The sequence below is a fragment of the Vanellus vanellus genome (assembly GCF_965231255.1).
Source record: "Vanellus vanellus genome assembly, chromosome: 1".
In the NCBI taxonomy this organism is placed as follows: Eukaryota; Metazoa; Chordata; class Aves; order Charadriiformes; family Charadriidae; genus Vanellus; species Vanellus vanellus.
Genome location: NC_138905.1, coordinates 123224436 through 123339628, shown reverse-complemented (window position 1 = coordinate 123339628; position 115193 = coordinate 123224436). Strand labels below are relative to the sequence as shown.

Here is a 115193-nt window from a genome sequence, read left to right as displayed (position 1 = left end):
CAGGGGAAGAAGGCTGGTGTGCCTGCTGGGGGAGGCAGGACTGCGTGAGCGGTCAGAGCCCTGTTTCCAGCTCTCCCACTGGCCTGATGTGTCTTCTCCTCTGCTCAATTCCCCTTCGTGCATGCCGCTTGTCCTTTGGTGCAGCACCCGGTGCTCCTGCTCTAGTCTGGGTTCTGACATCTCATATCACACTAACAGAAGTGACAGGTATCAAGCTCTCCCTGCAGATCACAGAATCACAGAATGGTCAGTGTTGGAAGGCACCTCTGGAGATCATCTAGTCCAACCCCCCTGCCAGAGCAGGGTCACCTACAGCAGGTTGCACAGGATGGCATCCAGGAGGGTTTTGAATATCTCCAGAGTCGGAGACCCCACAGCCTCTCTGGGCAGCCTGTTCCAGTGCTCTGCCACCCTCAAAGTAAAGAAGTTCCTCCTATGTTCAAGTTTGTGCCCGTTACCTCTTGTTCTATCACTGGGCACCACTGAAAAAAGACTATTCCCATCCATCTGGCACTCTCCCTTTTAGTATTTATAAGTATTGATAAAATCCCCCCTCGGTCGTCTTTTCTCCAAACTAAAAAGACCCAAGTCCCTCAGCCTTTCCTCATAAGAAAACGTTCCTGTCCCCTAATCATCTTTGTAGCCCTTTGCCGTACCTATACAGAGAGAAGGAAGTCTTGTGACCGTGCTTCTCGTGTGCTTTTGCCATCTTTCCCTGCTCCTGAGCCGTGGGCAGGGGAGGCAGGCGGGCAGAGTGTGTCACTTGAGGCTGGGAGCTGATCCCAACCCTGGCCACCTCTAAAGCCCCAGAGGACTTCTGTGGAAGCAGATGCCAGAAAAGCCAGCCAGCACTCAGGCTTTACTGGCAGGGCTGCTCCCGAGCTGGTCCACCCAGTTGGCAGTGGTGTGCTATCTAAAGCTGCCCAGCCATCACCCACACCCAGCTGACGCTGGGCGGGCTCCCCCGTCGTCGGGACAGAGCAATCTCCTATCAGCCAGTGATGTACCAGGTAGACGCAGCCGAATGAGATCCCTCAGGGCCTCAAACCAAAGGGACTTTAGTCCTCGTGAGCGCTGACCGCTCGTTTACAGCCCTGGCAGGAGGAAAGGCTGCTCCTTTTGGGAAGAGACGCAGCTGCATCACCCCTGCAGCGGGTGGTGCTTCAACAAGCCCTGAAGGGTGTGAGCCTGACCCTGCGGTGACATTTCTGCCCTGCTCCCCGGGGGCAGCAGTAGTCACCGATTTCCAGCTCACCTGCCCGTGGTTAGTCAAGTACACCCCCATTTACAGGAAAAGCCCTCCCTGGGGAGGGCAAATGCAGCCTGTGGTGTTTGGGGTTTTTTTTTTTGCCCCAGTGTGCTTTGCTTTGTCCCTGTGGGTTTAATGGGCTCTTTGCTCTTAGCAGAGCTGAGCACAGTGTTCCCAACTCAGCTCATCCACTTACAATAAAATTATGTAATTCACGAGGAAAGCCTATCTAAATTATCCTGATTTAAAATCAACCGATAAGCTGAAGAGGCAGGAGTAACACGAGGCCCAGCAGGATCTCCAGGAGGAAGGGAAAGTCTTTCTGGATCGGCGCTTTCAGCCAAGCTCTTCTGAGAAGCGCACAGATCCCCCCCGCACAGCGTTATCCAGCAGGATTCTCTCCAGGTGTAAAGGAGCTGCACCAGCCCCTGCGTGCGCTGCCGTGGGTCGGGTTGGTGCAGTCAGCAGATCTTTGCTGAACCACAGAAGAAGAAACATGCTGTGACCATCGCTGCCACGAGCCAAAGCAAGAAACTTCAGCTGAAAAAAATGCAGAGAGGTTTGCACTGGCAAGTTCATCTTGGAGAAATGTAATTAGTGTTTTACTGATTGGGTTCTGCACCCCTATGACTTTCCTGCCTTCTCTGCCAGATCTCTTGGTGACCAGAGATGGCACCAGCGCTGTGTTCCCACAGAGGTTAATGAGTAGTACCTACATGAGGAATTGAGGGCAGGAGGAGCCATCTGCCATCCCTGCAGAACATTCAGCATCAGCAGAGTGCTGTCATCTGCTCACTCATCCTAGGGCGTGTTGCAAAAAGCTTCATTCCTTCCTGTTACCATTTGAATTCATTTATGTCCCATTTTGGATTATTCGGTTAACGCCTTGAGGTAGAAACCATGCTCCTCCTAACATTTGCAGACTGCCCAGCAACCTGGGGTTACCATGGTATGAAGTCTTCTTCCAGCAGCAAGTACTATGTGGGATTAAAAGTGAAAAGATAATTAATGACATCTACTCTAACTTCTCCCAGGAAGGAGAGACACCCGTTTCCATTTTATCCTTAGAGATGTCTGTTTCCTGGTGGAACATTGTCGTGGTTTAGGCCAAATCGGCTACTGGGGACATGGGGGATGTTCTTAGCTTGGCATCAACTATAAACATTGGTCTTATCACTCTGAGAAAGTGAACACTGTCTGCACAATATGCTGTTAATTTCAGTAGTTAGAAGAGGCCCAGCTAAGAAGCAAAGTCACTGAACGAAATTAGTTCTGTTTTACCTCAAACAAGAACAAACATGGTTGTCCCTGGAGAAAGCTGGATGAACTTTAAACTGAGAGGCTTCCAGTGAAATGATACTGTTTTACATACTATGTGGATAACCGCTGCAGAAGTGTCATTAGAGCTAGATCATTGTTTAGATTCGATAGATATAGTCCAAAATTTGAGGTCAGGGTTGCAACTGAGCCAAACCCGTTTGGGATGATTCGCACTGGGAGACCCGCACTAGGATCTGTGATTGCAGTAAAATTGCCAACTGGTTAATCTCAACCTGGTCTCGGGGGAGAAAATACTGGTGGTCCTAGTGTCGTGAGGGTAAGTGTTGCCTCCATCTTTAGCTGTTGTGGCTTTAGTGGCCATGCAGCTTGCTTGTCCTTCTGGGGAGCTGCGCCTGTGGGGCCACTCCAAACTGGAGCCTACGGGTGGCTGATGTACATTACTTGTGGAATCGTACTCCTGACAGAGACATTTGAAGTGATCGGTGGTTTTTACAGACACGTGATAGTTAACGAAAGCTGTTTATTGCCAGCACCATGTAATCACTGAGAATCACTTAGCTAACTGCTAAGTCCTTAAGAATCAGAAAATGTAAAAATTTTGCATAATTTTCTCTTCTGATCCTCCCTTGGCCCGTTCTTTAACACTACGGTTGTGCAGTTGGGAGCGAGGAGACTGATGAGGGTGTCATCCAAGGGACTTCAATGTGTTTTGCAAAAAGATAATGAAACGGCCTGCTTGGTGCAGCGCCTTCCAGAGATGGAGAGTCCTTTCAAATGATTAGTCCCCTTCACCTGTGAAAAGGCAGACATTGTTAATATTCTTCTAGGACATTTTGAACAGTAAGTAACAGCATGAAAAGAAATGTCAGGCTCCTATATGTTTCCTTGTTATTACGGTGCTTTTACATAAATGAGAATACATTTAGATGGGCTAAAAGGGATTCTTAATGGAGTAGAGTAGATAATACTATAAGTCTGAAAAAAAAGAGAAACTGGCGAAGATAAAAGGTTTCCGATTTGGACGATGTGGGAAATGGATGGAGCTGATGCAAGCTAATGAATCCGTTTGTGGGCAGAAGAAGATATAACCATGTCTGATGTAAACACCACAGCCATCACGTAGCGCAAAGCAGTACACCTGTAAGGCCCGTGCATCTGCCAGCCTTGCATGCACTGAATGCTTAATTGGAATTGTGTCTAATTGAGGCCGGTATGCACATTTTTATGCAAATCTAACTGCCAAACCTACTTCGTTAAATGCTGTATTGCAACTTGAAAAACACACCGACAGCACGAAAGCATTTAACTCTTGTGCCCAGGGGACCAGTGCTTCTTATTTTCTGTGTTGGTTACTTGGCAGTAGCGTCCAGCACATTGCTCCTTAGTTGGGGCCAGCACAGTCCTCAGTTTTATTCTTTAAACGCACAGCCCAGGTAAGGGGCGCCAATGCATTGTCTCCCTCCGGCTTTGCAGTGCCGGTTCTTACCTCCACTGCTGTGGGAAATACGTGTTGCACGGACCCCATGTGACAACAGGTCCTCAGCAGGGACTCCACTGCCCTGCCTGAGCCTGACACCCCCTGGTTTTAGCAGCGCTGGCAGAGCCTCAAACCTGGGACCCCTTCCCCCTCTAGGAAGGCTGGGGGTGAAGCTGGGGCCATGAGATGGGGATTTTGGGGGTGCCAGGTCTGCTCTTCCTATTGCTACAGCTGCATCCCTGCCCTGTCAGCTGGCAGCTTCCCGACCTGCTGGTGTCAACAGCAAGGTCACAGCTGTGCCGCCATCCCTAGCAGTATTGTACCTTGGTCATTGCCATGTCTATCAATCACCCCTAAAAAAGGTGAGCTGCGCAACTGTGGTGCTTTAAGGGGTCTGGCCTTGCTGGGAGTGCAGATTGGAGCACAACCTCCCCTTCTTGGCCTTGGGCAACCTGGTCTAGTGGGAGGTGTCCCTGCCTATGGCAGGGGGGTTGGAACTCGATCTTCAAGGTCCTTTCCGACCTAAACCATTCTATGATTCTATGATTCTTGCACATCAAAATGCTCTTGCTGTGTACTGGGGAAAATGGTAAGCAGGCTTGGCTGCTGGTCACCCTGCAATGCCTTCTGTGATACCTCCTCCTCCTCCTGTGCTGTGCAAGGAAGGAACAGGGAGCCCCACAGCACAGAGCATCCATGGCTATGCTGCTGGTCACCCGGTGGTAAAAATACAGCAGCAGTTGGGATAGCAAAGTAAGGGCAGCGTGTGCACACATGCCCAGGGCTAATCCCGGCACTGTTATCTGCTCTTCATTATCTGGCTTGTTTACAGAGAAGATGATTTTCCAGGCAACTAGTTGGGGGCATCTGCCTGCAGCTTCAGGAAGACTGCGCTGTGTAAATGAACATTCAGAGGGTGAATTCTGATATAACTTAGGGTGGGGAAACTAACTTTTCAGTGAGCTCCAAACAAAGCAGGGCTCAAAAAAATAAATTAAAAAAAAATGAATAGGCAAACCCTATCTGGCAAACAGGCTTTGATTTTGACCCCACTGTACGGAGAGCAAATACTCCCATGCAGGTCAGCACAGGATTCACTTCTTTTTTGAAAGAATGTCCCAGGGCCTGTTATTCTCTTTTACAGTCTGCAAACACCATTCTCACTCTGCAAAGTTTGAGTTCCTCTTGTAAGTCACGCTACCAAATCCCTCTCCGTGTGCAATGTGTCTTTCAAGATGATTATTGTCTCCCTAGTTAAATTTTAACAGCTGGGATGAGAAAAGACCTTTGTCCTAGAGATAAATTCAGAGGCGTTATGAGGTTATTACACTGGAAATAATGGATTTAATCTCAGTTTTGAAAAAAGTAAGCCTCCTAAGTTAGCCTGCATAGTTGATGTTTGAAAGAAAGAGCACTACCATACCAATTATATATATATTATATGGTATATATATATATACCATACTAATAATAACTTTTTATATTAATCAGCTTGTAACTTTTCCAATTTAATTTTATGTATTTTCATGCAAAAGGCACACGTTGAGCCTCGATTCTGTACAACACCTGAATGAAACTATACGAATGTCTGTAACGCAGCGCAGTTCAAAACTGTGGGTGCCACTGTCTGCGTGTTCACGATTTTCCCCTTAGTCAAAACAGCGACATAAATACATACATAAAATAAGACGTATGCACAGGAATGCATTTTTGCTGCTTTAGATGCACTCGCCAGCAGCCGAAGCAGGATGACCTGCCACAGCCCAGTCTCTCACGAGGGTGCTTAGCACTGTGCAGGGATGGGGCAGCAGCTGATGCTTTCTGCGTGGGTGGGAATGGAACTATGAAGCACAGGTCAATGAATAAATCACCCTGCAGGATGAATAAATGAAATAGCTGGTAGGATAAAATGAAACACTATAAACAAAAGGGGAGATTCCTGCACTTTTTGTCCACCAAAGTCCTACAAAGCAGGATGTCCCTGGACGCAGGCTGCCTTCCAGATGGAGACGAAGCTCACCATCCTTCTCTGACCGAGCGTGGCCAGCCTCCGGCAGCTCTGCATGACGCAGCCTTGGCTCACCTTCCCTAAAATGAGTGGCGCGTCCTCTGCAAGCAAAGGAGCTAGGACAAGTCACTGCAGCTGGAGATCTGCCCTTGGCAACACACACAGTAGCCAGCATGACAAGGAGGATCAAAGTCTTGAGTGAAGGGAAAAAAAAAAACATACAGCCTGAAAGAAATAAAATTGTCATTTATGACATGCACGTCACCCTGGTGAACTTTCTGAAGTACACGGTGTTTTAGACATGTTATCCTATAACCTTTGGGAACATATTTCTTCAGCTCTTCCCCAAGATAAACAGCTACCTCCCTGCAGCTGAACCCCACTGGCCAGCCCGGGTGGCACCACGCCAGTCCGGGTGCCCTGGATGGTACTGGGAAGCAGTGTGTGTGTGTGGGGCAGCTGCCAGTGGGGAAGGAGTCACCAAGCTCCTGGTACCAGTGGGGTCTGGGCCCACCAGTGCCCATCCCAGGCTCTTCCCCACCTCCCCTCGGGTGCGAGGTATTTACCCACTGCTGGCACAGCTCCCCTGGCCTGAGACCCGTCCTCTGCCCGCTGCCATCCTCCGCAGGGCTCGAGGGTGCCGGAGGAGGCATCCCAGCCATGGCTGTGGGCCACCATGGCGTCAGCCTGTGGGCTGAAGTCAAACTGGGCAAGTTGTTTCAAAGCAGGGAATGGAAATGTGGTGGAACGTTTCAAATGTTTCAAAGGAAACGTGGTGGAAGACATTTCTAGCAGGGACGTTGGGGGTTGGTTTGTTTCAAGGATAGCTTCGCCTGAAATTAATAACTTTTTTGGAAGGGAAACAACAGTTCAAAAATGATGCAACACATAAGCAGTGCTCAGAATGTTCATTTCATTTAGCTGAGGATTTTTTTAGTAAAGAAAATTAAATGTCAAGCTTTCAAGTTAGTAAAGAAATTTTTTTGGAGGGGGAAATCTGCTCATCAAAACGGAAAATCCTTCCACCTTCCTAGAGAGGTAGTTGATGCCTCAAGCTTGTCAGTGTTTAAGAGGCACTTGGACAATGCCCTTAATAACATGCTTCAGCTTTTGGTCAGCCCTGATCAGGCAGTTGGACGAGGTGATCGTTACAGGTCCCTTCTAACTAAAATTATTCTATTCTATTCTATTCTATTCTATTCTATTCTATTCTATTCTATTCTATTCTATTCTATTCTATTCTATTCTATTCTATTCTATTCTATTCTATTCTTCCTGTAACCCTTTTCCCAAAGCCGTGAGGAGGCCGGCAGAGGGTTTCTCCCCACCTCTCCCCCTCCTTTCCATCATTTATGAGCCTGTGTGGCTGCAGGGGCAGATGGGGCTGAGGGGAAGGCTGGGGCCAGCAGCTGAGAAACTCCTATGGCACCTAGAGGTGCTCTGCTCCCTGTGGTCCCCCAGGGGGATTCAGTGCTCATGGCGAGAGCTGTGCTGCCACTGCCACTGCCCTGCCTGGGCTGCTGCTGAGCGGCCCTCCATGGAGTGGGCACAGGCTCTGCCTCACCATGCGCCTTTCAGACCCACAGGCCCACTTGTAGGCTACAGTTATAATCAAACAACACGACGGGATTTCAGCCTCTGGTGCCATTTTAACATGGCCCCAGATGTGAAGGCCTGACAAGGCGGCTTTTATGTGACAGAAAGCCTGGCCGGTCCCCAGGCACTGACTGCAGAGGCACACAAACATGGCCCCTACATTTCCAGCATGTTGATTTGAAAAGCAGACCAAGCGCTGCAGGGCCAGATGGAAAAGTGCTTGGGAAAAAAAACACCATCAAGGCCAAAAAAGAAGCTCCCCTTCAAAAAGCAACCTCAACCAGCTTCCCTGATATGAAGCTAGAAGGAGCAGAACGGCCTCAGTGCCTATGTCCTGTTCGCGTGGCCTTCACTTTGCCAGTCATTGGCATTTACATTGAAGCCATTGCAATGCTGGCCGCCGAGGGCAGTCGTGGCTGGGCACAAGAGCCACAGTGGTCAGAACCCAATGTGTCCATCACCAACAGTCGTTTGTGAGGTGACATTTTCACCCCCAGGGGAGGTCAGGCAGCAGATGAACAGCCGGAGACACCATGCCAGGAGCGAGCCGTGCACAGCTAAACACTAAACCTCTCTGGGAAAGTCTAAAAAAAAACCCGTAAAATACCTGAGGCTGAAAAGTTATAGGCAGATGCTATGTCCCCATACCACGTGGTGACCTGGCTGCCCATCCCTCTGACTCAGCGTGTTCTCCTGTTTTAGGCCAGGCCAGGGAGAGGTCTGGATCTGCCTTTCTGCTGAGATGCATGCATCTCATGGTTTATGGGTTAGTTCTACATATACAATCCATTAGTTACAGGTGCTTTAGAACATCCTTGTGTGCTATGGGGTGGCTGCAGAGACTGGCAGCTCTCTAGTGTCATGAGAGCTGTGGGACGTGCTGGAGAAACATCTCACTTGCAGGGGTAAACCAGGTGACCTATCAACTCAGCATGTTTAGAAGGCATGGCTTGGGCACACAGATTTGAGGAGGATTTATACATTTTTGTGTTGATTTTCTTGTTGTGTTTTTCAGCCTGGAGCATGTCCCAGCTGTCCTGTGCCCAGAAAACCATCAGCGGGCTGAGAGCAAGCTATTTTCACCTAGCAAAAATAGAGCTGCTCCAAGTCCCTGTCACCTTGGAGCTTCCTTTAGAGCAGAGGATCTGCCGGGTCTGTCAGCCAGGCAGTAGGTGTGCTTCCACACAGTTTGGAAAACAGAGATTTTTTTCCTCAGAGACATTATAGCAAACGTTGGCTGTGACAAGACTAGTTTACACTTTCCAAGCCCTCCTGGTTCTAAGTTTGTCTTGCAATAGAGCCAAGAGTGGTATTATAAAAAGGTCTACAGATAGCCATTTTGTGTGTGTGCCTGTGTCTGAGTACACCTGTAATTCCTGATTACATGCCAAAGAACTCAGAAAGCTTTTTTTTGTGTGTGTGAGATAGTGAGAAGCCATAGGAAAGAGCCTGATCTATTACAACATGATCACAAAGAAAGAGATTTTTGACTTGTCAGTTACAGCTTCTTCATTTATAAGAACATTTAACAAGTTTTTTGGCTAGAAGTTTCTATGAAGTAATATTTTCTGAATATGGTAACGGTTGGTTCTTGCAGAGGAGTGTTTTACATCTGAATACCACAAGGTGCTTTACAGAGTTGGGTCTGTGTTTGAAAGGAGAGGGAAGCCCTGGTTGGTGACTCGCCCCAGGTGGTGTTTGAGGCCAGTGGCAGAGCTAGGTTTATTATTAAGGCTTAGTGGTTTCTTGTGCTATCATAGCACCCACACACAGACCAGGACTCCAATGAGCCAGTTTTTCAGAGTAGGAACTTCTCCTCTGCCCAGGCACACCCCTGGAGAGCTGAGAGAAAGGAGAGATTTCCTGCTGCACTGCCACGTTTCCTAGAAAAGCAGCATCCAAGCAGTTTTAAACACACTTTAGAAAGCCTTTGCTTCAGTTCACCAGTGCTAAACAGCCTTAATTGCAAGGGTGCTGCATGGCAAAGGATTGTGCATACAGAGGGGTGACTCAGGAGGGCAGGACCTGCCTGGTGTCCTCTGGACTAGAGCCTGGAGCTGGGATGTGCCTGACTCCAGAGAAACCTCTTGGAAAGTAATATTTTTTTTTACATTGGGAGTGAGAGCAGCAGCTGGGTGGCCCTGCATCAGAGCTGTCCTTTCACATACGTCCTTCCTGCAGGCTGAGTGCTCCTTGTCACCTACAGGCACGTCGCTGTGTTTTATACCCCGCCTTGCCACAGGGAAATCAAGGAGATGGCAGTGTGAGAAAGAGGTAAATATGGGGAGGTTTTGCATTAGTAGGGTCAGTGATTTGCCCCACTGTGTCTGCACTCTCACAAAAACCTTCACAACAAAACAGAACGATATGTTAGGAGGATAAAAAGTGCGTGTGTGCTTCTAATACCGCAAACCAGACAGAAAGGTAAGACTTCTTCTGCAGATGTTTCCAGCCAGAAGAGGCAGTTTGCAGTAAAAGCCCACTGGTTAAACAGGAAAATTGAACACTGCTTGACAGTGCTTGTCCTGATGGGATCATACTCTGCACCAGCACTCTGCTTTGCTCCCATGTGGAACAGATGCTGTTATTACTACTGCTGAGAGGCAGCACTGAGATTAACAATTTCCATGTACAGATACTTCTTTGGCATTATATAACCCGTATATTTAACACACACTAAATTTTCATTGCAAATTGGCTGCTGTGGGGGTATTCACATTTTTAAAAAGCTGTTTCCTTCCCAAGACATGCAGTTATGCTATAGCCTTAGTTTGATCCGATTGTGAAAGCCATCCTGAGAAATTAATTGAGTATGGGGCTGTGGAATCTCATAGTTTTAAAAAAGATAAGAAGTAAAATCCCAGGGCTCATCATTAGTTTTCCACGCTAAATGGTGTGGAATAGTTATAACCTGTTTCATGTTTATCTTTGATCACAAGCATAAGAATAGCAATGTAAGGCACGTAAGGCTGGGATGCACGTGGCACTGTCATGATGCTGAAAAGATGCATGCAACAGATCATAGAAAGTTCTTTGTAAGGCACTTACTGTAAGCTGAAACAACAACACTGAGATATAATACTCACTCTTACTCATTGAATTAGGGAGAGAAAAGATTAAATCACGCTTGAGACATCTGTCTGGCTGCCTCAAAAAACTGTATTTTCATATTATGTGTAGTTTTAAAATGTCATCCTGAAAATGTGTGACATTTTAATGGGCTGATTGCCAAGATTCTCTAATCTGTTCATTTGCATATGAATCACAGCATCAAATATTGTGGGAAAAGTATAAGAAACTAGAATTATGAGAGAACGCCTTGCAATCCTCTTGGTTAAACATATGTTGGAAGTATTGGCTCTTAGAAATCTAGTATTACAAAGGCAAATTAGATTAAAAAATGCTGTGGTATTCCCATTTATAGCAATATCTGGTTGTGATTGCATGTGGTCATTTTTACTTCTGTCTCGGAATAGCAGCCTGGATGGTGCCTATTCTTTCAATAAGCTGCACAGCATGTTACAGCATCATGGCAGTCATCAGTGCAGCCCTGAGGAGGGGTTGCATTCCCTTCTCCATGTTTCTGATGCAGCTCCAATAAAGTCAGCGGGATTTCACCAACCTCTTCTGATCATCTCTCTCCAATAGATGGTTCTCAGGTTGCTCTTAAAAATGATGGCGCCAAAACAAGCACCAAGGGCCATCAATTCTCAAACTCCCATGCACTTCAATTAGAGAAAGCTGAGGAGCCTGCACTATGCAAGTAGCTACTGTACGGCCAGGGTTCATGACTAGGCTTGTGGGAGTTAAGCACATGCATAAATACTTGTTGGATTAGGGTTTATGGTTAGAGAAAATCCTTCCAACTGAAACAAAACTTCCTATCAGGATCTAACTCAAACAGTTTTAGTGGGAGGAGGGAGCAGTCAAGCCTCTACGGCAGGTTTTCTCATCTAATGTAACTAGCTCAGTGCAGGACTTGGCATATCCTAAACAATTGTTTATAGCTCCTGCACAGCTCATCTGCTTTGGGAGCTGATTTGTGACAGAAATCCACTTGAATGGAGACGGTAAATTTTATTTGCTTGTGAAAAAGAAGTGAAGAATTCCACACCAGAACAATCTGGGTCACCACGTACTTTAGATTATAAGATTACAGAAAAAAGGCCCAAACCAGGCAATTCAGATCCAACTTTCAAGCATCAAAGTTTGAGGTTAATCAAAACTAGGGTTTAGTTTATCCATTCATGAAGATGTCTGTGTAGCTTGGAGCTGACCCTGTGCTTGGTTGGATCTTCCCATTTTCCTTGGAGTCCCCCAGGCCTGTTCAAATTCAGGGATCAGACCCTTTTCCAGTTTGAAGCAGAAAGCCTCAAATCACACACGCAAAAATTTGTTTTAAGGCAAAGGCAGCTTGGGCAGAAAGAGGCACCAGCAGAGAGAACTAGCTGTGGGTCTGTCCTGGGTCTCTGAAAATATGCAAGCAGGAATAGGGTAGAGGGATGAATGTTTCAAGGTATTATCAATCTCCCTGAGAGATTGGAGAGTAGCTGAAGTAATGCAGTTTTGTGCAAAAGAAAGAGACCAAACATGGGAAATGTCACTGGGGGAGAAAGAAGAGTTGAGCTCAGAATTGAACTGGGAGAGGGCAGGTTCAGCTCTGGAAATTCAGATTTATTCTCCTGATGTTTCTGCACATTAATTCATAGAATCATAAAATCATAGAATGTTTTTTTACATTGGGAGTGAGAGCAGCAGCTGGATGGCCCTGCATCAGAGCTGTCCTTTCACATACGCCCTTCCTGCAGGCTGAAGGACCTTGAAGATCATCGAGTTCCAACCCCCCTGCCATAGGCAGGGACACCTCCCACTAGACCAGGTTGCCCAAGGCCACGTCCAGCCTGGCCTTGAACACCTCCAGGGATGGGGCCTCAACAACCTCTCTGGGCAACCTGTTCCAGTGCCTTACCACCCTCAAAGTGAAAAGCTTCTTCCTAATGTTTAATCTGAACCCGCCCTCTTCCAGTTTAAAGCCGTTCCCCCTCGTCCTATCGCTACATGCCCTAGTATTCTTTATGAAGCAGTTGTCTTTAGGAACAGAGACAGTTCTCACATGAATGCATACGCAAAAGAAAACAGGTACAACCGCCATTTCTGTAGAAGAATATATTATTTAGCAGATCAGTTTAAAAGTAAAAAAAAAAACAAACTGTACATCTTTGAAGGTTTTTCTTGTTGTTGCTTTTTGCATCCACTAGGATAAAAATATGCTTGCACAGTGGTTTCAGCTTTGTGCTCCCTTCTTTGCTCGTGCTGAAGGATCCCATGACATCTAGCTGCACCAGGCCACAAAGCGAACTGGCAAACTCACTAAGGTTTCTTCTGATTTCTTCTAGCATACAAAACAAAAAAAAATTGCATCCGCTATGCTGGGCTTCTGCATGTACTGTGAACACTATAAAATTCAGAGAATAATACAGAGAAATGTGTCGTTAGGGCCTACTAGGCAAACAAAAATATATGCCAGGACCCTGGTCAGAATATAAGCATCTGTTAAGCTATGCTGTAATTAGCATAATGCTGCACATATGTATATATATTGCATCTTGACTAAACCAACTTTTTCTTTTGTTTTTGGATGCCAGTGGATCATTTTCCAGAAAAGGCTCCTTAGCTAAACTCCACTTAGTCTCTACAAACTGTGGTCAGCGTGGTCACCAAAAAGGTAAATCTGCTGAAGATTCGAGCCGGGCTGCAACCTGTGCAATATCCGCAGTGGGAGTCCTGCTGAGGGGGCTGTGATGGGCATGTCGGAGCGAGTGGAGCCCTTGGTACCCGACGGTGGCAGCGCCCGTGCAAGAAGGTTGCGGGCTGTAAAAAAGTCGCCCAGGCAGGCAGACAGGCAGGCAGGGCATCCGTGCCTGCCACCTCTCCGCGTACATCGTCCCAGTTGGATTTTGACACGGCCGCCATGTCTGTTTGGCGAATACAGCATTTCTCAAAACCAGAATAAACTTAGGGCTTATGTTTTGTTCAAAGACCTTTTCGTCTCACTTTTCGGTACTGCCGGTGTTCAGACTTTCACTTTTCTTTTTCTGCATCTGAAATGAAGAGCAATGTAGGATTAATACCCCTGACTCACACCGTGCCGCTTTCCACTGCTGCCGTGGAATGCTCGTCTCTGTACAAGGCATGTGCAATGTTTCTTGGGAAATAACAGGCAGCAACTTAGTATATCACAGGCACCTTTTCATCCAAACAGCTCTGGATGTATGTCCTGAGTAAAGAGCACTCAGTCTTTCTCATCATCTGCTGTGCTAGGCTCTTGGATTATTAACTAACTCCTCTTGTTTCAGGATATTTATGAATTCAGGCATCTCCTATTTTCCTAAGACCTCTTATGCCAATACATCATAATTAAAGCTCCATCAGTTTGTAGAAAAATTCTGTTTTGACAGCTTCTGTAAACCAGAAGTAAAATCTCAGCTCAACCTGAAAGATTAATGGGACTTAGAAAGTCTAGCAGTCATATCTGAGAGTTCTTCTTCCCTCCTTTGAGAAATGCTCCACTCCAAACTGAAGAATGCCTAAGAGAATTTCTTCTCCTTTATAACTTAGTGCCCTCAAAGCACGTGCTTTTTGATTAACTAGCCTTAGTATTTGTGCTGCTGAGGGGCTTTTCCTCCAAAGCACTTGGGAGGCGGTGGGAGCTACACCAGAAAGCTGCTGTTCCCCTCATCCAGCCAGGGATGATCAGGTGAATGAACCTTCATTTCCCACCTATCAAACAATATCAGCAAAACTAGTGCTCCAGGGCACTTCCCAATTTATTTTAATGACAGAGTGACTGATAGTACCCTGTCTACATGATAAATTTGTTCATGTCAGAAAACCCCTACGCTGTGATGCCATTTGGCAGGTTTTGTTGTCTGCTTTGGCAGGGAAAAGAAGCACTCGAAGAGGTGTGCAAGGAAGGCGTGCAGGCCTGGTGTCACAGGCTGTGGGAGCTGGGTCAGCACACTGGTTGCTGCACTGCAGGTGTGGGGTACCTGCGCCCGGGGCCTGGCCTCGGTCTCTGCCCTGTCAGGCAATGCAGACGTGGCCGGAGAGAGCAAAGGTGAAGGTATTTGCTAACACCCCCACCTCAGATGGTTATTTCTGGGGTTTGTCTTGAGGTCCCTCTCTTGCAAGCAGCTCCCTTCCCATGGCCGTACTTGTGTGGTGCCTGGCAGACTCTGCAAGGGTGTGCTCTTGTGCAGACTTACTGCTCATGGTACATGCCTTTCTCCAGCCAGGTATGATTAATGTGTTTCTCATGATTGTGATTATGCCATAAGCATTCATACTGTTTCGGAATTAAGCTGCTATTAAATGTTTGACTTATTCAATCGTAATGTTTGCTTTATCAAAGAGATATTTAGAGCTTACCTCTTTCATAGCATCATCTATCTGTTTTAATTCCTCATAGCGGTCCCTGGATTCCCAAAGGGGCTGGAGCATCACCTCCTCCACTTCTGGGAACAGCTAGGTGAAAACAAGAGAGTATCAACGTTTCCTTTTGTATTCATTAACTTGTACATGTTAGAAATGGGGTGAAAGACAGGCTGTGAACTGTACATCCCCATTTCCCTGGCTAACTGAACACCTGCTGGAGCAAACACTGAAGCTCTGTGTGCCCCCACTTCTGCTTTTGGCCTTGGGTGACTTACCTTTGTTACCGTTTCAAACATGGGGATGAGAACAAACTTCAGGAAGCCGATCTGTGCTGTTGGCTTGGTGACTTTATCGCGGTCCATGAATGGTGCCACTGGAAGCCCCTCAGATTTTTCTCGGTCGCTCTGGAACAAATCCAAAGTTAACAAATATTAATCTTGGCTAGAAGCCCGTGAGGAAAGTAATGTACCAAGTAGATCACCAGCTAAAGAGCGGTAGCCTTCAGATACAGATCTCAGTGGTGCCTGAAGATTAGCACAGAATAGCAATATGCTTCCCTCGGGCCAATGTATCCTGCTTTGTTGAGAGCAAGCATCTGAATAAAGAAAACTCTGTTCAGTTACATCTGTACAGTACTGGCATGAAAGTGTTGATCTCCAGGCTTTACAGGAAAATGAGGCCACCTGGTTGCCTTTGCAAACCCGTGGGACCTGTGAGGTAAAATACTTCTGATCATTCAGAAAGGTGGCAATGGCTTATGCTGCTCTGGAAGAGAAAGAATACGTCTTTGATTTCCTCATCACTCTCCAGAGAGTGATTATTTTCAGTTATTCAACCAGAAATTACATATCCTTCTTTACTAATGATGAGAACAAGTTCTGACTAGCTAGGTCAATGGAGAACATTTCCATTGACTGCAATGAGTTTACCAAGCTACCTACTTGACTCACTGTTTCTACATGGGTTCATGTGCAAGGAGGTCAAAGACTGTGTGTGTAAAAAAGATATCATGCAGCAGACTTTGTTTCTCAATTATTGGGTCTTTTGGCAGCTAGTGCTTTTCCTGGGTGGCCAAAACAGTAAGGCACACTGACACTGTAATTTTGAGTAAAAAGCTGCAGATGCAGTGAGCGAGGAGTGTTTCTGACACATCATCTGAGGTGTCTGTCTCTTGTGAGAAGCACTCTTCAGCATGCACCCTATCAACGTATAGACAAAACACACAAGAAAGCTCTGGCATCTCCTCTTCAGAGCATTGCTGCATGTCTTTTGAGATCCCACTGCTGCAGCATGTACACACTGCTCAGGAGCCCGGGGGCAGGAGGCAGCTGAGGGCTGCTCTTCCAGGGATCCTTTTTTAAGCAAACAGAAACTGTGTCCAGCTGGGATTCCAGTGAGGAGCAATAGTCTGAGGAATCTAAAGTCTGACTTTGCACACCTCAGCAAGTTTTCTGCTTTCTCTTTAGGCAAATGTTCACACACAGTGAAAATGATCTTAACTAGTTTCTGTGTGATATTTGATATCATTCACCTAAGAACTTTCTCTTGCCACTGCTCTTGGCTTTTTTGCTCAAAAGTCATTTATATGTCAAACGAACTTGCAAAGCAGCCACTTGACAGGGAACAAGCTTCAGTCTGCTAGCATTAGGATTTCTAGGTTGCTGTGGCCTTTCATCTGCAAATTACAGTCGATGGCATTCACTTGCTTTTCAAAGAGCTTTTCTTGCCGACATCCTTCTCCCACTTTCTGTAAAAGAAGCCTTTCCATCCTAGAGCTAGACTGGGCTATCAGACAGCAGAGCACCTGTAGCTGAGGTGGCATTCAGGAAGAGCAGCGATTTGTGCAACTGCATCTCTCCCTCATTCTTACCTGCATAAAATATTCCTCTAGTAAGCAATCTACCCAGGGCTCTGCTACTTCCATCGGGCGGACTTCATTGGAGATATCGCAGCATTTTATTAGTACCATCTTCAGCTGAAAGAGGATAATACTTTAATACTGCAGCCTTATCGCCAACTCTTTTTCCCCTATCCAGAACCCGTGTCTTTAAAATGCAATGGGAGGCAGTGTTTTCAAACAGAAAGGACAGTTTTAGGATTAAATCAGAGGTTTTAAATAATTTGGATTATTTTCTACTCTCTCAGTTACCCTGTGTAACTCAGTTATCCTCTCTCTGCCTCGATTTCCCTATCTGTAGCACTGGGATGTGTCCCAGTGGGACATCCGCTTATCTGCTGCATAAAGAGATTCAGCCACAAATGACCGTGAAATCATTTGTGGAGCACTCAGTGGCAACTGGGGAGAGGCATCCCTGAACGTCAAACATGACTGGATTAGGAAGCAGAGGAGACTAGAGTTTGTGCTCTTGTGGATACTTTTTGCCCCACAGTAATGGACAATAAGAATTTGTATCCTGACAGAGTAAATATATTTTCTTTCTTGATGGGACTCCAGGATTTCTAATGCTGGAATAATCTATTTTACATAGAGCACTTCCAAATTTTAATTCTTTTTGGTGGGGCAGAGGACATAGGAAGGATTCATTTTTGATAATGTATATTGAATTTTATTTTTTAAACAAACGCTAATCTACAAGCTTTCACACTATGCACAGAAAAAAATAATAATCTACAAAACCTCCTTACACAAGTCATGTGTTCTTCATTTGAGTAATCAAAATTTTCCATTTTTTCCTTGAAAGAGTCCAGTATTTCTGCATGTCTCGCCATGTCTGTAGCCAGGATTAACGTAATTATTCCCTAGAAAAGAAAATATGTTCATATATTAACTTGACATTCTTTACAAAGTCTACTATTGCAGAGCAAAGTAGGGTCTTTCTTACGCATAAAAAGCCTCAGATGCATTACATTGTTAACACTGAAAGGGGAAATTTCTGACTTGAAACTGGAATAGGGTTATAAAGAGTTCATGGTATATGAAAATCATGGTTGGATCAATCTGTAACACTGGTGTGATGTTCCAGAGGCATTGAGGTTTTTCCTTTCTCATTCACTAATTGTGGAAAAATAAACTGTACAACAGTATGTTAAAAGCTACACTCTGTTTGCCAAGATCCACTTTTGGCTCCTTGGAAAGCACTATAGGTTTTGCTGCTGACTCTTAGTGGCCCTAAGAAGACACAAAGATCAGTAGATGGGAATATCCTCTGTGCTTATCCTCCTTGGATTAAGGGCTTTGAATACCCAGATGCAGCCAATATGTTAGGAGCTCTGTATCCTCCTTCTAGGCAGAGTTTATGATGGGAAAACATGTGGTTATTTTAAAGTTGCAGGTTTTCATACAGATCTATCCATTTTGGGTCCATGCCTGCTTCCCATGCACTGGCAGAATCAGTAACTCCAACCAGACCAGTATCTGAGCCCTTACATTGGTCTGCTATTTCATTTGGTGTGTAAGAAAGGTGTAACATGGAACTAAGACCGAATTTTGGTCCTTAGTGCTCTAATGGGAATTGTCACATGGTTCACTGTCTCAGATAACTGTGATGACTCCCAGTCCACCAGAGCCTCTTCCAACAGTACACTGCTCTGCTGTTGTAAATCTTTTCCCATGTTGAAGCCCCTCTTAAAATTAATACAATGTTCTCTGAAAGCATAAACTTCTGCCATGAGAGCTTAATCCTTTCCCAGTCAGAGCTAATTGGCTCCTTCAATGATATAAATATCTACCCCAAAAATGTCATAGGCTTTAATAGTCAGGATGTACTCATTATTTCTCAGCAAGACATTCCAGGGAGTGCTGCTGTGGAAATTTTCCAAGAATCCCTCTTGGATCCTTCCAGTGTGAGGGGCTTTTTCAGTCCTACCCTCTGGGGAGAATGATTCACTCTCGTTGTACAGCAGGGAAGTCTGTGCGTGCTTACATCTTCAGGAACAGTTCGCACAACACAGATAGGAGCAGCATTCATACCTGTCTTATCTGTTTGAATTGGTCCTGGTTGACATTGGAGAAAATGTTGTATTCTGGCTGGGAAATGATCTGGAAAGCCACAGCACAGTGGTGGTTCTCCAGTGGGGAGATGTCATTGTAGCGTACCGCAAGCTCAGTTCGTGCATTTATCTGATAGCTGATGTGAAGAAAAACAATGAGAACTGCAGACACACACCAGCTGCTCTAAACCATGCTGCTTACTTTTATTTACATTCTTTTCAATATTTATTCAATTAGCTGAAGTTTGTTTTTTGATTGTTAATACTAAATCAGATTTTTAGAGAAGACAGATATTACTTTAATATCATCTCAGGCACTATTCCCCTGTAGGGTTGTTGTGTTTGTGGGTTTTTTTAATTATACCAAGTCTCTGTAGCTTAAAATGACATAGAACAAACAAAGAAGGAGCTGTCTGGGCTTCATTCAACCCCCACTAATATCAATGGAGAGATTCTCACTGATCCCAGTCAGAGTTTGGTTCTGCCCTTATTTAATGAATGGCTACAAATAAATTAGATTCTCTCTCACACATACATGCACACAAAAGTGGCCATGGGTCAACAAGTCTAATTTCCTCCCATGATAATAAATAGAATAATATGCACTTCATGATTTATAATTATGAAATAACGTGTAAGTTAAATCACTCTTTGCATTTTAGTGTAATTATTCCACTTACGTCAATGGAACTATAACCATTTATGTTCCCTCAGCTGTCAAATATTTTACCTCATTTTCTCAGGAGTGGGAGAAACTGTTGGAACAGAAATCTGAAAAAGCGTTTTCCTTACAGACCCAAGGACAGCTGGCAACCCCGAGCCAGACCTGAGTTTTCTGCATGAAGGTCTGCTTTGGCCCACGTGTGAGTGAACCGCAGGGCCTTGGGGGAAGGTCGTGGCCAGCTCAAGCTGTGAGAAGGAAAACCTGATCTACCAAAAATACCAGCTGATAGGACCTTCCCAATATATTTAAAGGGAAGAGAAAGCAAGAGACAGACTTACGTGTTATTATATCCTGGATGGTCCAAGTCATGGCATACTGCTGCAGTCATGAGAATCAAGATGTCAATTTGGGAAAATTTCTCCTGTAAAATACAAAACATTAATGTAGTATTACAATTTCTACTTCCTCTATCCCCATAAATGAAAACCAGTAAAAAACCCACCCACATTTACTTTTTAGACAAATGCAAATCTGAGCAAAATGAAGTATTTTTTCATAGATCAATTTACTTCAGTCAAGACAGAGAATTCTGCCTTCCTATCCAGTAAAAATGACTCAGATTTGCCTTTGTTGCATTAAATAACAGCAGCTCAGAGGAGGCAATTTGCTTGAAACTTGCTATTACTGCAGAGATCATATAAAAGCACTGAGATATTAGTACAGTCTCTTACAAGTCATTTGAGCATCCTGATTAATTAAGGGAGGGCCGGAAGATAGCTTTGTTGCCATTGCAGTCTGCATTAACTAAACCTATGAAAAGAGTCAGAAAAATTAAGTGTTCCGTTCCCACAGCTTCTGAATAGGACAAACTTCCATTAAAGCAAGTTTTTCTTCATAGTCTTATTGGCAAAAAAATGGACTTAGTAACTGAGATGCTTAACTATGGAGAAAAAAAGTTTTTTTTTTAACTGAACAAAATCTGGTTTGTACAGAAATGAAATGACTATATAAACACAGGTTATCCAGTCAATTAAAATAAATGATGCCTATAGTTCTGGACAAAGTACAGGTCAAATGTGAATCTTATGTACAGTACATGCAAGGGACTATTTGCAGTAGCTCACCCCCGTGCAAGCACATATTTGGAGAAAACCCTTTGTGGGAACATACTGTGTCACAGATGAAGACCATATCCACAGACCATAATTCAGTAGGCTTTTGGATCTAATTCATAGATGTTTCATGCTATCGGAGTGTCAAAAGATCTTCAGTGTACAAATATGGGATATCCAGGAGGCGAAGGTAGCTTCCCAGCAGCCTCAGAAAGTTCTGTAGGTGCTTGGGGTCTGGGATGGGATGGTTGAGCAGTCAGCCAGAGGTGGAAATGCAACACCTCGCCTCCTCTCCCTAGGCACTGAACAGTGCAGCTACTGCAAAGCTCACTTGCTACCAAGCTGGTGGCCTGTTTTGCAAGAAAAGTGGCACAGGTGTCACGGGGCCCAGTGGATGAACATGTGCCCCACGATGGAAATGGAGTGATCCTATTGAGGTGGAGGGCATACCTGGAGGCTGCAGAGTGAGATCATGCTGTACATCATCTGGGTCACGCAGAAGCAGTGCCGGAAATTATGAAAGGGGTTGTTTCTGTAATTGTCATGAATACACAGCTACAGAGAGAGGGAATGAAGCAGTCAGAGACAGGAGAGCTCTTTCTTTATAAAAACATGATTACACACGCTTCCCAGCTTCCCTGGAAGCACTGTAGGAATCCCTACAGGAGTCCTATGAAGCCCAGTATTATTTTCTGCTAGGACAGAGTGACAGCACAAGGCCCTCTGACGGTCTCTGCCTTCTTGGGGGAGGGTGACAGATTACTGTCTTTCAAGAATTTGTCAGCAGGTAAAGCTCATAGCAAATTATCTGTCATACCAGCTAGCGACGGGTAAACATCCCAGCACAGCTGCAAGTGCATCTCAGTCTTGAGATACGACCCTGTTTTCATCCTGAATTTGTATTTCAAAACGTGCGGTGGTTAAACGGTGACTTTGGGTTGTGTGAAGAACTGCGTGTTACTAAAGATGTGAAGTACATCCCTGTTGCCCTCTATCACTGAATGCAAATTGCAGCTTTGAATCTTCAGGGCTGAAATGTAGTGGTTATTTCATTAGCAAATGCCCAGAGGTGGCACTTTGGGATGTGTTGCTTGGCAAAGTGAAGATGTGAATGCACGTGCACTAGCATACCTGTGTGGATTTCCTACACTAGGCAGCACAGGAGAGATTTAGCCACATAGGCACATGGGAGTGATTTTTGTGTGTTTTAACTTTCTACAGATCCTGGCTACGTGCCCTCGTTACAAATGCAAGCTAAAGCTTGTCTTTCCATCTGTCCACACTACTGTCAACCGGGCTAGCTCTGTGAAGCTGGCACAGCTGGGTTAACACGTGCCACAGTTGTTCTTCCAGTGCACTGGATAGCCTTTGGTATCCTGTCCGGCACAAAACAACCAAGCATCAGCAGCACTGCTGGACCCCTTCTACTGAATCCTCTGTAGCCTGGACCTTAGAGAGCCCTTATGGATGTGGTTCAATTACTGAACCTGAATTAATTACATGGGTGGAATTAGTACCCCCTTCTCCAGCTAAATAGTGAATTTACTTCAAGACACCTCAAGCCCCACCAGGATCAAGCCCTTCAACCTGCAACCTGACATCTAGGAAGCCTCAAAGTTCTGGACGAGGTCAAGAGAACTGTGTGTTTTCAATGCTTATTCAATATTTGGGGGCTTCATTGCAAAAGGTCTTCAGATTATTCTGCATCAAGGACTTTAGAAATATATTACATAATTTTAAAATTAATAACTAATAGCACGATATGGTTGGCAGCCAGGCTCACAGGTGGTGGGCAGTATCTCACAGCCTCCACATGGACACCATGGTCATGCCTAGGCACCGTACAACACTGCACAGATGTAATGTATACATCCAGCAGTGGAGCCCAGAGCATCCCAGGGGACTCTTGACTCAGAGCACTGAAGAGCTGGAGTGACTGGGTTGTATTAGTCATCCTTTATTCCCCTTTCTGGAACACTTCTGTAGCCAGTGGCTGTGGGAGAAAGAAAGTAAGCGTATGCATGAGGTGGCTTTTTCTCACCCACTTATTTTCACACTGGTGCCCATAATGTGTCTGGGGAGGTATCATAATCTGAAGCAGAGTCCTTGGGGCTTTTTTTAATCATCTTTCTTTCTGTGAAGCTAATGTTTAAGAAAGGAAATCTCACCCTGTCTTACCTTTGCAGGAAATACATAATAAAGTCACCTTGTTCAGAACGAGGTTGTCTTAAATGCTAGTGGTAACAAATTACTTGGAGATACAAGCTAACAGGGAGCTGCCTGCAGTAACGTGTGTAGGTGGCGTGTTGATGTGTGTTGACATATCACCTTATTTCCCATGTTTTCAGGCTGTGAGACAAGAGGAGGAGATCTGTTTTATCTACTCTGTGCTATCATTAATTGTATTGGGCTTCATCTCACCCCTTCTGTTCAGCTGCTTTCTAAGGTCAACAGTACTGAGATTTTCATCTGCCTTCTTTGGGGAGAGATTTCCTAGGTCTCGATCATTTTTTATATCTCCTGTATAGTAGTCATACCATTTTTCTACAAAGACTTAACCAGTCCTGGGCATAAATTCCAGGAAAGCCTTATGCTTTCTATGGAGACATGGTAACACTGGTTCATTTTATCCCGTATTCAAGTCTCTGATCACTCTAATGCCTTGTGAGCTTCAGCGAGCAGCAGCACACCAAGCAGTGACCATCACTGCCCTGCAGCCGCTGGTGCCCAGGTGCTTTTTGCTCTTGCTGTACTTCGTATATGATGATTTCAGTGCTCTGCTTTGTGTTTTCTAGCCACCTTCTGAATTTGTGGAATTTGCTCAGGCCTTTCTGGGAGTCTACATCAATTAGGTAAAACAGTTCCCTCTATTCTGTCCATACTCTTCAGGTAACTAGAAGACATTAGTGAGATATAATTCTTCACTACAGGAATCGTATGAAACATCTGTATAACAAACTTCACATCATGATGTTTTTAATCATTGTTTCAATCAGTTTGTCAGGTAGAGATGTAAGTTTTACTAACTAGAGTTCTTCAGGCTATCCCTAGATCCTTTTTAAACAATGGGTAAAATATTTACAGTTCTACAGTTCTGTAGGAATATGATGGGTTTTTCTGAGAAAGCCAATATATTCTCCAGCTTTCTAGAAAATTCTTGCTTATGATCTCCCTTGGACCTGATAGCTTATTGATTTTTAAATACTCCACTGTTTCTTCTTTAGGCATCGTAGTTTAGGTATGATCTCATCTTTATCATGTCTTGAATCTCTGCAACTTGCTTAACATTAAAAAACAAGGCAAAGGAAGTTAGTTGACTTCTCAGCAATTCATTTTCCTTCCTGCCTTGCTCTTTTACTCCCTGTGGTTTAGCATACCTAATGATTATTGCACATACTGGCTTTTTTGGCCATATCTGAAGACAGTTATCTTGTCTCCATTTACATTAGGTACCAAGAGCATTCACCAGAAATGAACTGCTTTCAGTAATAGAAAGCTCATCAAACAAAGGTAAAACAGTTGAAGAAAAAGTCATCTGTTAGTACAAGAATGCAAACGTTTGCTGAAGTACTTACATTTTAAGAATTTGTATAGATTGACTGCTTTCAGTGGGATTACTCATGAGTCGTGTTAATTCCGTAAATAAATGTTTTGTTTATTGATTTTTGAATTTGAAAAATTGCAAATATCAGTAATTTCAAATACTTACCAGCCACCTCTTCAATGTGATAGGATTGATGTTGAAGTCTTTTACCAACCCAAGATCATGGTACATATGTTCCAAACAACTCAGCATCTGCAGCCAGGAACAGACAGGTTATTGGCTTGGTAAATATCACTTTACAATACATCGCAGAGTGAATTTCTTCCTTGCAAGCATCTAATAATTGCAGATCCCTCTTGTGAAGATGAAAGAAAGATGTTCAAAGATTGCATGATTAAAGACAGTGCAAGAGGGGAGACAAAGTTTCTGAAAGCTTTTTGAAGCATACAGATTGCTGTTGACTTCATAGGTTTTGTGTAGGGCTTTGAATCACACCAGCTCTCTTTAACAATGTGATTCATGTGTATCATAGCAATTCCACCTCACAAAAGAGTATTACCATTTTTCTAATTCAGCCGGGATATGTTCTAATGGTCAATGAAATCACTGGGATTTTTTCCAAAGGCCCTAGCTGTACAGCAATGGGTCAGGCTCTAGCTGTGTAGAAAATGACAGCAGAAAATAAAAGATCCTTAAAGAAAAGTTTATTCTAGATATGTGTCAATATCTTCTTTCTTTATGACTTCTTGTGAGTTCCTAAATCTTAACTCAAATTTCTTGATTAACAAAAGATGTCTCGTTCTAACACTACAGAACTGCAGCAGGTTTGTGACCATCCACCCCCATAAGCTGTAACTATGAATCCCAACAGCTGAAATATAAAGGCAGGCTGCTCTTTTTGAGACAACATCTGCTGTGTGGTAGGAAGGTGGATGCAGGTAGTTTAGCACTACCATTCCTGTTTAATCTTCTGGGTTTGAAAATGCTGCGAAAGAAAGGTATTGACAATCTGATGTGTCTGGGCACTTAACAGCTGGTCAGAAATGAGCAGAATTCCAGGAGTTCAGGAGTTTATGTATCTCTATTCCCATTTATGAAGGCAAAATCTGCAGGGGATGAAATGTAGCCATTATATTAGCAGATGCAGTTCTTTTAGACTGTAGGCTGATCCAGGAGTTTTAATGTGATGAGCGTAATGTCACAAATATGGCCTTGGAGACATTTTTAGTTAGTTTTCTGTTATTTAGGCTCTTAAAAACTCTCCAGAAAAATGATTTCATCTAATGAAACTTTATATTTGTCCAGGGAATATACATAGTTCATGCAGTAACAAGGGGGCTGGTTTTGAGTCATCCGAACAGGAAGAAAGAAATTTTCCTGCAAGACTTGAGGGACAATGTCACTAGCTGAATTGTGCTCAGATCACAAGGTCAGCATTTTGCTGTAGACAACCTTGTCTTGTTCCTAGTCCCTGAGGAAGAATATATCTTTTGCAATAGTTTCAGAAAAGACTTTCCGAGCCAATAAACTTGATCCAGAAGGGCTGAATTACCCTCAGAAATGTCCATCTCTGTCCAGCTGTTGTCAAGAGAGCTTTGGGTGAGTGGCAGGGTGACTCTGAGTCCCAAAGCTCCTGCCCCTGAACACATAAGAATCTCAGTTTTCATTTTTAGCTTTCTTGGTTAACAGCAAAAGCTCGAATATTGGACTTTTCTAAGGCTTGAAAGTGAGCAAGCATTTAGAAAGAGAACGCAAGCTTGCTGTGTTGCTCTGTCTATTGAGATGCTGCAGAGCACATTATTAATTTTCTTACAGAAGACTATGGTTTATAATCTGCCTGCCCCACAATGAGCACGTGGGCAAATGCTCATTGCTAAACAAGTATTGACAGAATTGAAATATTCTCTGTAAACATAAACCAGAGCTAAAAGGGTGAGATATAAACCCATATGGTGCTCGGCTCACTGGAGTTTTGCAGTATCTTATTTCTGAGCAGCACTCCTCCTTTCAGGGCATGTCCAATCTCCGCACCCTCTTGTTAGCCTCGTTCATGCCACCATATAGTGTTTCCTAGTACTCTGAATGAGTTACTGTGTTAAAATACTATGCCTCAGCACACAAGAATCCATGGATAATGTTTTTTTGTCTCTCCTTATTCTTTATTAATAGTCAGAACAACAACGAGCCAACAGTGTTATGGTCCACCTGGCAGGTCGTAATTCTCTCTTGCTGTAAAGACCTGACAGGCATTCAAAAACTAGGGGCGAGTCATTCTGCCTGAGCAGTTGTATGGCCGTGGTACAGAGAAAAAGGCTGGGGAGGGAGCAGTAACTGCAGAGCACCAGTCTCAGCTTGACACGGGCCACTCGAGGGAAGCTCTGCCAGCCTGCATGAATGAGAGATGGACCTAAAGCCACCAGAGAGTCCTTCTGTTACTGAACCAGAGAGTTCATCTGTTACCGAACCAGAGAGTTCATCTGTTACCAGCCAGATGAAATATCCTGAAGGAAATATGCTGTTACTGTGGGTGGGGCATGGGGTATTTTTCCTTGTCATGTTGATCTACAGGTGATCAGCCAGAATGACACTTGTATGCACAACATCTGGTTGAGAAGGTAATTAAGGTGATTGCTGCTGGGGCTGCTGCTAGAACTTTTCCCTTGGGAAAAGTCCAACGCTCAAATCCTGGTTTAGTCCTGTTTTCCCTTACATTTTTCCTAGGTGAGATTTGCTCGTATTTGCTGAATCTAGTTTTACATTATAAGCTGGCCATTACAGAAACATCCTTTTCCTTCGTGTTTCTAGAGAGGTTTACACATGGGCTTTCCAGAACCTTCTGCAATACAAGTGATGAACAATGAATAATACTAACAGCAATAAGAAAAATAGCAATAGCAATAAGAAAAGTAAGAAAATGAAGCAATAAGAAAATACTAATAGGCTTTGCAACCTCTTCAGAACACAGCACGGAAAAACCCTTGCCTGAAAGGGTGTGAATCAATGTTTGCACCTCTGCCTGGCTTCACACAGCAGCACGCTGCTTTATTGATTTGAGTGGGGTTATTGGTGATATGCTTAAGCATACGCTTTGCAAGGGATCAATTTGTTCAGGTAAAATGATATGAGAGAACTCATGTGGCAGTAATGATAGTGTACCAGTTGTTATGGGACATTACTAGGAAGAGATTAAAGAAAAAATAAGAGGAGTCAGGATGTGATAATCAGCATAATGTGTCTGGCATCTGTTAGGAAAAAGTACTGTATTCTGGTGTGATATGAAAATAAAAAAAGTATAGAGAGTAAGGGGCAGAAAAAGGTAAAAACCCTGCAGACTGTCCCAAAGGGCTCTTCTGGCCTTGTTGGCTCTCAGAAAGAGTGCTAACACAGCTAACATGGCATCCTTACCTCATTGGGCTCCCACAGCCAGACGTCAAAGGTTGGTTTCCGAAGTGCTTCAATGGTCTCCTGGGACAGCATGTACTGCAGACAAAAAGGCAGTCAGCATAAGTAAGGATCCCCCACCCTGTCATGGGACCTGCTATTGGGTTGTCCTTGGGACTCCCGGGTTTCCATTCACACGGGGTTTATCCATGTTTCCCAAGGAGAGAGCAATTGATCTCTCCCTCTTCCTGCCCAGTCCTCCTCGCCCTCCCCACCAGGCTGCTTGTGGTCACACCAGGATGCCCAAGCCTGGTGGGCAGCAAGCCCCGAGGCAGCTCACTGCCTGCCACGGCACCAGCTGGCAGGCAGCTGGAGATCCTTGCGGAGCAGGGAGGTGGAGGATTTAGGAGAAAAGGCAGGAGAGCAGAGGTGTTATGGATGGGGTTGTGGGTAAATCCAGCACAGGGATATAAAAGGCACAGGGCACAGATGTGTCCCCGGCTGCACTGGTTCTTCTCCTGCAGAGCATCTGCCACATTCGATGCAGCCAGTCATAGCTGGATGGTGTGAAGTGTCTATGCTTACAGTGTTAAATTAACTGGTGGGTATGATATGTTTACTTTCAGATGATTTATGCCCTCATTTTGAGTATTTTTTCAAGAACGCCCACATTTTCAAATTGGTTGTCAGCCTGGAAGATTCAAGTGATTTTTTATCATTATGCTCAGAGGCTTAAAACAAAATCAAGCTCATCGGCCAGTTACAATTTGTATACAAAATGAAAAAAAGGAATGTGGAGGGTTAAAAGATCAAGGGAGATCTGGACTCTACCGATTCATCTTTTCAAGACTGTATTGATCGCAGTCTTTCTGGGACACAAAAAGCTTGTAGCTTTGATTGGCCCATTTACCATGGCTGTCTCTAATTAGTTTGGGCTTACTGTACTGAGAAAGTGAATGAAATTTTCTGAGCCATCAAATTGCTGATACGTAACCCAAGGAAGAATAACCTTGAAGATTAATTTTCCTTCTTGAGAAGACAATGATTTTTGCATTTTCATATATAATGTATATTTAATATGACGTTCTGCAAGAAAACTGTGAATTAGCAGTACAGATTTGTTATTTGATAACACTGTTGTAATGACATCTTCTTTCAGTGTACTCGTCACTTCCTAGCCTCAGTGACATTGGACAAATCCAGTACCCGACAACTGATACGAAATTTTGCAAATCTGTGAAACAGAACCCAAACTCCTGAAACCAAAACTCCTATGAGCTTTGGTCTAAGGATAATACAGAAATACAGACTACCAGTTTACTCTGCAGTCAGTCAGTACAACTCTTCATAGCGCTTGTTAATTCAAGATCCTAATACCATAGCAGTACATCAGAGTTTGATCTGACGTATATACTTATCAAGGAAAAAAATCTGACTTAGAACTGATATGTTTTGTGAAAACATGTGTTAGCATCAGGAACACAAGCCTCTTGGGCAAAAGTTAATTAAAAGAAATGTAAGTCTCATGATGTCTGCTTCAGAGACCTAGAGGTCACTTTTGCTAGCCAGAGCAGAATAAACAGCAGAACTTAAAACTCATTGCTCTGTAAGGCTCTGAAGACAGATATGCAAGGATGCACGTCCATATCATCCACCTCCATCACATGGGCCCACGTGAACTTCAGAGTGGCTGAGCCAGCTTTGATGTGTGCAAGCAAATGCCCACTGCCAAACTATGATTTGCACATGTGTGAGCTGGTGTTTTGTCAAAGTGTGAGCTGGGCACAGAGCAGACATAACCTGGTAGCTTTGAATAATTCCTGTGGGCAAAGATTGCTGGTGCTAGGACCAAAGATCCTGTGTGCTTCATGGTTTCAGCCCCATTCATCACTGTGGATTTGTGCTTGTACTTGCCCAGTAGACATTTTTCTTTAAACATTACTGTTTTCTCTGGCAAATACACTAACTCATTTTCACAGGGACAATGAATCATTCTGGAGAGAATCCAATGTCGCATTTTCTCTTTGTTTCCCTAGGTAAAGCATCCCCATAAATTACTTTTTAAATTAAAAAATAATCCATTAGGAGAAAACAGGCAGCAGCACTATTTTCAATTAGAGTACAACATTATAGGCTATTTTTGATTGCTATGAGCATGGAAAATAAACAAATATAACTAGACAAAAGAACGTTAAATGTTGACAAATCCAAAATGTTCATTAACATTTCAAACACTAATAAGCTTTCAAGTAGTAAAGACTATTGAGGATCCAACTTTAAGTCACCGCAGGCAACGACAGTTTTTTCTATCATCTTTCAGGGATTTTGGATCAGGCAGTAGATTTAGAATAACTAGGAGGTAGATGGCTAGGGAGTCATGCATTGTAAACCAGCACTTGTCAGGATGGCAAGTGTGTGGTAAGATTCTGGGAAGAGCAAGAATTGAGTGGTACCTTTGGGTAGGATGGTACATCCCGCCGGGGAGTCAGCCTCTTGTTTTCATCCAAAAAGCTGTACTTGCAGGGACAGTTAGTCCTGAAATGAAATATTTAGCTCTTAACATTGTGGAAACAGAATGACAGTGCCTCAAAAAATGCCAGAAGTAACCTGGTGTCTCAGTAGGCATTGTTCGGAGAATCACCCCACTCTTCAACCTCTCCCTTTCTAATGTGATGTTGCTCAAAGTGTGATCCTCTTCAGGATTTTCTCCCCTTATGCAACACCCTCGTTGCCCCTTCTCCATCGATTTGAATTCAAGTGAGGAGCATCTGTCTTTGGGCATGTATCCTTGGATACCCAATCACTTCTATTTAAACCAAGTAACTTTCCTTTCCCTGCTGTCTTTGGCGGGCATAGTGGTCCAAGGACAGCAGAGCCCTGCCAGGGGACACGCTGAGTATGGACACTGGCACGCCTGTTATTTACTAGTGTAGGCACCCACTGAGCCCATGGCTTATTGCAGCCCAGCTCCAGGCCTCGTAAAAGCTTGGGTAAGACCATCCATTTTGATGCCATGACCATCTTGCCTGCTGGCATTCAGGTGGGACAACAGCAGCAAGGCACAGGCTCGGCAGACACAGTCTGCTTGGCAACCCAGTCCTGAAGGAAAGCAGCTTCTGCCAGCAATTACAGGTAATTAACACTTACCTGGTTAACAACACCAGCACTCACTGCGAGATATCTACTCTTCCTTCCTTCATATGCGGAAGAGCCAAGCTGATGTTACCCCACCTGAGCAGAGGACCATGATGGTGGGAGGTGCCACACCAGCCTTACAGCCTTTGCAGAACTTCTAGGTAGCTGTGTTGCAGTGTGAGAGCAATTTCTTGCCTTACAGCCACTGAGGGCAGAATAAAACTAGGAGCTCTGCGGTATTGCCCGTGGCAATTGTGATACTTTAACTCAACACATGTTTCCCAGGTAGTTGGTCACATGGACTTTAACAACTCTCACGTGAGGTTGATCTGTTTGCATTTTGCATTTATCCCTGTAGTCCTAACATTTGGATTATCCTTTCTCATTTCTCAAGCCTCCTGCCAAATGGAGCTAAAAGAAACCCCCCAAAAGAAGCAAACAAAAGTATTTCATTAACTTTATTTGTCCCTTTTTAAATTATTCTGTGTATTGTGTATTGCATCTCTTTGTAGTGCCTGTCTTCTCTGTTGGGAATTGGTCCGGGTCCCTTTTCTTTTCTCCTCTTAACATTGGTATCTGCTATCGTTTCTGATGGTGTTGTCTGAATCCTGCAAAAGTTATGTCATCTTACAGTTCATGGTGGTCAGCTGGCTTCAACCAGCTGCCTTTTCCTGCCCTGGTTAAAGAGATTCTCAGTTGGTGAAAAGCTGTCTTAATCTTTTCTAAAGCTGTTTCCTCAAAACTCCACTGTGAGGGGTATTAGTAGGATAAAAATAGTGAGACTGGGGCATTCCTTGCCCTAATTGGAGCTGGTTGCCAGGGTTAGCTGAGGGTCAGCCAACTATCTCTAATTCCCAGCTGTAGTAAGACACTGAAGCCTTCATCCTACCACACTGGGGAACACACCAGAGTCATGATGCATCAGACCTTAACAAATGTAAAACTGTAACTGCAAATGATCATTATTTTAAATGACACTATAATGTTATTAGCATCTGCTAGTGGTGAGCGCAAAAAGCAGACTAGCAAAATAAAGCAATTTGAGGGGATGCAAGTGGGGCTGCTTTGCTCTTCTGAAGAGGAGAGATGCGCAATTCACAGTGCGTGATGACTTTTATAAACCTAGCTGTTCATCTGTACTCTGTTGTTTGGTAATGTATCAGCAAGTGTAAGAATATGTAAACATACAATAATACAGCTGTGTACACCGTGATATTATTGAAGGAATATATGGACTCACACATATTTACGTATATTAATTAAATTTAGATGTGATCCCTAATTGCAACTGTAATGCATTATCTAGCAAATGATATTGCACAAGGGATGACAAGTCTAAATAGGAGCAAAACCATTTCCACTTGCCCTGGGATGCCTCTGTTTCCCCCACAGCATGCACATATCACGCCAATGGGAGAGAGCTCACTCAGCTACTCTGGGGTGAAGACTGTTAGCCTGGGGTCACTGTGGGCTACTGGCATGGCTCCTGTGGATCCAGGGTTGTTCGGGAATAGGGAACCACAACTCATTCCTCAGCAGCTCCCAGTGGGGTACTTCTAAATGGCCAGCCACTAAGGAGCATCCTCTCCTCACTCTTACAGCTAAAAGAGGTGACTCGTAGCCACCCCTGGTTACACACCGAACCTAGCTGCATCTAGCTGCTGCTTTGAGGTCCAAGCTCTCAGGGTACAGATAATCACGGGCAGAATTTTGTGCAAGGATGAGGAGCTTTTGTGCAGCTGGGAGGAGGAAGACCCGGCTCAAGGCAACCAAGAAGAGCTGTGACAGGTAGCTGCCACATCGATACGGCGCAAAGTGATGCTGAGCAGAGCAAGTTAGATTCCTGCTTCAGCCAAAGCAGCTATGCAGCGTGAGCCCAGAGCAAGCCAGCTTGAGCATCTGTGCCCAGTGCTACCTGCTGCTGAGCACTGCACTGTTTTTACCACAGCTTTCCAGCGTCACGCTCCATGCTGATCTCTGGCTTTTGGCATCTGCCATATCTCACTACAAGCCCTTGGTAAAGACTACACCTCAGCTGCACTGGGCAAAAGTAGCACTCCCCACTCCTGTTTTTCTTGTTAATGGGTTGCTGTTTATACTACAAAATACAGATTGTAAGGTGACAAGAGCTGGGACAGGAATGAGTCATGGCTGCTGCTGGGACAGTCTCATACTTCCTGATGTGTGTGGCAGCAACTGGGTGAACATGAAGCTGCCATAACTTCTTTTTCTGGTTTTAATTCCCTATCTGCCTGTATGTCACTATGCTTGTAAATGCAGCTCTCCCAGCTCCCTACAACAGTTGAGGAAAATTAAAGATATGTCCATGAGCACACACCTTATTCACACCACACCCAGCACAGAACAGCATACATGTTTTTGCGTTTGCCGCCAATCTGAGGTCTGATTTTTCTAAGATTTCCTCCCGCACCTGAACACGAAATGACGCAAGTCACCGGGCAAACTGTAATCCATCCTGCTGGTATAAATCTGGAGCATATCTGAGGTTAATAATGTTACTCTGCATTTATGCTAGTAAGAGAGCCGAATTTGGCCTTAGGGATGTATTAATGTTGTGCCTCCTGACATATCTGGATAGCAAAATTTATAAAACCAAGTGATTATAAAGCCTAATTCTTTTAGCAAATCTCCCATTGCCCTTAATAGGAAATAGCTTTGATTAAAGGTCAGAGAATTTGACCCCAAATGAAGAAAAGGAGAGGGGCTGTCAAGATAGCATAGTTACATTTGCTGAGAAAAATCCCCTTCACCCACACTTTGAGCAATGTGCTATATCCCTCTTCAGAAACCTTCCCAGAAGTATTCATAATCTCACAGCGATGATTTGTTTGTCCTAATGGGGTATTTCAGCGACACAGGGGGCAGACTTTCCAGCCGAGACCGCATACCATACAAAATGCAATTTTTTCTGCTGTTGTTTTAATTACAGTGAAACCAAGCTTCACAATCACAGTGAGCCCTTGAATTAGAAAATAAATTCCCGATTTCTTGTTGAAATTGAAATGGATGTTTTATAATAGCATGAGATCATAATTAGAAGAGCTGCTACATATTTATTTGATATTTCCCCAGAATATATTTGAGCCGATTCGAGTGTTAGCTGGTTCCCAACCAAACACTGCACTTTGCAGAACTTCTTTTCCCTTTCCCTCTCTCCTAGTAAATCTGGATGAAGAATTCCGATTCTGTATGTTGAAAAATAACTCTCTGTTGCAAGACCTTTTTCTCTATTCCCACGGCCTGAGCTATTTTAACAGATGAATGGCTATAGATCTTCAAATGTTAAATTAAAGCCACTGTCCTTAATGGTTATTGGTTTCCTTGCCCCTTTATGTCTAAGCCCAGAAGGTAACTCAATCCTGCGGAAACGTTGCATTAGGGCTTGAAACCAGATGCTTATTTCTTTGGTTAGGTCCAAAGCAGAACTTACCTGCTGCTTCTTGCTGCCATTTCCTCCCTCATCTTTTTAATGTCGCTCTTGCATTTCTCAATCTCCACTACTTTCAGGCCTTCCACTGTCAACAAAGGAAAACAACAGGGGTGTTACCATGGCGAAAGTCGAAGGATCTCGTTTCACAATTGTGAAAAATTTCAAAGGGCTTTAACAGTGGGGTTATCCAGTGAGCCAGCAAGCTCTTACAGTCTGCCCTGGTTCTCACATATGCAGGTGCTGCCAAAGCGATATATCTTGAAAACCCATAGGAATTCTCTGCTGCCAATTTTAGATAATAGCTACAGTATTTTAATTCACAGAACAGCTATAACGTCTCAGCTTTTCCACAATTGTTAGCAGCAGTCAGCTGTTCGAGTGCCTTCACTTCTCTGCTGTAGAACACGAATCAAAGGAAATCCTGAGCAAAAAATCCCTCCCGTGATGGGATGATAAGCGCAGCTCGGCAAACACGTCCAAATAGGATTAGAATTCCCATTAAGATAAAATGTTTTAATTTGAAAGTTCACGCAGAGCATTAAGGAGCTCTGAGTGGCATTGCTAGACACAGAGAAATCAAAGTGAGAATGCAGGAGAGAGAGAGATGTTGAAAAGTTTTGCTCTAATGATTGATTTTGGGTTTTTTTTCAGCTATTGAAGATCTGTCACTTTTTGCCAATCAATTTTGCAATCAAAGGTTATTTTTGCATAAGGCACAAAAAAATCCTATATTCCCCTTCTGTATGTAATTATGAGGGCCACAAGGCAAAAAGTTTGATTGCCTGTTTATGCAGCAGTGCACTTCATTCCACGTAGCTGTGAGAACCTAACACAGTGCAAGTATGAGAATATTCTCTCGTTTCTTTCCCTCTCATTGAACTATCAGCGTGCTCAAGGACATAATACAGCACCATTTATTAAGTACATGTCATTCACATGCAATCATTTCACAGCTCATTTGTTTACTGAACTCATTGTTTGCACGGACAAGCTGTGGTTCAGGGAACTTGGAATGTGCAATGGTACAATCAGTATTCAGTTACTTTCTTAGAAAATAACAGGCAAAATCACACTTATCTGGAGGGCAGCATGTAAGTGATAAAAAACTGCCTTGGAAGGGCACAACTCTGTAGATAAGCAGAGACCTCAGTTTTGTGTTCTTTATGTTAGTAACAACAAAGATTGCTGTTGCAACTGGGAAAGGGCAAAAACAGAGAGGTATATGAAACGAGTCCAAAATGACACATATTAGGAGAGGAAAGAGAAAGGGTTTGGATTTATACTTGATTACAGGGATACCCTCCAGTTAAAAATCCCATTCCCAGATTAATGTGTTTTGCCTAGCATTGTTATAAGGAATTTCTTTGGGTGATCACAGTGTGATGATACAGGCAAGATGCTGCCCTGCTTATTCAATATCTTCATTCTGAATACCTGGCTGCACTTTTCTGGGTACTCGTTCAACTGCAAATGATCATCTGCAGTTGACCTGGAAGCCCTGTGCTGCAATATACCACCCTGGTGCATTCACCTGGGAGAAGTTTGTGGGTAGCCCATTTGCCAAACTGTCTAAATGGTGGCCGGTGCCTATTTGAAGTAGTGGGAGCAAAGCAGAGCTATCAGACCAACAGGGTAGTGAGGCAGGCAACTGCAGAGAGAAGAGGAGTTATAGTGCAAAATGGCAGCCCTGAGCTTTATTTTTTGTATTGTGTCTCTAGTTTTCTTCCAAAATCTCTCCAGGGGAGCAGAGAATTTACATAATTATTTTCTTAAGGTAGATGTGAGATGCTTACAAATTGTAAAGGGTTTTTGCCAGCTTCCTTATTCATGTGTGGGCTGCTGTGCGAACACTGCAGCAGAGTAAGTCAAGCCACGGGACAAAGCATCCTCAGAGCTTGTCCTGCGTGGATGTGTTTTCCAAGGGGAAGTCACAAGCTTTAGATAGGACTTAAAAATCAGTTAAAAGATTTGGCTTCTTGAAAACACATCTCTGCGATGCGGTCTCTAGACAGTAATGGGAAGGAAGCTAAGAACATTTTATGTGAGGTGCAGATGTAGTGCTGCCATGAGCACTTATCCCCACACACACGTCCCCTCTGGGGAAGAAATCCTGGAGGTCACACGTGAAAGTGGTGGAAAAGGGATCTCTGAAGGAGGTAGGAGAAAAGGCAAAACAAAAGCACAATTCTTTTCACATTTGGCTTGTAAATGATAAATGGCCTTGTCATGTGTACTGATTAAGGGCCCATTATATTATTCTGCAGCAAGAAATACCTTCTAAAAAGACCCTGTGCTGTCTAAGGAAATCCTTGGGCTGAATCCAGCACTGAAACACAGCTCTGAAAGCAACCTCCGGGAGCCCAGCTCGAGTACGGAAGCTGGACATTCCCTTTCTCTCACAGTTCTGCTTTTTAAACATGAAAACCCGAGATTATTTCAAAATGTTTCAGATTTGGCTCTGTTGCAAATTCTGGAAGTCCAATTTCGAGCAGATGGGTGCACTTGTAGACAGGCAACCCAGGGAGCTCCTTCCCACAGGCTGAGGCTGCTGGAGCTGGGACTGCGAGCACTCAGGCAGAATGGCAGCAGATTGCTACATCTCCTGCTATTTCCAGCAGCGGTGAGACCCACTTACAGAAAGAAACCTTGTCTGGGGACCAGTGAATTCAGTTCACGGCACAGCATGGCAGCTCTGGGTAGGCTGCCTTCCCTAAACCAGCAATAAAGTGCTGGAGAGTGCAAGCACACAACACTTGCCCACTGACAGCAGCATGCAAATCTTCATTATTTCCAAATCTTTGTTATCTCCCTCCACAGTGCCAGTGCTGAAAGGCAGCGTGTGTGCAGGGTGCAGCCAGGTGTCCCAGGGGGTCATCGGGGAGAGCCAGTGGCCAAAAGCAGCCCCTAGCTGGCTGGGATATTTGCTTGCCTGGGCTGCCAAGGGGATAGGAAGACCCACAGGAATGCTTGCCTCATTTGCTTCAGTCCATGGCATTTAGCCCTGAGGACTGGAGTCAGTCAGAAGTTTCACAGAAAATGCAGAGTGACTGAGCTAATTTTTCTTTTTTTTTTCTTCCCCCATTTTTTTTTTTCTTCTTTTGGACAGAAGAATAAATTAGAGGAGCCTTGGGTAAACTGCAGCCAAGCAGACTGGGAGGGATGGCTACCCGTGCTGCTTGTGCAGGTCTATGCTGGGGGTAGGCACGCCGCCGGGTGCTCCCTCCATGGACATCGCCGGTGGGCTCCCACCACACCAGAAGCCTGCGGCTGGGGTGGCCCCCGGGGGTGGTTCCCCTGCAGCTGCTCTTCGAATAAGGACGTTTTTTCCTCCCCCTGCTGACAAAGGCATCAGTCTCACTGAGCAGCTGCAGGGTCAAGGTAGCTTCTGGTTGGGGGGAATTTCAAGAAAACAACTTCTTCCATGAACCAGAAACTTTGGTTTGGTTTTGTTTTGTTTTGTTTTGTTTTGTTTTGTTTTTTTTTTCCCAGGCCGGCTGCTGCAGCTGTAGTGCTGGGGAAGACTCTGCCTTCTCCTGACTTAAATGCTGCGTTATCAGTGAGGACGTGGCCTTTGGTGTCAAAATGGTGCTGGGTGACAGTGCCTTACCCATACCCCCTCCCTGCCTTTCTGGGGCCCGTGTTCTGCACAACATACTGAAAAACAACAACTCAGATGTTGCCTGGGGGGGAAAAAAACCCAAAATGGAACTCTTTGACCAGATGAAGTTAACTTGGTTGTTGCACAGTCACCGAACACAGTTGTCTTGCTGTCAACAAACTGATTGAGCGAGAAAACTGACGCTGCCTAGCATCCTGCCGGGCAATATGTCCAGCCAGGGGTGGAAGCCCTGCCTTTCGCGGCCCGGTGGTGGCTGCCTGGTGAGGCAACCAGATGTGGCCTCCGGCTGCCCTTCTGCAGACCGTGGTGGCTCACGTGCCGCCTGTTGACGCAGGCTTGGGGCGTTGGCGCTGCTGTTTGTGCTGTGGCTGCAGCGTGCGGGGCCTGCGGCCGGGGAGCGGCCTGGCCCCATGGCGGGCCCTTTCCCGGCAGAGCGGGGCGCGCAGCATGGCACTGAGCAGAAATCCAGCCGGCTCTCGGGGCTCGGTCAGCAGTAAGGACTGACCCGACTGCTTTGTAAGGCAGCCCATGCATGTCTGAAGGGAGAAGAGTCTCTGCAACACGTGTTCGACCTGTGCAAACACCCGGCTTAACGTAGAAGGAAGGCAGCCGCGTTACCTTCCTGTGTTACAGAACGCAGGGGCGAGCGCCAGCGTGTGTGTGGGGTGATGGTGTGCTGGGAATGCCCGTGCCCATGCATGGGAGGGTGACCCCCCTGCTGGGTGCAGGGGAGATGGGGCTGGGGCATGGCGGGGCATGGGAGGGCTGGCCAAGGAGGCTCAGAGGTAGGGGATGGGGAGGTGGGTGATGGAGACCTTCTGCCACAGGGACATGGTAGCAGGAGGCCATGGCCCCCAGGCCCAAAGCTCAGCGGAGGGCTCGGCGGCCCCTCAGAGGGGAGGCTGGGAAGCACTCGGACACCTGCAACATCAGATGTCCCTCCCTGGCCTCTCCCCGCCAGTGGGTGCCACCACAGGCTCCTGCCATCCCCCGGGCTGGCTGCCTTTTGGGCTCCAGGCCAGCCAAATTACGAGCAGTTGGAGAAAGCAGAGGGGCTGTGAGGAGCAGGACAGAGGGGGGGTATGAGGGCAGCGAGGTGATGAGGGGGGTCTGAGGCACCGGTTCCCACTGCAATATGAAGAAAGGGACACTCACATTCAACCTTTTTCTCCAGCATTGCCAAGTGATTAGCTACTTCCGTTTTCAGCTCATTGATTTTAAAAACCCTGAAAAGAAAACCCTCATGTATTAATGTTATACATTTAGTGCCATACCTACCCTAGGTACAAAGGACTTTTGTTAGAAATGTCTGTATTTTTCAGGGGATTGATCTGTCTAACACAGTTGCCATAGGGAAAAGAATATGCTAACATTTGGGCAGAAAATACACCCAGGTTTAATTTTCAGAAAAATTAACAACAAATGATTTTGTTATGGCCCTGGGAAAGTACTGTGGCTCTGCAACACTTCATCACCCCCTCTCTCAGCAGTGACTTGTTATTGTACCCCCCAGGGAAGCAAAGTTAAATTGATAATGATTTGCCTAACAGCAGCATCTTGATGTCTGCATGCTCGGAAGCCCTCCTCCTTTTGAGTTATGCTGGTGATTTGCTGAGCTGTCCTGGGATTGATCTGTCTCATTGAAACCAGCTGGAATAAACTAAGCATCCATACAGGTGTTGAGAAATCCTCTTGGAGGAGAGACATGTTTGGGTGATAAAGGGAATAATGAAACAAATCAGGTGATTTGACTATTCAATGAAGAAGCATTTCTTTTGCTTCCTAAGAAGGCAGGAGCACGATAAGAACATTTATATTTACTACTTGATCTCCATTTTAGATCAAAGATAATTGCCAAAATCACTTTTGGATTAAGGTACTGTATTGCTGTCAGCAGGAAATAACATGCATACCACGCCTAAATTTGGCAGGAAGAGCGGGATTTGAAAGAGATCTTAAATGCCCCTCTGCCTCCTGTGAAAATTTCACTTCAGGCTGATAAAAGAAATAGCATTTTAAATTAATAATGATGTTCTGATTCTTACCTCGAGAACTGCTCAGCAATCTGTCCTAATAAATTCTGGAACAATTCTTCTTTCTCTGAAAGAAATAGGAGGGAGACATAACAGAAAACGACAGAGGAAAGAAGACATCCGCAACCCCCCTGCAATGTGGCATCCCCAGACTTCCACCTCTGACGGTGAGGCATTTAACCAAAAAGTCATTCTGGTCTTTTGAACAGTGGTAGCATTTGCGAATGACTCCTTGCCTGCCTTCCTCTGCTTGCAGATTACAGTCAAGGTTTCTCAGAAGTTGTCTTTTGAGGTGGCTGGGTCTCTGAGAGGTGGCTTATTTTCAGGCAACACTCTCTGGAAAGGAGACCCCTTTCGTGTTTCTTGGGTGGGACACCCAGAATTGCCACCCACTTTTGGAAGGTCTGGCTCACAATGACTCTACACCATCAGCACACGGTGCCAGAGTGCCCACGAACAATGCAACAACTTATGGACAGAAGAAAACCCAGCTTGCCTCTCAGATTTACACTGGGGCATTATTTTTTGTTGCAAATTCATAAGGATTGTACTGCTGCATAAACTTCAGGCAAATGGGAGATGCAAAAGTGACTGTCCTTGCAGAATTAGGTCTGCCCGTCCTGATTCGTGGGATGGACACAGCAGAGCACGGTTTTCCCAACCCCTTTCCCCTTGAGAACATAACTTGGACAGAGACACCACGGGGATCCTGTGGGGATCCCATTACTGCCTGAGCTGTTGTGGCAGTGGGAGCATTTGCGCCGATAGCTCCTCACCTCCCACTGCCAACTCCAGTGCTTGGGTGCTTCAGCCGGCACGGGAAAGTCAGCCCAATGAAGCCCCAGCCCCTTCCCAAGACCATCACAGAATTGCAATCACTAGTGCAGGGAAAAGCAAAGGAGCCCTTAAAACAAGACCCCAGATTTCAAGGGACAGTACATGTTAGGAAGGAAGAAGTATGATAGCAATGTTTTCCCATCTTTCAGTCTGTATTCACACAGACAGGGGAAGCATAAATCACCTTTGCTGAGCTGTGAGCTGCTGTTTTGAGATTGCTCCCACTTTCCCCCACCAGCTAATTTAAACTGCACTGTGCTGCAGTCATTCTCATGCTGCAATGTGGATGTACTCTTGGTTTCTCATGCTCAAGGAGCAGAAACATTGCATGCTCTCATATACATGCTGCAGATTACAGAACACCCATTTATACCCTACTTAGAAATACCCGATGGCATTTCTGAAGCTACTTCTTGCACTTGCCTGGGGGAGCACAATGCCTCACAAGTACAATCACCCAGGTAAAACACATCAGACAGGAATACAGCTCAGCATTTACAACGTATTGCTAAATAATAGCTCTTGTACCTGTTGAAAGGATTTGCAATTCCTCAGGTATTAGAGATGTCAGAAATACTTGTCAAGAGCATTCACTTTTCCGGTTGAAACAATTTGGCTGTTACCCCTGTGTCTCTAAACTGGAGCAAGCACTCTGTGCTCTGAAAGTCTCAGATCTAATTCCCTCTTTTTTTTTTTTTTTTTTTTTCTGCACTCCAACTCCCAGCGGAGCGGCTAGCAGAGCAAATGAAGAAATTAGTTCTTTTCATGGAGACCCATTTTTCAGTTTTCTCGCAAAACCCATTTGAAAACCCGAGCGCTGAAACAAAGCAAACACTGCATCCTATTTAAGACAGGAGGAAAGCTTACCGTGTGCAGCACCTGGGATGGTACCCGAGTCCAATAGTAAGAATAAGCAGAGAAACCCGTGTCCTCTCACTTCGGTGCCGCTCAGCACTCTGACAGTGGCTGTAGCATGCCAGAGACTGACAAGTTCCCTATAAACACCGTTCCAGTAAAAAAAAAAAAACAATCTTACTTTCACTCCCTCCCCCTGTCAAAACTCACTTGGAGTACTAGGACAGTCTCATCCAGGGAACAGTCAGCTGCAATCTGATGTTTATGGATGTAATAAAAGACTTTCAAAACGAAGATGTATGTTTTTATAACCCTAGGGTGCAGTAAAGATATATGACTAAGAGTGGCAGTTCATCTCATCTTAAAGAGACAAAGATCCATTTCTTTGCCTGGTTCCTTTTTGAGGGGAAGAACTCTGAAATGAGATATCGTGCCAACGTCATTTAGTCTCTCTTGCCCACTCCTTTGAAAAACAGGGAGGCTTGGTGTCCTTTCACTCCCTTCATTACCCTCTGTCTTCTTTTTTTTTCTATACCTCTGGCAGGGCTGATACTCCAGGTGTACGCAGCTACCTTTCCCCTCAGTTGCTCCCTTTGCTTTGCTGCGATTCCTTCTGGGAAAAGGAAATCCTACCGCACGGAGCATGGGCAGATGCAATCCATGCACCTTGCGGAGGGTCGCCAGTTCCTGCCTGCAGTAAGCCAAAAGCCAACAGCCAACCCTTTTCTCAGCGCACCCCCACCCCCCGTTGGCACCACGAATGTGCAACATTTGCAAATGCAGGTGTTCAGCAAGTCAGATTTTTGCACAATATGCTGGGCGCTTTAGGGCCAACAAATGAAAATTAGAAATCCCCCCTCCAGAGATGCTGCAATAGCGTAATGCCGGGCAGGGGACAGGCCAGCTCAGGCCTCCCCGGGCTTCCCACGGCTCATTCCCGTGCCTGCTGCAGGCACAGGGACTTCAGCTCCTTGCCTGCTGGCTCCTGCCGAGCTCAGCAGGGAGCTTGGCCAGGGCATCACAGAGCAAGGGGCCATTTTTCCCTCCCTGCCAGCAGCCCTGTCTCCAGCAGGTCTGGGCAGAAAGCAGGTGCAGGAGAATAAGGCAACAGCACTATTTCCTGTGGCTCCCCGCCGTGGCCAGGTCGGAGAGCTGGCAGCGAGCGCGCACCTTCCCTGCCAGATGGGGACTAGTTATACGCTGGGGCAGCTCAGGTTACTCGTGCATGGGCACAGATGGCTTATAACCCACTGGCATGCCTCACACTGCCCTGCTCAATGGTGACTCTTCCTCTCCCATCTTACATGACGGGATCACTGCCAGGGAGCCACCTCCATCCTCCCGTGCTCCCCGGCTCCCCTTGCCACCCTGCCAGCCTCCATGAGGTGCAAGCAGGGAGCGCACAGGGTTGTGGGGGTGGGTGGGTTTCCCACCCCCCGTCTTTTCTGCTGAGGCCAAGGAAGGCTGCGAGGACATGGGCGTCTGCCTTTCCTTGCCAGCGTCAGGCTGGCAAATTCCTGCCACAGGGTCTCTTCCTCACGTGTGCCTGTACCTCTGGCTCAGGCTCCTGTCTGTATTTCCCTTTCTGCTTTTTTTTTTTTTTTTTTTGGATCTGGGCAGTCAGAGGAATTTAAAAAAAAAAACACAAAACAGCCAGGTGGACAAAAGCCTCAGGAAGGGGGGTGCTTCAAGTCCAAGCCTACGTCTGTGAATCATGTCATATCGAGCGCCAAATCCACTTGGCAGCTCAAGTTAATTTGGGCTGCCGCATGCAAGTCCCTGCTTTTGTGAGTAATCCTGAAGCAGTTGAGCAGTTGCCCCCATCCCGATGCATGCGTCCATGTGGGATGCGTGTAAGGAGCAGCAGGCAGGAGGGTTTTTTTCTCTCACAGTCTCTGCCTTTTCCCTCATGCCTGAGCTGCAAGCGTGAATATGCCTCCAAAAGGAGGAGAGATCCCCGAATAAGAAGATTTAGACACAGTGACAAGCTTCTGTCACTTCACCAATAGCAATCTGCACAAGATCTTGTATATCTAATCATTCAGGGGAAAAAAGCAGGCCCCAGAGACCTCTGGTGCAGCTGTACATGCAGCTGGTGGGCTCAGCAGTGGGCAAGGCAGGGCTAGCACCCATTCAGACGTGGGCCTTCTAGCAGGCAGTCACCCAGGTCTTGGTCGAGCTAGCTCTCCCGTTGCAAGCCAATATCCCTGGGTAGAGACCATGGGTTTTTCTCTATGCAAGTGCTAGATAGCTTGTTCCTTGAAGAGGCAAATAACTGAACAGCAAGTGAAGTGAGAGGCAAAGATGCTGCCTACAGCCTCAGCCTGGCCAAGCGGCTCCGGCGTTGGCAGGGTTCCCTGGCACCGAGGCTGCTAAGCAAGGAGTGGCCGTGGCAAGCTGTCCCTGCCTGCTGGCCTCCATCCCGACCGGGTACTGCTCTCTTTGGGTTTCCTCAGGGATGAGGGGATGCTTGTGTTGAAGGACCCACCAGAACAAGCTGGAAACCGAGGTGCAGAGAGAGCTGGAGCCGAGCTTGGCACATGTCATGTTCTTTCAGGTCACATCCCTGGTGAGATCTTTAAGGGCTCGTTCAGCTGCCTGTGTGTTTTGCTGCCCTAACTTTTGGGCAGTAGGAAAGCCCCTGCACATGTTTCCCCTCCATTTAGGACCGCAGTGGATCAGGCTCACTTGAGCTCCACAATAGCTCCTTTCTCTGCACTATCAGAAACGTAACAGGCTTCAATTTTATTTCTCAAGAGTGTGCTGCTAGTAGGATTTGTTCATTTAATTGGCATCTCCAGCTATACTGCAGAGTGCTTGAACCTTACTAATTGCAGCCACAGCACAGCCATCCCTTTGTGAGTTTTGAGCCCGTTCTACTGTGAGGACACAGACCAGAGCCCTTCCGCTGTCGGGAGAAGGAGGTGCCCGTTTGATGGGCTTGGGAGTTTCAACACCCCAGAGAGAAGGAAGAGTTTGGCACCAGGGTTTTGATGCTCTGCTAGGATAGCTGCACGCCTTCTGGTCCAGGGCCGCGGGAAGAGGGACAGCACGTGATGGAGTGGCCCCACAGGCTCAGAGGCGGCCAGCTGGGCCCCCGCCTTTGCCTTGCAGACAGCTGACCCTACAGTGATACGGCGATCGCCGCTGCATCCAACGGATGCTCACTGGAATAATAATTTTTTTTTAATTCCAACCCTCTCCCATGACTATGGCCAGGAAATGAAGAACAGTTTCTTAGCAGGACTCCGGTGGATATGTCCTCTGCTGGATAAAAGCCACTGCTTATATTTTCCTCCCAAAGGATTGTATTTTCCAGTCCCACCTTTTACAGCCTTTGTTCCGCTGAAGCATGCGTCACTCTTTTCCAGCTGCCTGGGATACTGCTGAAAAGAGGTGCGTTACCTCCCACTGCTGTGAAAATGGGGGTGACCCCTTTTTTGGCATGTATTTGGACGAGTTGCTTTGGGAAGCAGAATCATGCAGGCAGAGTTGTTTAAGAAGTGAAGACTAGAACAGAGCTGTTTTTTTTTCTTTTAATGAAGAGGAACAATTTCCCACTCTGTTTATTCTTCCTACTCTCAGCAAAATGTCAGGAATGCTTAAGATTAATGACAACCCATGTGAAAGAGAAACAGATACCAAGGAACATTAGTTCCATCACACTCAGTTCAATTTTCCTCCTTTTTCCATAGCAGACTCCGTCTTATGCTTTGGCAACCTACCGCCAGAACTTTTCTTGCCCTTTTCAGCTTAGATCTTTGGAGATCCTTGTTTTATAAAATGCAGGGAGGGAAGAGAGACCTTGCTGACAGAGTGAGCTGTGCTCTGCACAAAGCAGAGCCATGTGCTGTCAGCTGGGGTGAAAAATGAGGGCCCTGAGAGAGCGTGAAAAGTCATACATGGTCTTATAAAAATATACGGTTAGCTTCATGTTAAGAAAAAAAAAAGAAAAGCGGATTTTCTAGAAAGCCCTTTGACCAGCTTCCCAGCTGGTATAGCACAGTGGCATTCCCTGGTGGAGCCCCACAGGCTCCATTCACAGCTCTTTCTCCATCTTGGCGCAAATGGCTATTGGTTACCCACGCCAGCTGGTACACAGAGACACATGCTCCAGCTAAGACCCCACCTTTTCTGGTCTGATAATGCAAATAGTGTACCGTGGACCGGAAGAGTGATGCTGTTCCAGCAGTGTTTGCTACAATAAGGAAATAGTTTAGGAGACAGCTTCTTTTCCCCTAGCAGTCGCGTGTGTCTGACTTTTGACTTTGACTACCTTCTTCTGGCAACAGTGGTAGTCACTGACATGGGACACGTTTATGGCTTGTAACAAATCTTACTGTGATAAAGTTCTTCCCTGTTTCCCAGCTTCTTTGTTCTTTCTCCTCTCCGTTTTTCTTTGCTCTCTGCATGCACAAGCTCCCTGCTGTTGCCTTTCCTCCCCCTCCGGCCCCTGCACATCCTCCTACACTGCCTTTTCCTACAGATGTTTCTGCTGCAGCGGACACAGGTACCTCAGAGAGTGGCTTTGGTTCTCTCCGCCTCCCCATCTAAAAAAGGCAGTGCTATAAGACACTGTGTTTTCTTGCGTAACACAGGAGCCTAAGCAAGAAGAGGTGGGACCTGCAATTAGCATTAGCAAGAACATAAGGTGGGACCAGCAAAACTGCCTTGCCCCAAATCCAGGAGCCTCACCCATTCCTGCAAACTACTTTTTCCAGCCCTAGACGTTCTGGCGCCCTCCTGTTCTTTCTGTGCAGTGTATGTGTCCAAGATACTCTTAGCCTCTTGTCCCTCCTATCTTATCATTTTACTACTCCAAACTGTGTCCCCAGATGACATCTCCTACCCTCCTGCAGCCCCTGCCTCAGTGGCCAGCCTTTCCCTATAGCTCCACAGTGTACAGGCTATGGCTCTTGCTCAGGCTGATTCGGAGTGAGTGGCAGGAGATACCGCAGTTGCACAGATGAGAGAGACCGTGAGCCAGATGCTCTACAGGAATTGCCCCAAGCAAATCCTCTGCTCCAGTGTCTGAGTGCTACTGGCTTGAGCACGGCACTGGCAGGCAACGAGAAGTGGTAGAAGTGCCACTTCAGCCCTGTGTGTGGAGTACAACAGTGCTGTACGCTGGGGGATGTGTTCCAGATATGTTCTTTCATCGAGGCCTTCTTTAATCTTGTCAGGTGTATTTAAATATTTATTACACTTCGAGCTACCATGCCCGCAACAGAAATTATGCTCTCTCCTCAGCCATTTGGAAATAACATAGGGTTCAAATGTTGTGCTCAGCTTTCCAGCAGAGCTTTTCTGAGAGATAAGCAAGTTTATCAAAACACTGCAGGACAGGCTTTCAAACATGGTCTGCGTTGCCTGAAAAAAAACCACTGCTCCATGCAAGACCTTCCCCAGAACACCAGTGGTGCTGAGTCAGACCAGAGCTAAGCACTGTGAAAGTCCCCTGGACCCCAGCCATTCCACCCCATCCTCAAACAGTTTGGAATTTGGGGACCTTTTTTTCAGCTTTTCTCCAGAACACTGTGATCAAACACTTCTTATTCTGCCATAGCTACAACTGTGACACAGTCATCCTTGCATCGTAGCCACATAATTTCCATGTGCAAATGTTCACAAATTCAGCTTTAGTAAATTCAGTTCAAAAGGGTCATTTTACCTGAGAGCTGCCCAGTGGCAACAGGTATCACTTTGTATGGAGACCTGGGAGAGTCAGAGAGGGTTGACGTTAGCAACATTCAGAAAGCAGTTTATATTTAACATTTGACAGCAAACAGGGTGGGAGGGGAACAGATGTTCCACATTAAACACTTAAAAGTTGTATTTTTTCCTCAGACAATTACTCCTACTTTGATAACAAGTGAAACTCTTCAAAACCAGCAGACATTAGTGTTATAAGCCAGCATGCAATTCTTGCTGTCATCTGCCTCCCTCCAGGGAGTTGCTCACCTCCCACTGCACACAAAAGGTGTCTGCAGGCAACCACCACCCCTTCCCTTAGGCTTGACCCCATTTTTTAAGAGCAGGTTGCAGCAAGGCTTACCTCTCTGAGTTTGCAGGCATTGTCGGATCAATGGATACCATACAATTATCTGCCGTTAAAAGGGAGATTGTTGTGTTCCTGAAAAGCATGTTTCAAAGAGATTTATTTGACCTAGAAATGCTGTCTGAAATTCTGTGCTGCTGCATGTGGTGCATAGCCATCTTCTCTGCTGCAGAACTCCTGGCCTGGCCTGGCACTGTCTCAGACCCATTTTACCATTTACCTTGGTGCAGAAAGGGTCAAAGCACAAGATGGGGTAGGCTCGATGCTTCACCTGTTTCAATTACCAGAAACGTTTCTCGCAAAATGTTGTGTGATCATCTTTGATCTCAGAGCAGACTTTGCTCCCTGTAAACTCATGTATTCTGTTGACTCACCAACTAATAATTTCTATTAACAAGCTATGTTTTGTGATACATTGACTTGGTAGCTGAGGGTGCACTCAATCCCTTTGTTCATGTCACTGACAAAGATGTTAAACAGCACCGGTCCCAGTACCGACCCCTGAGGAACACCACTCGTCACTGGTCTCCACTTGGACATCAAGCTGTTGGCCGCAACCCTTTGAGTTAGGCCATCCATCAGCCTGGAGAAGAGAAGACTCCAAGGAGACTGTATAGCGGCCTTCCAGTACCTAAAGGGGGCCTACAGGAAAGCTGGGGAAGGACTTTTCACAAGGGCATGTAGTGATAGGATGAGGGGGAATGGCTTCAAGCTGGAAAAGGGTAGATTTAGATTAGATATTAGGAAGAAATTTTTCACTCTGATGGTGGTAAGGCACTGGAACAGGTTGCCCAGAGAAGTTGTGGAAGCTCCATCCCTGGAGGTGTTTAAGGCCAGGCTGGATGGGGCTTTGAGCAACCTGGTCTAGTGGGAGGTGTCCCTGCCTATGGCAGGAGGGTTGGAACTAAATAATCTTCAAGCACCCTTCCAACCTAAACCATTCTATGATTCTATGATCCAGCCAATTCCTTATCTACGGAGTGGTCCATCCATCAAATCAATGTCTCTCTGTCATGGTTTTAGCTGGGATGGAGTTAACTTTCTTGCTAGCAGCTGGTGTAGTGCTATGTTTTGGATTTGGGATGAAAAAAAGTGATGAAAGCGCGCTAATGTTTTTGGTTGTTGCTAAGCAGTCACTGCCTTTTCTGCTCCTCACACTGCCCCACTAGTGAGCAGGCTGGAAGTGCATAAAAACTTGGGAGGAGACACAGCCAGGACAGCTGACCCCAACTGACCAAGGGAATATTCCATACCATATGATATCATGCTCAGCATATAAAGGCGGGGGAAGAAGAAGGAGGTGGGGGGGATGTTTGGAGTGATGGCGTTTGTCTTCCCAAGTAACTGTTATGTGTGATGGAGCCCTGTTTTCCTGTTGATGGGAAGCAGTGAATTAATTTCTTGTTTTGCTTTGCTTGCGTGTGTGGCTTTTGCTCTATCTGTTAAAATGTCTTTATCTTAGCCCACAAGTTTTTCCTCACTCTTACTCTTCTGATTCTCTCCTCCATCCCACTGTGGGGTGGAGTGAACGAGTGGCTGCATGATTCTAGCTGCCTGCCAAGATTAAACCACAACACTCTCCAATTTAGAGACAAGGGTGTTGTGCGGGACAGTGTCAAATACTTTGCACAGGTCCAGGTAGATGATATCAGTTGCTCTTCCCTTATCAACCAACACTGTAACCCTGTCGTAGAAGGCCACCAAGTTTGCCAGGCACAATTTACCCTTAGTGAAGCCATGTTGGCTGTCACCGATCACCTCTTTACCTTCCATATGCCTTAGCATAATTTCCAGGAGGATCTGCTCCGTGGTCTCGCACAGAGGTGAGACTGACCGGCCTGTAGTTCCCCAGGTCTTCCTTTTTTCCCTTTTCTAAAATGGGGGTTATCTTTCCCCCTTTCCAGTCAGTGGGAACTTCACTGGACTGCCACGACTTCTCAAATATGATGGCTAGTGGCTTAGCAGCTTCATCCGCCAGTTCCCTCGGGACCCGTGGATGCATCCCATCAGGGCCCATGGACTTGTGTATCTTCAGGTTCCTTAGATGGTATCAAACCTGATCTTCTACAGTAGGTGGTTCTTCATTCCCCCAGTCTCTGCCTTTGCCTTCTGCAACTTGGGACAGTGTGGGTAGACCACTTGCTGGTGAAGACTGAGGCAAAAAAGTCATTGAGTACCTCAGCCTTCTCCATATCCCGGGTGACCAGGTCTCCCATTTCCTTCCGGAGAGGGCCCACATTTTCTGTAGTCTTCCTTTTATCACCGACATACCTATAGAAGCTTTTCTTGTTGCCCTTGATGTCCCTGACCGGATTTAATTCTATCAGGGCTTTAGCTTTCCTAACCTGATCCCTGGCTGCTCGGACAATATCTCTGTATTCCTCCCAGGCTACCTGTCCTTGCTTCCACCCTCTACAAGCTTCCTTTTTGAGTTTGAGTTTCTCCAGAAGCTCCTTGTTCATCCATGCTGACCTCCTGGCATTTTTGCCTGACTTCCTCTTTGTTGGGATGCATTGCTCCTGAGCTTGGAGGAGGTGATCCTTGAATATTAACCATCTTTCTTGGGCCCCTCTTCCCTCCAGGGCATTCTTCTATGGTACTCTGCCAACCAGATCCCTGAAGAGGCCAAAGTCTGCTCTCCTGAAGTCCAGGGTAGTGCGCTTACTGTGTGCCCTCCTCGCTGCCCTAAGGATCTTGAACTCCACCTTATCATGGTCACTGCAGCCAAGGCTGCCCTTGAGCTTCACATTCCCCGCCAGCCCACCCTGGTTGGTGAGAACAAGGTCCAGCATAGCAACTCTCCTTGTTGGCTTCTCTGTCACTTGGAGAAGGAAGTAATCATCAACGCATTCCAGGAACCTCCTGGGTTGCTTATATCCTGCTGTGTTGTCCCTCCAACAGATATCAGGGTGGTTGAAGTCCCCTATGAGGACCAGGGCTTGTGAACATAAGGCTGTTCCTGTCTGTCTATAAAGGGCCTCATCCGCTTGGTCTTCCTGGTCAGGTGGCCTGTATCAAACCCCCACTGTAATGTCACCTGTCCCTGCCCTCCCTTTAATCCTGACCCATAAGCTCTCAGTCGGCTCCTCATCCATCCCCAGACAGAGCTCCGTGGTGGTCCTTGAGATAGATGGCGACAACTCCTCCTCTTCTCCCCTGCCTGTCCTTCCTAAGGATCCTGTATCCTTCCATTCCAACACTCCAGTCATAGGAGCCTTCCCACCACATCTCTGTAATGCCAATAAGATCATAGCCCTGCAGGTGTGTGAACATCTCTAACTCCTTGTGTTTATGCTATCATGCATTTGCATAGAGGGGTGCTACATGCGTTTGCATAAAGGCATATTGACTTACACTATACAAATGACCACTGGTGCTATGAATGTCTCTAGTTATTCCCTTACCAAAACAAACAAAACAAATGCCTTGCTGAATATGGGGCCTTTTGTTTTATATGCTGTGCTAGGTGTGATCTCATAGGCTCAGATGCAAACCTTGGAGGTTTACTGTGGCTCCAGGAGCCTGGTTGAAATTAACAACTCTTTAGAAGCCTTCTGGTGAAAATAAAATGACAAATACGCAGTGAACACCCTGTTCATGAATGACTAAAACTGCTAAACAAAGTATCCTGGGTGATGGAGTGGAAGTATTTGACATCATATGCAAATGAGAGTTATTAACCTCTCTAATGTCAAATGGGAGGAAATAGCCAGGATAAACAGCAAAGAGCATTTATTCCATCCAGCAGTTTATGCAAATTCTGAGTCAATATAGACAATTTTATCCTTCAATCCCCAGAGCTGGAGCCATGTAATAAACCAGTCATTAAAGGAGTGGCTTATTTTTTCCTGTGCTTTTTCTGTATTGTAAACCTGTATCCACAAAAGTAAAGACTACGGCTTATTGCATTCTGCTGTGCATCTGGCCTGTGCTGCTCAAGGCCCATATGCAGACACCAGATGTCCCTTTCTAGATGTGACTAAGGGGCTTCCCTCCCCCTGCACCACCGCCCTGGATGGGGGATTGCGGAAGTAGCTGGGTGCTACACCATGCTACCCACCAGCACACACCAGCCTCCTCCACCTTGACACACACCACCGCCTAACCCTGGATTCCTCACAACACAGAGATTTAAGTCGGATGCTGTTCTCAAGGTTGAGGGTAAGAGAAACAAACCCTACAGGAAATTACAGCAGGAGAGATGCATGGACTTTGCTGTTCAACATCAATAGGGAAATACTTGGCCTGGACAATTCATTTGCAGATATATATGTTCTATTAAACGGTTCTGCTGGGATACTCTGTGTTTGAATATCCTATACCTGGGATTGGGTTGTACTGTGTCTAAATATAAAGCTTATCACCTAGTAGCAACACTTCTCATTGGCCCCAAGTTTTCCCTAAAAACCAGGTTCTAAACATACAGTTGCATTTCACTTGATATGGGGAAAAATGTAGTGCTGAGCTTCTGCACTTGCTTTTATTTTTTTTAGACTGTATCTCTTCTGTTCTACCCTGTTCTACTCTGTTCCTCAGATACAGCTGGCACTGAAGTAGCTCAATGCCTGCCTGAGCTTCATGCACTTTTCTAGCTGGTGCTCTCTGGGTTGCTCTGGTTTCTTCTTCCAGTAAGACTGGAATGAGAGAGAAGCCTGAATAGCAGATAAATGCATCATTTGGGGCCTGTCTTTAAACTGTCCCCAGAAGTAAAGCAACAAAATCGAAATGAATGTCACAAGTGAAAAGACAGACCTACCTTGGTAGCCCTGTTGCAATGCAGAAGAGGTCCATGATATCTTTGGAGTTGCAATATTTACTAAAGATCACCTTCCAAACCGAACAGCAGCAGGGGAAAAAAAAAAGAAGATGAAGAAAAGAAAGGACGGTTAGTTCCCAGTGAGATATGAACACTATTCAGGTATGAACTGGGCTAATTTTAAGGCTCATCCTACCACTTCAGTTATCTGATTTGACTCATGAGCTGGAATATTTCTCCACTTATGTGTAATACTTGTGCTTTTTTTTTGATAAAACAAGCAAACTTTGGAGACCTAATTGCGCTGTTCAGAAGTAGAGCAATAATGTATGTGAACTGAGAGCAAAAGGTATCTCATGATGCAGTACTGCTGCAGGATGAGAACAGCTGCAAATTCAAGGATGTAAGAGCCCAGATTTAGCAAGAAAACAGGCCAGATTTGAGGAGGTCCTTGGATGGTATAAAAGGGCACTGCTTTTTGGACTACACCAGCCTAAGCTAGCTTTAAACAGAACAGAGGGCTTTTCCCCACCGATCGTGCCAAATTTCCTACAGTCTATCAGGCTGTATCATTCCTGCTGTTATGTCAGAGCTCGGACCTTGAATTACAAAACTTGCCACTGTTACTTTCCCACACCCCCAAACATCTCTTCATCCGCCTGCCTTTCCACACATGCCAGACAGCCCCTATGCAGAGAAGACTATTCGAGCGGTGGGTCTGGGAGTGCAACATCCCCTTGACCCCTGTTGCGATGCGGCCTTCAATGATACAACCCCATGCCACGATTTTCCTCAAGACTCCTACATCTGCCAGGGCATGTCGGGGGTGGTGATCCCTGGTTGAGAAGCTCTTCTGCAGCCAGGGTGGGGGGCAGAAAGCCTCTCTGTGTGCCTTTGATTGTCTATGGTGAAGGCTTTGAAACCACTATGGAAATAAAATGACTCGTTGCGGGCGGGCCCCACTTATCTTCTCAAAGCCAGGAACAGTGAGCAGCAGGGCCGATTTGTCTGGGGGCTGCTGGCATTGATGGGAGCCTTCAGGCAGGGGGAGGCAGTGGTGTGGAGCCCGGCAGCTTTCCAGGCCAGCGCTGGAGCTCAGCTCCCTCTCGCCCCCAAAGAAGAAATAGCCATGGAGCCTCTGGGTTCAGGATGCAGCAGCTCAAAGGGACTAGTGGAGACCTAATGGCAACCCTCAGGAGGAGCAAGAAAGTGATATTTCGCAGATGAGGTCTGAGGCACAGGGAGATCAAGGTCAAACGTCTCCTCTCCTTGAGGGTACCTCTCTGGAAATGCTATTTTCCACCCCTCGCGACCACCCGTATCATCCCATGCTCCCTGGCACAGTTTCCATTGTAGTCCATCGTGGGCACAAGGGATGTGCACGCCCACAGATCAGCCTCGAGGCTGGTGATCCAGAAAATGAGGAACATGTCACCCAGGATGTCCTTCCAAGGGTTTGTTTTCACTGCCTTGCCTCGAGCTGCCAGGAGTAGGCCGGGACTGCAGGCAGCAGGGGCCGCAGGCAATGCAGGCTGCGGGCAGCAAGGGCTGGTTGAGCAGGCCCCATGTGTTCTGCAAGGTGAAACCATGCTGGAGAAATAGCGTGTCATCATCTGATTAAAGACTCTTCCAAAAGGCGTAGGTGCCAGGAGTTAATTAAGCCTGCAGCCTCACTCCAGCAGTCTTGGCCTTTGAGTGCTTTAATTCCCAAATTGTTGCACTAAAATTGTTCCCACGTGCCTTTTCTGAGGTGTCTTTCAGACACCAGGGGAAATCTCTCACCCAGAGGTGTATAGCGACACTGACCTGGACCTCTGCTGCTGGCAAAGGCAAAGCCATGGGAGACCCCGCGGGATGGTGTGCCAGAGAGGAGCTGCTAATGCCTGCTCCCAGCTCAGGACATCGTGAGCCTGAAGTATTGGGAGCATAAAGACAAAACAGCAAGATCTGACCAGCCTGGCTGAGTCCTGTTGTACCTGGGCTGTGACGCACCAACACTCGAGCTGATGCTGAAGCAAGGCTTCAGACCTCAGTTTTCACAGGTGGTGAGGGGCCCTCTTACTCTTGAGGGAAGCCTCAGGGGTTTTGTGATAGAGAAGAGAGCGATATTGGTCACCTCAAGAGGTGGCTGTGACTGATATTTACGTGCACATCAACCTTCCCCCTTTTCCTACCCAGATGTGATTCACCAGGCAATATCTTTACTTTATGAAACATCGAGGCACTTGATTGATGAGGTAGTTAGTAACTGCCACCAGGGCAATGGGTGGGATTAATGCCTGGGTGTGTTTTAAAAGCCTGCTTTGCCCAGTGATTGACCCTTGGTTGTTAAAATACAGCAGCGATCAAAGCAATAAAACATAGCCAATCAAGTTCAGATAGGACTGAAACCCCACTCCAAGCAGAGCACAGCATCCTACTGGAGTGATAGCTGCTAAAATTGGCTGACAGTATTGGAGGGTACGACAACTGGTACACGCAGTAACTGAGGAGATGATGTTAATTGCGGCTGAACAGAAGGTAAAGGCTTGCGATGTGCCAGGAGTGCTATTTCAGGTATTGAGGTTTCTTATTCTGGAAATCAATTATTATTGACCAGGACAGATAAGAGAGGAGAAGATAAAAAAAAGTATTAAAAAACATTAAAGGTAAGAAAGCCATCCTGACTCATAGAAAGCAGCAGGAGCTTTCAATGCATCGAGGATGAATTTTAATGCTTCCTTTACTCCATGTAATAGTGAAAGAGTGGGAAGTAAAACAAAGACTGTAGATACTATTTTCTAGATTATGAGCTGCCTCCATACATACTTTTTAGCTTTCCATACTTGGCATTTTTACTTAAGTTTGCTAAAAGTGGATTTGTGAATCACCCACCACACTTTGATACTCATCGCAGGATGGTTGTCCTCAGCTGGTTGTTGGGTTTCTTTTAATCAAAGCGCATATGCTATTCAAGTTTTCTTCTATTGCAACCTGCTGAGATTTTCTGACCAACTTCCTTATGTTCTAAAACAAAGCAGCCAGCCTCAGATATTTCCCAGCAATATGCAATTGTTCCTGTTATTGCCTGCAGGTTTTTGTTCCAAATAAAGTTGATGTCAGTTGTGCTGATGGAATACAATTGGAATGTATTTTGGAGAGACAGGAGGACAGTAATGTGCACTATTGATGGCTCCGGCACAGTATAGGAATCCTATCTGCCTAGAGTCCATTATCATTGCAGGGACATTGGCAACATGAAGGCAGTAGTGACATTTGGCGGGCAGCCACACTTCAGCCAGATGGGACACATGGTTTCTCCCGTGACTAGGGAAGATGGTTGACCTGCAGCTTTGAGGATAGGCAGCCCTGTTGACACTGGGCAGAAAAGCGAGCATCTTACCCAGTCCTGTGAAGATGTCCTTACTTGGGCAGATGTCCTCAAGCCATTGCTCTTTCTTCAGCCCAGGTCTCCATGATGATACTTTTCTGGCACTGTTTGAGGGTCTGATCCAGACCCGCAGTCAGCAGTGAGGGACTCCCTTCAAACCTGTATCAACGGTCTCTGACCCATAGTCATCATCTTGCTTAGGTTTCTGTTCCTATCCCTGGGTGGCAAGCCACTGCTGCGACGTGTCTCACAAAACCTCACTCTCTGCATTAATGCCCAGCAATGGAAAAAATCACTGCTTAGGACAGGACTGAGACCTTGCTATGGATTGTGTCAGAGGCCAAATGCAGGAGACCACAGCAGTTTCTACAGCTGTGGCAGTGGGCTAAGATCATGCATGCATAGGGCACAGACAGGTTTCTCCATACCCCAAAAAAGCCAGGGATACAGGTCCTGATGCACCTCCTTTGAGAAAGGAGGACAACAGGCACTCCAATATCGCCTGGTGGTATAAGAGTCTCCTGCAATACTGGACAACACAAGACACTCATTTGCCAGTGTCATTTCTAAAAGCAAAGGCAGAGCCAAAAGCATGTAAGCAGAGTCACAGAGGTGATACACCGCATGGGAAAGGGAAACAGAGGCCTCTGCTTCAGCCTGCAGGCTGATGACTAAATGCCACGAAGAAAATCAGCCACATGTAAACCCTGTTAATTGCATCTCTCTTGGATTTGTGCCAGGAAGAAAAAGAATGTACTCCTCAAAAATGATGCTGCATCTGCAAACGATTCATTTCCCCCGTTTAAGAGTTAACATTATTTGATATTTCTGTCCTTGTTACTGTTAGCAAAACTTCTACCACGTGTAGAAAAAAATGACAGGAAAACTAGACTTCCCTGAATGTTCAACTTGATTATTTCAATAATTCTCCATCAAGACCAAGGAGTAGCCATTTGATTTAAGTGGGGAATGCTGTCTGCCTGCCTTGGAAAGTAACATGAAGCAAAGTGGGGAAAAGCAGAATGAATAATAACTGAGGCTTTTTGGAGTGGAAATAATATTTTGATGAAGCATGCAGTGACTGCAAAGTAGGACAGCGTGACTCGATGGGGGTGTCTGGTTCCTGGCCCAGAGCTCATTTCTGTGGGGCTGGTTTCTTTCCTGGAGACAGTTCTGCATTTTTTTGAAACATCTTCCTCTGAAATAAGGGGCCGTTGTCTCTTAATCCATAGTATCCACCTCTGGTCAAGGACAAGGATTTAAAAAGCCCTCTCAGAAAGAGTGGGGATTAAGACCCCTGGCTGGCTTTCCCACTCAGAGGAGCTGCTCAATATTAAGGACTGTGATGGAGATATTACTAAGGGACCATAGTGTATATACTCTGCAACCTAGCAGCTTACAACTAATCATCACATAATATTTTGCTTTCAGATAGGATGGGTAAAAACACAGCCTGCAAGTCCAATTTCTGTTCTATATTTGATCCTCAGAACAGTTAATCCTCTTTGTAAATTGTAAACTGTGTCCAGAATGTTATCCTGTTCTGATCTGTTGTTGGTAATTGGGTTTTCTTCCAAGAATTTAACTCATGTTTGGTTTTTTTACCCTAGTAAAATCCCTAAATAAATAATGCAGACATATTTTCAAAGCCAGGCTATCCTCAGTTTTCAGTCCTAGTTCCTTTTGCTGGTCTCAACCTGCTGTGTTCAAGACTTTTAGCGCTTGGTGATGTCTTTCATTCAGCTCAGTGAGCAATGTTCAGAGTCGGGGCTGAAAGTGCGGAGTTGAAACAATCTAAAATGATAATCTTTCACTAATGAGATTGGAGAAGAGTATGTCAGAAAACAGTCTGGTAAGATTCAGTTATATATCTTGTAGGGACTGTGAAAGTTGTTGCTGCTTCTGTAACAGCACCTTTCACTGAGGATTTCTGAATTGCTACAGCAGAAGGCTGATGTGAAATTTTTCATTGTGATGTTCCCTGTCTCTCCAGCGGTCTTTGTTATCCATATCAAAATGAAGCAAGATGCAGAACTGTTAGATACCACTCTGTAGAAACAACTGGAAGGAATCTGTATTTCTAAACGTGTAAGCAAATAGGTCTTCCTCAAAAAATGATGATAAATGACCTTATAAGTCATAGTTCCCAATATCCAACAGAAGTCTTACCTAAAACCCCGCATCTAAACATCTCCCAGGTTTCTCATTCTTTGAATTCAGATACAGGCATAGCATGAGGCCAGCTATATCCAAAATACCTATTTTTTATTTCTCACACTAATTAACAGTTGATATTAGGAAAACCACGCCATTTATCTGAGCTTCAAATGCTAAGCAGCATTAAAAACAGTATGCCATATTTGCCATCTGTTTGATGCAGTAGGAGCTTCTCTAAGAGAGGAACAGAGAATAAGTGTATGTGTGGGGAAGAAAGCATGAGAGCCCTCAGCTGAGAGTCTGAGAAAAAAATGAAGGCTCCCCCCAGCTCTTCAAACACCCCTTCTGTTAGAGGATGAGGAGCGTGGTAGATGTTTTACTTCCAACATCTGGAGCTCTGCAGTCCTGCTGATTGCCACTTACCTTCAGGCAGTGACGCAACTCAACAACATTCATTTCAACACACCACCTAAGTGAAATGTACGGGTGGGATTCGTCTGACTTCGTAACTTCAAACATCTACAAATTTGGCATCTCATGTATGTTGCTAAGCTAGACTCCCTCTCTTGCCAGTTGAGAAAGAGGACAACTTCCAAAGGGTAAATCAGCCCACACATCTCTAAAACCCAGTTTAAGATGGGATGAATCATCCTCTGGAGGTACCACCCGCCTCGTCAGTGACTACGGGGAAACAGTGTGACTCGCTTGGAGCAGTCATCACTAACTTTTAGATGGCTACGGTTAAGGGTTAAGTGGGGTGAATCCCATTAGTTTCCTAATTATATACATTCCCTTAAAATGAGAAACAGGAGCCGCCAGACAGAGCTGACGTATCAGGATCCCGAGGCACGTGGCTATATGGTAAGTCGCAATTCTCATCCTTATAGCATCCTTGAACAGAGTGCTATGGGAAAAGAAATTTTTCTCTTTTCAGGAAAGAGAAAATGTCTATGATATACACTCATACGTGTGACCCCCAGGGCAATCTCGGACATCCACTGGGAGGGACAGCATGGCAGAGGTTGGCTTTGTCACTATGAGCAAAGAAGGATCTCATTACGTTTTAGAGTCACTGGGGCTCATAGAGGAATCCGGGTTACATTCAAGAGAGCCTCGTGCAACCTGATGACTATACTAAAGGACACATCGCTACTATTCAGTCTTTCAGTCCTAATGATTAATGGCAGAATGTAATCAGGAACCAGCAAGGCTGGTTGTGAGAGGCTGAGCTGAAAGTTTCTTATTTTCTGCAGCAGAAACAAAAGTATTTCGACCTTTGACAAATAACAGAAATGTCTATACTCTGGCTTTACTTAACATAAAAAGGGCACACAGTTGCTGCTAATGGAGTCCTAAGTGCAATTAACCCTGTAGCATATTAATGCATTAAGCTTGAAATGTTTCGTAAACTGGATAATAAGGATGCTTTAGCACCAAAAATGTCCTCACTAAATGTAAGTGAAGCTAGGCTGCTTGTTTCAAAACTACTCATGCAATTCATGTCACGGTAATACATTACCACATGCTTGATCGTCTAGGACCATCAGAAGGGTAACATTAGTTAACAGAGTAAGGAAAAGCAGGTATAGTGAGAGGCCAGTGAAAGGCCAATTTGCAGTTCACTAGAAAGGTGATAGAAACAAAAGGGTTTTGTCTTGTTTGTATTAAGCCAAAAGAGTTTGTATGTGAGTAGCGTAAGTTGCTACGGTTGGCTTGTCTGAATCCATAGGTAAGACGAGCAGGAGAGCGTTAGACCTACACTTTGTCTCGGCTAACATGAGGCTAACTCTAACAACTATAATAGACTGCACGTGACTTCAGAAAGATAAACAGCAGTAAACAAGCCTTTTCGGGTGATGGCTACAGAAGAATTATGGAGCTATGCTGGAACTACAGAGCTGTGCGAGGATTATGGTTTGGCTCTCTAAATGCTCTGAGGAGCCCTCGCTGAGGAGGAAAGAGAAGGGGGAGTAGGAGAGAGAGAGGCCTCAAGTATGACATTTTCTCTCACTTTTTTAGAAGTCTGGTTTTAAGCCATTTTTACTCTTTAAAATGTTTATGCACTGTAATGTGATGGAGTTTTAGGAACCCACTGTTCATTTCTTGCTGCTTCACACTGAGAACATCTAGCAGCCGCCTTGACTTCACCGGGGCCAGCTAAAATCATAGAGCCAAGGTAAGCCAGACTCAGGCTGTGCCACCTTGCACCTTCCCTTGCCCACAGAGATCTGCCAGCACTAAGAAAATGGCCTTGATCCCACAAAAACATACTTGTGCCTCACCATGCTAAAGAGGGTTTTGGCATCAGCTTGTCCACGTGGGGGAGGAACCTGCGAACGCCTGCCAGGCACAGCAGCCCCCCGAGGTGTCCATGTCCCGACTGCCCTTCTGTGCACCCCTCCAATGGTCAGCAACTGAAAGGGTATTGCCCTATATCCCTTGTCCAAACAGACAGGGAATTGGGTCCATGGCCACCACAGAGCATGCTTGCGCCTCTGTGCCAAGAGAGTCACAGGGATGCAAAAATATTTAATTGCTTGAACTGATCATCACGCCATTATTTTTCTTCTGTGTTTTGTTTTTAATCTGAATCCAGTTTGGCGTGTTAAAAATAGCACAGAGAGCTTTGGAAAAATCTGTTGGGTTTGCATTTATACCACAGTTGCTGTTGCTCTAATTAAAAAAAAAACTCACATGATGGAAACGATTTCTATGCGTTGGCGTTTCAATGCAATAACCACAGCACCAAAATGCAGTCTTAGCTTTGTTATGTTTATGGTGGACCTCAGGCCAAGAGGAACAATGGCTGTGGATGGGTCAGTGTCCTGCTCCACAGGTCAGTACAGTAGACACCCGGAAAGTTGAACGAAACACTTTTCTTCGAAAAAAAAAAAAAAAGGTCTTTTCTCTGTTTGGCATCCAGAATGACTCAGTCAACCAGCTCCAAAATTCTTTACTGGCTTTCTGAAGAGGAAGAAAATACCACCCTGAGTGATTTCCTTGAATCCTTGACAAAGGCAGCGGTCCTTTTCTTTTTTCCAGTTAGCTCAGGCTCTGTAACCCTCTGACTTTCCATCCTTGTTACAAATGTGATGCTGATTAAGACACTGGAAACAGAAATCCTCTTGAATTAAGCATTTTTCTCAGAGGAACTCTTTACAACTCTGTGAGCAAAGCCACTACCTGTGACATTGGAAAACAAGAGCCACAAAGCCACCCATCTGGGAATATGGCCACTGGCTGGTTTGGCTCTGCTACCATTTAAATCTCAAAGGTCAAAAGAAAATGTTCCCCAGTAGTTTCTTCATGGAAAAAATTTGGGCATGGGCTGGGGAACATTTTCTTGCTGGTGGATTTTTTAATTTGAAACAGACTCAATAGGAATTTTTCTTAAAAACACAGCCAAAGGGTTAATAACATTATGAAGGAAAATAAGACTCCAAATCCTGCTTGTTTGGCAGAGCAAACCTCACTTCTCCACCGGCAGGTTGGGGGTTTGGGTGCTTGACCCCATCTAGTGGCACTCCAGGAACAATGAGAAATCCTGGTCCACGATGCTGCAAGATCACTTTATCCTATATGAAACATGGTCATGGCTTCCCCCATCCCGTCATCTTCTCCTTTGCCTGGCAGCAGACCAGGCCATGGCAGGGGTGGGATGCAGACCTGTTTCATGGGTGTGCTAAGCCCTGGGCACATGTGTGAAGTGCAGAGGGAGGTGTGTGTCCAGGCAAGCAGGTAATGAACCGCTGGGTGTCTCTGGGTGAGAGGATCCTTAAAAAATAAATAAAGCGAGCGGTGCTTGTTTCCCTCAGATGTGCATCTCATTTATGTAGGTGCTGGATAGGAAGCACATTGTGCTGAAACTTCATTTTTCAACCAAGTCTGAGAACAAGTGACCTCTTTGAAGCCGGTTTGCGCAGAGTCCCAGTTCAGTGCATGGCTGTAATGCTGCAAAGCCTTTGATCTTCCCTCTCCAGCAGCCCTGGCACGGCTGTCCCCTCCACCTCCTGACTCGTGTTTGCTCTACCTCTACCAGCTTGGCAGGCGGCCACCCCACGGAAGAACCCCATCCCCTGTCTCTTGGCCAGGACACAGCTAGCAGCAGCCCAAAGCCTTCCCTGGGTGGACACAAAATGCCTGTGGGGGGTTCCATGGTTGGTGTCTGCTAGGCCAGGGTGGGTCATCTCATGTCCCTCCCACAGCAGAGCCCTTGCTCCCCAAGCATGGGGAGATGCTCAGCCAACTCTGCCCACTGGAGGAGAGCCCATCCCTGCGGTCTGCTTTGGTGAAGACCATTTTCTGCCTGCCCATGCCTCTGAAAGGTCAGTTTATCAAACTGTGACAAATGGCTGGGAGTCTTTGCGGGTGCAGGTGGGATGGGGGCCAAGGGGAAAGGGCAGGAGCCAAGGGAGTTGTTGAGGTGAGGGCTAGGCTTCCCCAGTGAGATGTGGGAGTGACGCACAGCAGCACTGGGCTGGGCTCCCCCCTGCTTCCAGCCTCCCACCGCCCTCCCAAAGGAGGCTACTGGACTCCTGGGTGTTCATGGCACTGGCCTTGCAGGTGTGGACCTCAGCCCTTCCTCTGGGATGTCCTGGCCTCAGGCACCATCCTGTGTTCACCCTCTGCTGATGGTGCTTCCTTTATTTCAACAACTACTGAGAAGGGTTTCAGAGCCAGCAAACTCTCCTCCAGCAATCGCGGTGTTCATTTGCCCTCCCCGCTGTGCCCCTCTGGACCTGCTGACACACAAACCTACTTAGTTTAATTCAACGCTTCTGTTGCAGTGCACTTCCAAGTGCTCATCTGCAACGCGCAGGTTCCTGGGGGAGGCGGCGTGAGGCCCCCTGAGCCTGGTGCGTCCCTTCGCTTACCCCAGTGCCAAGGCAAAACAACTTTTCCCAAAGTCAGTAGCACGCTTGGTGGCCACACTGGTGGAAATTCAGAATGAGGCCGCGGAAACACAGAATTACCTGTGAATAATTGCCATCACAGCTAGCGCTGTGGTGGGATGCCCAGTTCTATTGCATGACTCTGCGGTGTCCAGCAAGCCAGCTGCAAGTTGGAGCTGAGCTCTTTCAAACTCAGCAAACACTGTTATAATGAAGCTCGTACCTCATTACTGGGTTGATGAGTAGCTTAGCATTGATTTAATGAGTACCCTTTAGAAGCTTCCAATACTGCATTCCTTGGAAGATTAAGGGTTGCTTTTTTTTTTCTTTTTTCTTTCTAATGATGTTGTTACTGAGGAGGCATGAGAATCTGAGATATGCCCTGCTTACCCCTGGGTGAACCTCATTTAGGCGGCATTTTTACTGCAGGAATCCTCGCAAACATTGCACAGATGGAATTTCACATCCGACAAAAGAAACAGATAATATTTATCAAGCAAAAAAACCTTAGCGCTGCCTGAGTTTACATTTCTTGCTCATGCATTTGTTCCTCTTCTGCGTTTTCAGTGTGAAAATTACTCTCCAGAGACTGGTTCAGTGAACAGCTACTTTTTCTAAAAAACGGAGTAGATGACAGACAATGTGCTTTACCAACATCTATGGAAACATTCGCCACCCTTTCACCCTTTCAAAATACCAAAACATTTTTGTACCAAACAGGAAAGATGCCAGGGAGCTCCGTACAAGCCTTGCTTTTGGGAGCTGCCAGGCGACCAACTCATTAAGCCCCGACAAAAAAGCAGCAGCATCTTCAGCTCAGCAGAGCCGGCACGCTCCTGCCCACTGGTATGGAGGAACCTGCGGTGGCAGAGAGACCACTGTCACGTCTAAGCCCCAAGATGGATGAAGAGGAGTAGCCTGCCGTGGGGGACCTGGCAGAGATTTGGATTCTCCAAGAGCTTGTTCCTGAGGACAGGACTCTGGCAGCCACAGTGGGTCTCCAGGGCAGTGGCAGAGGGGACCGTAGGCAATGGAGGCGCATGCGATGGGACGGGACTGTAAGTATCAGCTCTCCCTCTACCTCATTTCTGCGGTCACTCATACAGCGAAGGGAAGGGAAGGGGTATCTTTGCTGTTTCTTTTTAAAGCAGAAAAAAAGGGCGAGGCTGGGTGAAATGAAAATTTAGAGCAGGGAGATGGGAGAGAGGGATTTGAATTTTGCAAGTTGGAGTTTACTTGCTCTTGAGCCTCGCAGCAGCTCTCTGTTACAAAAAAGGCACTTGGGTTGTGGCCAAAGAATCTCTGACAAAAAGAAGAGAAAGGCGACTTACAAAAATGCGGCGGCACTGTGTCTGTTTAAAAGCAGTGGGCTGTCAGCTCGGCAGCGTGCGAGCTCTCCCTTTCAGCCAGAACACGTTTCTCCCGCAGTTTCCCCTGTGCTGTGAACCGTGGTTAAGCAAACAAGGCAGGCTAATGGAAGTGGAAGTTTTAATTAACGTTTATCACCATTCAGGACACAACTTGGCAAAGGTGGCGGGCACCCTGCAGCTGCCCCCCGGCGATGCAGCGGCACAACCCCTTTCCCAACAGCCGGGCACCTGCCTGCCCTTCAGCGTGGCGGTAGGAAAATGCCCATCGCCAAACAACCCCCCTCCCACCACCACCCCTCCCCAGCAGGCAATCTCCAAATAACTCTGCACGCCGTGCTTTCTGGCTCCCACTGCTTGGGTGAAAGCCTCTCCGCCGGCAAAACTTTGTAAACACGTCGCGACTCTACTCCGGGAGAGGAAGCCTACGGGGCTGCCAAACCGAGGGTCCCCGCACAGGCAGCGGGTCCCTGCTGGCAGCACCCAGCCCTCCCCTGCTGCCAGCCTCCCCTTCCCCTATAAATAAACAGCCGTGTACAAAGCAGAAGCCACCCAAAATCTCCCCCCTCCCTTTAAAAAGAGATTCGAAACCCGCAAGGGCGCTGAATGCAAACACGCATCTAACTTGCGTTACAGAAATAGGTCGCGCAGAAAACACAGCCTGCAGCCGCTGCCGCCTCCGGAGACACTACTTTGTTAAAAACAGCAAAAGTACCTTTTGAATTCTTCCATCAATATCCAAATAAATACACTTGGGCCGGTAAGTTGAGGAGGCAGATCCCATCTTGTTACAGTTGGGCTTTCACCGGACCTTTTTCCAGTGTGAAACAGAGCAGAAAATAAGGTTTATCCTACCAAAGCTGAGCCACCACTGCCTGACAGTTTGGTGTCCCCGCTCTTCTGTATCCCACTGTACTCTCATTCTGGGAAGGTCCCTCCTCTAACATGCATGCATTTTGCTGTGCCTCTGTCTCTCTCTACCACCTCCTTTTAGTTTTGCTTCCCTCCAAATCCAGCTGCTTCGGCCAGGGAACGACACAGGCTCCAGATGCCGTCTACAAGTGCCCTCTCAATTCCCATAGCAACAGCCCCTTTTGGCTTTGGGGCTGCGAGCTGCCGGGCATCCACATTGTGGCTCTGACCCTGGGGCTCACCAGCTCCTGTTACAGGCAAGACCGAGTGGTACTTATCCCCTCGGATGGGCTGGGGAAGGAGGGGGGGAACCTCCTTCACTGGTCTGGTGAGAGATGTCGTTTGGTTTTGTGGTGAAATAGCACTGTAATTATTAATTAGTGCCGAACTTTCTGGTGAGCTGCCTGCACCCTGCAAGCGGTGTGACAGGCTCCCAGCTGTGCCCTGTGCTGGGGGTGTCCTTTCGGACACCTGCTGCAGCTGGGGCTCCAACCGTCTCAGCCCAAACTTGGCAGCTGGATTTCCACATCCCTCCTGTTATCATTACAAGGACAGAAAGAAAAAGCAGCAGCTTTTTTTTTTTTTTCCTCTGCAAGCTCCAGAAGCACGAAGAAAGCGTAAAGCCCATGCTCTCGCCCAACGCCCTCTGTGCCACCCCCGGAGCAAAGGAATTTGTTATTTAAGGGAACGTGAAGTATCCCAGCAAAGGCGTCTTCCCATGGGAAGGCGCAGCCAAAACCCAGGAGGGAGAGCAAAGCATCCGACGGTCGATTCTCTGAGCGGGTGCCGAATGCCATCTGCTGCGTGTCTGTGCCGTGCTGCAATGTCTGCGCCGGCAGGGAGCTGAAACAGCAGCGGTGGTGGCAGCGGTGGGTGACTCTCAGTCACGGAGGGGAGAGAGCTTTGGAGGCAGCATCTCCTCCGCCCTCGCAAGGGAGAGGCGGCCTGATGGGCTGCAGGCACGCACAGCGGCTGGAAACAGCTTGTTCTGCGAGTGCCGGTTCTCGGTGTTTTCTGAGGCTTCTGATGGAGGAGCTGCAGAAACGTTTCACGGTCTCTTTTGCACATCAGTTGGGCTTGTGGTGGTGGAGTCAGTGCTGCCTTCCCTGCCTACCCCAGGCCTTTGCTGCAACATGAGCGAAGCACAACCGATGTGCAGAGGAGGCCAGCGTGGCCCTATGGGCTATGGCACGGCACGATGCACAGCCTTGGCCACCCCCCGCAAGGCACAGGCAGGGCTCGTTTGCTGTGCAAAGGGGATTCGTAAGAGCCAGTGGGCCTGAGACAGTCCCGAGCAGGTCCTGGAGCCAGTCTGGGAGCCAGAGCCAGGCTGGCCTTTTGGACCGAAGCCAGCGGTAGTCCTAAAGCCTTGGAGCCAGTGAGCGGCAAGATGACTCTTTTGGGAGGTGCAAGCCTTTGCTTCACACCCTTCCTCTGCCAGCTTGGAGCAGGCACTTGAAGTCTTCCAGGAGAGAGCCCTGGCTACTGTAGGGCCATCCCGTGGGCCATCCTGTAAGCCATCCCCTAGACTATGTTACAGTCTGTCCTGAAGGCTACCCACGAGGCTATTTTGCAGTCTATCCCATAGACCATTCTGTAAGCTCTCCTGGAGGCTAGTCCCCCAGGCTACCCCATAGACTGTCCCCATGGCTGCTCTGAGATATGCGCAGCCTCTCCCACTGCAACAGCCCTTCCACATCACCCCCACTGCTTCTGTACATCAGTCGGGACTTCTGTGACTGATCACTTCATACCCTGCTCTGTGAAGCATTGCTTTAACCCCGTTTTACTATGATGGTTCACTCCTGAGTGACTTGATTGTCCTTGACAAGCAGCAGGTACCTGAGGAAGATGGCCATGACGACAAAAATGCAATCATTTAGAAAGAGGCAGCAAGAGCACTCACACTGGGAGATGCACAGGGAGCATTTGGCCTTGCAGAGGAGGAGGCTGAGATCTACCCCACTGATGACTCGCTCCAAGAGTGGTCAGATGAGGTCACTTGGTGGATTGCAGGATTTGTTCACACATCACTGAGACATATAATGATGTGAAAGTCACACTGGTGAGCATCCACATTTTGATTTCTATTTAAAAAAGCAACCAGCTTCTCCAGCCAGCAAAAAGACAGGCTCATCAATCCAGGTGATGATCCTGTTCCTTCCTCTCCATCCTCCTTGCCATATCTATTGTCCCTGTGTATTTAAATTCTGTTTCTTAAGCTTCAGTACACGCACGTACGCACACACCCCCCCACACCCCCCTTAATTACATGAACACTTGTTGGAAAAAGTGCTTTGCTGTAAAATTGCTGACCACTGCACTTTTCAAGAACTTTTCATGTAGAATTGAACATACAAAAGCTGAGAGCTCAGAAATTATGGTAAAAGCCTGATGCGATCTAAGGCATAGCTCAGGCCCATGCCTGAAACGTGACAAAAGATGGTCTTCATCAAAGGGGAGGTGCAGCTCTGTAAGACGACTGCCTTCCTTTAGCTGGTTTAACCCTCCTGAATCTCCTTATTTCATCATACACTGTGCAATACAGGGCAAAAATGACTTGGAAGAATTACCCTATCTTATTGAACCCTTCAACAGTTCATCTGCTGGGCCAAATCCTGGCAACACAGCGCCAGGCGATGTTTCTCCATCGTTCGCCTTAAAGGAGCATTTTGACCAGCTATGGGCAGCACAAAGCTATTATCCCCCAGACTGCAGGTGGCACATCAAGTGTTGCGCAGCTCTGCTTTGCCTTCTCTGCTAAGTTGTTTACCGAGCCCAACACACACCACTTTGTACGCGCAGCCCTTAAAACTAGCTGTGGCTTCCAGAGGGCTGCGGGGCTCGAGCCTTTGGCCCGATGATCTGGTGGTGCCCCAGCCAGATGTCACTGACCCCAGCAGGTGCTCCTGGGGAGTAAAAAAGGTGCCTCTGTCTCCCGGTCCCAGCGTCTGCTCCACGTATGCAGTTCAGAGGCAGCTTTATTAGGGTTTCCAAGGTGTAACTGTAGGATATTCAGATCACAGATGGTTTGCACTTGGACTCACTGCTGTCAAGGCACAAAACCCCCACGCTGTCTTTATGCGGGTCGAGATCCCCCCCTGCTGCAAACTCTGCTTAAAGGGAGAGTGTAAAGCTTTAAGGATGAAGAGGGCTGCCCCAAACACTCTCCGTGCCAGGTTGGCGTGGGGTGGCACGGCACTATCACTGTCCACTCTGTCCCCATGGCTGCAACTACACAGAAGGGACAGAGGCAGCGAGCCGTCAAGGACAAGGCAGGGACAGCACCGCCGCTGCCTCCACTCGCCTTTCCCATGGACTGCCAGCCTCTCCGAGGACCTGCCCCTGTCAAACACAGCTTGAGGTGGCAACATCCTTTTGCAACAGCCTCCCAAAATCTGTCCTTTCCCCGAAGCATCGCCATCAACCACAGTCACCTAATTTGCAGCCATGGGACAGGGTTTCCAGGGCTGGCTCCACCATTCCTGAAGTCGCTGTGCTCGCATGGTGGCGCTCACTTGCAGACCACGACCCCCAGCTTCTCTGAAACCTAGTTTTCCTGCAGCATTCAAGAAACCAAGTGCCCCTTGCAAATGCACATCCAAACTGGAGGAGTTCGGGGCAGTATTCTTCAAAGGGAGTGAAATGCGGGGGGGGGGGGGAGGGGGGAAGCCAGATAAGTTAAACCTTCCAGTGAATCTCCCATTCACTTTTCCTCGGAGAAACGTAGTTCCACGAGTCATTGCCGGACCCTGTTTCCTCACTCTCTGCCGCACTTTGGCTCTCCTTGCCCTCCGTGATGGGGCGAGACCTCTCGGTGCCCTGCCTGCGGTGGTCCTGGGGAGAGGGACCCAGGGCTGGACTCACCGCCAAATAGCTCTGCCCACCTGAAGGGCAGGGAGAGGTGCCTGTGGTGGAGGCTAGGGAGGGAAATCCTTGGGTTTTCTGCAAAGCACAGAAAGCACCTTGGTGCCTATAAAGCCGGCTAATTAGGGTCTAAGGTTGTATTTGGAAATGCTTCCCGGGCCACTAGGACTGGGAAGGTGCAGCCTGGCCTTTGAAAGGATGGGCAGCTGGAGCGTGAGTCAAGGAAGGTGAAATATTTTGAACAAAGTTTGCCTAGAAGAAAAAGCAGAGAATAATAATTCAAATAAATCAAATTTTTCCCTTACCTACTCCGTATCTAAACCTCACAGCTGCTTTCTCTGCCCACTAATTCCTTCTCTTGCAGATCCCCTCCTTCAGCCGAAGTCCTCTTGCACGGATCTGTCTGTCTGCACGTTCCCACAGGGCCGTGTCTTACTGCTGTACCTGTCCACACCATTCCCCTCAAACCTCCTGAAATCCCTGATTGCCATGGGGCTGGGAAGGTTTCCCCTTCACTCCCCCAGCTCCTTTTCCCCTCCCCACTTCACTCAGTCTTCTCTCCCTCCTTTCACCGTCTTTAGTGTTTCACCACCCTTGCTTCTAGATCTTTCTCCCCCACAAACATGTAAGTCCGGGTTGAGACTGTGCAGGAATTAACCTTTCATGGCGGTTACGCTGTTAACAGCGTAATGGCTGTGCCAGCGTAAGCTCCTCTGTCACGCCCATTGCAGAGCATGACTGACCTTTCAGTTCAGCTCTCACTCCTTTCCAAAAGCCTATGGAAAGCGTATGGCTTGCTGTATACAGAAATTTTAGCTCGTTTCTTTGCATGTTTCTTTTATACACTGCCAGGTTTCCACAGGATCAGTCCTGGAAATGATCATATTTAATGCTAACTACAGAATGACTGGTTATTAATACTGGGACCTCTATGATTTGTCTATACAGGCCCTGAAAGCCTGTTTGGCCCTTTACCACACATCAGCGCAGCACCCCAGCTCCAGCCCCAGCCCCATTTCTGCATCCGTTGCTCACCCCATCCCCATCCCCATGGTGCAGCTGTAACTGCCTGCATCCCAGTTTCCATGGCAAACCCCCAGGAACGTGGGCTGGGAGGGAGCTGCAGCATCCCCTGACATGGCGGATCTGGGGCATCAGAGTGCAGATATAGAGCCCCGTGGGCCGAAGACATAGACTTACTCATTCAGGAACCAGCCTTGCTCTTTAATCCAACAATTCCAGCCACCTCGGTGATAATACTGCCTTTATTCTGTTTACAACGGTTGTTAAAATTCTGGTAGCAGTAGTTCTTGCTTGTGTCTCAACACTCACACGTACCAGTTAATAGGCTCAAATCTTGGGAAAGTACAAATAGCAAACCCTGTTGACTCACACATACTTGTCCATGTGTGCAGCACTGGCTTGGAGAAGGAGAGCAGTCTCAAGCCACAGGCGATCCTTCCACTTTATGAAAGCACGTGTCCATTACAGCATCTGGCATTTCTTGACTTTACTCCTTTGTCTACTGAGGAAAAAAAACCTTCTTTCTCCAGCTCTACGTTAGCAATTCTTTTTAGTAATCTGTTTTCTACAGCACTTGCAATACCTGGCAGCTCCCCAGGTTGATTTCCTGAAGGTCTCCCAGCAGTGCAAACCCCCTGCCTTTCCCTGCTCCCTGCTGGGTGTGGAGGCAGCTCAGCCTCCACAAGCGTTTCTTTTCATTGCGGTGATAGCATGGGGGCCTTGGCACAGGCCCTGCAACGCAGTGGCACAGACATCCCTATGTCCTGATTTTGCTAAGAGCGCTTTGCATCACCTCCCCAGGTGACCCCTTCTCCCTGCCAGGAGCAAGCAGGACCTCGGGCATCGCCATGCCCCGTGCCCCAGTGTGGAGTGCTGCCAGCTGCCCATGGAGAGTCTTGGCTGCACTCTCTTCCCTTGCAACCTCTCTGCTTGATTTTCGGGCTCCCTTCCCCCTCCGATTTCCATTTTCCACCTCTTCCCTTCATTTCTCCCCCCCCCCCCCCAATCTCTGCAATCCAGCTATCTGTTCCTAGGCCTTCACATAAAGTACCAACGCAGAGCGATGAGTGCCCGAGTGCCTTGCAATCTTGCCCTAGGCACTGCTATATGGTATGAAGCATGCAATGCATACATACATATGCACACAGATCCTAACTAGCTGCTAACGACGCACGAAGTCAGCCTGCCGGATCCCTGGTATAGAGCTTCTGGGAAGGCCCAGCTATAAAAGCTGTGTTTTCATAAGGTTATGGAAGAAATTAAGCAGACCCAACTGGAACTTTCAAGAGCTGATGAGAAAAAAAATAAATGAAGTTAACTGTGTCTGGGGTGACCCACTAGATCATTCAGAGGGATGATAGCCAAGACACAGAATAGTCAGTTCCCTCTACTGGACACGGTTGGCTCATGCTCTTGGCAGGGAAGCCCGAGCGGGGGCCGCAGCCCGTGCTCCCAAACGGGAGGGAAGGGATATTATGGCTCGCCTTGAAAAAAACTGCCTGGCATTTTATGTGGTGCAGGAAAGTGAAGTTACTTCAGATGCCTGTTTTGGGAGACTGCCATCTGAGCAGCTCAGAGCCGCTCAGTGACTCACTGTAAATCAGCTATTTCCATCTTTCTGACAAGCAGACCTCAGACACCGTAAAGTCTTGGCAACCTGAAGCTTAACAAAGGATTGCTAATGTTGGTGCCAGCCTGGCGCAACGTATTTCACACGTTCACGAGACGTGGGGCCTGGGGAATTTGTGTCTGGGCGAAAGACCTGACATGGGCAGAGCAGGAGGCAATCATTGCTGCATCCGTGACTCATCCCTGGGTGCCTCCTCGTCTGCACGCTGCCGCTCACCCCCCTCCTCACAACACTGACCCACCGTCACATCAGCGGGAATGGTTACGGGATGTTTCACTCCTTGCTTTTCAAGAAGCTAGGCGCACTGGCAAAGTTCGGACCCCAGGTGGGAGATTGTACCTCAACTGCATCACACCTGCATCCCATCAAAATCACAGCTAGCCACGTGAATTCCTGGGGGGTCAGCGTATAGGGACTTTGCATACTTCTTTGCAGCACATAAAAAATACACCTTCTATTTTAACATGATTTAAAAAATACAGACCTCCACAGATATCTAGATAGTATCTCAAATATATAACATTTTTCTATTACGTACATATTTTCTCATATTTGTTCTGTTTGCACCGATCATTCAGTCCCCTTTCCATTAATGGGCAGAAGCACATTTTCTCAACAAAGAGATTAAAAAGAGTCTCATCTTTTAGGGTGGGAGGCCAGAACTGAGCCACAGACACTGCGTGAAAAGGATGACAAAAGCCTCAGGTAGCACTGAAAGTGCCTGATCCGCTCCACCAGAATACTGAAGGCTGCATGAAATGGGGAGACTTTTAACTGTTCTTGCATTTTCCAAAATTACATTGAGTTCAGTGACGCTTTTCCCCAGGAGGAGCGTTACCTAGACAATCACCCACCCCGCATCTCTCTATTAGCATTGTCACCGTTTCTAAAAATCATAGGTCATGACCAAAGAAACTCGAAAGATTGGATGAGAAATCATTAGCGTCTGCTGTCAAACAACACGTTTGCGCTGCTTCTTTTTACTTCTGTCCTCTTCTGAACCTGACTGTTCATCCAGGTCACATACGCAAGCTTTCCTCTACAACTTTGAAAGCCAGGAACTTTCACCAAGGAACAAAATTGAACTGAGATTTTCATGTAATAATAAGACTCCATTTCCTGAGGAAAACAGTAAATATCATAAATTAATGGTATGGTCAGAAGAAAGGGCAGCACTGAAGTATTACAGAAAACGAAATGGAAGTAGCTTACAGGGGGAGGGAGTGCCTTACACAAAAACTGAGTTTTGTTTTTTTTTGGTAAATATTTTTCACTACCTTTTCTCCATCCTCCATTGGATTTTGCCTTGCACAGCTCAAGTTTTCACCACGGTGCGGGGTCTCAGCCCATACGTCCCCTCCCCTCCTGCACCCTCCCTTTCTTAGAGGTGGCCCCAGGCGAACACCAAGACCGGTAACACTGATTTTGAGATGTGAACGTTCGAGTCCAAGATATTGTATGAGGTAAAGAAAACAAGCTCAAGCCAGTGTTTCCCTTCCCAGCTCCTGCACAGGAAAGGACCCAGTGTCACCACACTGAAGCTAGCTCTACAGCGTGCATTTAGCCTCAAAACTGAGGAGAGCAGCTCAGGCACCATCACCAGGGACAACCCTCACAGCCATCCTCAAGGGCTCCTGGCATGACAGCTGCTGGCTTCTAGTGGGAAGCTTCTTCCAGAGGGCCTTTGTTAGTGGCTGGATCCTCTCCCATCACGCTCTAAAACAGGTGAAGACATGTCTCCTTCCTGGTCTTTCATCCTCCTCTTCTTCCTTTCTTCCTTCTTTTTCCCTCTTCTTTGAATGGATTTCACTGGATTCACCTGGATCTTCCTCCCCCCTCCCAAATTGTTAGCCTCCCACCTTCAGCTGCTTCCACACAACCTGGACACTGGATGTGAAGGCTTTCCCCTCCTTGGATTTCTCCCTCTGCCCAAATGTTTGATGAAAATGCACTGTTGGCTCTTAGCCACTGTCTAAAAGCTTCCTGTAGGTAACAAACAAATTTTTGGACAAGAAAGTGAGAAGATCAAGAACAAGCAGAAATAAAGTAATCACACAGAAATAAAGTAAAAACTCAGCAGCCCTCCAGTAAAAAGGGCACAACGTTGTGCCCAGCTCTTCTCTCCAACGTACACACCCCACCCTGAGACATGTGGTGGCTACCATGAATTAAATATTGATAGCGTGCTATAGCATCATATCGCAAAACATCACAATTACCAGCTGTTTCTGCATTGCTGAGTATTATTTGTAGGAATTTCCATGGAGTCCTCCACGAGGATATCCAAACCTCCTACATGATTAAGACACCCAACCACTACCTGAGAGAAGCCGCATGCTCTTCTCGTGCCTTTGGAGTCCCATTTCTCCCCAGTGCTGCTCTCTGGGTGCATCTGCTCCATGTTTCTTTCGACATGATCACTTGAGAACCTGCCAGCTTCAACAACCGGCTCTGCTTCATATTCTAAAGGCGAGGAGGTTTAAGCTTGGCCGAGTCCTCCCAAGACACAAAATCCATCACCGCGGATCACTTTGTGAAAGCATCCTGCCCTTGGCATCCCGGCCCAGCCAGCGCATCCCCCAGGGAGTGTGAGCCGCCGCAGACAACCCAGGCACCTGTACAGGCAGAGCCCAGCAAAGGCTGCAGGCTCCGAAACGATCCAGGATTTGATTCCGGGTGAATCAAACTGTAATTCACAAAGTAATTGCTTGAAAACAGACTTGTGCCACAGAATACTAAGTTTGCTGGAAAGTCACGCAGCACCTGAGTGCTTACTAGATCAATTTTTTGGCCTAAAAACCATAAGACTAGGAAGACAGTTTATCACGGGGTTGTTTGTCGTTGTTCTCAGCAGAACTCATTTATGTGGACAATGTCAACTGTGCTTGAAAAACAGAGACAGCAAAAACAACGTAGAAGGCAGTTCCTGGGGTTTACAGGGACGCATAAGGTGAACATGCGGGAGCTGCTAATCATCCATTTTGGCTCCTTTTATGGGTCTGGGAAGGCTGAAAAAACTGTGTATAGGAACCAGTCTGCAGTTAGGAATAACATTTCCTTTCTGATGACACACAGAAATGACATTTAGATGCTGCTTTGACAGATGCCTTATTTTATTAGAGGATTTCAAGCAGACAAATACAGGAGCCTTGTTTTCCCTGTTACTGTATGACTTACATCATCTGTAACCTTTCTACCAAGAGGTCTCATTGCAAATGACAGCGAAAATTGTTCTGAGAACTAGATGTATTAGTTCTACTTCAGTCATTCAGGGGATTTCATCTATTCCCCATTTCTAGGTGCTTTGCTGGAGAGGGATTTCACCCTCCTCAAAAAATTATTTGCTGAAATCTGGAGTAAGTTTAAAGCCTCGTGATTTGCCTGACAGCGAAGCGTATGGGAAGTTTGTCTAATGCAGCTCTAATACAGGTATTGATCCTAAAGCACACGTTCTCAGGCTTCTCTGTCTGAATCCCGGATTTGTCAGTCATCCCAGTTCTGCCTTTTTGGGCTGGTGACCCCTTTTTGGAGAACTGCCGCTGTAAAAATCACAGTAAGGAAACCAGAAGGTTTCTTGCTATTTCTCTCCGCTTTCAGCAACCGCACCATTTTGCAAGCAGACAGGCAGAGCAGCTGTGGCAGTGGATTCCCCTCGGCACCAAGCAGGCGAGCAAACTTTCTTACTTCCAAACCCCTAACCCAGCCAAAAGGACAGTGAAGAGCTGGCGCCGAGCTAAACACACGCACGCTTCGGCGGGGTGATGGTCACAGGTGACCTTGCAGGCCATTTCAGCTCTTTCTTCTACTTGGGAGAATATGCTTTTGACACGTTAATAAAAGAATAGAAAAGGTCACAAAAATGTGCTTTCTTCCTTTCACGCAACTGGAATGCTGCAACCAAAGGAAAAAGGGGGAGGAAGCTTTATAAAGACTTCTAACAGGGATGGCTAAATTGAATCCCGCAGTTACACCTGTTGGTATAAAACCGAACATGCAGATTCTACCACAGAATGATACAACATTCAGCTGTTTTCTACCAGATGATCAGAGCGATTTAAGAATAGATTCAGAACCAGCTGTACTTATTAAGCTGAAGTCTCACGTGGCCTGCGGCGAAACAGGATGACTCAGACTCACATACAATACTCCATCCTCTGCAGCAGAAATAACATCACTGTGTTTGGCAGAAGAGTCAGAAGAAACCCACTCCTTCCACAAGTTTTGCCTGTATGTCACTTGTCTACAATGGCCCGCCTGTAACAACTCCCCTTCGGATCACAAAAACATGAAGGTGAGAATTCAGGAGTTATTGACATTTTGTCGCTCTCTTTTGAGCTAGACATCCCGTACGTATTGGGCAGTGAAATACAGCCCTTCCAGCTTGTTCCCAATTTATTTTTCTATACACACAATTTATATATACACAATTTATATATACACACAAGCATCTGTATCCCTCTTGATTTAGCATATGAACTCAGGCTGCTGCTTTGAATTCTGACCTCAATACGAGGAGCTCCTGCTGGTTTCTGAATAACCTAAGAAATTCAGGCCACCTGTTAAGGATTTGGGTATCAGATAAACTAAAAAAACTGCAGTGCCCAAGACAGCAAGGACTTAAAAGAAGTTTTCAGATTCTCCAAATGCTTGCTCCTGAGCTACAGAAGCGAAAGGGCAATCAATTCCCAGGAGTAAAGGCTGGAAGGGATTACATCTTCGCTGCCACCTGTGAGTACAATTGCCAAAGTATTCACAGTTGGGAAAGGTTAAGTAACTTACCTCACCCCGCTCTGCTGCAGTTCATCTATCCAATACCCACCTCGGCAAGGTTTGGCTTTCTGTGAATCTTTCTGCGAATGTGAAACAAACAAAAAAAACACTCAGTCATAGATGGCAGGCCACAAAAAGCCCATTTTCTAACAAATACGAAATCCGCATCTTGCAATACTGAGGGAAATCTTACTAGCTCAGGGCCAGGTTTATGCAAGAAAGTGACCTCTAAGGGTGAGGAAAAACGAGAAATATGTTTTAATTCAAATTTTTCTGTTGTATTTTTAAAAAACACACTGCAAATGTGATTAGAGCAGGAGAATCAATTAGTATGATGGTAAATAAATGCAAATATCAGAGTAATTGAGGTTCCGAGATGTTTATTTTTGAAGCACTACCTCTAGCCCTGAGCCCAGATTCAAGTAACTGCAGTAACCTGAAGATGATGGCAGTAATTCAGACTGGCCTCCACAGGGACAGGCCTGCACCTTGCCTGGAAAGAATATCCAAAATTTCAGCCTCCCTCAGATTTTCCACTAGCTGCTCACCCAACCCTGTGTCCAACCTGCCATCATACAAGCAAAGGAACCAATGTGAAAAATGGAAAAAAATCAACTGAACGCTACTGGATGCAAGTCCTGCAACAGCTCTGCAGGGACCCGCAGAAACCCTCGGTTGCTACAGAGCTGAGATAGGACCAACGCTGCCAGATGTTTCTTACAAGCACAGGAACCAGTTAGTCCCTGGAGAGGAAAAAAACAAAACCCAAACCCTAACAAAATTATAGATGTGGGCACACACATGCCAAATTTCAAATGAACCCTCAGGCAATTGAAAAATTGGAAGGTTGTTCAGGCCAAAGCATCTATTTGTCTTATGGGAGAAAGGACCCAGCAGCTGACCAGCTCCACATCCAGCCACAGCAGCCCTCTCCCCTTGGATACATCCCTCGGAGCCCCCAGGCCCTCCTGAGGCCAAGCCTGGTGCCCACCAGAGGCAGACAGAATGAGCATCAGAAACGCTGCTCAGCACGCAGGACCTTTGGGGCGGGGTGGCTCTCACCCTCCCCCCCTTTTCTTTTTTAATCCCAAAACCACATTTTCACCTCTCTCTGTAGTTTCTCAGCCAACTCAGTCTTCTGCACTTTTCTGTCTTCGCATTTTTACTATTGCCCTATCCCACATTCACATTTCAACAGCACCCCAGTTACACCCTGCATTATAATTATGTGTCATCACTTGATGTCCTCCTCTTTCATTTCCAAAATTGAACCGCTTTTCTGTATTTGCAGTTTCTTTCTTTATCTGTAGCCAATTTTTCATACAAAAAGGCCCTTACTTATTTTCAGATGAAATCTGTTCAAGGTCTTGACTGCAGCCGTCTGCTGACTTATGCTACCGGGTACTTCCCTTCCCTTTGCCTTTTTTTCTTGTTTTAAAACCTCACTGACGTGCAGGTATACCTCTCCAGGGGGTGGGGAGGGGGGAAAGAATAATAAAAAAAAGACACACTCATTTGTATTTATTTACATCTGGACAGTTATTTAACAGCCACAAGCAAGTATATTCTGTGGATGTGTGTGTACGCACCTTTATTGTATGGCACAGAATGTATATATCAACTCTCAACCAGAAAGTCAATTACACCACTTACAATGTGAAGTTGCAGCATAAATCATTCATGAAAAGAGTGCTTAAATGTCTTCCATTTCTGAATGGCTGGAAAAGTTTGGTGTGAAGACTGTACTCAACCACCAGGAAGGAAATGTTTTTGCAACCCTATCTAAGTGAGACACATTTCTACTTAGAGGCAGTACACCTGAAGTCAGTTTAAGTGTCCTCTTCTGCCTGAAACAAACAACTGGACCAAAGGGAGCATTGTGGAAGTGTGGCTAAATATTTGCCAGCTGCTTTTATAAGAGAATGAGGGACAGAAATCCTACCCTCGGTATCATCATGAGGTGAAGAAAACATCCTTAGAATCCTCCAGTTAAGCACAGCATCAAAAGAGAATTTCAATACATTTTTGACACCTAATTTCCTGATGCAGGAGATGAGCAGGTGCCCTGAAATATGCCTAAAGAAAGTTTAGCTATTGTATTCACAGTTGACAGAGCTGTGAAAGTTTCTCCGAAGCAGAAGGGTAACTGGTGTACTATACCAAGAGAGAAATACAGAGGAAATAAGAAACCCCAAGCATCAGCTAGTGATGTTAACTAATTCTCTCCTTATTCCAAACTGGAAACTAAGCAAAAAGAAGGGAAACAAAAAGGGAAAACCCAACATTTTATAGCAATCAAGTTCAATAAACTCTGAGGCAGTGCGACACGTAAAACAACATTAAGATCACTGGACACAAGGCTGAAGCGAACCAGCAGTTAAATCTTCTCCTTCCCCCTCCCCAGCTTCAAGGATGGCAGTTAGATTTTTAACTTAGCATGGCGGAAATTGTAGTTGAAGGTTACCAGAGCCCCAGAGCATGCAGGTGCAAACCTCCCAGTGATCCATGTAGGGTCCCTCCACCGGCACAGCAGGTGGCGAGCAGAGGGCAGGAGGAAGAGTCCGTACCACCGCGTGGCCAGTTTAGCAGAGAGCAGAACAAAATCAAAACAAGACTTGTTTTGAGGTGGAAGTAACATAGTTCAGCAATCAGAACATCTTATCAGACAAGCTCCGAGGTTGGGACAAATCATGAAATAATCTAATCTAACCTCCTATGTAATATGCAGGCCATAAAATTTCATTCAGACCAGAGAACACCAACGTTATCAATGCTGTGCCTCATCATTTGATGGGATTGTAAACAATCTTCCTCAAATTAATTCCATATGAAGAACAGTTGCCTTCAAGAGCTCTAAACATCCTCTGATTTCATTTATACCATCTTACATCTACCTGATTTTGAGCAGTGCTTCTCATATAAACAACCTCCCACATCAGTCGCTGGAGAAACCTACCAGCGACAACCAAACAGCGTTAAACACAGTGAGGTCAGCCAAAATCTGAGGCAGTGTGACATTGGCACAAACACACACAGAGGATTCCCACTGTTATTCTAAGGCTATTATGCCAGAAACACATGCAATAATCTCCTGAAGCAGATGGCAGAATTGCTTCTGACATTTCCTAACTGGCGAAACATACAGGAATAGGTGTATCAGTGCACGGAGCAGGTTAGCGGTTCAACTTCGAGGTGAATGAAGTCTCAAAGTGATCTGTGAATACACCACCACCTTCCCTCCTACCTATTCATCTTTTTCCCACCCTATAAACCCTTCTTACACACAACAGAGACAAATCTCCACTGCAGCTTGTCCAGCAACAGCCAGGCTGCTCATAAGGGTGCAAGTACTCTGCTGGAGGTTCCTATTCCAAATCAGGCAGAACATAAACTTGTATCCAAGTTTTCTCAGATCCTTTGGATTCCTCGGATCCTTTCTCTTGGATCCTTCTTTTCTAAGATGCTCAAGCTATTATTTGCCCATTCCTGGGAGGCACTTGGGGCACATTTTGATGAGAAATTCTGTTCAAGACCCTCAGACACCTTTTTCTAACCAGAAATTGTTTTCCTTTCCAAGCAGTTTTTCCCCAGGGCATCTGTCATTTTGGACGTTGCATCTCTGGTAGAGGCACACAAATCCCATCAAACATCGTAACAGAATCAGGACAATAAATGTTCAACATGATTAGAGGTAGAGAGAAAGGATGAAGCTTTTCAATTTCAATTCCATAAAACTGAAGGGCAAGCGCAGCAGACAACAAAAAGTCACCTTAAAACTATGCTGTAGGAGCTGGACTCAGTCCATCCTCCGTTCCTATTAGACTGAAATAAGGAGGCAGAATATACCCATCTGATGCAGCTGACTGGAAATACTGGTGTTGTACAACCCGCAATCCTACGAAATGAAAATAATTACATGTTCAAGTTGAGAAGGGCACTGTTTTCAAAATAAAGGTTCTAATTTGTCCTCCTAATGAACCATTTTCATTACCCTCACAAGAAACAGCAGCACTGTCCCAGCAGGGTCGTCTAGCCTTCCAACCAATAAATGGAGCATTTCTTCATGGAGATGTAAAAGGCGAAGTAATCAACACTTCTCATTTAAAGAAGAATCTATTTTTATTCAACACGGGATGGTAGATTAATAAAATTCACAATAACCAGCATTAAAAAACAACAAACAAACCCTGCAGTCATATTTAAATTTGGCTCTACCTACTGGTCACTCACATTTCTACATACATCATTTTCTGTCTTGCTCATTTCCAGATTAATGGATATTAACACCCCATACTAACAAAACACACAGTTTATTCACAACTTAGGAGATCTTTAGGGTTGTTAAGAAAGAAAAGCAAACCTTTATCTTTTTGCCCAACAAATTCATAGCTGGGACGAACTGAAATGCTGCACATTAGCAAGGAAGGAGACATCGACACACTGCGAGTCCTACCTCCCTCCTGCAACTGATGGAAAGAAGGACTCAGCCCGGCACCTCCAACATTGTCGTCTTCCCATACCCGAGTCACTGCAGTGCAAGAGCTATTCAAATAAATAAATAAATAACAGCAGCAGCCCCAACAAGTAAAACATGTAAAATCCTAAACACAGTTAAATATCTTTACAACCTGTAATGGTTAAATACAATTGAAAGCACTTTAACCTAAGACTTCAGCCCATAGGGAACAGCCTCTCAAAATCTGAGAGCAGTGGAGTTTAAGAGTTTAAATTGTTTACATAAACTAGCATGTAGCTCCATATACCTTTTTGTGGGGAAGGGATTGACACCTTCAGCTAAAGAAGTCCTCCATCCCTCCCTCCTCAAACAACCACTGAAGTTGTGCTAGTACAGCTGTTTTGTGGTTGCAAAGTTATTTTTCCGCCCTATCAGAGGCTCGATCAGTCCCCTGGTGTGGCTAAGCAGCCCCCCAGAGTCAGCCTGGCTGAGCGAGGGGCAGTGTGCCATGCCACCCGGATGGAAGTCGTTTCAAGTAACGTTGCTGCAGAATTCTGTCGCATTTAACTACATACAGCCTAAAGTCCAAACACAGCACAGATTTACAAACGCACATGTGGAGTATCCCCACAAGTTTACTCAAAATGTGTGAAGTTAACCATTCATCTGGGTTACTGCAGGGTCAGGGCCTACATAAAGCATTCACTTGCAAGGACTTTGGTATCCTCCTTACGTCTTTGCGGGACCGAGGTCCTCCCTGTATCTTTGTTCAGCAAAACAGTTAAAAATGAACACGTTCTTCTACTGTTCAAGTCAAGCATAAAGTACATGCTGAATCAAACCAGTAAAATAAACTGATCAAAGACTGAAGAATTACAAAACAGTCCTGGAAATTAAGTGTTGTGCCAGCGCACGGACAACACCAGCAGCCGATGAGAACATTTCTCCAGGACTATTTTAGAGTGCTGTTTTGTTACTCAAGTGTAAAAACTACTGCATTGTTTCACAAAATTTAGAACATAGTTCAGAACAAGACATATGCCTCAAGCTTTAATAAATACAGTTAAGAATAACACACAGTTTAAATTATCTAGCCTTCATGATCCAAGTATAAACACCTCATAGAAAAAAATTCCTTTTTACTTTGTGCATCTTAAAAAAAAAAAAAAATCACAGAAATATCTGTTTTGCAAAGGAGACAGCTGTACAAAGAAATGATATGTTTTGAAGACATTAAACCATGTATTCACTGGGTAACACTAGTTACAACCTACCACCTAGGTAATTTTTCTTTTTTGATATAAACATATTTTGGCACTGAATCTAAAATTCAGAGCCACTTGAAATCAGCCACTTGAAAGATATCTGATTATTAAGGCCCTGATCTGACCATAACTTCCATGTGCACACACCAGCACTGAAACCAGGGAATACCCAACAGAGATCGCTGTGACAGCAGGCACTAAAGCAGCTCATCTGTTCAGTCCTGGAGTGCTAAAGTATGACAGCTCACACAGTTCTCTGCCACCCCAAAGGAACAACCTCTCATTTCAACCCAGCCTAGAGAAGCAGCACAACAATTACGTGATATTTGCTCAACCAGTTTATAATGCCCTGAAAATCATTAGAGCCCCCCACTGGAAATTCTGACTCATAATCTACTTTTTGTTGCTTAAGACTCTTTTTTGCAAAAATCCTAATTGAGGACTAACATTCATCCAGAGAGCCTGTGAAAACTGCTAACTGCGGTACACCGCAACAGTAAATTCCATTTCATTACCTACCAAAAGGCTGGATGTTGTCCTTGGGATTAGAAGTAGTGATGTAGTTAAAAACTAATAATATGGTGAGGTTATTATTGTCTGAGCAGCTTCCAAACGCTAATAGCAGTGCATCTTAATAACCAGCTGGTATTGTCCTCTATAAAGCCATGCCCTCGTTGTCCGCAAGATGACATAAAGGATACATACTGTGCTCACTGATACTGGGACATTCCACTGCTAGACTGTCTATTATTTCAATTTCCTTCTGCTCTAGTTTTGACTTGGTTTTGGAAAATACACAGTTCGGCATTTTAATTAAAAACATCCTATCAAAAGAAATAAAAAGGCACTTGGTATTTCTCTTTGGCTCAGTTGAGGCGCGCTGCTAAAACCTTCCCACAGTTTCTGTCTCTTCATCTGATGAATAGTTGCCATCCTGAGGTACTTATTCATGTGCAAAAATAAGAGCTTCAGGGATTTACCAGTTGCGTTTCTCACATTGCTTCCAGTAAACGTGCAAAGTTCTTCACCAAATAGAATCTCTTAAATACAGAATAATGCATTCCATGAAGTTTTTTTTTCAGGGAAGAGCTCTGATCTGTTACGCAGTCCTTAATCCAAATCTGGCCTCTTAGCTCAGTGTTCCTTAAATCTGGGAAAAAACAGCAATCAGGCAGTAAAAGTTGAGGTGTGAGGCATAACAGCCACTAACTTCAATATGTAGGATCCATCCCTTGCTGTGCAGTTTTCTATTCTCTGTCCATTTTACTTCTCCAAAACTACAGCTAAGGGTCCCAAGTTAGATTTTGATTATGCAACTGTAACTCCATTGATTCAGTGGATTATTTTTTTCTCAATTCAAAACACTGTGAAGTCAGAGTCACCCTTTCCTTTAAGGATACCTTTTGGGAAAAGTTACATTTGAAACTATTAAAAATACAGACCAAGCTTGTCATCCTCACCTGGATGCTCCACAATGAAACCCCAGGAAGATTACATATTTGGGGAAAACGAAACAATAACTAAGAGTCTGTGACAGAGAAACCTGTTTTCAGACACTTTTCAAAATAAGATGTTCTAAAGAAAAAATATTCATGATTTGAAAACATCAAAACGAGATTACTCTTTTGAAGCAAAATTAAAACAGACAGAAATGGACATACAGAAATCTTAACATGTTCAGTCTCCATCAAAGTATTATGGGGCAAAGGCTTAGTAATGTGTTATTAAAGAGCAATAGCCATGCATAACACTTACAGGGTACGATCTGCGTTACACCGAAGTTCCTTCTGAATAAGACGGAGTAAGAACTGTAAAAACAGTCACAGTATCTGTGTTAATATCTATACAGATATACAAATAAACTAAGTTTCAGGATAAGGTGTACACTGTTATTCAAAGAGTTCCTCATTTAAAACATTACCCTGTAATGCTGAACGCAGTAAAAAAAATAATAATAACGAAAAAAATCGAAAGATTTACAGATGCTCAGTCAATGTTTGGAAGAGGAGTTTTCACAATGAATAGGCAAGAGGGAAATAATTGCCTTTCTGCAACTGAGATCAGTTTCTTTGTAAAAAAACAGAATGGCTTTCAGGTTACTTTACCAGCAGATGTGTAAAGAAACCAGCAGAGGGAACCCAAGATTTCAAGAAAACATGGCAGACAAAAATTCTGGAGCATAAAAGTATGTTAGCTGCTACTCTGAAAACAGCTGTGTGTGTGAAAGGCTTTAATCGCACAATTAGACAAGATGAGTGCAGTCAGTCATGTTTACTTGTGTGTGCAAGATCAGGACTTTCAAGTGCACTTTAAAAGGCGTACTAAGATAGTACCCAAGAAAGTGATTTTACAAATAAAATTTGGTGATTCCCACATACATTAAAGACAGAATTGGAACTTCCAGGGTTCCTCACTGTTACAGGTCTCCTTATACTCAGAGTCTCACTGTTATAAATGGAATTTCTTCACTATTATGAATATTGGCATTTTTAGAAATTAAACTAAACATTTCAAAGGTATGTGAGTGGCCAAGCGTGATAGAACTGAATACCATGTAAGAGGCTAAAGCCCCTCCAGATATCTTTGAAGAAATAGCAGTTGAAAATAGGCATCTATATGCTGTACTGCAAAGAACAGGAAAAGCAGAACAAGAGTTACAAACCCCAGGATTTATTACAACAGCACAGAGTTAACCCTGTCAAAAGCAGAGCTTTACAAAGGCAGTTTAACTGATGCTGCAAAGAAGTGTAGGTTTTTTTCATTTGGTTTCAATAAATAACTATAAAAGAAAAAAGCAGAGCTTTAAGTCTACTTGGGAAAACTACAACAATCTCCCAAACCTCACTCCGAAGCATGGAATACCTCATACTGAAAACAGCACAAATCAGGATTTATAAGAGCTGCTGACTACCAGTGGGAACATACTTCAACTATTAACTTACTTATTTACTTAATTTCCAGACATTTCACATCTTAAACGTGAAAAAATTCACTTTACAATTTTGGGTTTAACTTGAATTTAGAAAAAAGGACTCAATCATAACTCAAAGCAAGACTTTCTGCCTTTCTTCTGTCAGGAAAGAGTGGTCGGACACACTCAGCATTAGCTCCTCTGCAGGAGCACAGAGCTCGGTGCAGTACCATGCAGGCACAGATTTTTGTTTGAGCACAACCAGTACAGAAGAAGGAGTACAGTCACCCTGCCCTTTCATGAGCACTTCTACCCTACAGGACTTCAAAAAGAGAGGATAAGCAAGTGACACTCAGGACATCTCTGAGGTAGTCATAGCAGCATTCTGCTCTGCTGGAGAACAAGGCTGGTACAGATGCCTGCCAGGGAAATCTGTGGCAAACATAAAAATGTAACCTACAGGCTAACTTACAGGTAGGTGCAGCAAGACTGACTTTAAAGGTACAGCCTCATCTCATGTCTTGTTTGGTCTTTAAAAGCAAAGCAGGGCAAGTCAAAAGTGGAAAAAAAAAAAACAAACCACACACAAAAAAACCCCAACCCCCTTTTCAGATCTTCCTAGACAGGATTTCAAACAAGAGGAAAAGGAAAATGGATGTGCTTTGTGCCAAGCCGTCATACGCGTGTTGCTCCTTTTCCCTAAACATCTGCTCCTGGTTACTGTCAAAAGTTAGGATGCCAGTTATTCATCTAACCTAGTACAGCGCTTTTAGGGCCCACCTGGAGAATGTGATGAATTAACTTTCAACAGCTTCATTATCGCGGTGATTTTAGTGATATAGCAATGTAGCAAAACATTTGTTACTGCTTCGCTAAGCCAGCTTTAAAGAAAACAGAATCTGAGGCATCTTCTAGGTCTACATATGGAGGTTTACTTACAATTATGCCTGCTGTAATCTGCTCAGCCAGCAATTAACAGATGTGCATTTGCTCAGGAATTGAAGTGCATCAGAACTTATCTGCACTTTTGATTAAAATTAGATGAGAATTTCAAAATAAGCAAATTTGCTCTTTCATTGAAAACTTCCTACACAATTGGAAGCTTCTTATAGAGTACTGAAATTACAAAAGGAAAATTTGCATTTTATGATAGTTTAGCACAATGGAAATACGTGGCAGCAAAACAGTATTTCTAGACTTACTAGCAAGGCACATGCGTCTGCCACCATGAGCATGTAAAACACGTTGTTCCAACCAGATGGGGAAATAAGACCAGCTAAGAGAGGCCCCAAAGCCGCACCTAAAATATAATATCGATATTGTCAGAACTATGCAATGTAAGTTTTTCTAAGCTGAAAGACAGTTATTCCGAGTTCAAATATAGATTTCCCCACCTAGTTAACTCAGTATGACCTTATGTATTCAAAGGTCCCAGAAAGTGCAAAAAATTACTGGTACAGCTGCAAGCCAATGGGAAACCTAACACAGGGGAAACTGGAAGACTAGAATTTTACAAAACACCTGCCTTTGGCTCAACAAAATGCCCATCCAGTATTAAGATGAATCCTATTCAATTTTACCTTCCACATACCAGCACAGATGGCATGAATAAAAAATACTTGGTCTCAGAAATAGCCCAATGGCATCTACTTTTTCTATCTGTGCCCAGTATCAGCCTACCACCCTCTTCCTTCTTCCCTCCCTCCCTCCCTCAGGTGTGGGACCACTAGAGAGGTTTAAGGCTAACTTTGCTCTGCTCCCCATTCCTGAAGCTGTACCGAGTCCCAGCAAAATGTGGAGAGAGCATAGTTTCTCAAAGATCCTTCATTTTAACCTACACAGCTAAAGCAGACTGCCTTACAGTTCTGGCTTACCTACAGAACCTGTTCCGTCGATGATTGCTGTCACTGTGGACAAGGCTCTTGCATTTCCTTTCAGGCTTTTATGGGTACCCTAAAGTGAGAAAGGATGCTTAGAACCATTCTGAGCTGAACTCAGAAAAAGTCCCTACAGTGGCATCTGGTTCACACCCATCCACATTAGATGTACATTGTGAAGTTGCCTTAAATGTCCCAGCTCAAACCCTTTTATCACCACTTAAAGAAGCCTTCTACCTGTTGCCTACAGCATTCTCCTTTATTAAATCACATTATTTAAACCACAGGAGCCAAGAAGCTTTCTGTTCTGCACACTGTGGATCCAAGCAACAGGGAAGGCACTTCAGCTTTGCATTATGCTGCAAGGCTGTTTCCACGGCCACCTTTTCCCCTGCTAATACAGCAAAGCTTTGTGGAAAAACAACAACAACAACAGACAGTGACAGGAATACTAGAGTACCAGAATTATGGATGTATACTGAAATGCCAATTCAGAGAACTCTTGAGCCGAAAGAAGCTGTTCAGCCCCAATTTTAGAAGCCAGGTCTTCAGAACAAAACTACTGACAAAGGCAGTGATTTAGAAGAAAGTCAGAAAAACCGAATAGTTCAGAGAACTGCTAATAAGAGACAGTCCTCCGGTACACTGAGGAGAATACAGTCAAGTAGTCAGGGACTTATATCGCTCGTGTCAGATGCTTTACTGCTGACATCTGAGGATCTGGTTGGCAGTTTCAACCCTCTTCCCAAGGGCTGGGTAGGGACCTTGTGATATCAGGCCCCACTTTCTAGCTAGCAGCCCCTTCAACAAGGCTTAGGCTAAAACAGGGAATGCATATGGACTTTCTTTTTCTTGCCAAGACCTCCAGGCCAAGAACTGGGCTCCAGAGGAAGTCCAGAGATTTCTATCCTGCTCCTTTTCCTATACGTAGAGTGCTTTTTGTAAGAAGACTTTTGCTTCTGGAACTTAAGTACTTTTGCCTTAAGGGACCAGCACCTTTGAAAGCAGCCTTCCAAAGCCCAGTTAATGAAAGGTACCGGGGTCAGTGTTTTCACACAGCATTTATGACTGACTGACCTGATCCAGCTGTAAGTGCTGGAAACCAGAGTAACAGTACAAGAAAGGGCAGAGGGTAGCATGGACAAAAGTAAGGGTATGTGCCAGGTATAGCTTTCCACAATTATGGGAATTAAGTCTCCAGCTCATCTCTCACACAGACACAGTTCTTCCCCTCATTTCAAGATGCAAAGTATAAAAGGGGAGAAGGCATCTGTACAGAGTCTTGGCCCTTGCGTGCAACCTTCACATTCACTTTGGGCTGCCACCTACAAGATTTGGTCTGACTTGTTAGTAGACGAGAATAATTCAGAAGCCTCTCACAAGCACAACACTCATTCGTACTAATACACAAACCCTAAAACAATCTCAGTGGCTGGGCTCAGCTTTGCCTATCCAGCTCCTTATCCCTTTGCTTTGGAACAATGCAGCCCCTTCACTGAGGACCCTGCAGAAGTCAAAGGGCTCTCTCTGGAGGTCAAAGCTGCTATGCTGGAAGCAGAGGAGAAGCCAAACTCACCAAGTCGGCAGAGACAGCAGTGGTGATCAGCGCATAAGGGCCATTCACCAGGGCACCACTGATAAGCAGCATCACTGTTGCAAGTTGGAGAAAAATGGAAAATGTGAGTTGCCTGAAAAAACTGTTAACCATAACAACAGGAGACATCATAGCCTTTAGTTTTCAAATTATTTAATCCTTCCTTGGCTCCCCTCACCCCATTACAGAATTGGGAAAGGAGGAAAAGTAACACACATTTGTATCTACCTGCAACACTTACTCCATGGTGTGTATTCTCAAATGTAACAAGAGACAGGGCTCAGTCAAAAGGCACTTTCCAGAGCCTTTACTGATCCTGGTAGGTCAGAGAAAGGGGAAAGTCTGACCAAACTGTCCCTAAGAGCAGGGGATGCTCACAGGGAGCCACCCATAAGCGTCTTCTCTGCTTGTACAGCACCAAGAACCAGAGGGCCCTAAAACTTAACAAGGCCTTCAGGCAGGTGAGACACTACTGTCAGCACTTGTGTTTCAACTTCTGTTTTGAGGTAACAGATAGAAAGCCACACGTGAATTCAGCCTACACAGTTAAGTTAATCTTGCTGTCAAAAGTACTACATGTAGCCTTTAAATATCTCTGACATTGGGCATTTGGGATATAACAAAGCCTGTGCTGACACAACAAGCTCCAGAAAGACGACTGATTATGAGAACAGAATCACTGTTCTCATGCTACCCCTTACTTATTTCCTAGCCCCTTTCCTTACCCCGTAAAAAAACTGCAAGGCACAGTCTAAGGAATCTGATTCCAGACTTCCTCCTCTCAGATAAAAGGTAAAAGAAAAAGAAGAAAAAAAAAAAGCGAGCACCAAAGGATCATAAGCAAAAAGTTCACAGAAAGCTAAGTAGAAAGTAATTTAAAAATACTCACCTACAGTAGCCTCAAGGCCCATTTTACTGACTGCAGAGAACATGTACAACTGTAAAGACGAAAAAACAAATAAGTTGAATACCAACATATGGATTAATCCTAGGTTCTCCATTTTTCCCATGTTAACTAGAAAATATCCTTGTTGGTATTACACGAAAGCTAGTTATAGGTTTTACTAAATCTTTTCAGGCCACAGCAGAACGGTTCTTCTGTTGGACAGAGGAGGGAGATAAGGGATGTGCTCCTATTCCCCAATACATGCTTTCAGAAGAAGGGACTGCATTATGTGACCACTCAGTTTTAAACTTTCAAATTGCCAGCTTCAATACCGCACAGAATACTGTTCACAATAGAATCAAAGAAAAATGCATCTCATATGTCCAGCTGCCAGTTTTCCAACAGTTATAGCACAGAAATTTTAGCCTTTGAGCAGCTAAAATTCTGGCCAAGAACTGAACATCAAATTTTACAAGACAGTGATAAACTTTCCATATAATCCTACATTAGACTTCTTTGCTTGTTCAGTAAAGGCAGCCCCAATGTCTGTACTTGCTCACATGCTCAACTTTTCATGCCAGCTTTTAACCTGGCCTGAACTCTTTATAGCCAAGTTAGAAGATGCTATCTGCAGAACTTCCCAAGGAATGCTGTGAAAGTATCAGCCACAGCTGTTAGAGAGGGGCAAACTCTTACTGTGGGTGCTGCAAGCAATAACATCATTCCGCAGGTTGCTGCCCTCTTCTCCAGCCTGTCTGAAATCAGGCCTGCCAAAATTCCACCTGAAAGAAGAAAGAGGTGTGTGAGGAAAGCACTCTGTCCATGTTTTACACAAAAGACATCAGTTATACTTAATGAAACCCAACCCAGACTAAAACAATACAATATAATTTTTAACATACAGTTATACAAAGCAACACAGCGCATGTGACTCACAACATAATTTGCACTTAGCAATATCCTTATTAACCCAACTGGTTTTGACTTGGAAATAACAGAAGCAGACAGTTGTTCTTCCTCTTTGTTTATTCTAACTGAATACCCAAGATGACAGGAGTGGGGGTGGAATAAAGATGGAAGAAATATTTAGAAATCATTGTTCTGCTGCTTTTGAATGCATAAAGCCTTTTTGCCAGGTGTCACATGTCCCCACTGCTGGGGCCCTGGAATCCAGCTGTGCCCAGCTACTCCTTGGTCTCAACTCCTCACATGCAACAATAAAGTCTGCTCGAGTGCTCTGTGTCGCACTGCAACCAGGGGAAATGAGCTATTCTGGATGCTGGGGCAAATGAAACATTTGTGTTTTTTTTCTCCAGGCAGACACTCAGGCTCTTTCATTTTCCCTACTTCTTGTGTTTGGCAAATGACAGAACTACTAATTGGAGCATATGGCAGGAGGGGGCTGGAAGGCCTCAGGGAATGAGCTGCTAAAATGATATAAAGGGAACTTGGTAAGGGGAGAAGGAAAGGAAGTTCTCTGCATTCTCCAGATTCCTAAATATTGCTAGGACTGCCTCTCCTTTCCCAGCTTCCCATCTCCAAAGTGTTCATATCTGACTTGAATTTAAATGTAAACGCCAAAGGTCCAAGCAGCACTGATACCTTGTTAAGCTTGTATTCACAGTGGAATAAGATGCTGCTGAAAGAAGCCACTCACATCTCTAAGCTAGTACTAACTCTGGCGTCCAGCTGTCGGTGATGAAATGAACAGTGAGAAATGGCAGAAGTCACATCCAGCACAAGACCGGAACAGTAACTGCAACACACCTTGACACCTGCATCTTGAACTACAAGGGTTTACATAGCTCTTTATCCAGTGAAACTTCTCCATCATGAGCATCATTTTCCAACAGACTGATACAGGGCTTATTTCCATGAGGGAACTGAGGGAGGTGGAGCGGGACAGTGGGTCACACAAATCAGCTGGGCATCAAGATAATGATGCTTGCTTCATTGTAAGCTATATTGTCTGCACTGTCATAAATATTTAATTATTCAATAATCACCTCCCAAATTACAAAGGAACAGTCTCATCTTTATTATTATTACAATCCCCCAATTCTACTACATACAGCTACATATGGCATCAAGAAAAAAAAACAACCTGTGGTCATTCACCTTTGTGCCCACAGAAAAAATATACAACTGTACAGATGGGACAGTTTTGTTTTGTTAGAGTGACAAAACAAATAGATTCTGACAGGTGGAGTGATCAGGACCCATTTGGCTCTTACAATCTGTACCGGCCAACATCATTGTCTCTGTGATTTGTTCAATTTAAAGACATTTTACAAGGTTTTCAATGTCCAATCCAGCTCTCAGCTTAGTACCTTTACTGCCACTCTTCAGTGGAGCTAAAGCACAAAGACTAATAATATATGTAAGCTGTGTGTACCGCAGCTATTCCTAAACAGATCTGATTAAGGATGAAATATTAAAACTTACCAAAGATTCCACCCACATCAAACAGCGTAGAAAGGTCCCCAGCTCTTTTGGCATCAAGATGCTCTAGTGAGAGAAGTAAAACATTTGTCTCATTTCCTGTTTACAAAATGTAGAAAACTCACAACAGTCTTGTCATGCTATGGTGAAGGCATCTTACAGAAGTCTTGTTTGTTCACAGGAATAAGCTACCATAAGGTGTCACTGTATACAACAAATAAGAATGTATTAGAACTGGTTATTCAAGGATACAGTCTTTTGAATGCCATTACACCCATGGCAGGACACTTTACCACTTTATCTCTAAATATAGTCCAAGCAATAGTGCTGTTGATTGTTAGTCCAAACTTTAACAATATTCCTGTTTGTGAATAGCCACAGATTCATAAACAGTTAGCCAATGCTTGCAAGTGAGGCTCTTTGCTCTAAAAGCATGATTAGTGTACATTTGGATCACTTATAGAGCCTCATCCTGGAGACCTCCATCACATGACCAGTAATATTCATCATTAAATTATGTCTGCCCACCCTGCTTGGCACAACATACAATATGCAGTTTATGGGGACTATGAAGAGACAGTGATTTCCTCAACTCCACTGTTTGCCATGGGCAGTGCGGACCATTGTTTGCACATACTTACATCCAGTCTATTACAGCTACTGATAAGCTACAGGGCAAGATTTCCAAAAGTACATCAGGAAGTTTGGCATCCAAGTCCCATTGTGTTCAGTGTGAAATTTCAAAAGGAGCTGAATTTCTAAACACCTTGGTATTTTTTTTAAGCCTCTGAAATACATTTGAAATAGCAGTATGTGCTAAAACAGTGGTGGCAGTGGCACTACCATAACCTCACCAACATCTGCCACAGCACAGATGGCAGTACTGTGGTAAATATCATTAGCCTTTCTATTAAAAGCCCACTTCTTTCAAGGTATGCAGTCCTGCAGAAGGACTGGTTATTCAGAGTCCACACACATCAGTCTTTAGCTATAGGATTTGCAGCTCTATGCGTTCTCACAGACTGTTCAACCTGTCTCTTTCAGCTGGTTGTTACTGCCATACTTGTCCAGGACAATTTTTCAACTTTTTTTGTTAGCTGGGGCTTTAAAGGTCACATCATGACTCACAAGAACATGAATTTCGCTGGTTACGGAGAACTCCTTCCTCTGTACAGCACAAAACAAACCATCAGTACTGAACACATACAGAAGCTTGTTTAGATTTTTGGTATACGTTTGAATAAAGCACTTGGATCACTTAAAAACATTATTAGAAAGTAAACCTTTTTGATTGGTTTGCAAGAGCCAAAGCCACAGCACTTTGCAAGAGCCAAAGCCACAGCACTGATGCTTGGAATCGTTGAAGATAAGCCAGATCCTTTTTGTTTGTTTGTTTTGAAAACGCCCTCTCATAATACTGAATTCATGAAACTGAGAAATATGTCAGTTGGCGACTTACAACTCTCTTGCCACAACAGCAAAGATACCCTACTTCAAAAGCAGGAATGTTTATTCTCTTTCTTATTTCAAGCTCTTACTTCCAGACACTTTGTAGTCATAATTCTGTGTCTCCTTACTGTGATACTTACCTACATTCGTGATATAGAGGGGAAGCCAGAAGAGGAAAGTATAGCTCACCAGTTTAGCAAACAGAAGACAAAGGGAGAACTCTATGACTCCCTAAGAGAATAAAGGAAATAGGAAGTTAGTATCTTCATAGAGGCTGCTATTTGCTTTCAAAAACTATTATGAGAATGGTTTCTAAGGAGCATCAAGTCTTTTCTTTTTCTCTTAAGAATTCCCAGGAAGCATTCTTTCCCCGACAGCACAAAGCTGACAATCAGAGCAGACTGTGGTATTTTACTTACATGTTTTCTCTTCTTGTAATTGTACTGAATTGACTGAAGAGAGAACATTAAAATGAACAGGAAGGATTTGATACTGTTTGGGACACCTGCATCACTTATTTTCCTCATGTAAAGAGGTTTTTTTATATAGCATTATAGCAGGTTTGGAGTGTATTCCAGAGAAATGGGCATGTTTTTGTGTTCTTTAGGATCAGTCCTTCAGATGATGTCCCCCATGTTAACTCTTACAAACAGTCAGTTAACCAGTATGACACAGTTCAAATGAGTATGTGGTAAGAATACGTTACGGACAGGGCATACACCTATTTAAAATACTAATTTGTTCCATCCTCTTTCCTACCAGGTATATGAAAAGTATGCTTACCGCACAGAGCTGCAACTAAACTGGCATATTAACCTACCTTCATTACCCTCACCATCTGATACCTTTTTGTTTGAGACAGAATTTCTTAAGTCCCTTGTATGGAGTACTGCAGTTATCTGCATGGACAACAAACATACACAGCTGGCTCTACTTCACAAACAGCTGTGACCCTTCCCAACAACAGACAGAAAACAATACTCCAGTTAAAGAGTTCTCAGGTGTCAGCAGCAGGAGTTTTTCTACCCATTATTTCTGCTTTGCCACTGGAAAAATGGTTGAGACAGAGGGTCAAACTGGACAGAATGAGAGGATGCAGGAATACAGTGGTTGGGTGCTGGGAATTTCCTTCCCTACCTTTATACCTGGTCCAAATCAATTTCTATGAAATTCCACTTGTGTACTCCATTGAAGCTGCTAGACTTCAAGCTGAGAGGATAATCAAGGCTGATTGCCCCTGACCTAAGTGAAACTTCCTTTCTTTCCTTTTACAAGCAGTCTAAATGTTTGGGCCATCTTAAACTTTTCAATGTAAACCATACAAAAGATTTTAAAATTAAAGCTTTTAAAAACAATTTTGAAGTCTGTAAAGGGAAACCACAGAAGGAAGTCCTGAAGCAGAGAAGTGCTTACAGACTCAGCTTGCTATTCCATTCTTAATATCCATGTGTCATTAACTAAGACCAGTAAACTACTACATTATAGGCTGCTCTAGTATTACTTATAATGAGGAGGGAAAAAAAAAAAAAAAAGGCATTTACATGGGCACTGAAGCCTAGAGGCTTGTAGTTTCCAAGATGCTACCAGTAAGCTTATGCCACCTGCTTACTGGGGAAGAGAGTACTTGTCTTGATTTTTCACTCCTCCTCTGAGAAGGGCACACTTTGTCCTGTGTCCCAGGATCTGCTGTAGCCTATATACACCAGAGATGCCAATCAAAGCTTGTGATGCAAAGTTAACGTCATCTACATCTAGAACTTCATGGTAATACGGATTCTGAGGCAAAACCCAATTCTTAAAGAAACAGGCGAGAATAGCACATGTACTCACAGGTATTTGCAAGGCCCCAAGGAAGCTGATAGCCGATGTCCCATGTCTACCTTCCCCAGTGACCACAGGGCTGGCGTTCAGTGACACACTGCAGTTTTCACTGTCAATAAGCAAGTGCTGCATCTCTGGATCCTGCAATTTCCCCCAGCAACACCATATGAAAAAGAAAGGAACAAGGTACTACTGAGTACTACAACACACTTCTGTATAAAAGCATGTATTATCTTCCTCCTGTATAAATATTAAGCCCATTTTTCAGACTCAGTAACATCATCTTTTTCACCTATTAAATACAGGCCATCTTTCCAATTGAATTATGGATACTGAGTGCTTTATGCTAAGCAATCACTTATTTTTTCATGTTTCTCTCATTTGAGCATTGCAATCCACAAATTATAAAAGCCTGGAGTTTACCAATAGCTATCCTCACTTTCACCTGCTCGCTGAGAAGCTTACCTAGATGTGTACTCTTACTGGCTATGGATGTAATCTACATACCGTCTTCTTCCTTCCAGTTCTTGTGCATTTGAATAAAGCCTTAGTAAAGAATTAAGCCTCACATATATATTTGGCTGTAGGTTAGTACAGATCAAATAGCACATCATTCCATGATGGAGGAAGAAAGAAAAAAAAAAAAATCAAGTGCTGGAAAATTCAAATTCAATCCTGCTATTTAACACTCAGTGATTATAAATAAATTTTGTTTTTAAAGAACTCCATTTATGAGGAAACACTAAGGAACCATCTAGGCACCTGTGCCCAGGCACTTGGTACAATTTTAGAAGCTACTATACAGCATCCAAAACATTTGTACGGGGTTGGTAAATCGGATCCAAGATTTACGGGAGACTGTGCACCCTCATGAAGCAGGAACTAGAAGACAGGGAAAACATCTAGAGACCTCTAAGATGGTACTGTAAACCCACGCTATGGCACATGAGTCACTGCATCATCATCGGTATTTATCTTCTGCATTACTGAAGCAACTTCAAAACTTGAACTATTTTAACAGTAGCAATTCAAACCATCAGCCACTAACAATAAAAACAAGGAAAAAAAAAAGGAAAAAGGGGATGTTTATATAGTCAAGCTCCCCACTGGATTCAATGGAAGACATGGCTAGATAGTTTCTTAAGTGAATATCTCTTGCACAATTTGCACAGCAAACCTAATCAGGATTGTCTGAGGTAATGCTGCTCGTTTCTCAGACAGGTAGCTCTAAGCCTATTTAGGAAGACAGGGTTAAATATTGAAGTGGAAGTGACCAAAGTCCAAATAACTTATTTAGCAACTCATGCTGGAAACTTTTATCTACAATATAGGATTTTTATACTGCATGTAGCTAAATGATAAATAAAGCAGTTTGTGCTTGGCAGAGATAACATTGTGCAGCCTTGTCAGCATGTCATGGAGTGTGATTAGGCATATGGCAGACTCTTGATCTCTGGGGAAGGATTCATTATCCCTCGATTTGGTGTAATTTTTAAGAGGCCAACGCTCATATAAGCAGTAATGAACACAGGGAGGTATTCAGGTCACACAGCCAAAAACACATTCTGCTTTCAATCACTGCATATCCTGAATATTTGTGTTCTTTTTACAGTAATTGAAGAGGTCAATGAAAAAAATCAGTAAAAGCTGCCATTCCATTGTGCTTGGAGGACACCAGCTCATAAATGCAAAACATCTGTTTTTTGTGCAGGCACAAAAGCTGACTGCGATAATCAGCTCAGCATAACTGTAACACAACCACTGTAAGAAGGTAAGACACATAGCTCCACTTTGACGGAAGTAAGATTACCTGGCAGAAAATCAGGGGTTCCCAAACAGTGACAAACAGGGATTTTTAATTTTTAATTAATTTCTTTTTAAAGCCTTGTTAGTACTCCATATTCCAAACACTAAACCCAGCTGGCAGGGTGGAAGGAACAAAAGAAAAAAAAAAATAAAAATTGGCAGGATTGCCAGCAAGTGCCCTCATGCTTTGTTGTCCGTGTTGTCTCTCTGTCCTGCTCACAAGGGAGCACCAGGCAGTGGAAGAGGGGTGGGGGGGTTGTGTCTTCCTTGCCCACTTGCTACGCACTCTCTCTGCATAGGCTGACAGCAAGGGTGCCAATTAGAGTTACTAGCAGAGTTAGAAGAGAAATCTTTGTCTACCAACTTCCTGACTATATTTTAATTGTCTTCATGACTTCTCTAAATACATCTACTGACGTTGTTACATTATCTCCCCTTATCTTCCAGCTGGTTGGGAAATAATATTGACAAACGGTTTCCAGGCTGGAGACTGAGCTTGGGCAGCTCAAAATGAACATGAATAAACTCAGTACAGGAGGGGTTTAAGCTGAACTGGTCAAAATTATGAGTAAAACAAATTTCAAAGCCTTTTAATCAACACTGATTATTATAACCAGTGAATGCTGATTATTTTTTTATGGGCAAAGGATGAAAAGTACAGGAAGTTTCTATCTTCCTGTAAAAGTCTGAAAGAAGTTTAAAAAAGTTATCCTCTCAGGATATGATGTGCCAAGGGTACAAATACAAAATTTCAAATGGAAATTTTCAGTTAGTGTCCATCACAAGATAAAACGTTCTTTTGCCCACAAATGGGCAAATTCAGAATTCAGTTTCCAGTAAGAATTACCAGCACTTATGGTTACAAGTTTTAAGCAGGATTTCTGTGAATAATTGCTCATATTTAGAACTCTCTGTCTCCATGTATAATCCTGTAAGTACATACATCTATTACACTACAAAAGGAGAGGAGTGAGACTGCAAGGGGGGACAAACACGGGATAAGTAGTTGAAAGATTTCAGATGGCTATCTTTAAAGTATTTTGCAATGCATTGCTTCTGCTGGAATTGTATGAAGATCATAACTTAAGACCAACTAAGCATGTATCTTATTCAGCTCGGTTTGCAGTATTTATGTTAGATAATGCTTTGTTCCCTCATCTGAAGTTACATTTGTGTATGAAGATGGAAGTAGATTTCAGCATAATAAAATGAAGAGCCATCTTTACCCACAGTAAATCTACTGGAAATATTCCATGTGAGCTTTAGAAAGACTTCTATACTATTTTACAATATGTTATATTTTACCTGAGGTTTGCTGTTTTCCTTAGCATTTAAGGTTGGCATCTGGACTCTGAATCGACACGCACCATTTGGGAAGGTTTTAGAACCCTGAAAAAAATAAAGCAAAACTCCCCATACTTTTGTTGCTTGTTTTTTAAAGGACTACATTAGCATTAATCATTTATCCACAACAAAAGCCTTTGTGCATTGTAACATAAACATAACCCCAAATGAAGCATCTTTAATTTAATGACTGTGAATTTTGGGTTTTTAAAGTTCTTTTGCAGACCTATGGCAATGTACATAAAATGCAACCACAAATTTATCTGAAGGCTAACTTCATACTTTTCTTTACACAGAAGCAGCAAACTGAATTCAGAGCACAGACATGCCATTCTTATCATCTTTAGCTGCTTTTTACTCTACTGAACTTCCACTGACATTGCCAACTTAGTTTTTTCTCATAAGCAGATGATCCTAGTAGCAAAAGAGAACTTGATTTGTTTCAGGAAAACCTTGATTCTACATTTCTCTAGCCCTTTAAGATAAAAATCCATCACTTTAGCTCATGCTCACTCTATTCTTCTAATCCAGAAATGGATTGTGCTCTTGTGGGCAGGAAGGTTAATGAAGAGTCTGAGCACCTCCAGCATGCTCAGTACAGAAATCAAGGCAACAAGCTGTATTTTAGGCCCCAGATGGGCCTGCTTTTTATACTTACTTACTAACAAGTGCATCAGTATATTAGTTCACACCAAAATTGCATTCACTGGAAAACATCATTCCGAGATCCTTGGTCTAAAACAATTTGCCAGGGTCATGAAGGTTTGTCCACCAAATAAAATATACAACTTCAAAGTAGGTTTGCAGTCAGGTAGGGACAACCTTTTGCTAAGACCACAAGAGGCACTGTGCGTTCCTCAGGGATGAGGTGTTTAAGTGTCCAATCACACTCTGGATGCCACATTAAAAAAACAAAACAAAACAAGAAAACCCAAACCCTGCCCCAAATAAAAACTCCCAAACCCATCACCACAAATAATAAAAGAATGCCCATCCTCACTGAACACTAACTCAAAATGAATCACTAGGTAATTCTTTCCCAACAAAAATACAAGCATAGGTATTGCAGTATTCTTTAGACAAACTGCCATTCATCAACCAAATCTTCTAAAAAGGCAAAACATTTTTGAGGATAAACTGAAGTATTTCTGCTGCTCAATGCAGACCTGAGGTGCAAGCAGTCTTGGGTATGTATTCCCCAAAATAAACAAAGACCTCTCAAACCTCCAGGGTCTGATAAAACTGATTTTTAAATTTTACCTTACAGAAAATTAGGCTCTTGTCAAAAAAGTGATTTACAATAATCCATGGGGAAGAAAATCCATTATCTAGAGATAAGACATCTACATCTTTATTCAGCAGCTCAGCAGAGAAAAAATGAAAGACTTCTTCATTTGGTTGTCAAAAATAAGATTTACTGTGGTAAGGAGGAAACGTCTGGGGAAATGGACTAGACTGAGAAACTGCACATTTAATACTTCAACTTTTTTCTCCTTTTCAGAAGATAAAAATTGCAGCCTAGTATCTTTTAAATGCACAAACACTTCATCACAGGAGTTTACATTTCCAGGAAACTTAGCTTTCTTAAAGTCAGGTTAAAGAACGTTCCTAGAACATAAAGACAGGTCTGTATGAACATGCTGCAACTAATATATTTACCTATGAGAAAATCCCCAAAAAGTAAAGGGAGAAAAGATGAGAAGCAATAAAACCAGTTCTAAATAATCACATTTCACAATTGAAAGAGTAGAGCCAGTAAGTCTACTCTTTAACTTTCCTTAAGAAATTGCACCAATGCTTGATAAAGCACATTGACTTCTTGCTTGCATTTGTCATAGGTATAGCCTTTTGGAAAGTCATAGATTAAGCCTCCAATGCTAGCATTTAAAAGCACTTTATGGTACTCAAATATATGTTTTGAAACAAATTTCAGATTCATAAATCAGAGCCAAGGTGAATACAAGCAAAGGAAGCACAGCCCAAGAAACCAGTGAATAAAGAATAAGAACCATGCATTCAAAGCTCTGGGCCTGGCTCTCCGCCTCTGCTTCTGGACAACTCAGTGAAATCTGATTACTCACCACGACAAACTGTGTAGAAATATTTGGCTCATGATTGTGCTGCAAATAAACAGTAGACCAAATTCATCCAAGACAGCAATATCACAGAGATGAATCTGATCTATAAATCTTAATATAAATCGATGCTAAGTCCTCCCCTTGTGTTGAACATTTATTTTAGTTGTGCTTAAATTTAACCAGCCTCATTCTTCCACAATGAGGTTTGGCTTTTGGCACCAGCTGGCAGAGCTGCCGGCACCTAACAAAGACATCTGTCCAAAGTGACCTACTACAGCCTTATGAGCAAAGCAAGTATGTACGTTTCTTGAATTTTTTAGAAAAAAACATTTCTAACTACCTGCAAAAGCACACAGGCTGTTCAGGTTGTCACTGAAATGACTAAGCCAAAAAAGGACAGCTAGCATTTTATGCCTGCCTTGTACAACACTGCTGAAATTTTTTGTTCCCAGTCATAACACAGTCTGTTTCATTACGTGAACCTTCCTTCAATTAGCAATCTTTTTTTTTTTTCTTTACAATCAGACATGGTCACTACCACATCTGCATTTGTAGATCTTCTTGAACTTCTGTTCTTTCCTTACTAATTTCCTTACTTCTAAAACCACCCTACCCACAGCGAACAGAAGTTGTGAGCCCTATTCACTACGGATTTAGAATCCATTGTAATTTGCAGACCACACAGATCTGAAGAGAGGTATTTGAGCGATTCAAATGGCATACAGCTTCCAAAGACAATGGCAAATCTTAATCTGAGAAAGGCCAAAGTCAGGTGGGGAAGCACTTTTATAAACCTCCTACAAGATTTGCAGATATGAGTATATGGAACAGGGAAGGAAGAAGTGATGCCTTTTGCTCTGGAGAGCAAGGTTTCCAGAGAAACGGAAGGTCAAACGCATCCCTACACAATGAGACTGCGCCTGGAGCGGTGATCTTGCTGGTGGTCCTAGAAGAGATTAAGTCAAATGCTAGCCCCTTTCTGGGACTGGGGGAAAGGGTGGTGAATGGAAGGGGGGAAAAAAGCTCCCAAAATACTAAATTTTTGTTAAAAATATCACAGCAAGTAGATATTGAATGTCAAATTGTTCCATACCAGCTCCTTGAGACATATGAGCAACATACTGTGCAGAACTCTTTAGTTATGCTTTCCAGTAAAAGTGTATTTCAAACAAATAACAAACATTTACTTCAGTAAAGCTCAACAGCAAATTCTGTAAACATTATGCTCTAGGTATTATAAACAGCAGTGTTCATGGGAGCATTTCTGAACTACATAAAAGCTAAGGAAAAAAATGCCTCCTGTTAGAAGTCTCCAAGAGTCACTTAAAATATTCTCATACTTGACAGGAGTTACCTTTAAGAAATGAAAGAGAATTAAATGAAAAATACAGAGTGCATTATGAGCACAACTTAGCTCACAGTAACAAACTAACAATAGGAGTGCCACAGACCATTAAAAGTATTCAGAAGCTTTATCAAGAGTACTTCATACGAGGAGAAAAACCCCATTAACTGCCAAAGAAGAGATACGACAGACTAGAAAAGCTGCTTTCAGTTACTACTCAAGAAGAAGAGAGCATTTTAAATGTAAAAAGCCATCTATCTGAAAGTATTGAGGAGGGCGGTAAAAAACAGCAATCATCCCTGTACAACCTGCGGGACTTGCAACTGAAAGGTATAGTTCACATATACCTACATGTGCATACAATCTCCATGTATAATCCCCTAGTGTTGGAAAACATGTGGGATTCTCTTGGGACCTTCCCTCCAATGCTTTCCCCAACATCCCTGATTTGCCCTCACACATGTGAAGCCTTAAGACCATCTTTGCCAATCTCCCCCTACAATTCTTCCAAAGAATTAGTTGAAAATGTGTCAGACCTGATTGCCCACAGGGCCCTGGGAGCCAAAAGAGAAAGAGCCGGGATTGACACGCTGCTCTAGGTTTTCGTTAGAGACAAACACATACCAGAGTCTTACGGGACATGCAGCAAAGATGAACTTGCAAACACACTCCTAAACGAAACTGAGCTACAAATGATATCCTGTTACAAGAAGTTATACACAGCCGGTCTTCCTAATGCTCTCTTTTTTTGTTCCCTTTCCTTGCTTGTTATTTTTCTCTCATTCTATTCGGATTGCCTCTCTCCTCTTGGGTCAGAGCTACGTGAGGGAAGAATGGAAGGAATTATCTCCTCACATAGTAGCTAAAGCTTTCTAAAGGCACATCTTTTCACCATTGACATGGCTTTCTACATTACTTAATTTTGAGTACATAAAACATCTTATGAACTTGTGGTTCAAAAGCATTGGGCAAACATCTTGGTACCAGAACTTAACCACTTCCAACCTACTTTTAAAAGTGTTTTGAACAACCTTACAGTAATACTTAAAAGAAAAGCTTTCATTTTAGACACAATTAAAAGTTATGAGTTTTGCTCACACAATGGCACAAGGAAGTATACACGCAATGTTCAGCAGCCCACAGAAAGCTTACGCGTTTGCACACACACACTATTCAAACCTGCTTCAACAATGCCTTGAGCGGTCAATCTCTGATGCTGGATTTTCAAACTCTTGTGTCAAGAGAGTCACATTTTCCCTTGTGATCAAGGCAGTATGTGTTCCACAGTTTGTGTGTGTGACAGTATATTTACAGCTTAGTGAAGCTGCCAAAATTTAAGCCCTTGAAGTATAAGCTCTCATAAAATAGCAAGATCCACTGCCTTGATGCCAGTAAAACATGTGATCAATGCATCCTAAAAACTCACTGTATATTAAAAAAAAAAAATCATCTATGTATAAACAGCATTTCCACCCTTGAGGATTTAAAAATCTGACAGGCAAGCCCTAAGCAATTTGATCCTATGTCAAATTTAGACCTAGTACAAGCAGAGGGTAGGACCATACAATGTCCAGAAGTCCCCTCCCTTCCAACCTAAATTATTCTGTGATGCCACAAAAACTAAAGCATTGATTTGTCACGTGACCCATACCAGTAAGCACATATTATTTCCCTCTCTTTTTCACAGCTCTTCATTAATGTTAGTTTTGGTTAAATATTATATTATACTACATCATGACTACACTCATTGTCACAGACTGATTGACTGCTCCAATCTCTTCACCTCAGCTTCATATCCATCCCCTGCTTCTTTTTTTCCCTAGCCATGTGCTCCTACTGTCCTTCCCTCTATCCAAGGGAACATCCCACCTTCCCATCAAGCTCGCAGATGTGTGGTTCACTGACACTATGTCAGCAAAAGAGCCGTTTGCTCTTTACTTTCTGCAATGCACAATACAGGGTTCTCAAACAGTGAGACCCTTCACAGGATATGGTTGGCAGCTATATGCCATACCTACGCAAGGAAGGCAAGAGCAAGAGATAGGTCAAAATGCTCTGAAGATGGCTAGGAAGACTGGAAGAAAGTAAGAGAATGAAAAAAAAAAAAAAAAAAAAAAAAAGATGAACAGTTTTTACTTGGTTTACTGCAGTAAAAGCATGTATTCCAAAACTTTAGTTAAAACAAACTCATTCACCTCTTGATTCACATTGCTTTGATAGAAAGTAAGCTACTGGTTTACCAGTGAAGCTCAGAAGAACAATCATTCCCTCAAGTACAGGGTCAGTTATAACAGCCTGGCACAAAAGGCCCATGCAGATTATCTGATTTCCAGAACTATCATAATAAACATGTGTATTAGGAGGCAAAAATCAAAATAGAAAAAGCATTCACTTACACTGGACGGTGTGCAGGAGCAACTTATATCTTTAGGGTCTGAAATACAACACCATACAAAATTAATAGTGAAAACAAGCATAATGAATATATCTTAAAACGTTTACCAGTAGTGTAATTTACCGATAATAAACCAACAGTACAGATAACACAGAAGTAGTCCTGGTAGAAATGTTTAAGTGTAGCTTTAGGGAAAAAGAAAAGGGTGCTCCATGGTACCCTTCCCATTCCCATGGCCACATTAAGAGATATTCTTGCAGTCCAGCTCATGACAGCATTCTAGTTACACCTGCAGAACTTTTTACTTCCCGAGATAGGACAGTTACAGTAAAATAAGCATTCATACTAATATCTCTGAGTCTACATAGGGACAAGACAGGGCATTCCTTTTTAATTTCCAATTTAAAGTGACAAAACTTGCTCTATCAGCTGATTTCTGTATTTCATAGCACAGAATATGGATGGCACAGGTTGAATGGTAACACAGAATATACATTGCAGTCAGGTGGGACATTCTGCTAAGATATGCTTGAACAATTTATAAAGACAGAGATGTAATGACAGGGCAGTGGACTGAATTCTGAAGTGTTATTCTCAGATATGCCACAGTCTGAGCATATTTTAGATATACACATGTTCTTCCCCATCTAGTGTTCCAGAAATTCCTAGAAGTTCTTTAACTATTGGCATAGATTGAAGAATATACTTCACACTGGGTCATTTAGCTTAAACAGCTGGTGTTCTTTACCCATTATGAGCCCTCCACGGTTCTATCTCATTAAAGCACTTACGTTCAATAAGAAACAGGAAACAAACGATCCCCATCACAGCAATGATAACACCAGGCATCACAAAGGAGAGACCCCAACACGTAGACACCCAATAAGCAGCAATTAAGGATCCCAAGATATTTCCCACTGAAGTGTGTGAATTCCAGATTCCCATAATCAAACCTCTCCTGCATTTAACAAAAACACAGACATTTCTTATTATTCCAACAATAAGCATTACTATCTTGAGAAAAGAGTTTAAAAAATGACTGGTCATCTGTGGTATCATTAAAACATTTGCAATCTTATTGTTCTTTAACTGGCCACTTCTTTATGCTATAGTCTTTCATCTGGCAATTTCAAGGCACCTAAATATTAACAAAGTGGTCTAAATACTTCTCTGTGCGTGACACAACTCATCCTGCATTTAATGGCATTTAAAGGCATCACTAGGGCTTGCATATTTCTGGACAGATTTTCTTTGATAAAAACAAGTATGCAGATGTTGTGTAGCATATGCACGCTAAGTCTGATGCTTCTGGGAATGAAAGTCCTCCTGGAAACACATTGCACCAATAATCTGATGCTTTCAGGATATAGTTAGACTTATCATGCAGAAGGAAACAATCTGTACAGGATAGGTAAAGCAAACTCAGTATTTTCTGATCACATTCTGGACTTGCTAGGTACTAGTGTAGTACTAACACCTGTGTAGGTGTAGTACTAACACCTGTGCAAGCTTGGCTAACAGACACATCAAACTGCTGTCTGCCTGGAAATCCCAGATTAGAGCTGCTATAGAATAGGCTCCAGCCGAGCTAATGTAAACCACAATAATCTTACAGAAGTCATGACAGTGAGCACGGGTTTCCCCCCCCCCCCCCCCCCCCCCTCGTAAATCATGGGAAATCTGCCTTGCCCTCAGCAGGAGTTTACCTGGAACAACCTAATTTGAACTAAATAAAATCTTTTCCTTTGGCTGAAGGCAAGATCTAAAAAGTCTCCTCATGTTTCACGGCATTTGTACATCTCCTTAACTATCCCGTGATTTTATATAGAAAGCATACACTTAATTTTCATATGTCCTTCTCTTGAACTGATTGACAACAATGTTCATTCAATGGTATGTATCTACAATGGATGCCACTACAGTAGCATTACGATATGTATCAACCATTATCAGAGCCAATGGATTTAGCACACAAAATGTACGGAAAACTCCTGTATGGTATGACAAAATAAACATTATGAGTGACCTCTAAGCAGGATTAAGGAAAAAAAAAAAGATTATTTCCAAAAAGTGACAAAAAGAAAGATTGAATCAGTTGTCATATGTATTTTGTTTTTTTAATTAAATTTTCAAGTTTCTGTAAGCGTGTTAGAAAAAAAGACATTGGACAAAATTATACTTTTAGAGTTACACCCTGACAACTGCTTTGAAACACAGATGAAAACACAGGAAATTCCACATTAAAATGGCATAATAACAACCTTTATTAAAAGTGGTTTTAGACTGATAACATTTGCAGGAATTTTTCTTAATTCAATTCTGAAATATTTCATCTGAAAAATTAAACATAAGACTAAAGAGCTACCACAGATCACTGTTTTGACATGAAAGAGAATATTTCAAACCAATATATAAACTAATCAGTGTAACAAAGAAAACTCCTCTCAAGGATCTACCTAACTGCCTGTTTCATCCTAAAAAAAAAACTGAAGCAAAAGATATTTAAATCAACTATAATATTACAGCCCAGAATGCGTTGTTTTGTACTTCCAAAACTTTGGATTACATATTATTTACCTTCCTTTTCCAAACCAGTTGCCAATACATGTAACGACACTCGGCCAGCCAGTAGTTTGCACCAACCCATTAGCTATCTGAAAGTATATAAAAATAATAATAAATAAATATACTCTATAATAAGTCATGTTCATGCACAGTTCCTGCTGAGTGCTGCATTGGGTAAAGGAAGCCTAGACAAACGCTTTGAATTTAGAAATTTAGTGGGAGGTTTTGAAAGCATTCTTTTCCAAGGAAAACCAAGTTACAATGTTTTGCGGAGATTCCTCCCTCTACCTACATCTTGCTGATTATTTTATGATTTAAAACACAATAAAAATGTAATTCAATCACATGCTTACCAAAAATCACATTGCACTGAACTGAACAGAGAAACTAATTCCCCGCACTGAACACAGAAACTAATTCCCCACACTCAAACAGCAACGTGCTACTACTTATCTCAGTTTGACCATATGGCAAAACATGTTTGCAATCAAAGAAATTGGAAAAAAATAAAACTTTAGGGGAAACTGGATAACTTCGAACATTAACTTTAAAATGCTTATAATGCTGCAAATAAACCGAGAGGAGGAACTTAACGTACTATATTCAGGCTGTAGTAAGTACTATTTCAGCCTCCATGTTGCACAGATCATAACCCTAACTCATCTCACCTCCTAAAAAACTCCCTATCTGGAATTACACATTAACACAAAGATCACAATACAATAATTCACACATATAACGGGCATTTGAACATGCAATGAAACAACCTCACTCTACCCAACAAAAAACTTAGGCTGGTGGTGCGAGACCACCCATGGTATTACAGGATTCACCGACCACATCAGGCAGTGCAGCACTGGTAGAGACAGTTAGCTTAACCCTAAAGGAACCAGCTCCTGTCTTGGAAAGCGCAGAAGTCGATGCTGGGGCAGCGACATGATTGAACGGACAGCTTGGCGAAATCGTTATAAAAGCTTGCAGTACCCAAGTTAGTATCACTGCATGCCATGTTGCCCGATGCCATGCAAACGTGCCAGTGGTGAAAGTGCTACTGCAATAACACAAAGAAAGCAGCAGTGCAAAGTGCAGACCTGTCCAAAATGACTCAGAAGTGCTAACCATATCCTGGTCCTGACCTAAATTCCATTGCAGGTCAATGGTAAATATTCTTGTGATGCCTGATTAGATCTACAAGTGCTCTGAAATATCCCACACAATGAATCTTGTTACAGAAGCTGCCTGTTCTCAGCCACACCAATGTGGGAGACTGCTCATCATTAGCAGCATAGATATAATTTTCCTGCAGAGAAAGCCAGGATGCATCACTCAGGTCTTGGCAGACTGACAAAAGTAAAAACATTTGTTTTAAAACTCGTCTACATTTAAGCTTGCGAAGATTTGATCACTGATTTGGCACAGACCAAAACACTTTAATTTGTTTTCAAAGATTTCTTCCACTAGAAAAACATTTTTCAAAAATAAAACCTGGGGCTATGCATTCTATCATTTCTGCCTGTCATCAACGACAATGTATGCCAGCATTTACATTCTCCCCTCCAACCACTAATCACTGTTTGCAACTGAAAAAAACCCAACACAGTACAACACTAAAAAGCACCATGAAAACACAGAGTATCTAAGTAACATCATGCCTACCTGGGCCATTATGTAAAACCACAGATTATGTACATTATAGAAATAACCCAATCCAAACATTGCAGTGAAGAGTCCGCTAGCAAGCATCCCGACTGTCAGATAGTACCGGATAGGCAGCCGTTCTCCTATTATTCCACTTGGGATGTGGAAGGAAAGAAAAAGAAAGGTGATAATCAAAAATTAGATCATAATTTTTGTGTTGTTCAATTCTGGTTGAGGAGAAACTTTACAGCAGCACATGAGCAATTTTTTAGCGCTTGACAGGAATAAACAACAAACATTTAATGTTCAGTAATTGCCAAGTGCTGACATCTGCACAACCATCTTGCAGGGAGACACTCCCCTGAGGCACATTGGAAGTGATTTACTTACATAGTCACTTTCCAAATGACCTGTAAGGTGGGACATGTATCCAGCCATCTAAAGTGAGACTTGCCTCCCTTGCTAATCATTCTAGTTATGAAGGTTCTGTTTTAAGTCAATAAAAAAACCACATCTCCAAATGGCAGCTAATACTGCACATCTTAAGATGGGTTCAGTATTATTTTTAGGAGACGTCTGCTTCTGTCCTTTGACTACAGAGAAAGCCAGGACAATCAGCTTAGTCTTCAATGTGCAAGTTGAAGACTGATAAAGTTTGGCAACATATATTCCAGTATATATTCCTTCATATTGCATATGAAGGAACGACAGGCTAGATTGTGAGTTGGAAAGCATTCCTGCACAAGGCAGTCAGGATGGGTGCAGTCAGGAAGCTTCCCATGTACCAACAGGTGTGATACTACTGGGGACTCGGGATGATGCATTTTCTTCCACAGCGACTAGCACAGAGATGGGATAATTACATCCAAGTTCTCACTCTCTTCACCAGAAACTTTAGAGTAGTAAAGGACAACATCTCAGACGTAGTAGTCTTGTATATTAACAGTAACCGATGAAACAGGTTTCCAAGAGACTGAGATTTACCTTAAATACATTCCAATTGCATATGCACACAGAAATGAGTAGTCCAGTGCTCCCAGTAACTGTTTGTAGTTGTTCTTATCTAAGAATAATTATCAAAACAAATTATCAGTTTAAACATACCAATAACTTCCCAACCATTTTTACATATTACAAGAAAACTGTTAGCAGACATGCACTGACTTTTAATTTTCAATAGGCACTTTTAGACTGAAGTATCCATTTTGCAAAACACATTTTATTTAACATGCCCCCCCCACCTCAACTGACCCTTTTGTCTGTAACATATTAAGAAAATATTGGTAGGCCCATTCTTAACTCTACCTTATTCAAAACAGCATTTTGGAAGAGAAGAAACATTAGTTGCTAACAACATGCCCTTTTCTTATGGTCCTTAGACAAAAGACAAACTGTAATGGACTTTATTGAAAGTGGAAAGATGTGTTGCAAATACGTGAGATCCTAACAGTGAAAATGGCTAAAAAAATCCATCATCATATAGGCTTTTAAGGAATCAGCTTAATATATATTTTAAAATGGTTAAAGCCTTTTGCATTTCATTTTCCAACTACTCATAAGGCACAGAGACAGAAGTCCTGTTAAATAAAAAACAAACAAAAACAACACAGGGTTCTGCTCTGTACAGCAAATGACCGTAATCACAACTAAATGGGACTTGCAAACAGGATGGAGGGAGCAGGAGGGACTCCACCCAGACAGAAACATCGAGACCTGAGCTCACACTAAGAAAGACAGTTTGTGTATTTGCAAGGAGTCACAATTCCCATTGATTTTGAGAATTAAGTCACGTTTATTAAAGCATTCCTTCTTCCAGTGTTACTCCCAGCTTGCTGGGTACATTGTCTGAAAAATAGAGCTGAGAGAACAAGTCTGGAGTGCCATCCCAAAGGCGTAGCTTTGCAATAACCTGGGCGTTCAGGGGAATAGGAGGACAATGGAGCTCAGAAGTCTCCATTAAGAAAACTAACTAGCGTTTTAGACAAGCAAACTCAGTCTCCCCTCCGTCCAGGGACAAGAAACAGCAACCAAGTTTAACTGCATCCCAATACACTTGGAAACCTGAGGGACTCAATAATTTCAATAGACTGATTACCTTGCAGCAGGCAGTTAACAAACAGAATTTTGCCCACGGAAAATCCAGAGCTCAGATCTTTAATTATCTTTGAACAGAGTAGGATTTTTTTTAATTGCTAATTAAAGAATAATTACAACGGATGGCTAGATAGACTGGAGTGGACTGGCACATTGACAGAATGGACTATTCTACTTCACTGATGTTCTTGGTAGCAATAAAAGTGTCAAGGAATGACTCAAAATCTCTAAATTCAAATTTAATTTTAAGTAGGCAAATATTTTTTCTATTTAAGTGAAAGGTCAGGTTCATAAGCTATTCGGTAAGTTGTCAACTCTATTCTGCAATAGTGTCTCCCATTTTTCTCCATTAAAATGGGGAGAAAAATATTCTTTCTCATAGATAAAGACTCTGAAAAGTTCCAATTTAGATAAACACCACGTAATTTCATTTAAATGATTGCTGAACCTTGAATTAAAACAGCAGGAAATTATAATGATTTATTTTATTCTTCACCCTTTTTTTTCCTTAATAGACATTCTAAGGACAAATCCCATTTTCTGACTGAAAACTGATCTACAGAAACCATCTCATAGCTATAACAGGTAAAATAATGTCAGTTGTTTAAGTGACTTTAAGTAGGAAAGATATCATAAATTAAGTCAAAACTGAACTTTCTTTGGGAAAAAAAAAATAAATGAGAACATGGAAAACAAAACACCCCTCCCATACACATCTGCTGAATCCCTCCACACATGAAGAAGAAATAGCAAGAGGCAAATAATCTAATTTTGAATATCAGCTCATTATTATGAGAGAAAAAAAAATAAATCAAGAAAACAACCCTTACCAAATGGCTCCCAACCGCACTGAGATACATTAGATGTTTTTTTGACAGGCTGAATCCGGGCAGCATATTCTTTGTAGGAGTCAAGTTCAACTCCACGTGAAGCCGCACAATGCTTATGCAGCTCTCCCTGATACAGAAAGAAAATTTGAAAATTGAAAATACACTTGAGACTGTTAATCCCCATACAGCAAAAAATTTAACAATTCTAGCTCTATATGAACCTGCGTCAAACCCACTGAAATTAGTAAAATTGTTAGCCGTTATGAATTGCTTGGTATTTTGCTGGGTGAAGCCACCATCACATGGAAGAGTAATTATGTGTTTAGAAACAACATGTTATAGTGAACTGATGTTTCTGACACTGCAGAATTTCAAAACTCTTCACTAACATCAAGCTACTTTGCCCCTTGTTACTCATAAATTATACACAATACAGCCCTGGGGATTTAATTTATGTTTGGCAAGTTATATAGACTGAAGATTAAACTAACAAACCTAGAATTTGATAATATTTTGCCCCCAGCTTCACTAGGAACAGAGTCCAAAGTGTACAGACAACTACTACTATGATGTTCAACAGTACTTAGAACAGTCTTATAAATGCCAGTAAAATTTTATGATGTTTGACTCATCAGTTATGAGCAACTTTTCTCAAACATCCAAATGCAAACTTGTAAACTCTTAAATATCTCTAATAAGATTAATTCACGTGAATTAAGTGAAGGCAGAGCTGTTTCAAGTCTTAAGCCCAAAGATTAAATGCATATGCAATATTCCAGGTGTGGTCTCACTGAAGTTTATCAAGTAAATGTCACTGCGTAATAGCTTTATCAGTTTTTTGTCTTTTAAACCATTCCAAGTTAAAGTTCAACACTGCCTTTCACAAAAGAAAACACTGAAAAAGACTACTTCCGTGTCTGACAGGAGTAGAAGGATGTTTAAACAAGGACGCAACCTTGCTTACCTTAACTATACTAATAGGTTTCCTTGATAAATGGAAGCTGGCATACAACAAGAAAGTGAGAGAGAAAATGAAGGCTCTATACCTACAATATAAAAAAAAAAAAGAGAGTATTTGAAAATTATTTTATTCAGATTTAATTTTAGCACTAGGTTACATAAAAACATTACACAAGTCATTGGTACAGTAATGGTAATCTTGGAATAGCAAAGACAACTTTTTTCATGTTCTCTAACACCCTGAAGAACTACCCTAGCAGTTATGCTGCTTTTCAACATCTGCTCTGATCTAGCTTTTGGAAGGAGCTTGGTAGCACACAGGTGTGGGCAGGACCACATGGCAGTGCCCTGGAGCCCACAGAGCTGATCTGCCTTGTTTACAGACTTCCTTTGGGGGCTATTAACAACATTAAACACACTGATAATCAGATTTCACATTTCACTGTCTCATCCGGTTTTCTGGTGTGACTAGGATATAAATGATGGCGCTGTGAATTATCAGTTTGGCTGCTGTGGGTTACTACTTTTTTCTTTCCTTACTGCTTTTAGGATTCTGCTTTACTTTTGCTTTCCTCTGTAACCAAGGAAATCAGCCATTTCTTGAGATGGATGGGGGGACCAACACTGACTGTGTGTACTGTCAGCTGAAGCACATGAACATAATTAACCAGCTTTGGTATTGGGAAGGAATTTTTCCTTGTACCTTACTGGCATCTTTGGGTCTTTCTCTGCAGTTCACCTGAATTAAAAGGGCAACTCAAACTTCCTGTTGCTGCAAGGGTTAAACAAAGATAATCTGATTTATTCTGTTCTCTATCTGGAGTACATGTTTCAGTTGTTTAAGAGGGAGAGTGTTTTTTTTGGATTTGTGCTTTTAACAATACACAAAGATCAGAGTGTATCTACTGGCTCCTTCTGGCCTTGATCTTAACATCTCTGAGTAAAAGAACATGTATACATACAAAGGTCTGGTATCACAAAGCCTACTATTGTCCCTAATTTTTAATTAACCTTTTTCAATCATTTTCTGCCTTATAAACTTTTACATAACACAGGTCTTATTTTATAGTTCTGGCATATTCAGACATTAAAAAACCAGTGAGTTATACTGTGAGTTATTCACCCCCATAACTGAAGGCATCCTCACAAGTGATAAAACTGCAATGACTTTGTCCTTGCTGCTCTACTAGAGAAAGCATGAGATAAAATTGCTCAAATGGGAAGTGTTTGGTCTTTCATTTGTTATTTTTTTTGTTATTCACACACAATTGACTCAGTATTCTGTCTCAGAAAGCACAAGAACTGATGCCACCCAACTTCCAGGATTAGTTTTCTGAAAGAAAAGGGGGTTTTGTTTTCTTTGTTTTGTTTTGTTTTGTTTTGTTTTCTCAATATTACAGTAGCAAGAACTAAAACTAATTCTACAAATTTATATGACTTATCAAATTATGGGGGACAAAATACATTTCTGGTTAAGAAATGAAAGCTAACCTTGAGCAGCCCTCCCACCAAAGAATTTGAAAATAAAAATCTGAAATTTAACCCTTCAAATACATACCTTGCAAAAAAAAAAAAAAAAAAAAAAAAAGTTCTATTCTCTAGCACATTTGACTAATAAGGGTCTGTCGGGGTTCCCCCAACAAAGTATCTCACTTTTTAAATGTCTGCAATATTTATTTTTTGTACAACTGACTGTATTTTCTTGCTGTATATATTCAGCAATGAAAAAGCAAAAATAGAGCAAGGCAACGGTATCAACTTTCCCAGATACAAACTCACATTGTCCAAAGCAAAGATCAGCGCCATACTTCAAGACTTACCACTGATCTCGTGAAAATGAAGTGATGAAGCGAATCCCAGGAGGAAGTTGAGCCATCTACTCTACAGCTGGTAGCAAGTTTTAGGCGACACAATTATGTACTTGTTAAGAGCGTTATATGTTCTTCAGAATGCGTAATAAAGATCGTCCCAAAGCTGTGCGATGGTAGGTTGCTAACAAACGTGGAAGATAGGCTGCCGAGTTGATCTCCCTGTAGGTTTTCTTCACATACCTTCAGTCACGACGCAGCAAATTCTTCACCCTGCTTTTGTTAATTGCTGATCTTCAAATAAGAGAAGCCACTAAGTAAATATTCTTATCAAATTATTATGATATTCTCTAATCATAACATTTGAATCAGCAATTATCTATTTCAGAGACAAGTAATTACCATAACTAACCTTCTAGACATCAAAAATGTAATTGAGAACTTTAAGCCAATATAAATCACAACCTTTTCTGAATTTTATCACATACAATCTATTTTGAGCAGTCAGCACAGTATAAAGCAGTGGAGACACAAGGGAAAGAAGCACTTGGAACATGAAAACACCAGCTAACATCAAAACACACTGCTTTTGTTCCAGAAAGGCTACAAATAGGCAATTCCCCACCTTACAAAGATCTATTTTAACACATCAGAAACATTAATGAGGTTGAAATTTGTTCAAAAATGACTGCAGTGTTTTCAGCCCAGAATAGAGACTTCTCCAGTTTGAGAGTGCGTGCATCTGAACAATGCTGCCAGCAAGGCTTGACCAGCACTCCCTCTTCCAGCCAGACTTCCCTGTCCCGGTATCAGTGCTGCACAAAGCACCACAGCGTCAGAAAGTTTGGAAAAGAAAAAAAAAAAAGTTTTTTCACCACTTCAGCTCCCTGCACCAAGCTCATCCAGCAAGAGGGAGAAGGCAGGCTTACGTGCACAAGTGACATGCAGGGAAGAGTGAGACTGCAGCAGCATCAATCCAGTTTGGTTTAAAAATCTTGTAGATTTCCTCCCGTTTCTTTGAATTCGGGCCAAAGCCCCTCAACAGAAAGAGATACACAGCACCCTTTATTACAGGTACTGCAAGAGGAACTAGCTGCACTGTTACTTTGCAGCAAGCCTGCGCCAACTGAGTAAGATGACAAGAGGCACTGTAGGCAAAAGGTGTGACTGCAACTGATGCGTGCAAGCCAAGCCTCCCTG

General features: G+C 44.0%; 2 protein-coding genes across 2 annotated transcripts; both read right to left on the bottom strand.

Annotated features, from left to right (window-relative positions):
• Positions 1 to 13557: 13557 nt before the first annotated feature.
• Positions 13558 to 65011, bottom strand: PDE9A (phosphodiesterase 9A; the record flags this gene model as incomplete). The annotated part of the gene is made up of 18 exons (XM_082483954.1): positions 13558 to 13712; positions 15040 to 15135; positions 15321 to 15449; positions 16916 to 17020; positions 17692 to 17805; positions 18977 to 19133; positions 19999 to 20081; positions 21223 to 21327; positions 24482 to 24568; positions 27722 to 27796; positions 30151 to 30232; positions 34284 to 34368; positions 39058 to 39128; positions 39948 to 40002; positions 47299 to 47342; positions 47683 to 47760; positions 52442 to 52512; positions 64943 to 65011. 18 exons carry the CDS (start codon positions 65009 to 65011, stop codon positions 13662 to 13664), a joined length of 1557 nt encoding a protein of 518 aa, XP_082340080.1. The 3' UTR covers positions 13558 to 13661.
• Positions 65012 to 81821: 16810 nt separating this feature from the next.
• Positions 81822 to 114117, bottom strand: SLC37A1 (solute carrier family 37 member 1). Its single transcript, XM_082483743.1, has 19 exons — positions 114006 to 114117; positions 112190 to 112271; positions 111226 to 111352; positions 109286 to 109364; positions 108320 to 108455; positions 106676 to 106752; positions 104890 to 105056; positions 104100 to 104137; positions 98242 to 98325; positions 95140 to 95271; positions 93450 to 93540; positions 91864 to 91926; positions 90115 to 90200; positions 89422 to 89470; positions 88515 to 88588; positions 86936 to 87014; positions 86264 to 86361; positions 83906 to 83958; positions 81822 to 83300 (listed from the first exon to the last, which is right to left on the bottom strand). Exons 1-19 carry the CDS (start codon positions 114059 to 114061, stop codon positions 83285 to 83287), a joined length of 1587 nt encoding a protein of 528 aa, XP_082339869.1. The 5' UTR covers positions 114062 to 114117; the 3' UTR covers positions 81822 to 83284.
• Between the last annotated feature and the right edge of the window lie 1076 nt (positions 114118 to 115193).

Excerpts from the sequence above, each read along its gene's own strand:
- SLC37A1 (XM_082483743.1), bottom strand. The coding sequence starts at position 114,061 with ATGGCTCAACTTCCTCCTGGGATTCGCTTCATCACTTCATTTTCACGA. Across the intron at positions 105,057-106,675 it reads AACTGGTTTGGAAAAGGAAG|GAGAGGTTTGATTATGGGAA; the intron begins GTAAATAATATG and ends TGTTAAATGCAG. Across the intron at positions 95,272-98,241 it reads AGGAAAACAGCAAACCTCAG|GATCCAGAGATGCAGCACTT; the intron begins GTAAAATATAAC and ends GGGAAATTGCAG.